Raw genomic sequence first — 144,179 nt, forward strand, 5'->3', positions numbered from 1 at the left:
GACATTCATCGTGTCTTAAACCGTAATGCATGCAGGCATCTGCAAAGTGACTGCAAACTGCACTTAATTCAACTACCTCTATACCCGGCTTGGTTTGTTCCATACGCACTTGCAATACCTTTCTACCTTATTTGTAAATTCTACTTAAATCCGATTCAGTTATTTTATTAATAAGTTTTCAAATGAAATGCTAAAATCTGCAGTCCAGTATTCGATTTCTTTCCTTGCAGTGTGCAACCGTAGATTTTAAAAACTAAGCTTCAGTGAAGAAATGGAGTAACATTTAAGTGGATTAATAGATGCTTTTCATTTTTAATATTGACACGCAAAATACTATAAGGAATTCATCATTGTTCTTTGATAAAGGATTTCTGTGGCTTATTTTGACATATGGTATCAACACCCCACGTGTTTTTTCCCTATTCTCTCCAGATCCTTTTATAAATTTACATCAAGCATTCTCTATCTTAAAGGACAGTATCTATCATTATGATAAGTTTCAAATCAGTTTTAGAAACCATTTCGGGTCAGTAATTTTCTTTTCCGAGTATGATGCCTAACTTTGGAACGTGCATTCAATGAAACCCGTGCCAGTCAAATGGAATTGAAAAGTATTCGGCACATTGGATTTGGTTTTTGGTTGGAAAAGGGAGATAAACGGTTGTCAAGGCGAGAAGAGGTCCTGAGATTTCCAATCTATTGTTTAAATGGTTACATTGTGGAAATATAGGAGACTCTAAGCTTGTTTTTCTAAGTTTCCACCCTTTGTTAGAAGCGGTTCAATCCTGTTTCGGACCAGTTCTGGGGGGTGGTGAGGAGGGGCGCTTGTTCTGCTCTCAGCAGATTGGTTACACGCGTCAGGTGGTGGCGATGACTTAATTCCTAGCCCAAGAAGAATATAATGTTAAAACTGGTTATGTAATTTTATGCTTCTCCTTTTTAATGCAATATTTAGTTCAAATGTTAACGATTTTTCATAAAGTACAGCACGTCTTTAACCTTTTTTATATTAAAAAAAATACACATCCCTGAGGAAGTGCAAATGGAACTAAGACAAGTGTCGAAATGAAGGATGCTTTGAGTTACCGCATGTAATCATTTTTTTAAATATTAAGATGAAATCACTTCTTCAATTGGGATTTCACAGTTACACATAGGTAATCTGCATCCTGAAATAATTTTTAGTTAGTATTTACAAGCAGTAACACTGGTAAGATGCAAATGCCGAATGACAGCCTTGGTATTTTTTGGAAAGCAGACACGAGTTTGTCTTTGAACCTTTCTGGACATTGCAGCTTTTTATAAAATGGATAAGAAACAAAGGTTTTGAGGGAGTTGAGGCTTGCAATGGAGTAAAGGTAGAATAATGACTTACGGGGACAAACACAATTTCATTAGTTGTTCCATGATTTCTTCGTAAACAAAAGTATGTACCCCCTACCCCCACGAGATGCCCCGCAACCCCTGCAAAGCGTGGACAAGCTCTTAGCTGGAATAGTTTCAATGACTTAAAAGTGGGACCTCTCAAACTAGCCTGCTAACTGAGACCCCGCCCCGGGCGCCCGGCGATAGGCGGAGCCGCGTTTGTTAGCCTGTTGCTAAGGCGATGCCAGGCTCTGATTGGATTGGGCGCGGGCGGGTGGGGAGAGTGGGCTCGCGCCGGTTGGGGCGAGGCTTGGAACCGGCGTGCGCCGGTAAAGGTCCCTCCAGAGGGCCTGCCCCCGCCCCTATTCGCGTCCCTCCCGCAGCTTCTGGAGGCGGCGTGGCTCGTGTCACCGAAGGTTGTCGCCCCTCACCTCCCTGCTTGGCGCCCCCGAAAAAAAGCGATTTCCGGTTTCCGCAGAGTAGATGGGGAGAAGCTCCTGCTGGCCTCGCAGGTGCCGAATAGCCCCTGGGCGTAACTTTCACTGACGAATCTATTCAGAAGGAACTTGGGGACGCGGGGTTAGCGGGACCCCATTTTCCTGTTTTTCGGTCAGGTGGCTTCTGTAGACGCTCACTGCCTTTTACTTGAAAGAAATTGTGTTTCCCGACTTGTGTAGTCACCAGACCCGCTACCTTGATTTGACCTGGGAACAGACCGTCAAGGCTGGCCGGGAGGGGGAGGAAAAGTGATACTGACACTGAAAGCGGGTGGGGAGGCCTCGGCGAGTATCCTCTGACCCCTCCCCATTGTTTCCCAGAGACTGTGCAGCCCTGGCCTTCCTCCCCGGGACTCCCCGCCCCAGTTTCCCTCACCGCAACTGTAAAGGTGTCAGGGTGGCCCGAGCCAGATCGAACCGGTCACCGGCTGGGGCGTGTAAAGCGGAAGCGCCGCGGTGCCATCGCCCCGCCCCCCGTCCAGCAGGCTAGGCTGCGCGAACGCGAGCGCGAGCGCCGCGCGACGTATGCCGTATGTATAGCGGAGCGCGCGGGCGGCGGCGGCGCGCGGGCGGGCCGGCTGGGATCTGCTCGCGCCGGTTTAGGCCGGTCCTCTCCTGCTCCGGTCTAGTTCTTGATTGACAGCCCGGCACTTGTTTACCACGGCGCGGCCGCCGCCGCCGCCGCCGCCGCCGCCGCTCGCCTCAATGAGAGTGCTGAGCTGGCACAAAAAGGGAGCGAGAAGGGACGGAAAGGAGAGGGAGGCAAACTTCGGGCGCCTTCGAGGGGAGCGAATTTAAATAGCCCCCAACTCACCGGTTTTCGGTGCTGAAATTCGTTCAGAGGATTTGCACAGGGGGCGAGGAAAAACAGTATTGAGATAAAAAGGAATCATCATGGTTTCTGAATAAAAGTACCCGCAGATACACGCTTTCCCCCCCCCCCCTTTTCTCTTTTGATGTAACGGAGGCATCACGTTGTGTCTCTTCAGTACTTTGGTGAGAGAAAGTTAAATGATAATACCAATTTCACCTACACTCATGGCTGCTGTTGGCTTCTACACCGAAAGACTACATCAGTACAGACGTGTCTGTAATTACACTAAGAAAGCTAAACTAAAAGTCAGTTTAAGAATTCAGAATCCTCTCCCACATTTTTGTTAAATACGTATATATTTTGGAGAAATTTTAAAAATATTTGGCCTAAAGAAAATGGGTTATAAAATGAAAGGTCGTTCTCCTAGCAATTGGGAACAGCCTCATTAGAGTTCACTTTTCAAGGATGTGGACCAGTGTTGTTTTCAAGGATGTGGAACAGTGTTGTTTCCCAGTGAGCAGGAACCTTTTAAATCCTAAGATGTATTTTTATGTGCAGATTTTTAGCTGTTGCTAGGACAAACTTAGTGTGAACATTTTAGGTTCAATAAAGAATTTTTATTTTTAGCTCTGAAACTGACATTTAAATATCACTTCCTTTTTTTTTTTTTAACTTAAGCATTTGACGAAGTTTTCTAATGGTTTTAAATTGTAACATTCATGTCATCTGCATCAAAACTGACAGACTTGAAAGGTTTGCACAAATTTTAATTTATATATAGTCTTATGATAAATTTTTAAGTAAACCATTGGAGACAAAGATAACCTCTTTGAGACTTGAGCTCTGACTCTGGTTGAGCATCTACTATGTTAGACACAAATGCTTTACAGTTTGGGTAGTTTACAAAAAAAAAAAAAAACACCTGCCTTTAAGGGCATAAGTATTGATTATCCCCATCTTACAGATGAGGCAACAGAAGAGTTGAAATTTGTAGTAACTCACCCAGAGGAAGTGACAGAAGTTAGAATTAAGATCTCTCAAACTCCAAAGCTTGTGGCCTTAATTAATTATTATAGGAGTACCTTTAGAGTACTGCCACCAGGGAGAGTGTGTAAAGGTTTAAAATCAAGTCTTTTGTTTTCTCTTTGTTTGTTTTAGATGATGATAATTCAGAAGAAGGCTTCAACACTATTCATTCAGGAAGGCATGAATATGCATTCAGCTTCGAGCTTCCACAGACGTAAGTATTATGAGTAACAGGCATTTTTAATAAACCTCCATTCTTTTAAAGTTAAAATTATTCTAAATTTAAATATTTTTAGTTTTTAAAAAAACCCTTTTCATCACTGAATATTGCTAGAGGAAAACAATACACTGAAAAAGAAGCTGCTTTTTAATATAGCGTGGCAAAATTAAAGAAAGCAAAGCTCAATTCTTAGTACTCTGTCTCAAAATCTGTGAGATCTTTAAAACTTAAATAGTATTTCATCTACCCCGAGTGAATTGGAAGGTGCTAATCAGAATGTAAGCACTTTCTATTTTATCATCAGTTGACATTAGTGGAAATTTAGAACTGATCAAAACTCTTAACTCAGTAATTTATGAAAATCCAGTGTTTTATCTTTTCTGCTAATGCTAACCCACAGCAGTAATGTAAAAAGATAAACATTAATTAGGAATAATTTAACTTTATAATGATCTTTTGATAATGAAATTAATAGCTTCTGTGCAAAGACCTATTATAAAAGTCATACAACTGATTCGGTGACCCGGATTTAAAAGGAAACACCTATCAGATAATTGAATATAAGGCATGGATTATAGTAAGGAAAAAGGAAAGTGGTTTGTTCTTGATGTAAAAATAGGTCTTCAAAGCGATTATTCCCTCCCTGCCAAATTTTCTTACTATCTTTGTTAATTGTAGTACTTGAATTGTTACTATGCGGATAAATCATAAATGATATTTTTCAGAGTATTCTATTTACCATATTATTTAATGTCATTCTAAATGTAGTGCCCCAATTTGCTTTAAGAGAAATACTGTAAGTCTATGAATATATTGCTAATATTGGGTCTGACTAGTTTATCAACCAAAGTCACTTAAAATAGACTCTGGAAGACTTACATAAATACTACATTTCATTTTTCCATGCTATACACGTTAATGCAGGAGTCTAAAATGGAAAAAAAAAAAAAAAAAAAGGTGTAAAAATCCCACTACTTTTCATGTTAATCTAAGCTAGCACTTTACCTTGTAAATAACTGAACACTGGGCATTTTGCTAGTGAAATTATGAAAGAGACTAAACTCACTGCAGTAAAACCTTCCACAATTAATGAAATCTGGGAGAGGTAAAAACCAGTTCTGATTCCCTTGATAGAGATTAACAGAATTGTTTCTTTCTCTTATTAAGCCAGTACAGTTAGAAAACATGGCCAAAAAAAGAGAACATGAGAAAACTAGGAAATGGAAACACAGCTTTTTTAGATTTTTAGTAGACTTTGTAAAAGGTGAAATTCTTGAAATTATAACAACTCTTCTAGATATTCTCTAGATCTTCTTACTTATTATAAAAAAAGAGAATTCCTAAGCCAGTGTGTAAACTTTCTCAATAGAAATATTAAAACCAGGGTGCCTGGGTGGCTCAGTGGGTTAAGCCTCTGCCTTCGGCTCAGGTCAGGATCCCAGAGTCCTAGGATCAAGCCCCACATCAGGCTCTCTGCTCGGCAGGGAGCCTGCTTCCCTGTCTCTCTGCCTCTCTATCTACTTGTGATCTCTAATAAATAAGTAAAATCTTAAAAAAAAAGAAAAATATTAAAACCATTCTTAACTTTGTTTTTAAATTAAATTTTTTATTTCAAGAATTGATTTCCAGACTTTCATAATTTTGCCACCAGCGTTAAAAGCAGCCTCTTCTTAGTTTAAAGGGATTGTATTCTTCTGGCTTTTTAAAGCAAAATTTCTATAATACTTTTGTGTTAGCTATTGTTTATTGGAAAACAGAAGATTTTTTTTCCCCAATGACTTATCCCTTTAGAAATTAAAAAAAAATTGTTTGCTACCTCATTGATATATAAGCAGTGGAATATAGTAACACTTCTATGCTGACCAACTGTATAATTATTAAAAAGAGGTATAAAATTAATATATTGAATTTATATTCTGCACAGACCACTTGCTACCTCATTCGAAGGCCGACATGGCAGTGTGCGCTATTGGGTGAAAGCCGAATTGCACAGGCCTTGGCTTCTACCAGTAAAATTAAAGAAGGAATTTACAGTCTTTGAGCATATAGATATCAACACTCCTTCATTACTGGTAAGAACTGACTGAATTCTTCATTCTTCGTTTTTGGCATATAAATACTAAAGAATAATCACCTAAACTATGCAGTCTCTATACTTTCACAAGAGTGATTTTAAATTCCATAAATACTATTTTTTAAAAACAGAGTCAAGAGCACATAAATTAGTGAATAATATGCTCATATTTTCTGATACTATAATAACTTTAAGAAAACTTTAAAAGTAAAAACAGCATATAGTACAAAATAATTCTCACTCGGAAGTTAAAAGAATAACAAAAAATAGATTTGTTCCCTGGATGATTTCAGTGGAGGAGGAACAGTAGTATCCATTATTATTGTAAGACAGTATCACTTACCATTGAAAGATCATAATCTAAACCTTGGACTGCATTGCATATTCCAATATAGGGATAGTTGTCAAGTGATGGGGAGATTGTCACTTTGATGAAAAATCAATCATATTTTAAAAGAAATCCCTTTTAATTGCATTTTTTCACAATATTCAAATTTGACCTTAAAAACTTTATTTGGTCTAAACAAATGATAACATCTTTAAGCAAATAAGAATCTTAAAAATGAGAGTTTTCCTTTTTTCACATAACTGATTTTTATATTCTCAAAGAAAGATGTTAACATTTGGGATAGTAACCAAGTTGCTTTCCAAGCTGCCTTTTTTTTTAAGGCAGTTGAAGTGGAATGTGGAAAGGGTTTTTTTGTTTGTTTGATTTGTTGGTTGGTTTGTTTTTAATTACTTTATTTGTAAATAGTGTGAGCTAAAACTGTGTTTATGGAATATATTGTTAAGCCCTCTACCCCTTTTTTTAATTGGGTGGAGAATATACATAAGATGAAAATAATTGTATAATTCAGAAGCCATTGGTTAGTTTTTTTTTTTTTAAGTATATCTGAATACACCTCGAAAAAAACAACACTGTTTTTAATTTTTATTCTCCAAAAATTTAGGGTTTTATTTTAAAACATTGTGTTATACTGTCTTAATTTGTGCATTGACCTTTTTCTCTAATTTATTTCTTACAGTCACCCCAAGCAGGCACAAAAGAAAAGACTCTCTGTTGCTGGTTCTGTACCTCAGGCCCAATATCCTTAAGTGCCAAAATCGAAAGGAAGGGCTATACCCCAGGTATGTATGAGATGGACTCCCACAGAAAATGATCCTTCTTCACTCAGCTTTTGTGTATTAAGTATTTAGTATTTCTACTAAATGCACATACAATATGATATTCTTGGTAAGAAATAACCCAGTTTTCTTTCATAAATGTGAATGTAATGTCTGTTCTTAACAGCTATTAAACATGAGTAGTTCATTTTTATAATTCTAAGTTTCTTGCCACTTTTGGGACTGTTTTTCATCCATGTAGTCCATTGACCTTTCAGACTTTGGCTTAAGAATCTACATTTTTGGCGGTTTGGTTGTTTTTGTTTAACAGTAGATACATATTTTTTCCCTCTAGGTGAATCAATTCAGATATTTGCTGAGATTGAGAACTGCTCTTCCCGAATGGTAGTGCCAAAGGCAGCCATTTACCAAACACAGGCCTTCTATGCCAAAGGGAAAATGAAGGAAGTAAAACAGCTTGTGGCTAATTTACGTGGGGAATCCTTATCATCTGGAAAGACCGATACATGGAATGGAAAGTTGCTGAAAATTCCACCAGTTTCTCCTTCTATCCTCGACTGTAGCATAATTCGTGTGGAATACTCACTAATGGTAGGTATAGATTTAAGGGTTTGTTTAGTATTAAAGTCATGAGGATATGTCTTACTCCAGGATTTGGGTTTTGTATTCTATAGATCATATATACAAATACATGTAAACCTTTAATTTGAATTACAATTACTAATTTTACCTCACATGTAAACTACTTCATGTAGTACTACATGTAGTGATGGAACTTTTTTTTTTATATTCTGTGTATATGTAAGTAAATGAAGGCCCAAGATAACATTAAAGTTGGGTTATTAGTTTTTAAAGAAAGAAATAATGCTTGTAATACTAAACCTACCATCTCCTTTCAATGTTTAGGTATATGTGGATATTCCTGGAGCTATGGATTTATTTCTTAATTTGCCACTTGTCATTGGTACCATTCCTCTACATCCATTTGGTAGCAGAACCTCAAGTGTAAGCAGTCAGTGTAGCATGAATATGAACTGGCTTGGTTTATCTCTACGTGAAAGACCTGAAGGTAATTTGATAATGCATGTTTAAGCCTATTCTCTTATTATTTTGAAGAACATAATTTTGCCTTTAATATCTTATGATTAAACTTTTGTCTATACATGTAGAAAGTAGATGTGTCCCTAATATTAGATTTAAAACATATATCCCCCTAGTTTTAATCACAAAACAATTACTATTTTTATCTTGACATTCCTTTTTAATACCTACTATTCTGTGTATTTTGACATGCATAAGAACATGGTGTTCGAATTGCGTGTATCTTTTTCCTTCAGCACCACCCAGCTATGCAGAAGTGGTAACAGAGGAACAAAGGCGGAACAATCTTGCACCTGTGAGTGCTTGTGATGACTTTGAGAGAGCCCTTCAAGGACCACTGTTTGCATATATCCAGGAGTTTCGGTTCTTGCCTCCACCTCTTTATTCAGAGGTAAGCACTAGCTCAAGTCTGAAATGGGCTGACTCTCCTGGGAAACAGCATTACAGACTTTTTAAAAAATACAGTTAGGTTTTGATTATCATTACGTTAATAGAAAAATATAATGTAGAACAACAGAATTAAACATTAGATTAAATTTAGTAAGTAGGATTCTTACATCATTGGGGAAGTAGGGATAATGATTTAATATCATGCTTACAAAATGCCTGTTAAAGGAATAATTCATATTTTAAAGCATCAATAGGAGTGGCTTTTACATGCATGAACTACTTAAGTAGCTAGAATTTCTCTTATTTATCATCCTTTTCTGATTTAATTCTTGCATATTTTAACATTCCCAGTCATAGGGGAAGATAACATATTTGCAAAACAGGTTATACAAGCATTTCTACACTGATTATTTTATTCATCTCATGTTGATGACCACTCAGCATTACGTGAATAAAACATGGCTCTTCTTGCGAGAAGCTCACAGACTGATGCAAATAACAAATTTAGAAGCAAAATACTCCGTAACGTTAGAAATGCACACAGTTCATTTGAAGAGTAGTTCATTAGGCCCTGGAAATCAGGAAAGGCTTCCCTCGGAAGGTGATTGAAGTTCTTCAGAATACATCTTAATATATGTTGTGCAGGGCTTTAAAGTTGGCATTGATACCAGTATAATGCGAAGTAATTTTGTAAATAACTAGAATCAGCCTTACCCTTTTGGTGATCACAGATAGGTCTTTATTTAACAGTGAAATATTACTCCCAAATAAGACCTAAGTGGGATTGCTTCACTCTGCAAGAAATTGTTGCTTTTCCCCCTTAAGATCATGGCTAGAAGAGTTCCTTTTCCTCCAGATGTGTTTAAATAGAAGATCACTTTAATTGTTGATTATAGGATATTTAGAATTTGTTCTTGCAAATTCTTAATTAGCCATAATTTTTCTATCCCACTGTTCTGTTTCACGGAATTTGTCCTTACGTGCTAAAAGTTCTCCCACTTAACTACAGATTTTGTTAAATTTTTATGCTGATATTTCTATCTTAAGTCAGTAATTTCTGATTTGATCTGAGACTTTCTGCCTTTACAACAGGCATTTTAAAAGAACTACAATGTCAGTCATCCACTTTAAAGCAAATTTGTGGCAAAATTCTACTACCACCTTTTCAAGTGAACTAAAGATAATTAAGAGAATTAAAAATTTCTAAAATCCTAAATTGGTTCAGAATATGATTCAGTTAATAGTCACATAGAAGGGAAGAAGTTCTGGCCTGCATTAAAGTGTTTTTCTCTTAAGTCATTAAAAGTAAAGTTACTTGCTTTTTTTCCCTTCAAAAACATGTTTTACCTAAAGTTCTGTGAGGCACTTTGGATTATGCTACATTTAAATGCAAATAAAAATGGGTCTTACCCAAAAGGTTTCAGTAAAAGAAATGTTTTAAAGCCAACCACTTGCCTTCCTGTGCTCATTCTCTACCTGAGAATCGACTGAAATACATTAATTTTGCTTAAATATATGTGCATATTAAAGTCTCTCTAGTCATAGAGAAGGTGGGCAGACTGTAGAGCATTCTGGTTTAGGATTGCTATTTCTTGATACAGTTTCCTTAGGCCTTCTCTAGTGTTTAACATTCATAGGTTATTACTTCAGATAACCACCAAGAACACTGTTCACACAACTGCATTCTTCCCAAAGCCTAGAAAAGAGTTGACTTTTTTTGTAGAAGGATGAAAAGGGACAAAAGGAGATCATTACTATGAAATTTTTCTCCACTCTCTATTTTGAGTCTTAAGTATTACTGAATGCTGAGTAAAACACCGCAAGGGCATACCTTTAAAAATTTTACTAATTTCGGGGGCACCTGGGTGGCTCAGTGGGTTAAGCCCCTCTGCCTTTGGCTCAGGTCATGATCTCAGGGTTCTGGGATTGAGCCCCGCTTCGGGCTCTCTGCTCAGCAGGGAGCCTGCTTCCTCCTCTCTCTGTGCCTGCCTCTCTGCCTACTTGTGATCTCTATCTGTCAAATAAATAAATAAAATCTTAAAAAAAAATTTATTAATTTTGTAATTAAATATCAGGCACTTTATAGATAATATTTTCTCGCTTCCCCTACATGCTGTGTATGTTCTGAGTCAATTCCTCAGTAGTACTTAGAATGTTAGTCATTGCTGCATTTTTACTAGACTTGATCAGATAACTTTGTAATTTTTTTTAACTCTTCTTTTTAGATTGATCCAAATCCTGATCAGTCAGCAGATGATAGACCATCCTGCCCCTCTCGTTGAAGGAATACTTGGTTAAATCAAGTTGATGTGGGTTCCGAACTGTATCTCTTCCCAGCTGAGGACAGAGAAGTATCTTGGAGACACGTTTTCAGAGGAAGTGGAATTGCTTTTGCCCAGAAAAATGGCAAACACATGAAACAACCAGTGATCATGCTTTAGAAGCCTACAGCAACATTCTGGGACTGCTCCAACATGCTTGAAGATCTAAGCTTTTCTCCTTTAAAACAGGCACATACTTAAGAGCAGTCTTCTTAGCCTATGGTCATACGTGTCAAGACACCACGTTGTAAAGAGGGATGATTTCCTTCTTTTGATTTGAAAATTTGCACATGCTCAATGCTTACATTGTGCAGTTCCGATGTCACTACAGCTTTTTTTTTTTTTTTTTTCCATTTATGCCAGACTCTTGATACTGTTTAAAAACTTGTTTGTGGTCAGCACAACAAGGAACAAAAGAAAGCTTTGAAAAAACTTTAACATGAAAAAAAAACGCACTGACTTTTTTTTTTTTTTTTTTTTTTAATTTAATATAGCCTGGACTATACCTGCGTATGCACATGCTCAGAAATGTCCTACTAGGCTGACCATGTATCACCTCTTCAGCTTGGATCCTATTGTGGATTTATTTACAAACATCAAATGCCTTCAAGCCAATCCTTCTTGCTGTATGTTTTGCAGCCTACTGTAGTAGATACGCAACAGATATGTGGGAAAAGAGATAAGAGGAGGAAGCTAATAAGAGACTTTGTCAAGATTGTATACCTTCTTGGTTTCTTTTAAGAATTTGTTGCCTTTCTACTATTACAGCAAAGCAGCATTTTGTTACTGACTGCCTAAAATCACTTAATCTCAGGTGAACGCATCACTTGCCAAACTGTTGGAATGCTATTTGTGTTTCGTTGCACTGTTGAGTTACTTTTTTTTTTGTTTGTTTGGTTGGTTGGTTGGTTGGCTTTTTAGAGAGGGAAATTTGGAAAAGGGACATACACAAAAGTGATAACCCACCCACATTCCCTTTTTATCATTACATAAAAGAAGAAACTAGCAGAGCTAAGAATGGAGTAAAGAAAGGCAGTATGGCAGGCACCAGCAAAGAGTTAAGGGCTTGTTGCTCTTAAAAATTATTATTTTTATTATTTTAAGAGTATGGAAATTTTCCAGTCACAGGAGGGGGAGAAAGTGCATTTATTTTTTTAACAGAGTTACTTAATTACCTCCAATACACCTATGTTGGAAATCATTTTGCTGGTGCAGTGTTTTCTGAGCAGGAATATATATATATATATATATATATATTCAGGTTGTGATTAGAGAGCTTACTTTATACATTTCATATCCCGCTCCAACTTCTCAGAGCTCAAAAACCCAAGTTTATTCTGAAAGTGTATAACTTTAAAATTACAAATACTAGAACGTGTGCTGGAATGAGAACTGTTTTCTATTTTTGTGGGATTTTTTAGTGACAGTATTTTTTCCATTATCTAAAGAACATTTTGCTAAACATGAGAAACCACTCACTTTGAGTATATATAGGTAAGAGCAGCTACATCAGTAAATTATAGTTTGTATTAAAGATAATTTACAGTTGGCTCATAAATATACCAGCATTCATGATGACACTTAAAAACCATTTTCCAAGGTACCAAGTGTACTAGTGGTCTTATTTTAGAAGGAATTCAGCTCTGATGTTTTTAATGAAAATCAGCATCTGTGATGTTGCAACATACGTGTGAAATGGGTGTTACATCTATCTGCCATTTAACCCCACATTTAATAAAGTGGCTGAAAATAATAGTAACTCTGGCTTGGTGCTTGACCTGGTTAAATACTGTCTTAAAGCTTCATACAAAACAAACAGGCTTTTCCATAAGTGGCCTTTAAGAAAACATGGAAGACAATTCATGTTTGAAAAATGCTGACAGGGTGAAGAAAGCCCAGCGTAAAAATGAATCACGTTTTAAGTGATTCAGTAAAGGGTTTGGGCTCCCGTAGCAAACTAATACTAGATAATAAGGAAATGGGGGTGAAATATTTTTTTATTGTTGTTAAATCATTTTGTGAATGTCCCCCTCAAAAGAAGCTAATGGAATATTTGGCATAAAGGGCATTTGGTGGTTTTATTTTTGTTGGGGGGGAGGTTGTCTGAAAATCCCTTTTCTTTTCTCTCTTATGTCTAACTGACTAGGGAACAATTGTTGATATGCATAGCATTGGAATACTTATCACCGTATACTCTTATAAATAACACATGAAGTGAGAATGACCAATATTCTGATAATTGGCACTGGGTCACAAAATGTGATTAAATTTTAAATATATATAAAACTTTATCAAATAAAGTTTTATTTACCCCATTAAAGTATTTGTTTACTTTTCTTATTTAGAGGCATTACTTTACTCTTTTCCAAATATTGGTCAATTCCTGACCTAAGATGTGAGGTTCACAGTTGTATTCCAGTATTCAAGATAGAGTCCTGATTTTGCAATTAGGAAAAGTAAAATCCAAAACATTAGCAAAACAAAGTGCAATATTAAATGTTTGCTTTATAGATTATATTCTATGGCTGTTTGTAATTTCTCTTTTTTTCCTGTTTTATTTGGTGCTGAATATGTCCTTGTAGGCTCTGTTTTAAGAAAACAATATGTGGGAAATGATTTAATTTTTCCTATTGCTCTTCCTTGTGGAAAATAAAGTGTTTTGTTTTTTTTCTTTTTTGTAAAATTGTTTGGAGACTTAATTGAATCTTGATCGTGTTAGTAACTCATCATACATGCAAACATTATTAGGACTACAGTTAAACTATATTTTTAAACCAATCTGGGTAGGAATTGCTTCAAGCGACCAAAGGGAATTACTAAAGCCTTAAAGGAATTTTTAATAATAATTATCATGGCATAATAATTCATCAAGTTTCAGATGCCTGCTTTCTTTTTTTCTTTTTTTTTTTTTTTATAAAACCTGTAAGTTCATTCTATAAATGCCAGTCCTGTATGAACCAAACTTAACCAGGTAAAATAGTTTCACCTTCAGGTACCAATTCCCTCTTGCAATGATGTGTCCAAGTTTCTAGTATTTAAGAGCATGTACCTTTAAAAGTTGTATTAACTAAACTTACAAAAATACTTTTTTCCAAATTTTTAAACAATGTAATATTTTTTCAAAGAATGTGGATTTGGCATTGATTTAGAATTACTAATCACATTTAGAAAGTGTGGGATCACGTTTAGGAAATAACCTTATTTCAATATTTATATATCCATAGATCAGCTCTCAGGTTGTATATGTGCCTTACTATATCATTATCCCATATTTTCAAATGTGTATACACATATAAAGTGTGTTAGAAACACTTAGACAATGTATTTATAATCAATCTTATGGAAATTAAGAGCTAGCAATCTACACAATGTCTTTATACAATAAGGAGTTAAAATGACAGGGGAAGAATTACACCCTGAGAAAGGGAGACATAGGTTTTGGTTCTGTAACTTTAGATGTAGCCTTAAACACGATGTGTGAATTTGGATGCCTTCATCTACAAAGTGGAAAAGTAGGTACCCAAATTCCCCTTCGTCAGTGAAGGCAAAGGTTGTAATAATAAAGAAGTAGTTCTCTACATTGGGAATGGAACTGCTTCTAAATTTGTATTAGAATACTTTTAAACTGACTTATGTACAGGTTTCAAGTTACATACAACTGACAGTTAATCTGGCCCTGCTTTTGTATTGTCATCTATACTTAACCAAACTCTTTATCACCAATTGGGATTTAATGAATGCCCAAGCTTACCTATATTTTTCAGGTTTATAATGTAACAGGGAGAAACTCAGACTAGCTTAACTAAAAAACTGTATTAACCAGTAATTCCATGGATGACGTATATTAAGTACATTCGGATCCAGAAATCCAAATAATGCTCTGAGGACACACTCGTCTCTCATCTCTCTTCACTTGCCCTTTTTCATATTAGCCTTATTCTTTCATATTTGTTGGGCCTTGAAAGATGACCCCAGCCTCTATAGCTCCTGGAAGAAAGCTATCTTGACTCCAAATCACTTGTTAGGGGAGATTCTGACTGGCCAATTCTGAGTCCTGTCTCATGCCACATAGAATGGGTTTCCCAATAGAAAAGAAGGGAGAAAAGAGGTTACTATATATTCTTGCTATTTCAAGTGTTGTCCAAACCAGCAGCAATAGCATCCACTTAAGTACATTAGAAATGCAGAATATCAAGATCTATCCCAGAATACTGACCCAATATCTGTTTACATGATTCCCAGTTAATTTGTAACCACAGTAAAATTTAAGCAGCTCTGTAGCACACCAAAGAAAAGCAAGAGATGGAGACACAACAGGCAACTCTTTTCATGAGTCCCAAACTTTAACTGAGCTGAGGATTTGGGGTACTTAATAAATGAAAAATAATCATGCCATTAATTTTTTTTTTTAAGATTTTATTATTAATTTGAGAGAGAGCATGCGTACGTGGGGTGGGGGAAGGCAGAGGGAGGGAGAGAAGCAGGCTCTCCACTGAGAGCCCTACACAGGACTCAATTCCAAGATCCTGGGATCATAACCTCAGCAGAAGGCAGCTGCTTAACCTACTGAGCCCCCCAGATGCCCTGCCCCAATCATGCCATTTTAAATCCCGAAGCCGGTTTATGGCTTGGTATTTGTGAGATAAGGACTTTGTAACTACTATAATAGTAACTATTATACCTTCAGAATTCCTATATCAACAATCAGCATTTCGCAAAACAACCATGACTGAATGATGAAATATTCTGCCTTTTTATTTCTTGATTTCAAAATCAACAGGAGATGCACTTTTCAATTCAGGAGAGAAATATTTATTGATAAAAGAAAATTAATTTGACTCTGAGGAATGTAGTTTACAATTCTTTTTTAGAAAAAAACTTTAGGAAAATGTGGGAAATACACGAATATGGAAATCCGATACATGAATATGTCAAATCCAAGACAACCCATAGTTTAAAAATCCAAATGCACAATCCTAACTGGAAATAGAACCAGTATCACTGTCTTTGTTGAACAGCACGAAGTTAAACATATAAGTAAGAAAATATATTTTTTCAAACCAGCTTCAAAGACACCAACTTAGGTAAATTAAGTCCAGATATTACAGACCCAAAAAGCAAAGTTGCTTTAGAATAGGTCTAGTATTTATATACTATCATGTAATATTTACATGCACATAAAAGAATATATAGCCTAATGTGATTCAAGAAAACAAGTGTTTATGACATTGGGAATTTCTTTTTCTTTTTTTAGATTGTATTTATTTGACACAGAGAGAGACAGAGAGGGAACACAAGCAGGGGGAGTGGGAGAGGGAGAAGTAAGCTTCCTGCTGAGCAGGGAGCGTGATGCAGGGCTCAATCCCAGTGCCTGGGATGGTGACCTGAGCCAAAGGCAGACACTTAACGACTGAGCCACCCAGATGCCTGACATTAGGAATTTCTGATACATTTTAGTTAATTCTAACTGGAAATGGATTTTTGCTACTTCTAACTTAAAGACTTACGTAAGTTCTCAACATCAATTACCAATCTAAACAAAAAGATTATTACCTCTGGCATTGATAGGTTACTGGGAACAGTAATAAAGTTAAAATAGTGAGTTAAAACATCTTTGTATAATTTAGAGATCTATTTACTAGTTACACAAAACAGTCTTACCGTAAACAGAAGGATTTGAAAGATTATATATATTGTCCTAACATAAGTCTGACAATGATGATACAACACATGAAAGCAAATTATTGCACTGTTATTACTTTAAATGACATGAACTTTTGCCAAAAGGGGAAGGTATCCGATACTTACTGAATACAGGAAATTTGTACTTATTAGGTAATTTTTCTCTAATGAATTAATAGAGTAAATAATGATAGAAATGCAAAAAAAAAATTGCTAGAATGAGCAGCCAGTTTCTGCTTTGCTTTTTTTATTTTAAGGAAATCAACATTTCTACCTTCAAATGCAAGACACACTTCAATAACCTGCACCTCTAGACAGATATGAATCCCAAAAGGTAGTACTCAAGATGTTTAGAACAATAGGAAAATAACAGGAAACTAAGATACAGCACACATATCACATAGAAAAACAGGATGCTGGCAGCCTAGAAAGGCATACCCGGAACCCAAAATAACAAAATCACACATGCATTCTCTTCCAAAACTATTGATTCCAAAATTATAAAAGCAAAGGAGAAAATACTTTCCCCTTACTATTCCTCTTTCAATTTGGAGAGTCAACTTTAGGGAACCCTTGTGAAGCAAGATCCATAGGAGTGCATGCTGTGTAAGGAAGCAGTGGACAAGTGCCTCCAGTCGTGAGATTTTATGAGTGCCTTGAGCAAACTGACCAGGAAAAGCCCAATGAATTCCCTCATTACATTGTCCTTGGTATTAGTTTCCTATTGACTGCCTCAACAAAATACTTCAAACCAGCAGACTTAAAACAACTGAAATTTATTCTCTCACAGTTTTGGGGGCTGGAAGTACAAAATCATGGCGTGTTCCTTCTGAATTCTGTAGAGGCCGACCTTTCCTTCTTGCCTCTTCTTGCTTCTGATGGCAGGAGGCAATCTTTGGCAGTCCTACTGCATCACTGGATTATCTCCTTTTTTTACCTAATGGCCCTCTTCTCCCAGTACTATCTGTCTCTTCCTATGGATTTCTCCTCGGAGACTCTCATCTTATATAGACATAGACATGCCGGATTAAGGGCCCACCCTACTCCAGCATGACTTTATACTAACTAATTACATCTGCAGTGACCCTGTTCCAAATAAACTAATATTCTGAGATACTGGGGATTAGAGCTTCAATCTATCTTTTTGGGAGACACAATTCAACATAATAACTTCTCTTCCTCCAAAAAACAAAACATGGTAACAATACTATGTAGTGCCTATCAGGAAAAGCTACCTACTTAGAGGAAATACAGTTGGCTACTCCTCACTTCAGAGAATAGATTTAGTCTGAAACTATAAAATCACTATAGATCAAAGGAAACATTCCTCCCCCACTACCCCCTTTTTTCCTGATGTGATACTGTGGGAGGTGAGCACTCATCTGGGAGACAAGAAACTTAAGCTCTGATCCACAGACACTAAGTGGCTGAATGAACTTGAACAAGTCCTCTGACTTTTCTGATGTTCCATTTCCTACACTCCCTTTTTTTAAAATTTAAATACAATTCATTAACATATAATGTATTACTAGTTTCAGAGGTAGAGGTCAGTGATTCATCAGCCTCATATAATATCCAGTGCTCATTACATCACATGCCCTCCTTGATGTCCATCACACAGTTTGCCCATCCCCCACCCCCTCCCATCCAACAACCCTCAATTTGTTCTTATGATTAAGAGTCTCTTATGGTTTGTCTCCCTCTCTGATTTCACCTCCTTTTATTTTTTCCTTTCCTCCCCTATGATCCTCTATTTTGTTTCTTAAATTCTACATGAGTGAGATCATACGATAATTGTCTTTCTCAAATCGACCTATTTTGCTTAGCATAATACACTCTAGTTCTATCCACATCATTGCAAATGCCAAGATTTCATTTTTTTGATGGCTGAGTAGTATTCTGTTGTATATATACACCATATATACATTATCTTTATCCATTCATCTGTCGATGGACATCTGGGCTCTTTCCATAATTAGCTATCGTGGACATTGCTGCTATAAACATTGGGGTGCACTTGCCCTTCTGAATCACTTTTTATATCCTAGTACTACAATTGCTGGGTTGTAGTTCTATTTTTAACTTTTTGAGGAACGTCCGTACTATTTTCCATAATAACTGCACCAGCCTGCATTCCCACCAACAGTATGAAAGAGTTCCCCTTTCTCTGAATCCTCATCAGTATCTGTCATTTCCTGACTTGTTAACGTGAGCCATCTCTGACGGGTATGAGGTGATATCTTTTTTCTTTTTTTTTTTTCTTTTTTTTTTTTTTAGATTTTATTTATTTATTTGACACAGAGAGATCACAAGTAGGCAGAGAGGCAGGCAGAGAGAGAGAGGAGGAAGCAGGCTCCCTGCTGAGCAGAGAGCCTGATGCAGGACTTGATCCCAGGACCCTGAGGTCATGACCTGAGCCGAAGGCAGCGGCTTAACCCACTGAGCCACCCAGGTGCCCTGAGGTGGTATCTCACTGTGGTTTTGATTTGGATTTTTCCTGATGCCAAGTGATATTGAGGCTTTTTTTCATGTGTTTGTTGGCCATTTGGAGAAACGTCTGTTCACGTCTTCTATTTCTTGACTGGAGTATTTGCTTTTTGGGTGTTGAGTTTGATAAATTCTTTATAGATTTTGGATACTAGCCCTTTATCTGATAAGACATTTGCCAGTATCTTCTCCCATTTTGTTGGCTGTCTTTTGGTTTTGTTGACTGTTTTTGTTTTGGTTTTCTGTGCAAAAGCTTTTTATCTTGATGAAGTCCCAATAGTTCATTTTTGCCTTTGTTTTCCTTGACTCTGGAGATATGTATAACAAGAAGTTGCTGTGGCCAAGGTCACAGAGGTCGCTGCCTGTGTTCTCCTCAAGGATTTTGATGGATTCCTGTCTCACACTTAAGTCTTTCATCCGTTTTGAGTCCATTTTTCTGTATGGTATAAGGAAATGGTCCAGTTTCATTCTTCTGCATGTGGCTGTCCAATTTTCCTGACACCATTTGTTGAAGAGACTGTCTTTTTTCCACTGGGTTTTCCTTCCTGCTTTGTCAATAATAGTTGACCGCAAAGCTGAGGATCCATTTCTGGGTTCTCAATTCTGTTCCATTAATCTATGTGTCTGTTTTTGTGCCAGTAACATACTGTCTTGATGCTGACAGCTTTGTAATAGAACTTGAAGTCTGGACTTGTGATGTCTCCAGCTTTGGTTTTCTTTTTCAACATTCCTTCAGGTATTTGGGGTCTTTTCTGGTTCCATACAAATTTTAGGATTATTTGTTCCAGCCCTGCGAAAACAGTTGATGGTGTTTTGATAGGGGCTGCACTGAATGTATAGATTGCTCTGGGTAACAGAGATATTTTAACAATATTTGTTCTTCCAATCCATGAGCATGGATTGTTTTTCCATTTCTTTGTGTCTTCCTCAATTTCTTTCACAAATGTTCTATAGTTCTCAGAGTACAGATCCTTTGCCTCTTTGGTTAGGTTTATTCTTAGGTATCTTATGGCTTCTGGTGCACTTGTAAATGGGATGACTCCTTAATTTCTCCTCTCATTGTTAGTGTATAGAAATGCAACTGATTTCTATGCATTGATTTTATATCCTGCAACGTTGCTGGACTCGTATATGAATTCTAGCAATTTGGGGTTTTCCACATAAAGTATCGTATCATCTACAAAGAATGAGAGTTTGACTTCTTCTTTGCTGATTCGGATGCCTTTTATTTCTTTTCATTGTCTCGTTGCTGAAGCTAGGACTTCTGGTACTATCTTGAACAAGAGTAGTGATAGTGGTCATCTGTGTTGTGTTCCTGACCTTAGGAGAACATGGGCTTTTAGCAACTCGTAATCTTTTGGCTAGTAGGGGGTCGATGGCTACTGCCTGATCAGGGTGGTGGTTCCTAAGGACTGGAGTGGTTATTGTAGTTTCTTTCTTTCTTTCTTTCTTTCTTTCTTTTAATGTAAACTATGTGTCCAAAACAGGCTCAAACTCAGAACTCTTGAGATCAAGAGTCACATGTTCTACCAACTGAGCAGCCAGGTTGTGATAATTTCTTAAAATACGACAACAGTGAAGTCTGCCACATTATTTGATTCTTCCATTCACGAATGATTTCTCTGTAGCATGTGAGGCAGTATGTGTAGCATGTTTGACAGTATTTTACCTATGGCAGATCGAAATTGAAATCAATGCTCTTAAGCCCTGCTGCTATCTTATAAGCTAAGTTTACATAATATTCTAAATCTCTTCTTGTCATTCCAACAGTCTTCATAGCATCTTCCTCAGGAGCAGATTCTTGCTCATGAAACTACTTTCTTTGGTCATCCCTATGAAGCAACTCTTCATCTGTTCAAGTTCTTTCATGATGTTGCAGCAATTCAATCCCATCTTCAGAATCCAATTCTAATTCTAGTTCTCTTGCTCTTCCCACCACATCTGCAGTTACTTCCTCCAGTAAGTTTTTAAACCCCTCAATGTCAACCATGAGGGTTGGGTAACTTCTTTAAAACTATTCATGTTGGTACTTTTACCTCTTTTCATGAATTACAGATTTTCCTAATGGCGTCTAAAATGACAAATTCTTTCCAGAAGGTTTTCAACTGACTTCCCAGATCCATCAGAGGAATCACTCTCTATGGCAGCTATAGTCTTACAAAATATAGTTCTTAAATAATTAGCACTTAAAAGTTGAGGCAGCTGGTTGACTCAGTCAATAAAGCATGAGACTCTTGATCTTGGGGTTGTATAAAAGTTCAGGCCCCATGCTGGGTGTAGAGATTATTTAAAAATAAAATCTTTTTAAAAGGTACATACATGCATACCCACTTGGAGGTCAAAATTACTGCTTAGTCCATGGACTGCAGAATGGATGTATAGTACTAGCAAGCATGAAAAAAACACGCACCTCATTGTCCATCTCCATCAGAGCTCTTGAGTGACCAGGCACATTGTCAATGAGCAGTGAGATTTTGAAAGGAATCTTTTTTTTCTGAGCAGCAGATCTCAACAGTGGGCTTAAAATATTCATCAAACCATGTTGTAAACATATGTACTGTCATCAGGCTTCATTGCTCCGTTCATAGAGCACAAGCAGAGTAGATTTAGCATAAATCTTTGGGTCCCTGGGACTTTCAGAATGATAAATGAGCATCGGTGTCAACTTAAAGTCACCAGCTGTATTAGCCCCTAATGAGAGTCACCCTATCTTATGAAGCTTTGAAGCAAGGCATTCACTTCTCCTCTCCATCTATGAAAGTCCTAGATGGCCTCTTCTTCCAGTGTAAAGCTGTTGCATCTATACTGAAAATCTGCAGGTTAGTGTCACCACTTTCATGAAGTATCATAGCTAAACCTTCTAGATAATTCGCTATAGCTTCTCCATCAGCACTTGCTGATACACTTTGCACTTTTTTTGTTATTGAGACAGCTTCTTTCCTTAAACCTCATGCACCAACCTCTGCTAGCATCCAACTTTTCTTCTGCAGTTTCCTTACCTCTCTCAGCCTTCACAGAATTAAAGGGAGTGAGGCTTTCTCTGGATTAGGCTTTGACTTAAGGGAATGTTGTGGCTAGACTGGTCTTACACTCAACCACTAAAATTTTCTCCATATCAGCAATAGGCTATTTCACTTTTTTATCATTCACATGTTCACTGGAGTGGCACTTTTAATTTCCTTCAAGAACCTTTTCTTTGCATTCATAACTTGAATAACTGTTTAGCATGAGAGGCCTCTCTTTTGGCCTATCTCAGCTTTTGACATGCCCTCCTCACTAAGCTTATTTATTCCTAGTTTTTGATTTAAAGTAAGAGACATGTGACTCTTCCTTTTCCTTGAACATTAAGATGTCATTGTGGGGTTGTTAACTGGCTTTACTTCAATATTGTTGTGTCTCAGGGAATAGGGAGGCCGGAGGAGAGAGAGAGAGAGAGATGGCTCATCAGTGAAGCAATCAGAACACGCACATTTATCACTTAAAGTCACGGTCTTACAAGGGTGTGGTTGATGCTGTCCCAAAACAATTTTAATAGCAACTTCAAAAATCACTGACCAGAGATCACCATTACAAATATAGTAATAATGAAAAAGTTTGAAATACTAGGAGAATTACCAAAATGTGCAATAGGGACACAAGTGAGCAAATGCTATTGGAAAAATGGCCCCAAATGATGTGCTTGACACAAGGTTGACATCAACCTTCAGTCTGAAGGAAGAAAGGAAGGAAGGAAGGAAGGAAGAATCCACAAAGTGCAATTAAGCACAGTGCAATAAAATGAGGTATGCCTAGGTGCAATTTGGGATTGGTTTGGTTATTTAGGCATAAGTCTCTTTCTTCCTTAATGAATCTTCCCAATTCTAGCATGAAGATGTGTATTTTTACTTACAGCATTGAACAGTTTTAATATATACTCCTAATGCTAAGATATAGATACAAAACATTTCAGGTCATGATTAGTAAATTAGGAATATATTTGGTTTCTTAAACTTATGACAACAAACATTAATTCATAGAGTAATTGAGTCTTGGTTGGTTTAAGAGTCAGAAGAGAGTAAAACTTCTAAAAAGGTCTGGCTGTTATTCAGGAGCAGCTGCAAAGTCACCTGCCTGCTTATTTATGGGAAAGATACCAGTGACTCTGGCTTACATAAATGGAGGGAGGAAGATGATAGGCAAGTCAAAATGTTTCTTCGAAGGGAAGCTGAATATTTCTCTGTTCTCCTTAATGTTGTTTACTTCAAAGATAATTTCCAATTTAGTGTTAACACCAGATTCTCTCAAGAGTAAAAAGTGAACCTGGGACATTTCCATTTGGGACAACGCTACTAGGGTACACAACAGAAAAACCTGGAGAAAAACACAGTATAAAGTTCAAGCTACAATCCCCTCTTATTACACAGTGAAATTTTCTTCCAAAATACCTTTGGCTCAGCTCTAATGGAACACAACATAATAGAGTTTTGTTACCTTAGGGTAATATCTACACCGTTCTATGCTTCTTTGACAGTTAGCTTTCTTGATTCAATAAAGGAGCAGAAAATTGCTCCAATTTAAGGAAAATCTATTAACTTGTTTAGTTCTCTAAGGTACTATTCTTCAGGATGCTGAAGCACTAGCTAACAAAACAACATCACAGAAATCGAAAAGCTCTGACCAGGTAGAACCTGGAGTATATATTCCTAAATTAGGGGAAAGCCTGCATGTCTGTCTGCCTTAATCTTCTTCCTCATAAGCCCATGTAGAGTGAACTGCGAAGTGCAGAAATGGCACACCTGTATTTTGCTTTGGCGTGTCATACAAAATACCATCCTATGAAGCTCCTACAATATGCCAGGTACCGTGCAAGGTCTCTTTATGTCCATCTACCTTAGTTATCCTTGTAGACAATTTCAAAGATAGCTGTTACACTTATCCTTTAGTTGGGGAAACTGTTTTCAAGAAGGGTTGGGCAGCTGTCTCAAATCACACACCTGTCAAATTAAAGCCCAATGACTTACATCCAAGGTTGTGTGGATTTTAAGTCCTAGAATTCTCCTGTAACACCACATATATTATTAACTCCTCATCTGAACCAAGGCTTTGTCTTCAGAAAGCCCCCAAGGTAGCATAAAATTCATTCTTCCACACCAGGACTCACAAGAACTAGACACTGGAATGGCAAATATTGCTAGTAGGAAAGAAGAGGTTCGAGGATCTAAAATATCGGGTTCAGTTGTGAGCAGCTCTGAGATCCAAAGGGAGGAGTAGGAAATTCAAAGGCAGACCACTACACATTGTCTTCACAGAGACCCAATCAGGGGCAGCACCTGCTCATACAGGGAGAAAGGTCAATGAGAGCAGAACTGCTGAGGGAAGGCTGAGGTAGGCCCAGAAGAAAGGACCTGGTTCAAGGGGAAAACTAGGTCACAACACAGTGCCCTTCCAGGATCCCCACCCACTGGGAATGCCTCAGTCAATGCACCTGGACTAGTATGACAGTCAGATGACTCCTCTAAAACTGAGCTAATTAACCCCTTCATGTGATGGGAGGAACATTTTAGCTCCTCATTTCTTCAGCTTGTAAGTCATAAATAATGTCAATTAAATGGAAGTGGGAAAGCTGCCTGACCTTAAAATAGCTCTACTGCACAGGAGGCATTTTGGATTTTAGACTTCTAACACTCATCCATTCAGTCATCAAACTGGCCAACAATTGTTCATTTTACATAATATTAAGTACTGTGTATACTGAGAAAATCAGAACTAAATCCGTTAAATTTGTATAGTCATACACCATTATGCCATGTGCTGTTGCTAGATCCTTCGGGGTCATGATGATGATTCAGCTCTTTTCTTTCCATACCCTCTCTACATGCTTACTCAAGGAGATCATTCATTTCCTTAGCTTCGATGATCAACCTATGATAATGATACAAATACCTATTATCTCCAGTCCTACTTTTTCTCATCTCCTTGTCCTTATTCCCAAAGACATCACAAATATTTTACTTGATAAATTGTCCAGCTTCTAAAAACTGTTATTTCTAAAATGAACTCCTCATTTTTCGCCAGGTACCTCACCCCACCCCCTCATAACTTCCTTCTGGAATTTCTGATTTCTCTTTAAAGAACCACTCACCTCACCCATTCACTCCTCTGGTACCTGGCACTTTCCCTTCATCCCTATTGGGATCCCCATCCCTAGTCTGGATTTTTACCCTGTCGCACAGTTCTTACTTCCTTTCATGGATTCCAAAATCCTGGCTTAGGCCTCAACTCCTCCATAAAGCTTTTGGGCCATTCCACTCTTCATTGATCCCTGCCATTCTGGAGTTTCTTCAGCATTTATTCTATTTCACAGCATTTGTTCTAGTTTATGACTTCCTCCTCAGTGATTATTTCATCCCATCTCACTGCACTCCCAACAATCACAATCCCTGGTCCAGCCTAAGTACAGAACAGATGCTCAAAAAATACTTGGGAATGATTAACATTTGTGGACTGATATATACTGAGTCTGTCCCCCCTCTAATTAATATGGTGAAGCCCTAACACCCAAAAGGACTATCTGAAGACAGGATCTTTAGAAGTGAATTTAGGGTAAATAAAGCCAAAAGGGTGGTGCCCTAATCTGGTAGGTTTAGGGCCTTCGAAGAAGAGGATGAGAGATTTCTCCCTCTGCCTCTCTCTTTCTCCCTCTCCCTCCCATTCTCTCTCCCTCTCTCTCTCTGCCATGTGAGAACACACCAAAAAGGTGGCCATCTGCAAGCCAGTAAGAGACTTCTCACCGGAACCTAACAACTGGCATCCTGATCTTCAACTCGCCAGCCTCCAGAACTGTGAGAAAATAAATATCTATTGTTCAAGCTTCCCTGTCTACAGTACTGTGCTATGGCAGCCTGTTGGTATAACCAGTACTTATACTTTTATGATTAAAGTTTCATCCTCATGAAAGAAAAGAAGGGCTACCATATAAAGAACTTTTTTTCAGTATGTGAGGTAGCAACTGAGAGGATGGTCATAATTAAATGAAGCTTCCTCCTGGCTGTATAACTTCTAAAGAAGGTATCTCCGTCCAGCTTTCTACCCCACCTTCACTGTAATAGCTTTCCCTACCCAACCCATTCAGCCCTGAAGTATGGATGAGCTAATACAGAGTAAGCCCTGATTAGCTCTGGCTGGTTACGTTGGTACACTGAATCATTCAAAGATGGCCAAATGACCCAGTGCTGACCAGGGATGGATATAAAAAGATTTTTATGAGGATTTGTGGGAAATTTCCTTATTCTTACCAACTGCTCAGGAAAGATATTCTCTTGGCCACAGGGAGTTGTTGTATGTGGAACTATTTTAGCTGTTTATTTACTGTATAGAAAGCAAGGCTAAAAATGAAGCAGACACTGAGAGGGGCAGAGGTGACAGACTCAAAAGAGAAGCAGAACTAGAGCCTTGATCTGATTATGCCTGAAGCCTGATCTCCCACTGCACTTTTTAACTCTGTGAGCCAGTAAATTTCCTTCACTGCCAATTTGAATCTGGTCTTCGATTACACACAACCAGAAACATCTTTTGTACAGAAAGGAAAGCTAAGCTAAACCCATTACAATGAGGAAATTATTATTCACCAGAGGGAATTCAGAACTTTTCATTCTTTGTGTCTCAGTCTGACCTAATTCATACCCCAAATGCTTTCTAAGGACGTTTGTAACTACTTTCCAATACTGTATATCAGTGCTGGTCCATTCCATAGCCTGAGGCACTCTGAGTACACTAAATTGACATTACATTAACTTGTCCCCTCAGAACAACAAACTAGTCTCTGATCGAATAAATAAAACAAGAGGATAATATCTGAAGAGGCATAGCAATGGTATCTATTTAGGAAAACTAAAACCCCACTAGGAAGAATCGAGGAACCACCAACCACAAGACAACTGAAAAAAAGCCTGAGTCCCACTTTCTTAGAAGCAGAATCGGAGTCAGCAGTATGAAAACCGTGAAACACAATAAAGCAGCAGGCGGTCCAGAGCCATATATTTTTGCCACAGTTGAGATAACACACTTTTGCTAAATTCTGTTGCTGGTGCAGAACATATTTTTGTTTTTTAATCATTCTCAGTAGGAAAGTCCAAAGAATATCTAATGACCACAGATTAAGATCTACGAAGAACAATTTAAAATCAGGATAATAGGGGCACCTGGGTGGCTCAGTGGGTTAAAGCCTCTGCCTTTGCCCTAGGCCATGATCCTAGGGTCCTGGCATGGAGCCCCGCATTGGGCTCTCTGCTTAGCAGGGAGCCTGCTTCCTCCTCTCTCTCTGCCTGCCTCTCTGCTTGTGATCTCTGTCTGTCAAATAAATAAATAAATAAAAATCTTAAAAAATTAAAAAAAAAAACAAATAAGAAAATAAATAAAAATAAAATCAAGATAATATACACAGCACAGGGATCACAAAATCAAATGCTTTCAGTGACCAAGCAACTATGTATAAAAAGACTATGTGTGGTGGGGAGTGGAGAGGACTGAGGATCAGTGCTCTGTCCACAGGGCACAGACAGTACTCAACTTCAGCTGACTGCTGCCTTACAGAAATGTTAGACTCACGTTGTCAGATTTTCCAGTTTTTTTAAAGAGAAACTGGAAATATGTGGGTATAGAGTATGTGTAAAATCAGCTAATCAGAAAAAAAAAAGAAAAAATCACCATTCAGTCCAAAAAGAGGAAAAGAAGAAAAAAGAAAGTCAGTGACCAGTTTCTCTGAGTTATTCCATAGGGAAGGCAACTTAAAGGAACCTGGGAGCAGATCATTTGAGCACTGCTTTCCAACTACATTCACTTCTCCTCTCCCGCTACACCCTGAGACTATGCTGTGCAGGACACGTGTAATTAGGCAGAACATAGCCAGCATCATAGCAGGGCTTCTTTACCTTCAGTGGCCACACAAGAAACACCTGGATATCTTGTTACAATGCAGATTCCCAGGCAGCAAGTCCTAGGGTGGAGTTGGAGTTGGTATTTCTAATGGGGTTCCCAGAGGTTGTGAGGCTGCTTGTTCACTCTTTGAGTAGCAAGAGTTAATGGCAGGTTTTTCTGGCTTTTTCTGACCACGACCTAAAATAAAAATACATTGTACTTGGCAACCTAGAACAAATAAGCAATATAAACATGTAACTGAAATGGAGACAAAAGTTACTCTAAGGGGTACACTTGATGCTTTTTATCTGATTCCATCACTTTATCTTATCCTATTGTATTAAATTTTGTCTTTTTAAATGCTGGTTGTGACTCATTAAATAGATTTTTATGACCCACTAATAGGCTATGATATAAAGTTTGGAAAACACTTCTATTCAATTTTTTTTCAAACCCCTTCTATACATTTTTAAAATGCATTTTTCCGTCTCTTCAACGAACAAGACAAGATGACAAAAATGTGTAAATGTTGCCTGAGGAAGGTTAGGTCAGCACAGATGACAGTCATAGCTCACGGGGGTTGAACACTTACCATTTAACAGGAGCACGGTTAACCCCATGTGCTCCAGACCACGCAACAGGATTCTAATCCCAACACAGCCACCTACAAGATATGAAACCTTAGTCAAGTTACTTAACCACTCTGGGCACAGAGTAAAAAGGAGGTAGCAATTACACAAATGCCTCATGAGGCTTTTGTGATGACTACTGTATGTTTACAGCACTACATGGATAGGACAACGTAGCGCACACAGCAAGTATCATAGAAGATTTTTGCCATTGCCATCATTATTACCAAGTACTTCATAAAAGTTCTATCACTTAGATTTCCAATAATCCTAAGGAAGAGTATAACGGAACTACTTAGTGGGCCAGTGTGCAGCCATTTATTTCCACCTACTCCTCTGTTGACAGAATTCCTCCTTATTCAGAGTATCCATCCCTCACAGGTCACTCAGGAGGGAATCCTAGTTGGAAAGTGATGACCATAAACCCTTTCCACTTGCCAGTGATGGGTTAAGAAAGATCCTGTCACTTAATTCTAGCCAATGAACCACAAGGCATTTGGGAAATAGTTCCTCTCCCTTAAAGGAAAGTGGAAGGAAAAAAAAATCCTATCTTTTTCCACTGAATGTTATGTCTAGAAGTGACCCCAGAAACGGCCTCATACATTCAGCAACCACGAAGATGGCCAGGAGAGGACCAAGTGAACAGAATGCTCATGCGTACAAGCAAGCACAGTTACCACCCCCATTATGGGTGGGGAAGGTGAGGGATAAAACTGGTATAGGAAGATCTCAAAAATCACACTCTGCAAGTTTCCCGCTCTTTATCCACTAGGCTACAATAGCCCCATCTTAAAGAACATGATTCTTTTTTTAAACACCCTGAAAACATGACTTGGTAGATACCAAAAGTATTTCCAGAATCAGGTATCCATCTCAAGACCTTTAAGGTCAGTTAACATTGTCATTTGCTGGGGGTCGATAGGCTGGGATCCTGATAACATACATAGCATTGATCTATTTCTTTTATGCCACACTCTGCTACTTTGTACATGTTTATCACTGTGCAACTAGTCTCTTCTCATTACATGTCTATAGATATAGTTTCTGTCTTATCTAGACTGTTGATTCTAAAATTATTCTGATAAACAACCTTAAGCTAAGGTGTTATTGACTAATAATAGATAACATGCCCCTGTTTCTAGATTATGTTTTTAACATGCATCTTCCCAAAACGAATTTCAGAGACTGACAGGGATATAAGACATAGTAAGGAGGAAAGGAGACCATTCTGACCCCTGAAAATAACACCCCATTGAGGAGCTGCCTTGCTTGGCCTCTGAGTCTGACGTTTTTCTTCTAAAACCTAGCAGACATAATACTCTTCATGGCAACCTCTCTTATTATTCCAGTGAACACAGGAATACCAAAATTTGTAAGTCCTACATAGGCATGATTTTTAAAATGTACTAAGCCATTTTACAAAGTCACAACAACCTGATTTGGTTTTGTGAATCAATACTTTAACTCTAAGAAACATACTTTTTTTCACATTTTAACATCTGTGAACTGGTTAGTATCTTGCTATCCTTGCCGGCCCAGGCAGGAATCATGATGCACTTGCCATTGACAGTGCACAAACTTGTAGTTATTTCTGGTGGCAACACTTAAAACTTTAAACTCATGTCATTTCAGGACCAGCTGAGTTGCAGCTCTTGTCCAGAAGCCTTCTGATGACACCCTTGAGTGAGATGAAAAAAGCCACAGTTCAAGACTTGTAAATAGTGTTAGAAGCTTAGGGGGGAAATGTATAATAATTATAGTAAGGCTGTTTTTAGTTTTTTGGTTTTTTTTTAAAAGCTGCATTAACATCCAATATCCAAAGACATTAATAAGTGGGATTCGAAAGTAAATCTGAAAAGCTGCACTCCAAGGAGAATTTCAGAATACCTTAATAAATTATTTGGTTTCTATTTTCCTTTTCTCTATACAAGAGTAAAGCACTGGGTTACCTGGGTGGTGTAGTCAGTTAAGCATAGGACTCTTGGTTTCAGCTCAGGTTGTGCTCTCAGGATCGTGAGATCAAGCCCCGGGTAGGGCTCCATGCTCAGTGCAGAGTCTGCTTGGGTTTCTCTCTTCTTCTCCCTCTGCCCCTTCTCACCCCTCTTTCTCTCTCCCCTAAAATAAAAAGAGAATTTTAAAAAGAGTAAAGTATGACAAAAATTTAAAGGAAGTTGGGGGAAATTGGAAGGGGAGGTGAACCATGAAAGAAAGACTATGGACCCTGAAAAACAATCTGAGGGTTTTGAAGGGGCGGGGGGGGGGGTGGGAGGTCTGGGTACCAGGTGGTGGGTATTATAGAGGGCATGGATTGCATGGAGCACTGGGTGTGGTGCAAAAATAATGAATACTGTTATGCTGAAAATAAAAAGTAAATTAAAAAAAAAAAAAGAAAAAAAAAGAACTTTTCAAATATTAAAAGTAGATTCCAGGTCATAAGTTCAAGTCTCACATTGGGCATACAGCTTACTTAATTTAAAAAAAAGCTAACTTAAAAAACACAAATATTGAACATAAGCAATAATTCTAAGCAATAAAAAGAATTATGTCATACTTTAACTGGCACTTTTTTCTTTTTCTCTTATTCTTTTATTTTTTGAGTTAAGGGTCATGTTTATTTCTTCCATATAGAAATCCACATATTCCAGGACCATTTAAAAAAAAAAAAAAAAAGCTATCCTGTATTGAATTACCTTCCTGGCTTTGTAAACAAATGAAATCAGTTGATGTTTTGAATGTGGGTCTATTTCTGGACTCCTGATCTTATACACTGACCTAGCTGTCTACATCTATTTTTTTTTTACATTTTTATTTTAATCACCAGGTGCTTATCACAACAAGGGCACTCCTTAATCCCCATTAACCTATTTCACCCATCCCCTCACCCACCATTTTTTTTTTGTTTGTTTGTTTCTTAATGATGCCTAAAGTAATGGCTCATCTTCAAGTCAAAGACATCTTCAAGTGTATGAATACAATGTTATTCACAGACGAGCTACTAGGATCAGAAAGGCTAAATGACTTACACGCACATCCACGTGTACACACACACACACACACACACACAACTTCCAGAGGAATAGAAGACAGGTCTTTTCTACATACTGCAATATTCTGTCTCTCTTTTGATGAGTATCTGGGCATGAACCAGTTTCCTATGGCTCCCTCTAATCCAAAAATTCAATTTGGAGACTGTATTTGCCACCCATCGACTTGTTTTGTATATTGTTTTTCTAAGACATAGTGTGTATGAAATAGAAAATGACACTGCAGGGGTACTGTTTGCTCTTAAAATACATCACTCTGAAGGAAGAACTTGATTGCCCAGACTGTAGGCTAGGACTGCGATCTGGGAGACACAGCTTGTATATGTTAGAGGAAAAGCCACACTGAGCACACGTGCTCTGTCTGCTGTGACACGTATGCTCCATCGGGGCCTAGCGGCCCCTGGAGAAGGTCGTGTGCTTTTGGTAGGCTGACGTGCAAAACACACAGTGCAAAATGTTCTGACGATCTGACGATGATGTTTTTGGAGTTTAGTTTCAGTGATCACTTGTGTAAAGGAAAAGATCAAAATCTTCCCAGAGTTTAAAATGTGAAAGTGCCTAAAGGGAATTCTAGTGTGATCCCACAGTGTTTGTTAGCTCAGACTCTTACAAGCTTCTGCTGGACTTGCAAGTAAATATTTCTCTGAAAGAAAAATATCCTGGGGGAAAAGCTGGAAACAATATTAAGAGCTCCTGCACTGTGGGATGGTGCTGAAGTGCTTGGAGTTTAAGAAATGGGCCTAGCAAAGACTGTATTTTGTAGTCTACATTCAGAATGCAATGCTTTAAATTAAAAACAATAAATCTTTCTAAACTCCAGTTTTCTGCCAATAATGATTTGGAAACTGAAGCACAGATCATTCAGTTGAGCAGATCTATGAAAAGGGGAGGACAAACATGATCCAAGGGAATTTTTCCTGCCATGAAGACTTTGGGAGCCGTCTGCCAAAAGGACAGTTTATGGTTACACTGACTGAGGGAAGCTGGGAGGTCCTGAGGAGGTGGAGGCAGAGACAAGCGAAAGCCTTATGGACTACAAAGAGACTAACAGATACACTCTCAATCAGAGACCTTATTCTAATTTGATTTTACTTTCTTTGAAGCAAGTTATGAACTACTTAACAAACTAACTTAGGGCTAGTTTTTGTCTGCCTGTGACTGCAAACAGCTAGTTAAATTCAGAAGTTTGTGTTTTTTTTTAAAGATTTTATTTATTTATTTGACAGAGATCATAAGTAGGCAGAGAGGCAGGCAGAGAGAGAGAGGGGGAAGCAGACTCCCCGCTGAGCAGAGAGCCCCATATGATGCGGGGCTTGATCCCAGGACCCCAGAATCATGAACTGACCTGAAGGCAGAGTCTTTAACCACTGAACCACCCAGCTGCCCCCAGAGGCTTTTTGTTTTTTGGGGTATTTTTTTAAGATTTTAAGTAATCTCTATACTCAATTTGGGGCTCGAACCTACAACCCCAAGATCAAGAGTCACACATTCCACCGAGTCAGCCAGGTACCCCAAACTTAAGAGATTTTTAGATGGTAATTTACTTAACACAATTTTTTGCTAGTCCTCAATTATAAAGCATTTAGCAGAGTCTCTAATAGCCTTAAACATGAATTATTTTTTGTGTGAATCTAAAATATCCAGGCCCTATACCAAAACATCAACTTAAGTTCTTTCCTTTGTACCCTTCCTTCAAATAAAGTAATTCGGTATCTTCCCCCAAATAAATAAAATTTCAAAAATAAATAAATAAATAAAATAAAGTAAAATAAATTCAGGACCTATGTTCAAGAAGAGGAAAAAAATAATCATCAGCCAAAATGTTTCTAAGTTATTGTCAGTATTTGTTTGCAATCTGCCTGCTTCCTCTTAAGGAAACGTGTAAACATTCAGGAGCATATCTCACTTGTTCTGGGAGTTTGTGTCAGAGTTAAAAGAAGAAAACCTTGAGAAATATCTTTTCAAAAAGCTTAGGCAAAAAAGGTTTTAGGGGGGTGGTGCCTGGCTGGCTCAGTCAGTAGAGCACACTACTCTGGACCTCGGGGTTATGGTCTCAAGCCCCATGTTAAGTGTAGAGATTACTTAAACATAAAATCTTTTTTTTTTTTTAAAGTTTTTCATTGTATTTTCTTTCCTATAGTGATAGGCGGCTTTTAAAAAACTTAGTTTAAAATATTGAAACATAGTATTGATAATGGACAAAAACCCCTTTTCCAAGTCAGTGTCTTTTTTTTCCTTATTACCCATACAACTTGAAATTTCAATGTTCCGAAAACATTCAGTTTTGTCGTGCTCTTCATCTCAATTATTTTCAGAGAAGGCCGTCTGGACATTTTGAACATTCCTCAGATAATTTCAAACAAATGAGTATCTATGTTTCATACAGGCCAGTTTTCAACTGGGGTGATTCTGCATCTCCCCTACCCTTGCCAAATTCCAGGGGACATTTGGCAATGTCTGGACAGTATTGGTTGTCATTACCAGGGGGAGAGGGGGAGGTGCTATGGGCACCTAGTGGGTAGAGGTCAGCGAGGCTGCTAGCCATCCTATAATACACAGCACAGCCCCTCTAACAAAGAATGGTTCCATCCAAAATGTTCATAGTGCTGAAACTGAGCAACCTTTAAACAGACATATCTTTGTTTCTCTTTATTTGAAGAAGGGGATGTGCCACAGGTCCCGTGGGGTGCAATTTAGCACACACACACACACACACACAGAGCAATTTGACACACACCCTTCCTACCATGTGCACTGTTGGCCCCTTAGACTTTTCCACCATAAATTCCTGCTTGGACTTTTCCAAGAGGCTCCTCACTGGCTTCCTGTTTCTACTTCTGCTCTTTCTATTTCATTCCGTCCTGGAACAGACACAGTGCCTTAAGTGAGAGGTGGTTTCCCTTGCTATAGACCACAATCAGGTCAATATTTTCTGAGACCTTGAGGATCCACCTTCTGCCTCACTCTCTTCCCTAAAACACACTGGTCTTCTAGTTGCTCATTTTGTTCTCAGCCTTCAAGGTTTGCTTCCTTTATTCCTTCTTATCTTTCAGATCTCATCTCAGTTGCCAAAGCCTTCTTTACCCATCTGCACTAGATGAGCTCAATCTGCTAGGAACCCTCCCAGCTCCCCGTACTTTTCTGTTAACACTCTTCATAATTTGGAGTACATGCTTGTGTAAATTTCCTTTAAATATCATCTACCTGCACCAGCTGACCATAAGTTTGTGTGGGCGAAGTCACTACCTAATTTGCTTGCTGTCTACCTCATCTAGGCCCAGCCCAGAACCTGACATAGGAGTTCAACTAACATTACTAAATGAATAAATCCCAGGTTTTGCCTTTGAGGACAGTTGGCTGACACAACTGATGGGGTTGGAATAAATGTCTCTTATGTTTACCAACATACTATGATGCTTGCTGTGGAAGGGGAAACTCTGAAAGACATAGTTTACAAGGCAAAAGTTGACCTCAAGTTTAAACTGCTCTGCAAGATAAAAGAATTTACAAGGCTTGGAAACACAGACCACTTGGGAGAGAAGAGAATTGAGGTCTCAAAAATTTAACTAGAAGCAACATGCTGAGGAGACACAGAAAGTCTCTATGATAGGAATTAACTGCTAGATTGTAGGAGAGTGACAATAATGATTTTGAAGTTGTTTCCTGCACTGTGCAGCTCTGTAACCCTTTACTGTTAATACAGATTCCACTAAGAATAGAGCCTTTGTGCACTTGACCTTGTATCAGTGATGTTTTGTGAAATGGGAGTAAACCAGGCTGTGTCCAATGCTGGGAACAGGATGGAAAAAACACACTAGAGAGGGGCGGAGCCTGAGATCTCAAGAGAGAACCACAAATTGGAAAAGAATGAAAAGAAATGTAGTAAGCCCCTCAAGGGGAACTGAAGATATTGAGGTAGACACTGAGTTTTTCCTGTATTTATAAAAAGGGCTTGAGTTGATCTTCTGTCTATATTAGAGGTTGAGTTGCTCCTGAGCAGGTGACACCTGGAAACTGTCATCTGGGTTACATAACAATGTGGACTGAAGACAGATAGGATTAAATTAGATGATATCTAAGGTCTCTTTTTTGAACATTTCCCCTCCTTATTCTAACAGATTTAAAGGCTGAAGCATAAATCTGAGAATAGCTGCTTTCAATGTTAATATTTGAATGTGTGTGTGTTTCCTCTGGCATGTCCAAGTATTACTTCTTTTGTTCCTCTAACACTCATCTGACAAACAGGCAAATGAAAATCACACTTAACCTTTATTCTGGAGTTCCCAGAAAGGTTTACAACTTCCTAACTACAAGTCACCAAGTGACTCACTATGGCCAGAAATGGGAAAAAGAGTCACAATTTCTTCACATCTAGCATAGTGATCACACACAAGCATGGGGAGCAGCAGGCAGAGGGAGAAGCAGGCTCCTCGCAGAGCAAACCCCATGCAGGGGTTGATCGCAGGACCCTGAGATCATGACCTGAGCAAAGGTAGACACATAACCAACTGAGTCACCCAGGCATCCCCTGATTGGTTTTGAAAGTGGTACAGTGCTAGGTGAAACGCAGGATGACATCTTAGTTAATGCCACCTCTGTCCTTTGTTTGCTCAATCCAGAGACACATCCTTGAAATCTTTCTCTTATATTCTGTGTCTAATTTATTAGGAAACTTCCATGGCTCTGCCTTCTCCTCCTCTTCACTGCTACTGACTGCCCTGGTCTACCTGAACTTTGGGACCTCCTCACTGTTAAACAGTGCTGAACTCCCAAACATTTTCCCTGCTTTCAGCCCTGCCCTCCAGTAAGATCCTCTCAACACCAAAGCCAGAGTGCTCTTTCACAAACAAAAGTGAGATCGAATCACTTCTCTGTTCAAACCCAGTTTATGTTCCCTATCTCGTTCACAGTGAAAGCCAAAATCGTGACAGTGGTGGATGAGGCTCCACAGTCTCTGGCCATCACGGCGACTTCCTTCTCCCTGACCAGAGCCATCTGGCTGCATTTCATCACCTACTCTTCCTCTTCATGAATATTCCACACAGGCTCTGTGCCTTAGGGCTTCTGCCCTGGCCAGTCCCTCTGCCTGGAATCCTGCATGGTCATCTGCCTCATTTTCTTCAAGTTTTTATTCAAATGACAGGCCTACTGTGAAACCGGTGTAAAATTAAAAATGGCTACTGCCCTGGTCCTGCAGAATCCCAGCTCTCTCTCTGTCCACTTTCCCATGTATGTCTTCCCGTGGGACTTAACACTGTCTGATATAATATATAATTTACTATTTATTTATTGTACTTGCTGTTTGTCTGTGTTCTCTACTGGAACATAAGCTTATCAGCACAAAATGTACTTTAAATGCCATACTGAATTGTTGATGAAACAAATTTGATGATGAAATGAAAGAAAATGTGGTCCTAGTAACCCCAAGGAATGAGTGCAACTAGTTTTTAATGTCAGAAAGTTGGCCACAGAAGTATATAAAATGTACTATGATTGGGCACATCCATTTTTTGGCATGTAGATTTAAGTGTTTAAAATATTAGGAAGCTTAGTTTTCCTTCCCATGAATCACCAACATTAAAGCATAAATTGAAAAGCAATGAATATTATCACTTTAATTGCAGAATTCCTCATGTCAGCATAATACCCACATATCCTCTTTCCACTGGCCTTTGAGGCCCCCAAAGGAACAGGAACAGTTATAGAAAAATTATAGACAGGCAAATTTTTTCAGAACCCATCATCCTCCCTGTCTGCTCACCACATCCTTGAAAATTTTCTTCTCTCAGAAAATCACTCCACCGAAGCCTTATATCCTTGGGATAATGCAGAGAAATGTATTCAGGTGAGTGGCAGGAAGGATTCTATGAGCTGGCACCCCAACTCCTTCACGGGGGGAGGGGAGGCGCGCATACCATCAGCACCTAAACCTTAAGCCAGGACACTATGCATCAGGATTCCTGGCACTCCAGCTATTCCAACTCAGAATCCCTGGCAGTTTTCATTTTAGCTTTTTCTAGTATATTTCTTAAATCACTCTGATTTAAGAATCGCTGTTTTAGTCTAGACTTTTCCTGATCTTTATCCCGGGTTCAGATTTTCCCTTCCCAATTCTCACTTCTTTATGTCTGATTCTCTGCCAAGGCTAATCTTCTGAGAGATGTTTAGGTGATAATTATGGATAATATTTTAATGTGTTAACTCCCAAGATCCCCTTCTCCATAACTATATCCAAAACCTCTCCACAAACTTGAAAACTCACTAACTTGGTAACCAAAGCCAGGGGCTGTCCTCCAGCAGCCTCACAGGGGAGCGGATTTTTGACAACCTCTCTCCCACTCAAGGCAATTTCTTGTTCTTTCATGTCCTGCTCTGGGTGTGTGATTAAGGGGAAGGATGCTTCTCTCTGTGAGAAATGTTTCTTCTTTCCAATGTTTTCTCACTTATGTCATATATTTAGAAATAAAAGCTATGTTCCTGTATTGCCTGTTTATGTTTTATTTTACCACCTACCAGTTTTGATTGAGACTGAACTGGAAAACCTTAGAGCAGCAGAAATTAAATTTGACCTTGACCCTTAATTATATCCAATACTGACATAGGTAAGTACTTCTGGTTATTTCTTAGAATAAAGTGATTCTGAGAATTCCAATAGTCTTGTTTATGTAGCATTCCACTAAGTAGCAAGAGATTATAAAGCAAGCCTCCAATACAAATACTGTTGATTTCATTATTCAAGGTAGCTATGTTCTATGAAGTTGCCATGAACACTGAGTTAGTGAACAGTGAAGCACTGCTTCTAGGGAAAATACAAGGTTAGGTTCCTGCAAGTCTCTGGTCACAGTATTTTTGTCAGCTGATCAATACGTAACTTTATTTACGTATTTTTCTTTTAAAGACGACTTATTTAATAATGTCATGGCTGCCCACACTAGAATTCATGCCTCCTTGACAGATAACACAGAAGGCACATGCCAGCCTTCTTGCACTTGAGACTAGCACTTCAGGACTACATTTGGGGGCTGTTTGAAATAATAAAATCGCAAAAAAAAAAAAAAAAGGCAGAAAAACATGACACTAAATGGACCACAAAAAGGGCATTTTACACTATAAGAGCTAAAATAAGAAGGCATAGTGTCTCCTTGTTTGATTGCAGTTAGAAACATGTCCTTCAGATAACTCAATTTTTCACTACTCTGGACATACCGTGTCTGCAAACGACTGTGGAAGTGCCACAGGTATTGATTTTAGCATTATAAGTAAACTGTAGGAGTAGGCAAATTTGTAAATGTGGAATCCATGAATAATAAGAATTGACTGTATTTCAAGAATACAACGATAATAATAACAATACAGCTACCACTCAGTGAGGGCTTATGTTGTGCCAAGGACACTTTTTAACTTAATCAATTCTTCAAACAACCCAAATTTACACCTGCAGAAATTGGAATTTAGTGAGATTATCTTTTTCAAGATCACCGCACTCTAAATATCAAAGCAGAATTCAAGATTTCACTTAAGAACAGGCACCCAACTGGCTCAGTTGATACAGCACACAACTCTTGATCTCAGACTGAATTTGAGCCCCACGTTGGATATAGAGATTACTTTAAAAAAATAAATAAGTAAAATTAAATATATATATATATATATATATATATAAATTCTATTTTTTAAATATTTTTTATAATTTTTATTTATTTATTTGTCAGAGAGAGACAGAGTAAGCACAGTTAGGGGCAGTGGCAGGCAGAGGGAAAAGCAGGCTCCCCGAAAAACAAAGAACCTAATGTGTAACTCGATCCCAGGACCCTAGGATCATGACCTGAGCCAAAGTTAGATGTTTAACAAACTCAGTCACTCAGGTGTCCCTAAATAAAAAAAATTTTAAATAATAATAAAATAGAGAAATAAATAATTTTTTTAAAAAGGATTTACTTTAAGACAACTTAAATATTCTAAGACATGAAACAAAAGGAAGGGAAGGAAGGAAGGAAGGAAGGAAGGAAGGAAGGAAGGAAGGAAGGAAGGATTATTCCAAGACATACAAAGTTTTGTTTGGTCTTTTTTTCATATTTAAAACCTAAATTCAAACATTATTAGTCTTTTTTTTTAAGATTTTATTTATTTATTCAAAAGAGAGAGAGAGAGAGCACAAGTAGACAGAGTGGCAGACAGAAGAGGGAGAAGCAGGTTTCCCTGCTGAGCAGGGAGCCCGATGTAGGACTCGATCCCGGGACCCTGGGATCATGACCTGAGCCAAAGGCAGGCGCTTAACAAACTGAGCCACCCAGGTGCCCCCAAACATTATTAGTCTTAAGTTAATAGAAGGAATTTTTTGATACCACTTTATATCAGTGGGAAAATCAAAGCACAAAGACACTTAATTACTAACCAGGCTTACAAATTCAATTTGTAAGAACAGGAATTTCAACATCCAGTGACAGAGCCAGGGCATAATAACAATCATACTCTGTATATACAAACAAATAGAACTTCTACTAAAATAAGTGGCAGGGCATCTGGCTAGCTCAGTCGGTTGATTTTGGTAAAGGTCATGATCTTGGGGTCCTGGGGCAGGCTCCACGCTCACTGGCGAGTTTGCTCGAGAACTCTCTCTCTCTCCCTCCCCTTTCTCCCCACTTGCACGTGCTCTCTCTCTCTCTCCAAAATAAATAAATCTTTAAATAAACAAAGCTATAAATAAATAAATGGCATATGAGTTAATCTGAATTTGCCAAACTATTCAAAGATCTTACTAGAGTGGTAACACTTTCCTGAGGATATCTGAAGGATCACTGTAATCATAGCAGAACATAAGCTTCACAATTTAGCACTTTTACTATATCAAAGTATTACATAACAGATAGTGTAATAGCAAATCTGAAGTTTCACTAATTCCTCTGTCACTCCCATAGCACTTTTGCACCAATCTCTATTTTACCATATACTACATGGGACCATAATTATAGTCTCACATGTCCTACTGTCCCACAAAAGGGGTGCCTCAATGGCTAGGAGCTCATGTTACTCACTTTTGCATTGTCTAGTACAGTGCCTGACTCGTGGGAGGTGCTCAGTGAAAGTAGAATGGATTTGTAAATGAATGGCTGGATATATGGATTAATGACTGACTGAATGAGGTTTATCTACCATTATATATGCAGTCTCAAAGAGTGACAGTGGGCTGAATGTTTCTTATTTTTACTCTGTTTGTATATTTAACACATATTTCCTGAGCACTGCTACATGCCAGACACTGCACTGGACACAGGAGGTAACAGTGCAAAAGATTAAAAAAAAAAAAGTCCCTGTCATATGAAAATTAACATTTTTAATATCCTTAGTGGAGGAGAGGACACTAAATAAACACATAAATGACTTCAAATAGTAAACAGTGCAATGGAGGGAAAAACCCAACAAGGTCATGTGGGCAGCGTGACTGGGCTGGGGTGAGGAGGCTCCCTGAGTCGGTGACATTCGAACCAAGACCTGAATGGTGATGGACAAATGTGTCTTGCAAAAGTCAGAGGGTCCACAAACACAGCCCAAAACTAACAGATCTCACTTATGCTCACATCATGGCTAGTATAACACGTGGCCTCCACTGACTACAAACATACTGCGTAGTAGTAGTCTCCTCTATGCCCCAAAACAAAGGGAAGATAGATCACGGTGAACCAGCTAGGTCTACCCAGTGGCTCAAAGGGAATGGCTAAACTATGGCTTTGCTCTCCAAAGATAATCAATATTGAGTATTTTGTATGGCTAAAGGAACACTGGTTCAGGCAGAGGGATCAGCAAGCAGTTGTACATTAAAGGAATGGAAAAGACTGGTGCACGGCTGGGACAGGATGACTGAAATGCAGTGTGGTAGGGTATGTGGAACTAGAGGACAAAAAGCACAAAGCGGGCCAAGTCAGGGAGTATGGAGTGAGATGCTGTTAGTGTCTCTTTGCCTGTTATGTGCAGAATAGATTTCAAGGAGGAGAAGCACAAGGGGGGACAGTCAGGGGGTTCTGCACTAGACCAGATGACAGAGGGCAATCACCAGGCCTGGCTCGGGAGGGCACCAAATAGGATGAAAGATTGTTAATGAAGAACAGATAGAACTTTGTGGTAAATTGGATGTGAGTGGGTAGATATAGATAATGCTCATTCACAGACAGTGCTAGCCCCTTGCTTTTCTTCCCATTCTTACTTTCATCCATAAAGATGTCAGAATATATGCAATACTATGCTCTTCATGGTTAAGTTTTATGAATTGTATGAAATAAAGTAGATGAGACATGATGAGGCAGCAGCAAACAATTTTAAGCTTCAAAGTGAAATAGCTAGCTAGTCCTGGCCAAGCCAACTGTTATCGTTAAAGAATACAGCATATTCCTGAGTTGGGATTTAAAAATATCCCTTATGATTCAGGATGCACAACTGCAGAGCATGAGTTGGTATTGAGAGTTTTCTAGAAATTACTTTATGATCGCCTGATGTAGTTCAAGTATTAGAGTAGCAATTAAATTTTACCAAACCTCTGCATTCACTGGCAATGCCAATTACATGCTACAAATGCAATTTCCTCATTCACTACAATCACTGGTGGCTTTGTAATTACATTTTAAGAGCAACGTTCCTAACCTTATTTTTAGAAATGCTAACCACAGTCTTCTATCCTTTTACATTTTGTATAGAAACATCGAGGTTATTTTTGCATAACATTTTTTAAATGTTCAAAGCTTTTAGTGAATGGAGATGTAGGCCAAAAGAAAAATTAGATGTATGCATTGGCTCTTAAGATATATTGAGGTTTGCGTTTGTGTTACGTCCTAGACAAGAATCAGGTGCAACAGGACTGGCTATTTGCAGTATGAACCACAAATATATGAGGCTGGACTGAAGCAGAGCTACTGAATTATCTGTTTTGTAGTGCAATGTGACTAGAATTATTTAATATGCAAAAGAAGCTGAGTCATGTCTTCCATGAGGTCGAGCACCAGGGCTAAGCAGCTGTATGGTATGATCACAAGACAAGACTCACAGTAAGTGGCTGCTTGTGATAGTTTGTCTGTTCTTCCCTACTTTAAACAAGGATTCCTCCAGTTCTAGATCTATCTATATACATTTTTCTGATGCATATTAAGCCTAATTTGCAGAAACCACTCCAGAAACATAGAGATGGTTCCAGACTGATCCAGAGACCCGCTAACCTTAACCTATCTTGCTCTTTGCTTGTGAGACTGGCTAATTCTTCAAGTGAGGAGGAATCATTCCATTAAAAGAACATATTACTGCCTTAGTTGCCGGATGGTACTGGTTAAGACTAGGCTGCTTTCAATAACACTGCCTGTGGGAGGAAACCTTTTTTTTTAATATATAGTGAGGATCTAAAGGGCTTTACCAAGGTAAGAGATACAGTGGCTAGAGAAATGGAATGACCAACAATGAAGAGGAAAAAAAAAATTAGGGAAAGGGGACATTCCAAGTTTGGAGGACTTTGTTTTGGTTCTTTTAAGAAATTATTTTGCAACTTTGGGTTGGGGGGATTTTCTATCTTCCTCTTTTTTAGATTTGGAATGTGTCTCTATGAGGTAAGGACTTACTGTAAATGCATATATCCATTTTCCTCTTTTTGCTAAGAAAATTCCCATTAAACGTGCTGCTGCTGCTCCCTTATTTTGCACCAAGTAAATGTTTAAATATTTTAAAATAAACATGTTTCAGCTGACTGCTGGGTGAGATTCATTACAGCCAGGAGGAACTGAGTGGAACTGTTCAAGGAGATCTGGTTAATATCCCCATGATTTATGCTTGCGGTGGAAATTGCACTAATATTTACATGAAGGGCATGGTTTGGGGGCCAATGGCAAGGCCCGATTGAAGTGGGAATTTGCACAGTCAATGCCCACTAATGAAAATAGCTACAGTTCAGTGCCTTTTCCAAAAGCATAATTAGGCCCTTCAAATGACATGTTATTTTCACATTTTTACTCTTATGCCGCAAACTTTTTCTTGCCATCCAATGTCTGCATTATTACTTTCCAAAACAAATTAAGCAAAATAATACTAAACTACTAGGCAAGTTTTAAAGAATGTGTCTTGGTTTTTCTTTCTTAAGCTTTACCAATGAGGGAAAAGTCCTATTTTCTTGACATATATATATATATATATATATATATATTTTTTTTTAATGGTCTATAAATTACCTGCATAGTGTCTGAGTAACATTGTAGAACTGCATTTCTTGGTATTATAAACACATGAACGACTTCCATATGGGTGCAGGAGAAACGACACATCAAAAATTACACTGAAAATACAGTGGTGCTAAGGTTCTTGTGGATGTCCTCATCTAAGCGATGAGTGATCCAGTGGGAAATCCCTACACTGAGTTTGCTAGGTTTCTCCTTGTTCTTTGTTCTTGCTCTCCAAGTTCAAAAGTTCTCTCATTTGGGAAGCAGAACATCCTGGAAGTCAAGGTACTCTTCATGCCACATGATAAAACACAGCTATATTTATTCCAATCCAAAAAACTCAATTTAGTACAAAAAGACTTCTGTATGTATCTGTATCTAGATATAGATAGCCAAATAGATACATAATTATTTGTGTTGTTTATTTTATGTATTTTTCAAGAATATTCAGTGTTAGTGTTATAAGTCATACTCCCTGGATCTTATAAATAAAACAAAGCTGCTTCCTGGTTTCCAGTTAAGACTGTTTCCATCTTTTCCTGTTAGTATTTGTTTGCTACTTGTTTGCTCACTTTTGTCCTAGCAGAGAAGATGCAAATGTTGATGTCCTAAGAAAAATGCATGAGCGAAAAATCCAAAATTTCAGATTCTATCCACTTATTTGAGATTTTTTCTGAGAGCTGAGAAAATTCCTTTTTTTTTTTTTTCTGAGAAAATTCCATTCCACTTTGACTCCAACTCAGAGTCCAGCAATAATAGATCAGAGCAAAGCCTGAGAACTATTCTCCTAATCTGCAATTGAAAACCCACTACAGCATCTAAGTACTGCTCAGAAGATAGAGAGTACTATCATAGGTGACAGGTAACTGCAAGGCAGTTTCCTTTTTTAAAAAACCTTCGTGAGCTCTATATATGTGCCAGGCACAGATGGAAGCCCTTCGCTCATACTAATATTTTTAATCCTCAAAACTCAAGAAGCAGATAATATCATTTTTTTATTTATCAGTACTTTCATACTAGGCACTATGCTATTCCCTGGGGACAGAATGTGAACAAAACAAAGTCCCTGTTCTTGAGCAGAAGTACAATTCTTTTTTTTAAGATTGTATTCATTTATTCGTCAGAGAGAGACCACAAACTGGGGGAAAGGCAGAGGGAGAAGCAGGCTCCTTGCTGACAGGGGACCAATTCTATGCTTAAACCTCTGCCCATACTTTTTTAAGTTCTGTGACCTTGGGCAGATTACATAACTTCTCTGTGCCTTAGCCTCTTTATCTGTAAAGTGTAGATGATAACAGTTCCCACTTTGGGAAGCTGATATGAAGTGATATGATATGAAACTACTGAGTTATTAGTTGTAAAGCTCTTAGAACAGTGCCTGGCAGATAGTAAGCATTATGTCGTGCATGTTCAATGTCAGGATCATTGTCATCACAAAGTGCTTCCTCTGTGTCAGTCACTTTTTAAAACATGGAACACATCCATGTAGTGGTAATAAGTGATATGAAGAAAAACCAAGTAAAAGAAATAGAGAAAGACTGAACACAGAAGTTGGGAAGGGATTCATTTTATATAGGTGGATGGAAGGAGCCTCACGGTGACAGTGACATTTGAACAGACACCTAGCAGCAATGAGAGATCAGATCATGGGGACCATGGAGGGGAGGAGTGGTCTGGGTGCAGGGAACTGCATGTACAAAGGACAGAAGCAGGAGCGTGTATCACACATTTAAAGAAAGCGAGGAAGGGGCACCTGGGTGGCTCAGTCAGTTAATGATCCCAGCTCTGGTAATGATCCCAAAGTCCCAGGATTGTGCCGGCATCACAATGGGCTCCCTGCTCAGCAGGGGGTCTGCTTCTCCCTCCCCATCTCCCTCTGTCTCCTCCACCCTGCTCTTTGTCTCTCTCACATAAATACATATTTTAAATATTTTAAAAAATATTTAAGCCAACGAAACGGATAAAAAGAGTGTGATGGGAGATGAGGACAGAAAGAGCAAAGATCATGCCATCACCAGCAAGACAGAAAGATGTTAAGTCTATCAGGTTTACTTCTTAGAAACTAACTAGCAAATTTCTGGAACTGGAAAAGAAACAAACTCCTCTTGGCCCAGACAAATTAGAGCATGACCACCAGGGCATTAGAATGTTAGGGCCCCTGCCCTGGGAGAGGTGCGAGCTTCAGTAACGTAACATACAGTGCGTGTACAGGCAGGTCATCTAAGGGCACACATGCAAACCTCTGCTTGCCTTTTACACACAATGACAAAACTCTCTCTCTCTGAATATTTTCCACAAACCCCAAATAAAAGGAACCCCTTTATCCCTGCTCAGGGAACCGTGGCTGTAGAAATTACTCCCCATGATCTCCTTATTTGCCGCAAAGAAAGTTGCCTTTGTGTAACAACTCCATCTAGTGTAGTCCGTATCTGAAGCTAAAAAGCAAGCACACATTAGTTTCGTCACAGTATCAGGAAGAGCCTTGTATGAGATCTTTCTGTTTTAATCAGGACTTGACTCTGAATCAAGCTATGAGCCTTGGAACAGATTCCCAGTAACTTGTACCCATCTTCCCAAATGCAGGTTTTAAGTAACTGGGTGAAAAAAAGCAAGACATTTTTATCTGTTTTCCCCCTTCTCCCTCTCTCTCATGAATCCTGAGTAGGGGAACAGTAGCAGGTATAGAGCATTCTCCCAAAAAAAAATGTGATGAATGAATAAGGTAAGAAATTCTGTTCTAAAGTAAAGACGGAAGCCAACACACCAGCTTCATTACCTAGTGAGGCAGTTGGTAGCTGCTGCTTTGGGTTCACCAAGTGGACTTGCTAACGTTGAACCCCAGCAGCAGGCAGAAAGCAGCTGATCAGTGCATCCATCAGCAGGGCCAAGGCAGCCTGAGAAAAGACTGACATGATGACAGAGCAGGAGAGCGCGCCTGCTTTCTGCCGGCTGTCACTCCCCGGGGGGTGAAGCGCCACACACGGTTTCCTGTCCCACAGTTGTCAATCCGTCTTCCCAGGAGCAGAGTATATAGAGACAGAGAGAAGCTTGGATCCTATTTAGGAATTACTACCCCCATTGAAAACTAAGAGGAGAAAAAATGTATCCCACTAATGAAGGAGACAGGCATCCATTCCAGGGTCTGGAGTGGGTAGGACATTGTCTGATTTACATTTTTAAAGGATTCCTTTGATTTGCCCTCCAGATTCGCTCTTTGCCCTCTTCAGGCTCAGTGCTCCGAGGTGGACAGGACTGGCGGAAAGGAGGGCATCAAAGAGCTCACGTAGTCTTTTGGGGCGGGAGTCTTCTAGGGTTATAGGAGTGGAGTGAAAGGAGGAGAAGGAGAGTTTAAAACTAGACCAGTAGGGAGTTGGTTGTGAGAATTCAAGTAGATGGTGGTACACTGCACCCCGGAGCCAATAACAGAGATAGTGAGACATGGCTGGAGTCAGGATTTCATGCAAAGATAGAGCCGATAGGACTGGCTGATGCAGTGGATATGGGCTCTAAGAGGAAAGAAGTGTCAGAAAAGACTCCTCATTTTGCAACTATGAAGTAGAATGGTGCTGTTTAGACGCCAGACAGAGAACTGGCTGCGGTGTTTTCAGAGGTGGGAGGATATGCTCCAAGAATCTGCAAGATTACATTAGCAAGTTTTTTCCTCTTAGTATTTTCCTCTCAGAACTGTGATTGCTAGAGCCTGTCCTGTGGCCTTCTGTGGCTTCTCCAGTGATCTCTAGCCTGTTGCAGATTTTTCTGCCAGAGGGAATGAATTTTTACCCTCTTTAATGAAAAAACCAAACCTGTACATATACGATGAAGCCTTTTTAAGAAAAAGAGGGAAAGGAAGTATTTTAAGCCAAACTGCCAATGGTTGTTGCAATTGCAAAACTCTTGATAACTGCTGACCCACGGAATAGAACCCGGAGTTTCTGAGCACTGTATCTTCCCAGTGGACCCTCTGGCCATACAAACTTCTGACTATTAGTGTCTTCATATGCTGAGCAAATATGTATAGTACACTCAGCAATACCTTAGGAATATACAGATGCACATGCATGCTTATGTGTTTGTGTGTGATGAAACCAAAACCAAAAAGATAGGAGCCAAATTGCTTGAACTATAGGTCACTTTTTATTTTCTCTTTGTATTTGTCCACATTCAGAGTTTTCTAAAACAATCGGTATCAGTTTAAGAAACGTTTTCATTTTGATATTAAATCTTTATATCAGGTCTTACCTGACCATCTGTCTAAAATAGTGATACACTTACCCCACCCTACTCTCACACACACTGCTTTATTCTTCTTCACAGCATATATCCCAGCCTGAAACGATATTATCTGCTTGTTCATTCAACAATAAAATTTAAGCTGAGAAGGTCTCTGCCTACCTCATCACTCTTTCAGTACCCAGAGCAGCACGTGGCACTTGGGAAAGTGATCAGTAAACATTAATTCACAGACAGACAGACACACACATGTTTATTTTAAAGGTATTTTGCAGCAGAGATTGTCATGGTGATTCTAAAAAATCTACACCCCTATAGGAGTATAAATTGATACAAATTTTCTAAGGTAAATTTTACCACATACTAAAAAAAAAAAGAAATCTAAGAAAAATCATGACCTCAATTCAGAGACACTACTTGTAGGGCTTAACAATAGATTCAGACAAACATTTATTTACAAAAGTGTATCTGGAGCATTTGTGTAATAATGAGAAGTGTAAGGAAGCTTAGTTAAATATATTATGAAAAAGCCATAAAAAAATTCATTATAGCAATTAAATTGCCGTAGAAAGAGGTACACTATTATTGAATTTTATTTTTTTATTTGTTTTACAGACAGATCACAAGTAGGCAGAGAGGCAGGCAGAGAGAGAGAGAGGAGGAAGCAGGCTCCCCTCTGAGCAGAGAGCCCGATGCAGGGCTTGATCCCAGGGCCCTGGAATCATGACCTGAGACAAAAACAGAGGCCTCAACCACTGAGCCACCCAGGTACCCCACTATTATTAAATTTTAAAAAATAGGTAACAAAGTAACATGTTCAGCAGAATTCCTCAGACATGGAAAAACTCGAAAATATTAATTGTCATTTTTGCGTTGGGAGACTATAGAAGTTGCAGTTTCTTCTCTGTGCTTACCTACACATTTTTAAACATCTATAATGAACTCATGAAATAAAGTGTTGTTTTTATTTCATTTTTCAATAGTGTTAAAAATCATAAGCAATCCAAAATGGATTTCCTAAGGACTCATAACTATAGCATAGCTCAAAGTGGAAAAAGTAAAATTTGGAAGTGAATTAGAATCACAAATTTTTCTGAAAATTTTGTTACCCATTTATCTCAAGTGGAACGACATTTCTCTGGACTCAAAAGGGGACTTGTAGAGTTACCACCGTTTGACAACAGAAATTATTATTGTGAATAATAATTAGGGTAACAATAAAAACCCTGGAGGGTAAATACAGAAACCACAATTCCCCATTATCCTTGAATACAATCTACAGAGAGGATGGAAACAGGTGGTGTGGTCCTCTCTCAAATTCAAATTGAATGAACAGTAGTAAGCACCACTACCTGTCCTGGACCCTCTGGACCCATTGAGCCAAGCTCTGAGGAAACAGAATGTGTGAGCACATTACTCACCAGGAACTCTATATACTGATGCAGCGGAGAGAATCCTCATTGGACAAGCTGTCTGGAGTGCGGGCAGAAGGTGGCCTCAGAGGCGTAGAGTGGCGTTATGGACAGTATGGGTTACTTCCTTCATCTGAGCCGTGGGTTGCAAAAATGGGATCTGAAGGTTGGTATCAGTCCCGCAGACATGTAGGCACTTAAAATAGCGGAAGGATAAAGTTTAAAATCTTATTTTGTTCTTTTCAGGCAGAACACTTTGCAGCTGGTCCAATTCACAGATTTTCATTCATGGCCTCCTTCAATTTTTGATTCTTGTATGTGAGCTATTCTCAGATTCCCTACTTGTAAGGTGATCAGCATTTGTCAAAGAAAAAATCCAGAGAACACTGTTAGTTCATGACCAACATGCCATTAAATTTTAATAATGGCAACTTCCTGCAGTTCTCAGGAAATAGCCACTAGATGGGATTTCCTCTGAGGGCTCTTTCTTAAAGCTTAGCCTTAAACCTGCTGCCGTTTATCTGCTGGGGATGAAAACAAAGAAACAAGAAGTAGCCAGTCAGTGTTAAGGAAAACAAGAAACAAAGCATAGTTAAGGTCTATGGGGCCAGGAGAGCAGGTATAGATCAGTTTCTGCAGGACTTCAGCAGCCAGGATATCAAAATTTGACTTTATTCTGACATTAATCAGACGTCCTTGATGGAGAGATAGAATAAAATTGTACAAGCAGCCTCTACATTTCAAAAACAGAATCCATTGATAAGAGTCCATTTTAAAGAGACGGCTCCAGGCTTGGGGCATGAGATCATGCCTGTCAAATAATTTGTCAGTCTCCAGATTAGTAATGGGTGACTTGGCACCCTGGCTGATGAGCTGGCAAGAGAGAAGCTATCGTGTGTCATATCAGAGACCGCCACAGACACCCAGGGCAATGTGATTTGTCACTTGAAGGAGGAGACAGCCTGAGAGCGCCCCATCCTCCGGCTGCTGAGTCACCCCCTCCGGTAGTTATTTAAACAGAAGCCTCCAGCATACACGGGATCAACACTCCACTGAGACAATGGCCAGACCTCCAGAAGTCATGTCTAGCTCGGACTGCCCACAAGTGCAGTTTTCAAAAATGCTTCTGGCCTCTTTTCCCCATATTCTCACACTGGGATTCAGACATCTGGCTCTTTTCCTCAAAACTGGCCTATCCAGCCAGTCGTCCTTTGAGACTTCCGGCCACAGAGGCCATCAACTCCTACTGGAAGTTTTCCTGTGGTCCTTCCGATCAGACTTTCTTATATTTCTTTGAAGTCAACAAATATTGGTTGAGCATCTGTTATGGGTTAGGGATGGAGCTACAGGTAAGGGCTGGTTCAAAAACAAGACACACTGCTTGTCTTTTAGGAGCTCACAGTCCAGGGGAAGGGACAGTCAGGAAACCAGGAAACCAGGCAACCACCATATATATACAAAGGGATGGCTCTAAGGTGAGTACAAAATGATCTTTTGACCTTAATTCGGGGGGGGGGGACCACTCCTCTTCTCTAAAAGCCATCACCCTCTCCATATGGCTGTGTGGGAGGAATTGAAGAGATATGAAAGGATGGCTGTTTTAGATGGACGTTTCAAATCCAACAGTGTATTCGCATATCCACCTGTCTGCCAGCCTTTGCCCTGTTTGACCTGGGCCTGGAGGCAGCTTTGCCTGACCATGAGTGCCGCCCACAGTTCTTTTCCCTGCCCATCCTCTAGGTGCTCTCTTCCGTGTGTCAGATGAGGACTCCCTTCACATTTGGCTGTCATCTATCAGCCACAACCGTCCTGTCCCAAAGAGCTGGCTTTGGCTTTAAAGCCTGCTTCCTGGCTGGGCTTCTCCACCACTCCATTAAGGATACCATTTGATATCACATGTGCTACAGGTGCTGTTGATGAAAGTGCTAAAGGAGCTGGATGGGACTGACGTCTTTGGGAAGGGTAAGACTCAGCGTGCGCATGCAGCTGTCCTGTCCAAGTGCTGTTCTTACCTCCCAATGGAAAGGTATTGTAAATAAAGAGAAAGGGCACTAGCTTATTTTAAATACCAAATATGAGCTAGGAGCTGTTCTCGGCACCATGTAAAAGCTTTATTTAGTTCTCACAGTAATATTGTTCTTATGCTAGAGTCCCATTTTATGGACTAAGGAAATGACGGCTCAGAAAGGTTAAGAGACTTCCCTAAGGTCACAGAGCTGTGCAATTTTTTGTTGAGCCTGAATCTGAACACAGGTCTATGTGATTTTGAATCTTGTGTTCTTCAAACAACTGGAATAGTTCACAGAAGCAGCTGCAGAATACTAACATGGCAATATCATTTCTTTTTAAGATTTTATTTTGTTTATTTTAGAGAGATAATGAGCGTGCATGCGCACATGAACTGAGTAGAGGGAGAGAGAGAATTCCAAATATACTCTGAGCAGAGGGAGGAGTGTGGAGCCCAAGGCAGGGCTTGATCTCACAACCCTGAGATCATGACCTGAGCTGAAACCAAATTGGTTGCTTAACCAACTGCGCCACCCAGGTGCTCCCATGGCAGTTAGATTTTTATTCCAGTCTGATTATCAATCTTCCAACAGTGATATAAACAGGACATATAGCTGGAGTTTCTGAATCTTTGTTTTGAGACATGAAGCCAATCAGAAGGAACTGGGGTAGGAGTAAGCAACATAGATACAATAAAACCAAGCTTATCTGATGAAAATATGGATAAGAATGTTTACATTCCCATAACTATAAATATTGAAAAATAAAAGACACACTGAGAAAATATGTCTGTTTTTATGACTTGTTGATATCCAGGGGGTTTTTCCTTAAGCCTCAAAACAATTTACAGCATTGCCAGCAGCATTCAGTACATTCAGAACAGGATCATTTCACCCACAGCTGAACAAGGGCCATGCTTGGGACAACACCAGCAGAGCCTTCCAGCAGACAGGCCAGGGAGGAAGCCAGGGTCAGCGAGTGAAGAGGAGAGCAGCGCCATTTAAAGCAACACGGTTTATGTAAGTGTGATCTAATTGCTTCCACTGGAAATGGGTCAGATTCGAGTTGAGAGAACCAGGGGCCTTGATGACCCCAGTGAAACCAGATTATGGCTTTTCTTTCAATCTCCTTGGAGAATATGGCCCTCTGGTCAAAGAATGATGCTTGGATTCATTTCCATCTGCTGTGTTTCCCAGTCTCTTCTTGCCTCCATGCAGTTGATTTGCATTTTTTTTTTTCTTTTCTGATGAAACACGTTTAACTAAACAGGATATGTCATATGACAGACTGTGATAAATTTACTATTGGGAATAGGGAAAAAAGTATGGGATAAAGAAATAGGTCCTTTTTGTCTCTCACGGCCATGATTCAGTTCTGACTCAAAGGAAGTGTGCCACCTACTGAATCACGGAAACCACTTCCTGTAGCTGTTTGGTTTATTCTGGAGGGGCATTAGGCCAAGTACTGCCCTGCCCTGACCCTGACGGGCTCTTCAGAGCCAAAGCGTTCACGACTTGAGGTGGTTTGGCCTCGGACTCTGAGACCATTACATATTAAATTACAAGTGTTTCGTTTCCTAGCAAAGAGTCTTCAGCAACATGAAAACGAACATGTGGTATTTGCAAACTGAGTGTCTCATTACTCAAGCTGCATATCCTTACTTTTTCGTAAGGTATGTATTCCAGATGACCACTCTCAGGATCCAAGTTCACACTGCTTCTGGTTTTCTTGAGGGCAGTTTGGGCAGTCTGTAGGGTGCCATTAACCAGATGACGTTTCAAGTGTACCCTTTCATTAGTGAGGCAATACTAGACTTGTATTCATTCATGCAATGTATTTTTTGAGCATGTGCTTACTGCCATGTCCTGGTCAACGTAGAGGATACACGGCAAACTAGACATACGGCTCCTGACCTCATGCTGCTTATGATCTGCACAGGATGGAAATTCAGTTCTCCTCTCCAGGGGCAAAGACTGTGCTTTCTACACAAGTAAAAGGAACATCAGCTAAAGGAAAACTTGTTTCCTCTTTGCCCACAGGACATTTCTGACACCAGATGTGTGGGTTTCTCCACACCAAGGAATTCTCCAATTCTCAGCAGTTACTGGCTATCCTACAATTTAACTCAATTCTGATAGTCATTGGCCAGAATTAGTCCCTGATAACCACAGTTTAAGGGATCAGTCCCACAATACTCCACTTCAGACCTCGATAGTTAAGACCCAGGTTGTCACCTGCACTTCTGATCAACTAAATATAAACTGAACTCTTCTACCATTTCCTCCTTGGGTTTGAAAATTAGCCAGAAGAGCTCAAACAATTCAGAAAATCACTCCATTGACATTACCAGTTTATAATAAAGGCTAGAACTCAGCCAGATGGAAGAGATACATAAAGAAAGCTATGGGTAGACGGGGGTGTGCTGCTCCCATCCCCTCCCTGGATACGCCACCCTCCCAGCACCTGGATGTGTTCATGGATGTGGACCCTCTTGGAACTCCATAACTTAAGGTTTTTAATGGAGATTCCACTGTGTAGACATGATTGACTAAATCCTTGACCATTGGTGATTAAGTCATTGTCCAGTCTCTCTCCTCTCTGGAGGTAAGTTCCAACCCTTAAATCACCTGATTGGAGCCTGTGGCAACCAGCCTCCTCCTTCCAAGAGTCATCTCATTACCATAAACTCAAGTATGGTTGAAAGGGGCTTATTATGAATAACAAAAGATGCTCCTGTCACCAGTATTACTCAAGGAATTCCAATGTTTTTAGTTTTAGGGGCTCTGTGCCAGGAACCAGGGAAGAAGACCAAAATATGTATTTCTCATTAGACCACAATCATGCTGCCCCAGTGTCTAGCACTTGGCCTGGCATAAAGGAGCCCCTCAACACTTGTTTGAGTATCAGATATGTGAAAGTAAGAACAAAAAACAAAAAGACAGAAAGAAGGGAGGAAAGATGGAAGGAGACAGGAAAGGGAGGGAATTAAAGAAGTCACCTCACAATTATTTCTTATTGTATTTTCAAGGGAAGATGAAAATAGCCAGCTATTTGTTTTCTTTCTATTTGTTTCTGTCAATTCCAAATGGACTAAAGGTTTGTGGCCCTCAGTGCATCAGGAAGTCAGTAGTGCTTCAGGATACATACTGGCTCTTCATCAGGGAAGTTTTAGAACCAAGGAGGCCTATTCTGATAGCAGGGCAACATCAGAAGTCCTGAGAACCCTCTCTGAGAGTAAAAGGCTCTTTGTTGTCCACCAAAGAATAGACCAGAATCCTGTATGATAGACTGTTTTATTTCCCTGGAGTCCATACCCAAAAGGTGTGTCAAAAAATGACTACAAATCTGACTAACACTGAGCAAGTAATTTACTCAACTCATAGAAGAGTCGTGAGAAATCAGTGAAACAAGGGGCAACTGGGTGGTGCATCTGACTTTTGATCATGGCTCAGGTGTCGATCTCAGGGTCCTAAGTTCCAGCCCCACCTTGGACGCCATGCTGAACATGGAACCTACTTAAAAGAAAAAAAAAATTCACTGAGACAATGTCTAGAATGGTCCTTGGCACACAGGAGGCTCCTTATAAATAGAAGCTATCACTACTACAACTTCTCTTACTCTCATTACTGTTACTACTTCAACTACTATTACTTAGGTGATATCCCAGAAGGCCAGCAGTGTTTCCAGGGTCTGACCAGAGCCTTTATGTTTAAGGCCAAAAGTGTTTCCAGGGTCTGACCAGTGGCTTTATGTTTAATGATGGAATTCTATGGTTTGGTGTCACAGCCTTTCCAAATCCATGCTCTCCTTGTACATTGTAAAAATTTTAAATTGACCTCCAGTTGAAATTCCCTGTCAAGAAGAGACTTTAGGTTACTTTCTTATGTCTAATTTATGAAACTAATATTTCTTCCCCAAATGTAAAATTATATAATGTTGAATGTTTTAACAAATGGTATGTAACCCAAATATAACTAGCATTATAAGATAGAGGCATATTACAAATTTTAGGAGTTTATTTGAGCAGAAATTGCATCAAATTGGCCAGGGCCAGACCAGAAGTGGTCAGGAGGACTCTACGGACAAGAGCTAAGAGAAAAACTTTTCTAGAAAAGAAGTGGAAAAGCAAGAGAACTATTTGATTGTCTATAGTTTAAGGGTTTGCCTTGTTTGGGGAAAGCCTGACTGTGATTGGTTGTTCTTTGTTTCAATTTCTTAACCCTGAGGCATTAGAGGCTTAGGTTTTGGTTTGCTAATGCAGGCTGCTAAGGCAGTATTAGCAGCCTGCATTAGCATCCCACCCCTACCGTTGTATCATTTGGCTCAACAAAGAATGGGAAGTTAGACCCTAACTGAAGTTTTCAAAAACAAGGCATTATAAAAAGCTATTTAGCCAAGAATCATGGTAACAATTTCAGCAAACAAATAAATTAGCTCACAGGACTCAGAAGCACAACAAAATTTTAAACCCTCGGGGCACCTGGGTGGCTCAGTGGGTTAAAGCCTCTGCCTTCAGCTTGGGTCATGATCCCAGGGTCTGGGGATTGAGCCCCACATCAGGCTCTCTGCTCAGCTGGGAGGCTGCTTCCTCCTCTCTCTCTGCCTGCTTGTGATCTCTATCTGTCAAATAAATAAAATCTTTTAAAAAAAAATTTAAACCCTCAACTCCATGTACAGTTTTATTATCATTTTTGATCTGTTCATTGATATATCCCAAGTGGTTATAATAGTACCTGGCAAAAATATTAATTGAATAAATAAATTAGCTTAAGAGTTAACATTTCAAATAAAACAAAATGCCATCAGATGATCTTTTCTGCTTTTTCCTCTTAAATAGTCTATGTGAGACCAAGTCACACATGCATCCATATGAAAGAATACTATTTTCTGTCATTAATTTTATTATGTCACTTAAGGTCAAATGTCACAAAAAGTTATACTGAACTCTTGACCAATCTATCTATTTTTTCCATTGAAATATTGGCCCAACTAAGAAATAACATCAAGGAAAAATTATTTGTTGGCAGAAAAATATCCTCTCTAAATTCTTGTGTGTTTTGTTTTGATTTTTCCTTAGTGACTAGAAGTCAGTTTCAATCCACTGAAGCACAGATTCCAAATTTTCAATCTGGTTTTCTTGAGTACTGACAAAGTGCCAACAATGAGGCAATGACACAAAATCACACACACACACACACACACCACACATAAGTCTGGGGCATGTTCTGGTGACTTGCAAGCTTCTTCCCCTCTAAAATGTACCCTCAAGTTCATACTTTTTTGAAATGGATCTACTCCATCTCCCCCAAGCAAATTCTTACAATTTTTTTTTGGGGGGGGGGGGAGTCTAATACACTTGCAGGGTATTCCAGATCCTAGAATTATGATATAATAGAATCATCTATTGACCAAAGGTTATGTGTCCTCTACTATCCTTTCTTGCTTCCTTTTAAAACTTGAATTTTCGGCGCGCCTGAGTGGCTCAGTCCATTAAGCATCAGCCTTTGGCTCAGGTCATGATTCCAGGGCCCTGGGATGGAGTTGTACACGGGGCTCCCTGCTCTGTGGGGAGCCTGCTTTTTCCTCTCCCTCTGCTGCTCTCTCTCTCTCTCTCAAATATTTTTTTAAATGTGAATTTTAATATGCTTGGGGTGGGTCAATGACTATAAATGTAATTATTAAATAACCGTAATTTTATTTTGGCCTAGTAATAACGGAAACTACATGATATTTGGCAGCCCCAAAGGAATCACATGTCTGATGCAGTGGAAGGACAGTGCCCTAAAAGAAAGGGTGGCATGCTGGACAGCCAAAAGAACAAACGTCCACTACACGTAATGTGAGCACCAGGTTTGGATGCGATCCATCTCTGTACAAGACTGGCGGCAATTCACACCGAGTAGGTTTTTTTCAGCTATGATTAGAGACAGCAATACCTATCATCCCCTCATTTTGTCAATCTCTTTACTAAAATTAACCTGTTGTTCTGTGATTCTATAAATCTCAGAATAATCTTGTCCTGTTACAGCCAAGTTCTCTATCATGGTCAAAAATACTCACCTGGTTATTTTGGCTTCTCTAATCCTGCTAGTGAAAACACCTCCAAGGAAGCTTTTGGTCAGGAGCTGACAAGGGCATTTAAGGCCACTTGGGCTTTTGATAAAGAAGAATTTGAAAGACCAATAATATGTAATATCAATATGTATGTATTTTTTTTACTTGGACCTAGTCACTTCCCTGATAAGGATATTTAATTCATACCTGTTACATCCTAATTAATGCCAAGGCCTTTTTATGCATTATGTCATTTAATTCTTACAGGAATCCTTTGAGATAGGTTATCAGCTAGGGTGTTTGACTCTAAGTTATAGGGGAAAAATATATCCAACTGACTAAAACAATACAGGCACTTGCTGGCTCACATAACTGGTAGTCTAGACAGAGAACAGCTTCTGAACTGGTTGACAAATCTAGTGGCTTCATACTGTCACCAGGTTCCTATGTCCTATAGCTGCCCTTACAACCAGTGCTGGTTTCCTAACACCAATTTTCCGCTGTAGCATGGCCGTTAGCAGAAAACATGCTTCTTCTTACTGAGATCTAGCAAAGGTGAAAGAGTACTCCATCAACAATGAAAAAAATGAAGAAAAAAACTGTCTTCTCCTTATGATTCACCTTTAGTCTGATGCTTATCTCTTAAACAGTAGCTCTGGGGGTGGAGGGGAGTACTATGGTATGATTAACTCATCTTGTGATCCAGAGAATTAAGATTATCTTGATTGATTTAGATGAGTTATAATTTACTCCTGGTGCTGGGGCAATTCTCTGCACCACAATGCCTACTACATAGTGAAAAAAGAACAGACTGAACATGGGAGAGTTAATAATGTGAACTACAGGAAAATATTGCTAATTCCCAATTTACAGATGAGAAAACTGACACACACAGAAGGAAGGGTAAATTAATTTGCTCAAGATGATAACTGAACCTGGGTGGTTTATCTCCATTCTAATAGCAATTATCTCTTGCATGCATTTCTTTTCTTTCTTTTTTTTTTTTTTAAAGTAATCTCTACAGCCAAGGTGAGGCTTGAATTCACAGCCCTGAGATGAAGAGTAGCTTGCTTCACGGTCAGGTGCCCTTTCTGCAGGCATTTCTTCTGATGCATACAAGGAATTCCAAGATAAGGAGAAGGGTGTGTAAAGGAAAGACCATCAAAGACCTGGTTAAAAAGGCATCAAGAGATGAGGCTCCAGTCTTTTCTCGCTCACTGACCATGTGACTTCTGTGAAAATGAGAATTAAAAAACCTACCTACTGGAGTAGCGGCAAATACTCAAATAGGAACCCAGCAGAAGAGTGGCATCATTTGGGAACTTGCTTGAAATGGAAATTCTCCATCCCACCCCAGACTCACTTAATCAGAACGGGGCTGGCGGGGACAGCAATAAATACTTTAATAAGCATTCCAACTATTTCTGATGCTTGCTAAAATCTGAGAACCACTGGGCTCGAACATCCCCTGGTGCACAAACTTTTATTTGTTCTTAAGTCTTGAAGATAATGAGCATGTTGTCTTGTATCTCCAAGAGCTCACAAAGCAGGGAAACAAAAAGTCCCACATTAAATTCTTTAATACAGGACCATACTGAGTGATAAGTGATCGAATACAAGCTGAATGTGCTTTGAAAGCTTATAAGGGGTTGAATTTATTTCTAACAAGGTGAATATCAGAAGGCTTTATAGATAAAAAATGTTAAAAGGGTAAAATAGGTATAAACTGTAAAGTAACGCAGGTAACTTTTTTTTTTAAAAGATTATTTATTTATTTATTTGACCGAGAGAGATGACAAGCAGGCAGAGAGGCAGGCAGAGAGAGAGGAGGAAGCAGGCTCCCTGCTGAGCAGAGAGCCCAATGCGGGGCTCAACCCCAGGACCCTGGGATCATGACCTGAGCCGAAGGCAGCTGCTTAACCCACTGAGCCACCCAGGCGCCCCGTAACGCAGGTAATTAAACTTCTAGGGATTACTGCAAAGTTGTATCTACAAAGTTAACTTAAAATATACTCCTGGGTGGCTCAGTTGATTAAGCATCTGACTCTTAATCTCAGCTCAGGCCTTGCTCTCAGGATCATGAGTTCAAGCCTTGAGTTAAAAAATAATAGTTAGGGGCACCTGGGTGGCTCAGTGGGTTAAAGCCTCTGCCTTCTGCTCAGGTCATGATCTCAGGGTCCTGGGATCAAGCCCCGCATTGGGCTCTCTCTCTGCCTGTTCCTCTGCCTACTTGTAATCTCTGTCAAATAAATAAAATCTTTAAAAAATAATAATTATATATATATATATATTAAACTGATTAGATACCTCATATTGCATATAAATAAAAACCCATCAGAAGTCAGAAGAGGAGGATTTTAGTCCTTATGTTACATTTACCAGCTGTCGCTCAATGTTCTCGTTCATTAAAAAAAAGATTGATCTGGAACCTGGTTCTTAATCAAGGGAAAAGAAGGTGGGCCCAAGGCATATGTAGACTCAAAGCTTCCACAGGGGAGTGTGGGCACAGCCTGGTTAAAAAGCACTAATTATCTCTAATCTCTGACTGTAGATTATCAAATGTAAAGTTAAAGCATTAAGGAAGCATGTAAACATTATTTTAAATCCATAAACCAATCTCTGCTTTTGTTTTCTCTTTCTCTTTTTTCTTTTTCTTTGCTTAACATCTCTGAAAGTGCTCCAGTACCTGAACACCCAATTAATCAAAGGGAAACATCTGTAATATGTAGCAACTAAAATATCACCTTCCTTGTGTGGATCACAAAGTCCTTGGCAATCACCTCCATACTAGACTAGTGAGTATTGTTGTTCTCATTTTCCAGATGGATAAACAGAGGATAAAGGTCTTGTTCAGTGTCACACACTTCTGTCACCAACTGAGACACAATGGATGTCAGTCTTCTCATTCCTTCAACAATAAAGAGCTTTCAAGCGCTTACAGTCAACAAGAACTTGGAAAGATTACACTGGCTGAAAGGCATATACATGGAGGACATCCACAAATAGGAGGAAATTAACTTGAAGCTGAGTGTCTAACTTCACTGACTCTCAGTGGCAGAGATAGAAGAAAAGCAAAGTTTTAGCAAGGAAGGGTCTGAAAGAAAATAAATTAAATATAGCTAATTATCAAGTACTGTTTAATTATCAAGTACTGTTTTTAGTAAGACAAGTGAAAAATACTCTTTTTTAGGTGGTAATTCCTATCTCTTAACGGAATCATCCATTCATTCAATAAATACTTATTGATTGCCTTTTATGTGCCAAGTCCTCATTTCTGTAGTGGAAATGTAACAATGAGCAGAGCAGATAATAATAGTAATAACAATAATAGCTAATATGGCAGGGACCAATAATATATTAATAATTGATAACCGGTGAATAAAATGTCAAAACTCAGTGTGTACTAGCATTCTCTTTGGGGGTTCATCCACTAACTATAACACAGCTAATCTACTTTGAAATTCTCCAGCTCTCCGGCTCTCTATCGAAAAAGCTGGGTGCCTGGGTGGCTCAGTGGGTTGGGCTGCTGCCTTCGGTCATGGTCTCGGGGTCCTGGGATCGAGGCCCGCATCGGGCTCTCTGCTCAGCGGGGAGCCTGCTTCCCTCTCTCTCTCTCTGCCTGCCTCTCCATCTACTTGTGATTTCTCTCTGTCAAATAAATAAATAAAATCTTTAAAAAAAAAAAAAAGCTGCTGTTGCTGAACCTGCTCTTATGGATCTATCCACCATGAGCATGGACTGATTCACTGTCCTGGGAAAGGCAACCAGAATTGAGAACATTATGACTTCTTCACTGTGATTTTTAAATTACTAGAACCAGTTCTTCTAACTCTACTTCTTTGTTTCCTACAACTCAAATACTGAAAGAGATCGCAAAATAAATGCCATCTAGGGGCACCTGGGTGGCTCAGTCAGTTAAGCATCTGCCATCATGATCTCAGGGTCCTGGGATCAAGCCGAGTCAGGCTCCCTGCTCAGCCGGGCGTCTGCTTCTCCCTCTCCCGCTGCCCCTCCCCCTGGCTCGTATGTTCTCTCTATCTCAAAACGAATAAATAAAATCTTTAAAAACAAACAAAATAAAACTCTCAAATCACTTGGCTTTAAAAAAATGCCATCTTAATACTGTTTTAACACAAAACAGGTGTTCTTTTCAGTTGTGTTTGCAATGGAATAAAACACAAGCATATATTAAGTTAATTTCCAGTGGTCAATTCATTGCACTTAAGATTTGTAAAAGTAAATGCTTTGGAGAACTCGAAAAAACACCTCTTCATCTTTTTAAACGTCAGTGTCCTCACAGTGATGGTGCTCTCAGTTGTTAGGAAATCTTTTGAGACAAGTGGGAGGGGAATGTGTGGGGGAGGGGGTAGAGTGATGCAAGATTTCTGAGTGTCAGGTGATTTCACAATTTGTTTTTCAATCTGTTTGGACTTCCAAAAAGAAAGACTCTCACATATCAACAGGCACATAAACTGAAGCTTAAAACACCAAAAACAAAAACACAGAGTTTCAAATATATGACATGTATATATTCCCATTATTTGATGGGATGCTCCAGAGAAACGTGAATTTTTCTCTGACAGATTTACTAGCTTGCTTCATCTGAACATTTGAACCATAAACAATACCTAATGAGAAAACTTTCTGTCTTCTCCAAGGTCAAAGTTGGAACAAGTGTAGGGAATTCGGTTTTCCTCACTCGACAGTATTCATCATTCTTGTGCTCAGTATGCTCAAGAAAAATGCAAGCTTCTTATAGTTAGCACAAAGACGCAGCAAATTTTCAGGGCTAAAATATAAACTCATGAAACCAGGAGGCTGTAAATATATAGTTAACAACCTCTTATAGTCCCAGATTTAAAGTTGAAACTCTGTGTTCTTCATTGTGAAGAAAAAGTCAATGTAATTGTAAGCAAGAAAACCAATCCTTGTTCTCCTGTTCCACTCTTTTGAGCACCTGTGAGAATTTCGGCTGTTATTTAGCCATTAAACTACTCATACTTTCCAAGTTTCTGTGTTTTTCCACTTTCTGTTGAGCATTTCTGGACAGTACTGATTGCTCAGCGATAATAGATAATAGGTACGTGAGGAAGGAAAAAAAATTCAAATTCCAAAATGGGATTTAGAATAGCAACAATAAAACATAACTGTCTGGAAAAGAGAGCCTTGGAAGGCAGGTGTATCAAATAAAATCCGTGCTTGGTTTGGATCTGGAGATGTTTCAAATTTGTCTCTATTAAGCATTTATTTGGTAAGTAATAAGCCAGCTAACTTTTCTGTGACTCTTGATTTTTTAAAAAAGGTTAAAAGCAAATGAGGACATGAGTTTGTTTGTTTTTGTAATCTCTACATCCAACGTGGAGCTCTTAACCGCGACTACAAGATCAAGAGTCAAATTTCTCTTCCAACTGAGCCAGCCCAGTGACCTGACATGAATCTATTATTTAAAGGAAATTTGGAAATTAAATATAAAGTGGCATTTATAAATTATATGGCAATAAAATGCAAATGTTTTGTTGCCAGATCCAGAAGCCTGAGACAAATCTTCCTACCATGACTGTAGTCTGTCACTACGTATTCTTCCAATACTCTCAGATTTTTCTGTCCTTTACTAAACCACATTGTATTCATGGGTACCACACACACGTTTATTTCATTCAAGTCCTAGTCAACTTTCCCGTATAGGTTAAGAATTACTCTCCCATTCAGCTGTGGCCTTCTCACAGCATTATAAGTCCTATGCATTTAACACTTCCGTACAGAAAAAGAACACACCACATTGGAATTGTGATGATGATATGATGAATCACATGTCAGTAGCAAGTTATTATATAAAGTTTGAAGCTTGTCAGAGCAGAAATGGTACCAAAAATAAAATCCCACCCCACCCCGCAAAACTCTTCTAATTCCCAGGGCCATCATTTTTAAATAAATCTTGCATGTCTTTCTTCCGTATCTCGCTAGTAGAAGAGTATTAACATTTGCAAAGTGTGCAGCTCATGTCCAGGTAGTAACTCAAGCAAATGAAGAAGTCTGGCTGGATCAGTGATTTGTCAGCAAGGCCTGAATCACAGGAGGTTGGTCTCTGGTGTATCCTCTTTGTCCAAAAAGTAGGAGGTGGTGGTCCACTGAGCCAGGAACTGCCTGGCAGGATCAACACCCTGGCTGGAGTTCAGGGTAGGTTGCAGTTTTTGGCTTTTGCTCTTGAACTAAAAGTTCAAGTGTGAAAACTGGGACTGAAGCCTCTTCTCTGCTGGAACCAGGATACCCCCAGTTCAGCCAGAAGTTAGTTTGAGGGTGTAGTGGCCCAGCATTCCAGGAGTGGCACATGGCAGAAGGAGGGGTGCCAGGGCTGGGTCCCAGCTGCAGAGCAGGGCTGGCCACACAGCCTCCACTTCATTAATATCCTGGATTTCTGGGCGCCCAGGCAGAGACGCTGTTGGGACAGAACCAAAATGTGACTTCCGTGCCGAGTCTATTATCTCCGCCAGGGTAGGCATGGATTTGAGAAGTCAGGCTGTGGCCTGCAGACTGCAGACCTCCTTCTCCACAGCGCACCGGCTCCTTTTTCCTTTATGTCTTGTTGCATCCTTCTTAAGAGTAAAGAGCTCCTATTTCTCCCTTGTTCCTTTTGCATAACCAAACGCTTCTCCAACAGTGCTTTCCAAAGCTGTGCTCCTGAACCTGTCCCCTTAGAAGATTAACTGTGATGTTTACCTTCACGCAAATTGTGTTTTTAAAATTACAATGCAAACAATAATTAAGGGGAAAAAATCAGGACAGGACAGAGTTGTATAAATTGAAGGTAGAAGTCTACCTCAATGCCCTCTGCTAACCCCCGTCTCTGGAAGGTAATAATCAATGGTAATAATTTGATGTGCTTTGATGGACCTTTCTCTAAATACATGCAAACATGTATGTATGTGTTTCCAAGAATTTGTGCCTTTTTTGTTTTGTTTTGTTTTGGTTTGTTTTTACAAAAATAGTTTCTCAATGTTCTCTTTCTTCATTAAAAATGAGTGTGTGGATGGCAGTAGGGGGTGTAAATGAAACATGCCTTTCTTTCCCCCGCCCCCTTCACTGCATGGGCTGACTCTGTGTAATCTCATAGCGGGAGAGAGGTTTCTGGTGTGGCATCCAGGACCTGGGGCATGCTGCAGAGGTGCTGGCCACAGACACATACAACATCTGGTTTTCCGATACAAGTCATGCAGCCAAGACTCAGGTACTTCTGTCTTGGGGGCTAACACAGTCCAGGATCAGGCTGATTTTAACCAGCTACGAGGAAATATGTGAATAAGTTTGTGATACATTATTTAGCTGAAAATGTCAGTGATTTAAATGCAACAGAATTGGTATGAAATGTGCCAGTAGCTAAAATTTTGTTTGTGGTTCAATCCTGCACTGCTATGAGCACAAAAAGCAATTATGATATATATACAAAATGGTAGCCTGATCAGTTGTTCACATACACACAAAACATAGTGCTTTCCACACATCCTAATTGCGTCTCTGTTAAGCAAAGTGTAACTGCAAATCCTAAAAGTATAGTATCCCCTTGTGTGATAGTTCCATTTCCTTATCAGGTAATACATGAAGAATATTATTGCGAAGTGACTAAAAGAAAGTGACTTAAAGTGACTAAAACTTTCCCTATTTATAGGGAAAGTTAAGGTTAAGACACCACTTTCACAGAAGACAACTGCAAAGACTTAAGAGTTCATACTCCTGCATCTCTGTATGTAAATGAGTTACTATTTTAAGATAATGACTGGTTTTTGTTGTTTTAAGATTTTACTTATTTATTTGAGAGAGAGAATGAGAGAGAGCCTGAGGAGAGAAGACCCGAGGGAGAAGCAGACTCCCTGTGGAGCTGAGAGCCCAATGCGGGACTCGATCCCAGGACTCCAGGATCATGACCTGAGCCACCCAGGCGCCCCTGTTTTTCTTTCTTGCGTTTCTCATTTGCCCACATCAACTTGTAGGTTAGAGGAAGGGAATGCCTCTGAGTAGGAGGGATAAACTGAAGTACTCAATAACTTTTCAGAAGGTTAAGGTAGACAAAATTGTCTTGAAAGCAGATACTACAAGAGAAGAAAGGATGATTTAAACTTCTTAAGACTTAGAGGCTGAAGGAACCACAGCACCACAGAGTTTCTTTTTTAAGCCACAGAGTGGATAAAATGGCTACTATTTCCCCAGCTTGAAGAAGGGAGAGATTCAAAGGGAGACCTAGTTATGGTGTATGTGCTGTCCCCTGAGTAAGGGTAAGAGAAACCCCCTAAAACTTAGGAGGACTGGAGAGGGAGACTGTGGGGAGTTTTGCCTCTATTCTCAGAGGATAGACAGCCTGGACTCTAAGCTTTTCACAGCACACCAGGGAGGAGCTGGGTGTATGGACCTGAGGGGAGCCTCCGCCCCCACGGAGGGAAGGAGAGTGCCCACTGTTCTCAACCCACGTTTCTCAAGAGGAGCACTGACTTGGGGAGCCGAGAATAGCCAGGGGGCTCAAAGGGCCTGGGGTAGGATGAGGAGGATAAACACATGATCATGACACCTACACATTATGAACCGGGAGCATCAGCAGCAGAGGCCAGCGGGCCCAGTGGGGGTTTTACCTCAAGGCCAACAAGGGCAGAGGATGAGAGAAGACTAAGTGTTCCGTTCCCACCTGATGTCAGGGTGATACACATTCCTCACTCTTTCTCCCTTCACTACCTCAGCACGAAAAGAGAGGAGGGGAGAAGACAGAGAAAGAGCAATTCTGCATTAAGCGAGAATTACTAAAAAATAAAACGAGATCTGAATGCACAAAATGCAGTTTTTCATGGGCAAGGCTCATGTGCCAGGCTAAGATCAGAGAGAAACAAAGCTACATATAGGCATATCTGATCCATGTCTGGAATTTTCACACCCACTATCTAGTCACACAGACATCCAGGCACCACTAAACAAGTATTTGTGTCTGTCTTTTTTTTTTAAATAATAATATAGACCCTGGAGGTAAAAAGACCTGGGACTGAATCCTGTCTTGTCCCCTTAATAGCTTAATGACTGAACAAATTTCCTGATCCAAGATTTTGCTGCAGTAAACCAGGAAAAATAGTGTCTTGTAGGCTTGTTGTAAGGATTAAATGAGATACAAAGGTCACCGCATATGGTAAGCCCTGAATAAATATATGAAGCCCTGAAAAAAATAAATGATCATGATAACAACAATAATTATTATGCATGTGCTCCTTTTGACTCTAAGTCTTCCTGCACTTCTCCTTGGCAAGATTTAGTTACCTGTTGTATACAAAGTATAGCACACCCAACTACTAATACTATAAATGCTTAGAGACTAAGGGGACATTCACGTAAAGGTCTTTAATGGCACTATTTAAGGTTAACCCCCTTTACACGTCTATTTATGTTTATTTCATTTCCACTTTGTTCTCAGGGAGGGATATATGCTTTGAGGTTTGGGGAAATCTGAGGTAAAATCCATTTTAAGCCAAGATAGAAGTCTAAACTTTAGATTTGGGGGGAACATCTATTCCCTAGCCCCCTATCCTTCTCCCCCTTCACTCTGGTGGGAGAATCATGGCCCAAAGCTTCATGTTTGGTTTTCTCTTTTCCAAGCTCATCGGAGGCACAGCACTCCTCAGCCTCACCGCAACACCCACTAAAGAGCATTACCTTGTACATGGCAGCCAGAGTCCCCTCTCAAATATTCAGCCTTGTAGTGGTTTTATTAATAGCCCTCATATAGCAACCAGGTATTTCCTGTACTTCAACACCTGTGAGGTGGTTGGCAGCAGTACCTTCAGCACTGTCTCTGGGGCTTCCTTCTGATCTGAGAGACTGCACTAGACAAAGCAACCAAGTTCTGGCCTAAGCATCCCACACCTGTCACTCAAGGGCGAGTGGGCAATCCTAATTCTATCCAGTAAAGCTATTAAAGTGCAAAGCCCGCAGAAAATCCCATCCCCAGCAACACCTGGGGAAAAAACAGCACAGCCACATAGGCACAAGCAGCAGCCGTGCTGTGCTGTACTCAGCAGAAGAAACAGCATAAAGTCTTCGCCAGTTTCTTGGGTGGCCTCAAATAAAGCATCTAATTGCTTGACTCAGTTAACTTATCTTTAAGAGGAGGTTAATGATGCTGTGCCAGTTCGCCTCAAAGGGGTATTATCTAAAGCTAAAGACTGCACTGTTGAAGAACCCAGTACTATGTAAATGCTGTGATTATCAGTAACCAGCACTGGTTTCATTCAGATGGTGAATCAGTTTGTTTACTGTCACCATTACCTATATTAATACAAACAGTGGAAAAGAGCATTTTCACCACCAGCCTCTAGATTTTAAGGTGAGGCAGACCTCTCATTCGTTCACTTTGGTCTCTGAGTCTTTCTCCTAGATCCTGAAACGAACCTTTTCCAACAGAGAGGAGCTTCTAACCTACCAAGTGTACAGTTTAGAGACTTGGTGAGATAAAAGCAGGCAAATTTAAGTTGGCCTGATGTCAGCTGAATTACTGGGCCTCCCTCCTCCCACAGATGTTTTACTTCATCTAATTATATTGTGGAAGAGTCATACATATATATCAACATTTGGCAAATACTTTATTAACAGAACTGTGGTTTCTTATAATTATTAAGAATAAATGTCCCTTGGCATAGGAGCACATCATCAGAGTATCTAGAAGTTCCTGTGTGACTCATTCTCCAGTCACACTTAGGAAAACATACGTTGTATATACTTGTGGAATAGATACATACAAAGTTGCAAGTTGTCACTTTTAACTCTAAAGGCAACTCACTGACATCTGAAGCCACAGGAAAGATTGTTTTTTGCCAATTCCTCAAGTTTCCTCAGGGTCGATGGAACTGCTGAGGAGACTTCAAAGCAAGTCCTGGTCTACTGGGAAAAGAGCCAGCTTTGGCTCTCATCTGGCTGTGGAAAAATCCCAGAGTAGATCTAGGAATATCCTAGATATTCCTAGTGTTGAGATAATCACCATCATCATCCAGCTGTGTAGATCCTGCCCTTCTGTGTTGTTCCTTTCTCACTGAGGACTCTGGGGAAGGCCTTTATTGTGTTAATGCTAGCCTCACTGACTGTAGACCTGGGAGATAAGAAGGCTGAGTGGGTTCCACGTGTGGCCTCACAGTGCACCCAGCAATATCATTTCATGGGGCATATTCAAGGGACAGAGGATAATCAAAGCCCTAGAATTCCTCTCCTGACTTTGTGTCCCAAACTACCTTGCAAACTCCTTCAAGTAGAGGTCCATGGCTATTCCCATGTGTATTTTGTGGGCTATGCTTTAGAGATTCTCCCTGTCTGAAGAAAAGCAGATTGGTTCTGGGATGATTCAAATCACAATTTGAATTAGAGCATGGTGTCAAGTTTTGGAAATAGAAATCAAGTGAACTGTGTCATATTTCCATGTTGTCAGTCTGGTTGAGAAGGAATATACTTTATATTCTTCTACTCTTCTCAGTAAACTGCCTACAAAGACTGTTTCATATATTCTAACAACTGCCACCTCTCGTACCCAAGTATATTTCCACAATTATGTTACTGGAATTTTTATCAGGTACTTGCCCTCCCCCGCTTTTTTTGGCCATTTGATTGTGAAACTAACTGTGGTCTCCTAAATTGTAGACTACCGGTCTTAAATACTGACAAAGTTCAGGACACACTATCCCAAAACAGGACATTGAGGCATGTTGAATTTGAAAAACAGCACATGTAGGAAGGACTCTCTGACCTTCCCCTAAGGCAGGTCATAAAACCCTCTGTGAAGGATGACCTCCTCATCCCCAGAGGAAAGATCTTTATCTTCAAGAAGGGGAGAGGAATCCCAATGAACAGGTCTTGCTGTTTCCCCCAATTTACCACACAAAGCTCATGCTCCTTTTTGTCCTATCCCATTTTCCCATGACCTTCCATCCTTTGTCAAACCTAACCTAAAATCACCCAGGTCTGATGTCTTCAGGCCTGATCATTTCCTTATGAAGGTTCCCAAGTCACATGAAGCTTATAATAAATAAATGTGTATGGTTTTCTCTTCCTCACTCTTTTGTTACAGGTCCCCAGCTGAGAACTTAGAAGTGAAGTAAAAGCTATTTTTCCTCCTTACATCACAAAGTGGTAGGCAGGTAACAAGTTGTGAACAGCAGCCAAGAACGGGGTAATTTCTGGAGGATGAGAACAGTAGTCAACACTGGGTTAAGTATTAATTGTCAAGGAGTTCATAGCAGAGAGATGGACAGTACTACTCTCAGAAGTAAAACCTCTTCCATCTCAGAAGTCTCCCAGTAGTTGCTCTTACACATTAGAATTGGCCCCATGGTGTTTATTGTTTCTCCTATATTGTTTCTCCTATTGTTTCACCAATAGATGTGGAGGTATTGGCGTATTATAGCTAGAAAGTTTTTAATAATCAGTGAGTAATAAGTAAGGTTTAATGAAGCCTTGTATCATCACATTACTAATCACAATGGCAGAGGTTTTCATGTTCTTGTTAGGTTTAAACTTTCTGTATTCAACTTTTATTTATTTTTTTGAGATTTACTTTTTAACACAGAGAGAGATATAGCTAGAGAGGGAACACAGCAGGGGAGTGGGAGAGAGAAGCAGGCTTCCCATCTAGCAGGGAGCCTGATACGGGGCTCCATCCCAGGACCCTGGGATCATGACCCAATGACCCGTTAAGGCAGATGCTTAATGACTGAGCCACCCAGGTGCCCCTGTATCCAACTTTTAAAGATGAATATTTTTTTTAAGAGGAAAAAATTTTCAAAGTCTGTTACTCTGTGGACTATCACAGATCTCTGAATCAGAGCACTATCTATTAGGAAATGTTCTCTCTATCCCCACATTCATGGGTAATCTCATGCGAACTGTTAGCTTGATAAAATAAGGAAGCCATCTGTGGTGTGTATGTTGTTTTAGACATAGCTGACATATAGTGTTTATATTAGTTTCAGGTGTACAGCATAATGATTCTGTTTGTTGGTACCTGCCTTTTCACTGACTTCTGCTTAAAGCTGATGAAGCACAGAAAGCAAGACTTTTCCAAACAAGAAGATAAACTCACTTCTTTATTCAGCAAACACAACCAACTATATTCATTACTGAATTCTTTCTGGTACTGTATACTCATTGAAATAAGCTAGAACAAGCCCATCCTGAATATTCTTTGATAAAATAGACACTTATAGCATTATCATAAGGGAAAGAGAGCTGATATTGGAATCCAGACCTACCTCTACCTAAATTCCTAGATATCAAGTTCTGGGCAAAATATCTAACTTTCTTCATTCATGGCCTCTCTGTACAAATGAAGGATGTAGAAATGAGGCAGAGTAGCGATGTGATTAAGATCTCAGGCTTTGCAGGACAGGCCTGCATTCCAATCCAGTTCTATTCTGGGGCTTGTTAGTTGAGTACCCTTGGGCAAATTACTTCAACTTCTTGTATCTTAGTTTCCTTATCTATGAAAGAGAAATAACACTACCTCACCTCATGAAGTTGTTGCTACAAAAATTAAATAAAAGGATGTCCACAGTGCTTACTTTTAATTATTAGTTCAGTAACTGGTTCTTAACAATACTCAGTAACTCTGGTTTTAAAAAAGAAACGGTGCAAGAACTTTTGAGATCATGAGGCATAAAGCTCTTCATTTTTTACTTGAGAAATGGAGACCCAGACATCAAGGATCTTGTCCAAGGTCACTGAACCCACATGCTTGTGATACATATTTCCAAAGCTTTTATGAGTTCTGTGCTGTAGTCAGAGTCTATCTCTTTGTGACCTAATCTCCTATTTACTAAATATATGGACTATTAAACTAGGTGATCAAGTTACTGTCCATGTAAAATCACCAGTAATTACACTGCTGTTTGTTGAGGCCCTTCTGTGTTCAGGGCATGCTGCCGGAGAGCGTGGGTGTTATAATGGGCATATGAGAATCTGTCTCTGGTCTCAAAAGCGTTTACAGTTGAGTTGGAGAGACATTTATGAGACATGTAAACTACTGGGATAGCCACAAGTGTTCTAAGAGTTGGACATGGGCTGTGAACACACATTATAAGGTCCTACAGACAGTGAGCTCCATTTTGACCTGTCAGTGGTTGGCTTCACAGAGAAAATGGCACTTTTCCTCTATGAAGATTAAACTGGATTGGAATACACAGAGAGGAGAGGGAAGGACATCACGTTTCTTGCAAAGCATGTAAAGTACAGAGGTAGAAAAGGGCACCATTAAGTGCGGGGGCATTCAGCGAAATGCACTCACTCAATCATTTCTTATTCTGACCTTGTCTTCTCAGTGTGTTCTATTTCTACAAATGGCAGTGGGTGTTTTCACGTGTGTGTGTATGTGTGTTTGCACACATGTTAACACACGAGTCTTGAACTCCTGACTTTAAATACTGGCCAGGAAAGCACCAAGTACTTCTGACTCCCCGAAGTTCAACAGCCAGAAAGGCAGAGATGTCATCTTTGAGCTTGCATGCTCTTGACTCTCACTCCAATCTATCAGCTCATTCTGGCTCTTCTACCTCCAGCATATTTCTCAGATTCCTCCCCTTTCTCTTTTTTTCCACAGATAGTCACCCATCCCAGTATCAGCCTTCATTACCCATTGTTGTACCTACGCTACAGGTGCCCCCATTCCATTCCTGTCCCCTGCGACACATTCTCCACACAGCAGTTTTCCACAAATCTTACCATGGAAGCCCCAGCTGAAAACGTGTCAGTGACCGCCAATTTTACTAAGCATATAATCCAAACTGTTTGTTTCAGCCTTCAAGGCTCTGCAGGATGTGGCTTCCTTATTCTTCAGACTTCATGTCAGGCGACCCATCCCCTCCTTGGCTTGCTGTTCTTTGAAACAGCCAAGGTGCTTCCCAACTCAAGGTCTCTGTGCTTGCTCTGCCCTTTGCTTGAAACATTACTCCCCCATTTTGTGCAACCTGCTTACCTTTCACACTTCAGCTTAAATGTTACCTAGGTAGAGAGGCTTTCTTTGATCTAACTATGTAAACAAATCCCCTCTGCTATTCTCTCAGATTGTACCTTAGGAGTTTTCTTTTCTAGCACTTACCACTTCTTTAGAAATACATAGCAAAATTTTCTCGTTGCTTAACTTTTTAAATGTTTGTTTTCCCTACCAGAACATAACCTCCATGATCAGGCTTGGTCTGCTTTGTTCATTTTTCAGCCTCCAGAAACTCCTACTGAAAATTTCAGAGATTAGTGAATGGATTTACAAAAGGAAATAAATGGAAAGCCATTATAGCAAGTAAGTCTCACAGAAGCAGCTGCTTTAGTGATAGCATTCACCCTGGAGTCTGTAAACAGGAGACTACAGGTGTTTACAAAGCAGTTGCTGTATTTGGGGGGCAATTCTAAAAGAAATATACCATTATTGCAAGAGAATGACTATTACCTTTTATGAGAAGGGGACTCAGAGGTGCTTGGAAAGGCTGAAGGGAGATTGGTCACTAACCGCTAAGCTCATTGGCTTCACATCTGGAAAGAAACAAATTTGTTTTCAGAAACTAACAAATTGGGAAACCTGTGTGGCTCAGTGGGTTAAGCGCCTCGGCCTTCAGCTCAGGTCGTGATCTCAGGGTCCTGGAATCGAGCACCGCCCTGCCTCAGGCTCTCTGCTCAGTGGGGACTCTGCTTCCCTCTCTCTCCCTGCCTGCTTCTCTGCCTACTTGTTATCTCTCTCTGTGTGTCAAATAAATAAATAAAATCTTTTAAAAAATAACTAACATATTACTACATGGCGAGGGAATTTCTCTATGTATTAAAGGACAAATGTTATATTCTCTCCATCTAGTGACTGCTATCCTCTTGTTAACTTGCTCTCTCTGATGACAGAAGAAAAGAGCTCTTGCCTAGCTACTTTACATCACTTACCATTTATCTGGCCAACTGATGATTACAGGCATTCCCTTGATTTCAACTTCCCTTATTTCTCTTCCAGCTTTCCTCTCATAATCAAAGGCCACTAAATACTTGTCCAGAAGTTTTACAATCTTACCAAACGCTCTTGCCCAAGGTCAGTGAACCAATGTGTCTGTAATACATATTCCCAAAGCTTTTATTAGTGCTGTGATCTGGACAAAATACTATATCCTTGTGACCTAATCAATCAAGTTCAATAACAAGTGACAACAGGATACAATATTTCATTTACTGAGGGATTTTTTTCAAATGTGCCTGGCATTACGCTAAACCTTTTACAGGCATCATCTCTTCTAATCCTGCCTGCATGGATTTAGTAATTATAATAATTATAATCTCCTTTTCACAGAGGAGGAAACTGAGGCCTAGTGAAGCTAAGAAACTAGCCCAAGTTCACACTATTATAAAGGAACCTGGGTTTCAAACTCAACTTTGAACCTATAAAGTGCCAAAGCAGTATCAATATGCATCAGCTAATAAAGCACATCAGAATCAAGCATATTTTTTAACATCAAGTGATGTACACAATTAGCTAAGCTTTTAAATATTTTATACAGGAATATTCTGCCATATCCATTTTCTGTTTCTAGTTATCAACAGTTCAAGTGTATTAGGTTCCATTTTTGCTCTATAGAACTCATTTTGCTTTTCTGGCCTCTCAGCAATTATTTTCATGTTTCCTTGTTTTATTTGATTGGTCGCTTTTCCCTTCTTACAAAAAATAGGGCAGCCATGCTTCTCTGTAACTTTGGTGGGTCAGTGCAACCTCTAATTCCTTCAGCCTCCTCCTCTCCAAGAAAAGCTGTCAAAATACAGGAACTCTCAAATGTCTTGCATCATCTCACACAAACACAGGGATGAAGAGGGATATAATTCTCCTGAAGCAGAACAACTGGCAACAGCTGGCACAACTCTAAAGACACCATCTGACTCGGTCTTGAAAGTCAGCCTCAAAATCAGAATTACCCCACCTATACCAGGACCATCTCACTAACTAGCCACACTTCATGACATACCACCTGCTATCGCTGTTCAGCAAAGATAGGAGCCTTACCCTTAATATTTTGTAAGTAAGACCAACAAAGTATCCTTTGTACCTCAGGACAACTGGGTATTCGTTAAGGTACAAGGCCCACAAAGACGTGGCTCCCCTATTCTTTGGTAACCCACAACTCATGATTAAAGAACATGTTTCCAGTGTTTAGAATAATTGTAAGGAAAGGTGACTGGACACAACTGCAAGAATCTGGAGGTTTGCTTTGTATTGTTAACTAACAAGAGGCAAATCAGAACAGAGTTAATACAACTCCCCCCCACCCCCAGTTACCCAGCATTCAAAGCTACAACTGGAACCACATTATAATAATTTTAGACCCCAAAGCAGTGTGATGACTTGATGCATAATTTTCAACACATGGCTTATTAATCCATTCTTCCTGTGCTTCGTTTCAAATACTGGAAACTATAAAAAGATCTGCGTGTCACTCCCCTACCAGGGGGGTAAAAAAGGAAAGAAAGAAAGAAACGAAAAGCCTAACAGACACGGAAAAAAGGCAAGAGCAACTGGAAGCTCAGTTTTGAGGAAACACATGGGATTGAAGCATCCGACGCAACTCTGTAACCAACTGTCACACGTGACACCCCCCCTCCCCCGCCCTGCGCAATCCTGGTTGTCACCAGGCTGGGGAGAGGAGGCCGTGCTCCCAGGCAAGTGTGCAGCGGCTGGGGCCCTGCGGGGCGGGGGAGCTGACGCCACTCACGGAGCGGGGAGGGTCTTCCAGGAAGCCGCAGGCTCGGCTGACTGCCGGGCTGCGGGTCGGGATCCGGGCCGCGCCGCCTGGGCCGGCACGTAGCGCCCAGCGTGACTCAGCGCTGACTCACCGCGCTCGCTGCCAGTGGATTTCCCCGTCAGCGGCTCCCGCTTGCCTGTCCTCGCCGCCGCCTGCTCCGCGAGCCCTTTCCTGCTCTCCAGGCCAGTCCCTGCGATTTCGGCAGAGCAGCGGGGCCGACTTTACCGCCTTTGAATCCCGACCAAAGCAGGGAAGTGACTAGCTTTGTTTTCTTTGACTTTAAGAGCTCAATGGCCCACTAATCAAATTCTTTCATCAAAGGCCTGTTGGAGCATATCCCTAACATAGATCGTCCTTCCTCGGTGACTTAAAGATGACCTCCGCTCAGAGTTTGCTCCTGTCGTCCTAAGCCTGCATCTTATTTTTATCCCACATTTTCTTAGGTTATCTTTTCAATATGTTTGGTAACTAGTCTTGGCACAAACCCACAAGGGCAGTGACGCAAATCAGGTTGGAACTTGGCATGATGTGTGGGCTTGAGTGACTTACTGTAAAAACCAGGGAACGCTTCATAAAGACGTTACTATGAGCCATCTCAGTTGCTGATTAGATGCCCTGCTCAGTTTCATCTGTCACTATCATCTCTGCAAGGTACCAGGACAGACTTAAAAATGCAGACTCTTGAGCAGTCATACTTATTATTCTTCCTCTCCAGGATTCCACAAGGAAAGCAACCGTACAGCACAATTTCTCCAACTGCAGCTCTTGGACCATGGATGGAGAGTGGCTGGGGGGATGTGGCCACAGTGCAGGTTCTTAGACCCCTGCTCCAAACTACAGACTGGAAACCATTTGTTTGCTTGAGGGTTATTTGGAAAGATTTTTATTCATTCATTTGTGAAAAAGTGAGAGAGAGAAAGTGTGAGCACAAGCAGGATGAGTGGCAGGCAGAGGGAGAAGCAGGCTCCAAGCAGGCTCCGCACTGAGCAAGGAGCCTGATGGAGGACAGGATCTCAGGACCCTGGGATCATGACCTGAGCCTAAGGCAGATGTTTAAGCAATTGAGCCACCCAGGTGTCCCTGGAAATCTATTTCAATGAGCAGCCCATCAGAGATGCCTATGTACGCTGAAGTTCAAAAACTACTAGCCAGAGGATGACAGTGTGAGACATTATCCTGTGAAGATGCTGGGGAACATTCTCACAGTGGAGAACACCTTATTCTAAAGTTGATTTTGAAGTTCTGATACTAGGCAACCCAATTTCTAAAACTGGTTTTACATACAATTTTGCTTAACTGTATATTAATACAGATACATTCTTTTCCTTTTTAATTAGACATTTGGCTATGCAATGAAATGTAGTACCTACGGAGTAAATTTTATTACAGACCTGTTATTTCCTAAACCTGACTTTGCATCAGAATTAGCTACAGAGCCCTTTAACACTAATTCCTGGACCACACCTCATGCCTAAAGAAACATCATCTCTGAAGATGAGACCTAAGAACTGGCAATTTGAAAATCTCTGAAAAGTTAGGTCTCTGGACCTTAGCAAACGACCCCTCTTCCCAAGTACAAGAGAAATTTCATTAATTTCATGATAATTGGCTTGTATTGTTCTTTTATGGTGCCCACTCATCTCTGCCTGCACTGTTTCCTTTTGAAATCACAACTGAAAAAATAAAATGAAAAGTGACTACATAGGATACCAACTTAGTATTATACTGCTAAATGTATGTCTTTAGAAAACGAATTTGAAACCTTTGTTTTCTATTTTTTTGTTTGTTTGTTTTTAGACAGGAGCTGTTGGGAGATTGGAGAATAATCTAGGAATCTATTTTGAAAATTTCCCTATTCTTCTTCCCTGGGATATTTTACTTGTTTACCATTTTCTTTTCATCTCATTGGGTAAGTTTCCCCCACTTTATCCCTGTTAGCATTGTGGCAGAAAACCTAGATGTGACACATATCTGACAAGAGACCTCTCCTTGCTGACTTTTCTCCAAGTATGGTCTTTGAACCAGAAACATGGACATCACCTGGAAACTTCTAAGAAATGCAGACTCTCAGGCTCCACCAGAACTACCATATTAGAATTAACAATTTAGCAAGATCTCCCAGGTGATTTTGTGTATATAAAATAATATTGGAACTACTGGTTTGTAGTAATGGTAACAATCTGAGGCTGATGGAATTTAAAAAAGAGGAAACAGGAAGTGGGCATGAGTTAGTTTCCTGGAGCTGCCAGAGCAGAGGTCCACAAACTAGGTGACTTACAACAGAAATTTTCTTCCACAAGTTCTGGAGGCTAGTAGTCCACCAAAATCAAGATAGATAGAACCATTTGTTCTATCAGTGGTACTGGTTAAGACAAAATTCTACCGTGATATTACCATAAAAGCCCTAAAATTTAAAAAAAAAAAAATTACAGCTTAAACTATAACCACAATGAGAGGCAAACTGGTAATATCTTGGGATCAGGGTAAGAAAATGAAGGGAATCCTTAAAACATCAGGAAGAGATAAGAATAGGACCAGAGAGGCAGCTCCAAGATAGTAATGTCTTTTTAAAAGCTCTTGACTGTAGCAGACATTTGTTTCTGTTAGCCCAGCATTGGTTCTCCCTCTTTCCTCTAAAGAAAACTCTCATCATACTCACTAGCATTTTAGTACAGGACATCAACCAGTTTCCCTTCCCCCTTCCTCCCAAGGGTGAAACACATGACTCTTTAATTTCTGTCCTGCACATCTAAATCTGGGTGAGTCCCAAAAATGCAGAGAGTGGCTGAAGCAGTCATTTCAGTAGTCATGCTGGAAGACACTAACCAGATGTGTCAGTCTGTCCACTGAGAATATCACAGTAACCCTAGCTGCTGTCCTCCCCAAGTCCCACTTATTTAACTTCTTTTGTTCTCAGAGCTACCCAGTGTCTTTCCAAATGGTTTTCATTAGTTTCAAAGTCTAACATTTTTAATGTTTATTTTTAACTTACCATTTTAGACTATTTCTTATTATTTATTATAATTTAGTGTTAGTTATTTTAATGGAGCCAAGAGTTTGCCCCAGTTGGTTTCTATTGCTTATAACAAAGGAGCCTGACTGTTATGAAATTATTGATGGGGAAAACACATATTGCCCACAGCCACCCCACTAAAACAACCTGACTATAATCTGCATCCATGACAAACAGGACTCTTGAAATATAGCAAAGGCCTTTTCAGTTTGTTTTTTCAATTGAATTTACCAGCTATCATTATGCCCTGTACTTCAAACTGAGTCATTCTTCCCTTCTGAGCCACCCAAATTGCCAGGGGGCGCACAAGAGAGAATCACTTTTGTTATGCTGCTTGTGGACACCAATAATCATCTTTATGTTGCCTCCAATTCCTCATTGTGGTTTTCATGATATTTGCATTATTAAGGAGATTAAAGGAAAGTACTCCAAAGTTTCTCATTAGAGCTATTTTACCAGGGGGCTAATTGGCAAAAAGAAAGTCCCTATGATGCCAGACTAAGTTTGATTTTTTTCTTTTCAAGCAAAGATTAGCCTAAAGCCTTCATCCTGGCCAACACGAAAATGTTGTCTTTTGAACTCCACTGAAAAAATTTAATGTGATCAAGGTATATCAGCTTCTCAAAATCCATACTCCCTATTCTCCTCAATCTCCCTTCACATTAATTTCCTTAATTTTATCTTCTGCCAGTGGTTGCATGGTGGATATGGTTTCATTTGGCTAGAGTAGGAAGCATATAAGGAAGAGTAAACCCAAAAAAGTGGTTGTTTTGAAATTATAGTGAATCATGAGTGTCATAGTGAGGACTTTCTACTTAAATTTTTTTTTTAAAAGATTTACTTATTTCAGAGAGACAGAGAGGGAAAGAGCAGGCCCACCCAAGTAGACTCCTGACTGAGCATCTGAGCCAGAAGGGGAGCTCCATCCTGTAACCATCAGATCATGACCTCTGCCTAAATCAAGAGTCAAACCCTTAACCTAATGAGACACCCAGGTGCCCCTTAAATATAATTCTTTAATTTTTTTTTTTTAAGATTTATTTATTTGAGAGAGAGAGGGCTTGCCCAGGTGAGCACGGGGAGAAGGCTGCAGGGAGAGGCAGAAAAAGTCTTAAGTAGACTCCATGCTGAGCATGAGCCTTACTGGGGACTCAGTCTCGCAACCCTGAGATCAGAACCTGAGCCAAAACCAAGAGTCCGACACTTAACCAACTGCACTGCCCAGGTGCCCCTCTTGAATGTTTCTGATCAAGATAAAAAAGTGACACTTATCAACTGCATATTACACACCCGGAGCTATCTTATCCATTGATAGGTGAAGATTTAGCCTTCTGAAATGCACCTAAGAATTTAAGTAAAATATTTAAGCCTCAGGAGATTTTTTTTTTTAAATAGAGGACTTTTTTAAAGATTTTATTTATTTATTTGACAGAGACAGAGTGAGAGAGGGAACACAAGCAGTGGGAGTGGGAGACGGAGAAACAGGCTTCCCACTGATCAGGGAGCCGAATGTGGGGCTCGATCCCAGGACCTCTCAACAACTGAGCCACTCAGGTGCCCCAGATATTTTTTAAATCAGTGACAGACAATATGAATATCTATTTGTTAAAAGAGGATATATGCTCCCTGTCATTCTCCTCTCTTTCTTTCTTTCTCTTTTTATCTGTCAAATTCTGTCCTCTGAGTATTACCCTTTTAAATCATACTGGGATTGATAATATTCATATATATCTCAACTGGAGTTTGTCTACAGGTTTAACACTGAAATAAAAAAAAAACTGGTATTACTAAGACTATATGAATATTCTTCATGGCAGAATGTAGTATAGTCATGATTACATGTCTTTTTCTATACTCTGTTTTTCATAAAGTTTTTAATTGTCCTTCTCTTTTTTTTTTTTCATTATCTCCCATAATTTCTTCCAAAATTCTCATACTACCTGGTCAATGAAGACTTCTTTTTCTAGGAGATTTCCAGTCCCTGCTACCCCTCCAGCCTCTGAACCAACTGCACTCCAGGCCTGTGGAGCAGTTATCGCTGAGACTGCCTGCACTGCAATACTAGGTGAGAGACTGTTTCTCAATCTCTTTGTCCCTAACATATTCCCTCATGCTCCAGCATCTTTTAAAGACAGAATACCTGGGAAATAAACACACTAATTCTTATATTCCTGGAAATGTTTTTATTCTGCTTTTACATTTATTTGATATATAAGCTGGGTATAGAATTCTTGGTGAAAATCACTTTCTATCAAAAGGTCTGACAGCATTCCTCCATTGTCTTCTGCCAGTACTGAAGAAGAAAAATGAGATAAAAGCCTGAATCTCAATCTTTTATTTCCTTTTCACTCATCTTGAATTTCTTCTATTCTAAGCTTTCTATATTTTGACAGTGTTGTTCCTAGATATAGGCATTTTTTCATTTATTCTACTTATCACTTAGCAGAAAACTTTCTGAGAACTCAAGGCTTCCTTACGCTCTCTATTTTTTCTGTATTTCCTTTCTCCATTTTCTCTGACTTCTTCTGAAAATGTGGGTAATCAGATCTTGGATATCTAGGACAACTGTTTTTCTTACAGCTCTTCTACCTGGTTTTTTGATTCTTTGCACTATATTTTCAGCAACTTCCTTAATTTTATCTTCTCATCCTTCTATATACATTTTCATTTTGGGAAGTATGTATTTAGTTTCCGAGGATTCTTACTTAGTATCTGATTATTCTTTTATTATAACTAATCCTATCTGCTTGAATTTCTCTGACAAACTTATTAGGACTTCTCATTTGTTTAAGAATTCTTTGTTCCAGGGCACCTGGGTGGCTCAGTGGGTTAAGCCTCTGCCTTCGGCTCAGGTCATGATCTAAGGCTCCTCGGATCGAGCCCTGCATCAGGCTCTCTGCTCAGCGTAGAGCCTGCTTCCCCCTCTCTCTCTGCCTGCCTCTCTGCCTACTTGTGATCTCTGCCTGTCAAATAAATAAATAAAATCTTAAAAAAAAAAAAAGAATTCTTTGTTCCTTGACTTATTTGTATTTCCTTATTCCATGCTTATATCTATTTCCTGATGCATTTAAAGTGTCTAGGTTGTGTTTTTATATTTATAAAGAGGCTGCCTTCCAGGTCAGGTCATGATCCCAGACTCCTGGGATTGAGTCAAGCTCCCTGCTCAGCAGGGAGTTTGCTTCTCCTTCTGCCGCTTACCCACTTGTACGCTCTTGTGCTCTCTCTCTCAAATAAATAAAATCTTTAAAAACAATTATTAAAAAAAAAAAAAAAGCACAGATGCCTGGATTCTACCTAGGGATTATGATTTAGCACCTCTAGGATGGATCTAGATATCTCTATTTCTTTTTCTAATACCTTCCCCAGCTTTTGTATACAACCAGTACTGAGCACCACCAAGTTACTAGGGCTTAGGGAAGAGGTAACTTTACAAGACAAAGCAGAGGTAGGATCCTCATGACCTGGCAAATGCCTGGTTATGGGGAGAAGAAAAAGAATGGAATCAAAAACAACTGCCAGTTTTTAACCTTGAGTGACTTCAAAAGTGAAAGTGAAATTACCATAAGTGGGGAAGAGATAAGTAGTACTTCCTTCTTGATTTCTCCTTAACAGATACTGTAATAAATGCCACCCCTATGAATATATATATATATATATATATTTTTTTTTTTAACATTTTATTTATTTTTTTGACAGAGAGAGATCACAAGTAGGCAGAGGCAGGTAGAGATGGTGGGGGGGCGGGGAGCAGGCTCCCTGCTGAGCAGAGAGCCCGATGCGGGGCTCGATCCCATGACCCTGGGATCATGACCTGAGCCGAAGGCAGAGGCTTTAACCCACTGAGCCACCCAGGCACCCCCCACCCCTATGAATATTACCAAGGAGCTCCTTATGTGGAAAAATCACTAATAGGGATGTTAGATTACAAAAAAATAATGAATAAATAGATGTGTAAATATATTCTCAGACTGGAGAACTAGTATTTGTATGTACAACATAAACAACTATCCACTTTTGACCATTTATGAAGGTATTAAAAGATTTGCATAAAGCATTCCAAACTGAATGTGAGTTATCTACTAGCAGAGAATTCCTGGTTTTCTTTCAACCAAGTGTCTTAACTTCTCAAATGTAAAAGAGCAAAATTCAAATATACAATACATCTTGTGCTTAATGTATGTGAACACAAAAGTGCAAAAAAACCTCAGTATCTACAACTCTTGAAGTAGTGATGCAACATGGGGGCTTAAGTGGGTAGGAGAAGAATCAATGAAACAAGATGGGATTGGGAGGGAGACAAACCATAAGGGCTTATATTCTTATAAAATATTGTTCACACAAGTTCACTTTCTATTAATAGTACAGCATGATGACTCATTTTGTACATTTAGAGTCTATTGAGGATTTTTAGATCTGTAATACCTGTGGTAACCAATAGCTCCTTCACATTACAGCAACTATTTGGGGAGCAAAAAGTTCTTCGAAAATACTGATTTTTTTTTTCTTTTTAAAGATAAAGGTATAATTTATATGCAGTAATTTTAGTCTTTTCAATGCAAAATTCTGTAAATTTTGACAAACATATACTCATATAACCATAATCAAATAAAAGTAATTTACCACTCCTCAAATTCCCTCTATATTCATTTGAAGTCAGATCCTAATCTCCCAAACCTCTGGCAACAACTGATCTGTTTCCTCTTTTTCCCCTCTCCAGATTGCCATGTAAATGTTATCAAGGAGTATATAGCCCTTTAAATTTGGTTTCTTTCATTTAGCATAATGCATGTAAGATTCATCCATTTTCTTCCATGTACCATGAGTTTGTTCCTTTCATTGTTCATAATATTCTATTATATAGATGCACCACAGTTAATTTATCCAAATGATATTTAACCACTGACCAATAACTTTATTTGGTTGAAGAAATGGTTTCATGACTATTAAATTATGCTATTTATCACAAAAAAGGGAAAATTAGATAAATCCCCTTTTGCCTTGAATTCTTTAGTATTTGACTGTATGTTAGGTATAACTATTTCAACCAAATTTTTTATATAACTGAAAAAAACCCAGACATTTATTATATCTTTAATTGTGGGTATACATTTGAAGCAGGTGTTCTAATTTAAGGGTTTTATCTTTTTTTAATTTGATAAATAAAAATACATTTATTACTATAAACTTCCAGATATACAGCTTTGGCCACTGTTTATAAGTTTTGTTATTAGCAGAGTATTTGTTAATTTACAAATCATTTGTATTAGCCATTTTTCTTTTTTTTCTATTTATGTTTACTAACATATTATTTGCCCCAAGGGTACAGTTCTGTGAATCATCAGGCTTACACATTTCACAGCACTCACCATAGCACATACCCTCACCAATGTCCATATTGAAGGGTTTTCTTTTCCTAGGATGGAAATGACAACATATACTATTACTATTGCTGGTAACACCAGAGAATGTTTTGCTTAAACTTCTGAAGGCAAATACTACATGAAGGCCCTAATCAACCCAGATCTCTGAAATGGCTCACTTCCCACTGCAACCCTGTTAATCTTTTAGCCCATGGAGGCAACAGGTGGGTTAGCAAACAGCTAATAGAAGGACAACTGCTGTCCTTCAGGATCAGTGCCAATGGAAAAAAAGTGACCTGAAATACAGATCTTAGGCTTGACATGATGAAAATCTAATGCCACAGCTGCTGTCTCTCACAACTGTCACTCATCATGGTTTCTTTTTAATGTTTTTTAATTGAAATATAATTGGCATACACCATTAATTTCAGGGGTACAGCATAAAGATTCAATATTTGTATGTATTGTAAAATGATCACTGCAGTAAGTCTAGTTACCATCTGTCACCATAGTTACACAGGTTTTGTTTTTTTTCTAAGAGAACTTTCTAGACCCATTCAGAAACTTTCAAGTATGCAATACATTAATGACTATAGTCACAATGCTGTACATTACACCCCCACGACTTACTAACTGGAAGTTGGTACCTCATGATCCCCTTACCCATTTCACTCATACCCTTCCCAATCTGTTCTCTGTATCAGTGAAGTTTGTTTTGGTTTTTTGTTTTATGTGCCACATATAGTTAAATCATATGGTACTGGTCTTTGATTTTTTGTTTCACTTAGCATGATATACTCAAGGTCCATCGAGATTGTCACAAACAGCAAAATTACATTCTTTTTTTATGACTGGGTCGTATTCCACTATATATATATGTATACCACAACCTCTTTATCCATTCATCCATTGACAGACACTTGGGTTGTTTCTATATATTGGCTACTGCAAATAATGCTACCATGAACATAGGGGTGCATATATTTTATTGGATTGGTGTTTTGGGGTTTTGTTTTGTTTTGGTGTTTTTGTTTTCTTTTGGATAAATACCCAGAAGTGAAATTACTTGATAATATGGTAGCTCTATTTTAATTATTTCAAGGCACCTCCACATTGTATTCCATAGCGACTGCAACAGTTTACATTCTCATCAAGAGTGCACAAGGGTGGGACGCCTGGATAGTTCAGTGGGTTAAGCCGCTGCCTTTGGCTCAGGTCATGATCCAAGGGTCCTGGGATTGAGTCCCGCATTGGCCTCCTTGCTCAGTGGGGAACCTGCTTCTCTCTCTGCCTCTGCCTGCCTCTCTGCCTGCTTGTGTGTACTCACTTGCGCTCTCTGGCAAATTAAAAAAAAAAAAATCTTTAAAAAAAAAAAAAGTGCACAAGGGTTCCCTTTTCTCGACATCCTTGCCAATACTTATTATTTCTTGTCTTCTCAATAACAGCCGTTCTGACAGGTGTAATGTATATCTCATTATTGTTGATTTGCACTTCTCTGATGATGAGTGATGTTGAGCATCTTTTCATATGCTTGTCAGCCATCTGTAGGTCTTCTTCAGAAAAATGTCTACTCAGATCCTCTACCCATTTTTTCATCAGTCTGTTTGTTTTTTGGTAATATTAATCCTGTATTGGATATATAATTTGCAAATATCATCTCTCACTTAGTACATAGCCTTTCATTTTGCTGATAGTTCCCCTAGCTGTGCAGAAGCTTTTTAGTTTAATGTACTGCCAATTGTTTCTTTTGCCTTTAGCGTCAGGTCCCAAAAATCATCAACAAGACCAATGTCAAGGAGATTACCCCCTATGTTTCTTCTAGGAGTCTCGTGGTTTCCGGTCTCACATTTAAGTCTTTGATCTATTTTGAATTATTTTTTGTGTATGGTGTAAGTTAGTGATCCAGTTTTATTCTTTTGCATGTGGCTGTCCAGTTTTCCCAACACCATTTATTGAAGAAAGCATCCTTTCCCATGTTCCCATGTCCTTTCCCATTGCCTTCTTTGTTATAAATTTACTACATATGCATGGGTTTATTTGGGGGCTCTTTATTCTGTTCCACTGATGCATGTGTCTGTTTTTATGCCAATAATACCATGCTATTTTGATTATTACAGCTTTATAACATAATTTGAAATCAGGGTCTGTGATGCCTTGTTATTTCTGTCAAGATTGCTTTGGCTATTTGCAATCTTTTGTGTTTCCATACAAGTTTAGAATTTAGTATTTTTTTTGTTCTAGTTCTGTCAAAAGTGTTGTGTTTTGATAGGGATTTCATTCAAACTGCAGATTGCTTTGAGTAATATGGATATTTCAATAATATTAATTTTTCAATACATGAGCATGGAATATGTTTGCATTTATTTGTCTTTTTTAATTTCTTTCATCAATATTTTGGTATTCAGTGTACAGGTCTTTCACCTCCTTGATTACATTTATTCCTAGGTATTTTATTCTTGCTTAATGTAATTATAAATGGGATTATTTCTTAGTTTCTCTTTCTTAAAATTTACTTATTTCTATTTAAATTCAATTAACATGGGATGAATTATTGATAGAGGTCAGTGATTCATCAGTCTTAAATAATTCCCACTGCTCAATATATCCTATGCTCTCCTTAATGCACATTACCCAGTTATACCATTCCCCACCCTTTTCCACTCCGGCAACCCTCAATTTGTTTCCTATGCTTAAGAGTCTCTTATGGCGGATGCCTGGGTGGCTCAGTCAGTTAAGCATCTGCCTTGCTGAAGTCATGATCCCAGGGTCCTGGGTCAAGTCCCACATCTGGCTCCCGGCTCAGTGGGGAGCCTGCTTCTCCCTCCGTCTGCCACTCCTCCCGCTTGTATATACTCTCTTTCTCTCTCTGACAAATAAATAAAATCTTTTTTTAAAGATTTTATTTTATTTATTTGACTGAGAGGCAGACAGAGAGAGAGAGAAGGAAGCAGGCTCCCTGCTGAGCAGAGAGCCCGATGCGGGACTCGATCCCAGGACCCTGAGATCATGACCTGAGCCGAAGGCAGCAGCTTAACCCACTGAGCCACCCAGGCGCCCTAAAATCTTTTTTTAAAAAGTCTCTTATGGTTTGTCTCCCTCTCTGATTTTGTCTTATTTTTTCCTCTTTCTCCCTATGATCCTGTTTTGTTTCTTAAATTCCACATTATCAGCAAGACTTAATTTCTCTGATAGTTTGTTAGTATATAAAAATGCAACAGGTTTTGCATATTGATTTTTTAGCCTGAACTTTACTGAACTGATTTATTGGTTTTAACCAGTTTTGGTGGAGTCTGTAAGGTTTTCAATATGTAAAATCATGTTGTTCATGATAGTGACAGTTTTACTTTTTCCTTTCCAATTTGGACGTCTTTTATTTCTTTTCCTCCTTAACTACTCTGGTTAGGACTTCCAGTACTATGCTAAATAAAAGTGGTGATAGTACACAACCTTGTCTTCTTCCTGTTCTTAAAAGAAAAGCTTTTAGGGGCACCTTAGTGGCTCAGTTAAGTTTCTGACTCTTGATTTTGACTCAAGGCATGATCTTGGGGTGCTGGGACTGAGCCCCACACTGGGCTCTGCAATGAGCACAGAGCCTGCTTGTCTTTCACCTTCCCCCAACTTGTGCTCTCTCTCTAAAATAAATAAATAAAATCTTGAAAGAAGGAAGGAAGGAAAGAAAAGAAAAGAAAGCAGGCTTTTAACTTTCCACTGTTGAGCAGTGTTAGCTGTGGTCTCCTCATATATGGCCTTTACTGTGCTGAGGTGTGCTTCATCTAAACAAACTCTGTGAACATTTTTTTTTTAAATCTAAAAGTATGCTAAATTTTGTCAACTACTTTTTCTGCATCTCTTGAGATCATTTTTATTCATTCACATTTTTAATGTGGTATATCATAGTTATTGATTTGTGGATTGTGAAACATCATATCATCCCAGAAATAAATCACACTCAATCATGGTGAATGATTCTTTTAATGTATTGCTGAATTCATTTTGCTTGTATTTTGTTGAGGGTATTTTTCATTTATGTTCATCAGGAACACCGGTCTATGGTTTTCTTTTTTACAGTGTCTCTGACCAGTTTTGGCATGAGGGTATTGCTGGCCTTTGAAAATGAGTTCAGAAGTGTGCCTTCCTCTTCAAGTTTTTGGAACAGTCTGAGAATTGGTATTAAAATCTTCAAATGTTTGGTGAAATTCATGAGTGAAGCTCTCTCCTCCTGGACTTTTGTTTCTTGGGAGGTTTTTGTTTACTGATTCAATCTTGTGGCTGTTTTGTAATTCTTCTTTGTTCCTTTCTTCCCTTGTGCCTTGATAACTTTATGTAATATTCTGCTCAGATTCCTTTCTTATCTTTTATGTATCTACTATAGGTTTTCTTTTTATGGCATAACAAGGCTCACATATAATGACCTATTTGTATAACCACTATTTTAAGTTATGCTCCACAAATAAGTGAAGCCATATGATAACTGACTCTCTCTGCTTGACTTATTTCACTCAGCATAATCTCTTCCAGTCCCGTCCATGTTGGGTACTCATGGGGAGATGGAGCAGAGAAGGGAGTTGAGGGAAATTGGAAGGGGGCGGTGAACCATGAGAGACTATGGACTCTGAAAAACCACCTGAGGGTCTTGAAGGGGTGGGGGGTGGAAGGTTGGGGGAACAAGGTGGTGGGTATTAGGGAGGGCATGTATTGCATGGAGCACTGGGTGTGGTGCAAAAACAATGAATACTGTTATGCTAAAAAGAAATAAAAATTTTTTTTAAAAAGACAACATAAATAAGACCAAAAAAATTTAAAAAAAAGATGATAGCAAGTTAAGTCTGAACACATTTTTAAAACTCTGTATTTTTACTGCCCCACTCCCAATTTTATGTTTAATGTCACATTTTACATCTTGTTATTTTGTATGTCCCTTAACCAATTATTGTAGTTATTTTTACTATTTTCTTTTAAACTTCATACTAGCGTTATAAATTATTAACCCACTATCTTTTCTATAGATTGACATTTACCACTGAGTTTTTTACTTCTGTATGTTTTCTTGTTGCAAGTTAGTGCTCTTTTCTTTCAGCTTAAACAATTCCCTTTAGTATTTCTTGGATAAGGCTGGTTAAGTAGTGCCAAACTCCTTTTGCTTTTGCTTGTCTGGGAAACTCTCTCTCTCCCCTTCAGTTCTGAATGATAACCTTCCTGGGTAAAGTATTCTTGGTTGGAATTCTTTCCTTTCAGCACCTGAAAGTATCATGCTGTTCCCTTTGGGGCCTTAAAAAGTTTCTGCTGAGAAATTTGTTGGCAGCCTTGTGGAGGGAGGAAGTTCCCTTGTATATAACAAGTTGTTTTTCTTTTGCTGCTTTTAATCACTCATCATGTTTTAATTTCATAGTTTTGATTTAATCTTTTCTAAATACAGCACTGGATTAATACAGAATAAGAGAACAAGAGTCCCCAGCAAAGGAGCCAGATTGGTATTAGCACCACCCCCCTTTCACCACCTCCCCAGCCCTTTGAGTTTTATTTTTTAGGGATGATGGCATCTCTAAGACACCACTTTATGTTCATGAAGGCCAGAGCTTTTGAAGTAGCTCATAAGCCCAACAGAAATCACAGAGTTTTTATTTCATGGTGACTTCTTAACCTTTCTTACCCTGCTAATGAGGGTGCTTTTACCAGACATTCTGAGCTGTAACACATAGTGGAGTTAGGTCTACAGAAAAATGTCAGATTTTTCAATGGTGTGCCCTAAGATTTCACCCTTCTCTAAGATTTTTACTTTAAAAAACTATCTTCAGCCATGGGTTACATTCTTTTACTTACGAAGCCATCTTTTAAAAAAATAAACCCTAGGCGTGCCTGGATGGCTGAGTCGGTTAAGTGTCCTACTCTTGGTTGCAGCTCAGGTCATGATCTCAGGGTCATGGGATCAAACCCCTCGTCAGGCTCAGCACAGAGTCTGCTTGATATTCTTACCCTCTCCCTCTGTCCCTTCCTCCACTCATGCTCTCTAAAATAAATAAAATCTTTGAAAACCCCTATATTGAATTATAGCTTTGCATATAATAAAATGTACCCATTCTAAGTGTACAGTTTTAACAAATGTATATACTTAGTGAATATTCCAACACCCTCCCCACAACCAAAAACCCCCTAATGCCCATTATAGTCAGTTCTCTCTCTACACTCAGCCTTAGCCAACTGCTCTGCTTTCTATCATGATAAATTAGTTTTACTTTTTCAAGAATATTCTGTGAACAGTATGTATTCTTTTGGGGTCTGGATTTTTTACTTAGTATAAACCTTTTGAGGTTCATCAATGTTGTTGTATGCATGTATAACCAGTTCTTTAGTTCCTGAGTAGTATCCCGTTTTATGGATAGAACAGCATTTGTCGATCCTTTCGCCTGCTAATTGGATGATGTCCCTATAGGGGCTGTTATGAGTAAAGCTGCCATAGATATTTGTGAATAAGTTTCTGTGCAGTATTAATTTCTCCTAAAAAATATCTAAAAGCAAATGCCTGTGTTATATAATTAAGTATGTGTTTAGCTTTTAAGAAACTACAAGCTACTTTCCAGAATGGTTGTATCATTTTGAACTGCCACTAGTAATAGAGCTGACCCTGGAACAATGTGGTTGTTAAAAGCCCAAACCCCAAATGCCCAGTTGAAAATCTGAGTATAACTTTTATCCCCCCAAAACTCACTTCTAATAACCTATGGTTAACCAGAATCCTTACCAATAAGATAAACAGTCAACCAATACATATGTTTATATGGATTATATACTGTATTCTTATAATAAACTAAAGATTAAGAAAATATATTTATAGTACTATATTACACTTACTGAAAAAAATCCACATATTAGTGGACTAGCATAGTTCAAACCCATGTTGTTCAAGGGTCAACTGTATAATACATTCACAGAGCGTTAAGTGCTACAGAGAAAAGTAAAAATATATATATATATGTATATACATATATGTATATACATATATATATATATGGCAAGTAGGTGTTATGTTGCTATTTATAGAAGATGGTAAGAAAAGGTTTCCTAGTAAAGAAGACATCTGAGCCAAAGCCTGAAGGAAGTAAAGGAGAATGCCATGAAAACATCTGGAGAAACAACATTCCGAAGGCAAAAAGAACAGCACAGGCAAAAAGGTATTCCTTGCTGTGTTTAAGGAATATCAAAGAGGCCAAGGGATCTGCAACAGAGTGAGAGAGAAGGAAAATAGGAAAAGAGGTCAGAAAGGTAGGGAGCTCAGCTCACATAGTGCCTTACAGGCCAATGAACTGTGGAATGAATGAAATGGGAAGTCACTAGATGATTTTGAGCATTAAAGGGACACAATTTATCTTATATTTTAGAAGGATCACTTTGATGTGGGAAACAGACTACAGCAAGCAAGCATGAAAGTAGATAGACCAGCAAGAATGTTACTATAATTGCCCAGACAGAAGACTAGACTATCAGATAGTGAACCTGGAGAAAAGTGGTGGAATTCTGGGCATGTTCTAAAGATAGAGCTGGCAATATTACCAATGAATGGAAAGAGTCCTGGTGAAAGGAGTCAAACCGAATCAGGTCAATCCAATTCCAACTCCATACTTCCTTTAAGAACAGGAAAAAGAAAAAGGGAGGTAAAAAATACAGTCTGTGCTGTTAACAGCTAGCAACTAAGTTGAAACTCATGGTCATTGGCAAAGCCAAACTGTTTAAATCACCCAAAATATCCTCAATCTAAATAGCTCAATGTGTCTGCCTGAAGTAAGTTTAATGTTATGAAAAAAAACGTAATACACCAATTATAATACCAATTTATGAACACTGCAGAATTTGGGGCATATAAAAATACTTCTCTCGGGCGCCTGGGTGGCTCAGTGGGTTAAGCCGCTGCCTTCGGCTCAGGTCATGATCTCAGGGTCTTGGGATCGAGTCCCGCATCAGGCTCTCTGCTCAGCGGGGAGCCTGCTTCCTCTTCTCTCTCTGCCTTCCTCTCTGCCTACTTGTGATCTCTCTCTGTCGAATAAATAAATAAAATATTTAAAAAAATACTTCTCTCAAGGTTTGGAAATAATAAAGTAAAACAAGAATCACAGAAATCCTATGAAATATGAGATGAACAACTATTAATCCTCCTATTCCATAGGTTACAAATTTTAAGTCCAGATAAATATATGGGCCCTTTGGGCCAAATTCTAATGCACTGAGAAGTAGGATCAGTCTGCTGACTCTAAGTCTGGCCCAGATGCACTCCTTGATCAATTTCTGATGCCTACTTAAGACTGCCAATCTTTTCTGCCTGTTTTAAAGACATCAAATACCAATACCTTTAATACCCAAGATATACATCCTGAAACACAAGTAGACGACTGTAAGATATTCTACAAGGCATTAGCAGATTTAAGAGAGCCCACCAAATGATAGCTCAACAAATCATAAAGAACTTAGAACCTGATGATCTTTATCAGCCACCCTAAGTATTCTGAAACATCTCATGCACTTTAGCTGTATGGATTTCCTTTTTGTATATTTTTCAATAGCAGAATCTGTCCAAATACATGTGTGTATTGCAGGTGGTGGGTTGAAAGGGATGGTTTCCAAATTCACAAAGAAAGAATATCTGTAAACACATTTAAACAAATCATGTTTGGGAACTGTACTTTTTACTTCTCTGATGGTGACCATATGATAATTACATTCCCCCTAAAATAAAAAATAAAAACAAAAAAGAGAGGGCTATAGAATTAAATCTACCAAACATTTGGGTTGTGTGGATTCTTTTATTACACTGTAAATATTTTGCATATGTCTGGAGCAAGCACCAGTAATTAGGCCATAATGGCAACTTGTCACTCTTAAACACAACAGCTGTGTGTATTTGGAAAGATTAAGAACTAGATTGTTCAGTAATTCTGGGAGCCTTGTTTACCAAGCTAAGACGGCTAGCAAGAGTCTTACTGTTTACTTGGTATGATTTACTTGTTATTTTATTAAATATTTAAGACTGCATGGTTTAAAATTTTATACAGAAAGCTTTTTACCTAATTTGGAAGAGAATTAAAGGAGAACTATAAAGCTATAATTTAATTTAATTCTTTACAGTGACCCCAAAACATGCCACATACAATTTGATATGTGATCATTTCTTCTTGTAATCAATTATGACCCATTACATCTACACACACACATATTTTAGTATTAAAATTTATTTTCTTGGTTATTCCTTATAATTGTTCAGGAGGTAGTATTTCTGTTTTATACACAAAGGTATAAATATTCAAGTACACTGCACAAGCTAAAAATCACATGAGAGTAGAATGAGTAGCAGAACATGATTAATTTTGTATTTACAGATCAGTGAGCCCCAAACATCTTTGTTTCTAGGTTGTTTTTCTGGTGAGCTGTTTGCTGTGTTTCCTGATGGAGACACTCCAAATGCACATTTTATACAAATATAAGTTCAGAGCGGAATAAATTGTTAGTGAGAATGAGCACCCCTTCCAAATAAAATCCAGGATTCAAAAACAAACATAACTGAGATTCACTGAAGATTTTGGAACATCAGGATAGACAGAGTAAACTGATAAAATAATAAAGTTTGTTAGTGACTTTTCTGATTTCTGTGGTTCCAGTGTACATCATGTTCATTTTGCTAAAAAAAAAAGAAAAAAAAAAAACCTCTGGAATACTTACTAACCAGCAGAAATGTAAATTAAAGATCTTAGTAATTGAAGTAACATAACTTAACATTACCTAAGTAGTAAATTTTTTAAAAACCCATTTTAAATTGGAACAGATACGCCCATTTGGAAACTGCTGTCAGTTATTCAACTAGCAAAGGCACTGAACATCTATTCTATGTCCATCAGTGGCCTAGGCTGATGAAGAGATATGAAAGAGTACATAAAACGTTCTCTGCTTTCAAACGATTTATAATCTAGTTCTTAGTGACAATTCTGTTTCACAATGGTAGATAAAAGCTTTAGATGTTCCTTGATATTCTTAAGAGAACCAAATCTGTCAGAATCACATGACTTTTCTGTGAAATACCATGTACATACTGAAAACATCTGTTGTAAATACAGTTTTTAAAGCTTGTTCCTTATTATATTGTATGCAGTGAGTAAAGATTCCATATACCTGTTCAAAACACCTCACTGTGGAAGAAGCCTTGACCAACTAGGTGAGAACTACTCCACCCTCAGAAAAGAAAAATAATATTGGTTCTGCCTCCTGGTGCTGGCAAGGAACACATGAGATAATGAATATGCAAGTGCACACTGAAGATTTCCAGTCTATTTCTAAACAGACTGCTAAAGCATCAAAGAGCCAAGCATATAATTGAAGCAATTAAGCTTTAGGAAAACAACTTAAAAATAAAATTTGACTAAAAAAATTAAATTTGAGTAATTATTCAACCTTGTTGGACACTCTGCCCAATCATCTCTCCTATTTTCTACCCAGTATAACTGCTTTCTCTTTATCTTTTTCTTTTATTAAGATTTTATTTTGGGGGCACCTGGTGGCTCAGTGGGTTAAGCCTCTGCCTTCAGTCCTGGTCATGATCTCAGGGTCCTGCGATGCAGCCCGGCATCAGGCTCTCTGCTCAGCAGGGAACCTGCTTCTCTCTCTCTCTCTGCCAGCCTACTTGCAATTTCTCTCTCAAATAGATAAATAAAATCTTTAAAAAAAAATTTATTTTTAAGTAATCTACACCCAATGAGCCGAAGGCAGACACTTAACTAAGCTTCTAACTAACCAAGTGTCTAACTAATTAAGTGTCTAACTGACTAAGCCACCCCAGGCATCTCTTAGCAGAGACAATTTCATAAAGTCTATAAAGTTGAATTTATATTATTGTGATGTACTTGAAAGTTGCCCGTTGAACAAGTAACTGTCAAGGTAAATGAACTAATATTTTTATCATCAAAAACAGAATGTGATCTATAAGAAAAATACAGTTTTTAAAGCTTGTTCATTGTTTATATGCCATGAAAAAGCAATTTGTGAAACACAGAGAAAAACATTTTAGTCAAAATAGATGTAAAAATAAAGTAGCCTACATTAGTGAAACAATCTTGAATTCAAAACTATGAATTCAATCTACTGAACTCAAAAACTATGTGCAAAATAATAGGAGCTTTCTAGGGAGGAGAGCTTTTCCTCAGTCGGTTTAAAAATCGCATAAACTTCTATAAAAGTTAGTAACAGCTGAGTAAAATTATGAGAGCCAAACAGGAGTTACTGTGGTTTGCCTAAATCTGCTCTATCTTAACCATTTTAAAAGATACTTATCTTCAGATATTTCATATAAACCCAATACCTATAGCTTTAGAGTACTTGCTGTAATAGCTAAAATAATGACAAAGATTAGACTTCTAAATAAAACAAAGGTCAAGGGATGCCTGGGTGGCTCAGTCGATTAAGCATCTTCCTTCAGCTCAGTTCATGAGCCCAGATTCCTGGGATCAAGTACTGCATCTAGCTCCCTGCTCATTGGGGAGTCAGCCGCGCCCTCTGCCCCTCCCCCATCTTGTGATACTATGTGCGCGCGCACGCGTGTGCGATCTCAAAAGTTCAAAATACGGTACTCATGTTTGCTTGCATTCTATAATCTCATCAAAATGAGCGAAAAGTGATTTAAAAAGAATTCATAATAACAAAGAGGGTATTAGAGAAGTCAATACAAGAAAATTTTAAGAAAGTGAAAAGCAGACACGGGAGCATGAACTACCTATTAATACTTTTTGAAAGCAACCGTTGGAAAGGTCAAGAAACTAAGTTACATTTCACATTTCCTAAAGCCTCTAAATTGTTGGCAATGGGTACTTTTGAACTGTGAGGCTACCAGCAGGAGAATGAGAAGAAAGTGTTTATAGGAAGCAATTTGACATCTCCCCACCCCAGAGCTCTTCCCCCTACTCTGTATGATGGATCTACTGTGCAAGTGGATATATAATGGCAGGTTTATTCTAGAGGGGATCTGTGAAACCAAGGATACTAGACAAAATCAAAGCTAGATGTACCATGCTAAAGACAGTGGAATTCAGTGAACTTTAATATATGGAATCCTAAGTGCAGCTATCTTGTCTTCCTGTACTTGGTTCCTGTAATGCCTGCTTCCAGCCTCTATCTCCTAGGCCTAGGAATGTGAAGTCATGTCTGGGGAGTCTGATCCAAGAAAATCTAGAAATCCTGACAATCAGGGTTCTGTCAGTGAAGAAAACCACCCAAATCAACAACCAAGGACCAAACCCCCATCACCATACTACACCTATGCCTAGAGGTACCCAGAGCTTCCCAGAGCCATCTAATCCCCCCAGTCTTAGAAAACCAAAAGTCATTGGGTATCTGAGGACAGCCTCTGTGTGAAAGACAAAGATGGAAATAAGCAGAGAGAGGCAACCCTGAAGAGATGCACATAGGAGAGGGGAAAAAATGGAAACACTATCTTCCATACCCCAGAGACCAGAGAGTGTGGTATCCGCAGCATTAGAATAGCATGATTATCTACCACCTATCTAAAGAGAACAAAAAAGAGATCCTAAAAATTCAAAATATGAGTAGAAATTTTTTGAAAAAAACAAAAAACAATAAAAGGGCTCTAAGATAAATAGTTAAGTTGAGGGGTGCCCAGGTAGCTCAGTCGGTTAAGCTCTCGACTCTTGGTTTTGGCTGGGGCAGTGTCAGGCTCCATGTTCAGCATGGAGTCTGCTCAAGATTCTGTTTCCCACTCCCTCTGCCTCTGTCCCACCCTCCTTTTTGTGCATGCATGCTCTCTCTCTAAAATAAATAAACACATCTTTTAAAAAAATAGTTAAGCTGAGGAAATCTCTCTGAAAGTAGAGCAAAAAGATAATGAGAGGATAACAATACAGAAAAGATTCAGAAATCAATGGACTAAGAGGATCAGTCCAAGAGGCCTCAAATCTGAGTAATTGTAGAAAGGGAGATAAGCAGAAATGGAAAGAAGAAAATAATCAAATAAGTAAATCAAGAACATTTGCCATTAAAAGATAAGAGTTTCTACATTAAAAGGGACTGCACCAAGTGCCCAGAGCAAAGATTTCTAAATATTTCAGTGCTTTTGGGAGGGCAGGAAGGAAGGGCAATTTTGGACCATATTTCTGGATAATACATTTATATTGCTGCTTCTTGATTTTGCAGAATTAGGCATTACGTACCGACTTCCAAACATGGTAGATGTAGATTTAGTATTGCTTTGCCATTACCCCTCCATATGTCTCTCTCTTATTATCCTCACACATCCACCTCATATAGTTATACCACAATTTTGGTTAAATCAATTTTCAATATTTACATTGTTATGACAATGTACAACTATTCACAGTGGAGCCATGTAATATTTAATGACGTTTTTCCCCTTCCTGCACGATCTTTTGTTTCCTTAATCTTTGTTTCTTTGCTTGCAAAACTGCAAAGTTCACTCTGACCCATTTCAGATAGAGAGATTCAAACAGTCATGAAGAAACAGTCCTGAACAGTCAGGCCTGAACTCACAACCCTGAGATCAAAACCTGGGGTGAGATCAAGAGTTGGATGCTCAACCTACTGAGCCACCCAGGTGCCCCACAAACATGTTTTTACTCAGTTCAGCTGATTTTTTAAATGTTATTTAATATTATTTAGTATTTAGTATTATTTATGATAATATTATATATTATATTAATATAAATATTAATTACTTAATATTATTTTTATGAGTATTGTGAACCTACTCAACCTATTAAGTGAGGCAACCAGTGACTATATGAATTAGTGTTTAGGTTATTCTATCACTATGTGAGACTTTATCCAAACAATTTTGGTCTCTCTCTCTTTTTTTTCCCTTTTGGGGCAGAGGGAGATGAAGAGGAAGAATCTTAAGCAGGCTCCAGCCCCAGTGCAGGGCCTGACCTGGGCTTACTCTAATGACCCCGAGAGCATGACCTGAGCTGAAATCAAGAGTCAACACTTGGGGCGCCCGGGTGACTCAGTTGGTTAAGAGGCTGCCTTCGGCTCGGGTCATGATTCTGGGGTCCTGGGATCGAGCCCCGCGTCAGGCTCTCAGCAGAGAGACTGCTTCTCTCTCTGCCCCTCTCCCTGCCACTCTGCTTACTTGTGCTCTCTCTCTAGCTGTCAAGTAAACAAATAAAATATTAAAAAAAAAAAAAAAAGAGTCAACACTTAACCGACTGAGCTATCCAGGTGCCCCACAAACAATTTTGGTTTCTAAGGAGGCAAGGCATCTTCATTTTCCCTTCTTTTTTGGTAACATACATCTTTTAGCAAATTAAAAGTTCTTAACTGTACATCAAATTTTTTGCACTATAATAGGATCAAGAGTGTTAACTGAAGAAAAAAAAAAGTACCAGCAGAATTTCAAAAGTAATGAACAGGTGTTTGCTTCAGCACCACAGATACTAAAATTGGAACAATACAGAGAAGATTAGCATGGCCCCTGCACAAGGATGACACACAAATTCATGAAATGTTCTCTGTAAAAATAAAAATATATATAAATAAAATGAACAGCTCCACAGTTCAGATACCCTCTTAGTAGTGTTTTCCACCAATCCTTAGTGTTGCCATATTTATATTTGTTTTATGATTCTTTTACTGGTCTCTCTGCAGTGTGGCTATATTTATCTAAGCTTACAACTAAAAATGTTCATGATGCATTTATTTATCAGTCTTCTGAGGACTATGATGACCACTTTTAGTTTATAAAAGTACAACCTTGCCATTTGCAAATGATGATGATGACAATAGTTAAAAGTAAGTCTCAAAAAGCTTTACGAGTTAGACACTATGATTATTACCAGTATACTGATGAGGACACTGAAAAAGATTTAGAAACTTACTTAAGGCAATACTATTAGGTAAGAAGCCAGCTGGTCTGAACCCAAAGTCTACACAAGGTAATAAACTGTAAGACAGCATCGGTAGGGCTGTGACAGCCTGTCTACTTCTAATAATACCTGAAAAATAAGGACACCAAGATGCACTTGGTACAGCATATAGAACAAGCCAAGAGGTCTATAATTTGACAGAAAAGGTCATGTTGTGGTGATCTGTCAGTGAAAGAGGCAGCTTGAGTCCACCTGCTTAGTACTGTAAGTATAATAAACTATAAGTAAGTTGGTAGGGATCGGAGCCCCCCCACCCCACGGAGAACACGTCTTACAAATCTGGAGGAAGAGACTGTTCTATTAGTGTGCTGTCACTCATTCTCTTCTGCCCTACCACCTGCCCTCCCTACTATTACTGTTTAAATAAAGTTTTCTTAAAATATTTTATCACAATATGCATGAAGTATGCAAAAGATACAGAGAATAACAAAACATGCATGTACCCATTGTTCAATCCTAAGTTCTAACATTTTGCCTTATTGGCTACTTTTTGGGGTCATTTAAATTCTGTGACAGGTTGGTGTTTAAAGAGTATATAGAACATAACTGTATGGCTTAAAGAATAATAACATGCATATTTAGATACCGTCCAACAAACCTGAAAAATAAAGCATTACTCCTACCTTAACAGCCCCTTTGTTTGCCTCTCAAATGCTGACAGTTTGAACAAATATAATTCCAAGTTGAAATAACTTTACCACAGAATTTTGAAGGCACTATTCCATTCCTGTTTGGTGTTCAAGGTTGCTGTTCAGACATCTTTTGCCATTCTGCTTCTCTGGCCTTTGTGTCTTAACCTGCTTTTCACCCTCTATAGAAGCTCTTCACCCTTGGTGTTTTGAAATTTTACAATGATGTATCTTGTTGTGAGTTTATTTTTATGTGTGTGTTGAGCATGCTATGAGGTTTTCAATCTGGAAATTCCTGAACTTCTGCTCTATGAAATACTATTTTATTACCTTTTTGCTGTTTGTCTACATTCCCTACTCTTACTTAAATTTTGGATATGGTGGGCTGGTGTCTTAAGTTCCCTTTATTTTCTCTTATTTTTTCATCTCTTTGCCTTTTTGCTCTACTTTCTAGAATTAAGATTTTCTTAATTCTACCTTTAAGTCTTTCTAATTTGTTATGTTTATAATTTTCAGTGGCTTCTGTGAGATAATATATTGTCTCTGTCCCTGGTTCCTGGCACAGAACTGCTTAGGAAACTGGTAAGGGCACCAGGAGCATCTTTTGTTCTAATGAGGTGACTCTAGGGGGGGCTGCTGGATGCCAAGCCAAGATCAGAAGTTTGAAACTTTCAGTCCTACCCCCACGTTCCAAGAGACGGGAGGAAAGCTGGAAATGGAGTTAATAACTGATCATGTCTACATGAGGAAGCCTCTATAAAATCCCAGTAATATGGGGGTACAGAACACTTACAGGTTGCTGAATATATCCATACCAGGAGAGTGATGTTCCCCAAAATTACACAGGAAAGAAGCTCTTGCTTGCAAAACCCTCCCAGAACTACTCCTACGTATCTCTTTATCTATATTCTCTATCATATCCTTTAATAAACCTATAAACATGTCTCCCTGAGTTCCGGAAGCTGCTCTAGCAAAATAACCAAACCTGAGGGAAGGTCATGGGAACCACTGATTTGTAGCCAAATCTGACCAAAACTGTAGGTAAACTGGGGACCCACTACTTGTGATTAGCATCTGAAAGCGGGGAGGTGGTGGTCAGTCCTGCGGGACTGAGTCTGTTACCTGTGGGATCTCATACTCTCTCCATGTAGATAGTGTCAGAATGGAGTTAAACTACAGGGCACCCAACTGGTGTCATGGAGAATTGTTCGGTTTGGGGGGAATCAGCACACATCTAGCGACCAGAAGTCTCAAAAGAGACACAAAAGAAGTGCTCTGTGTGAGTGGTAAAGGAGAAAGGCTCAGAAGAGGAAAACTGGGTTCTTTTTCTTACACAGCTCCTTTTTCCTGTCCTTTTAATAAAGGATCATATCCTTTTACGGCTGCACTTATTTATTGCTCTGAATGTATAAAATGACCTAAAAACGTATTTTTCTCCTCTTTGTGTGGTCTGGTTTCTCGAGAATGTTTTTTTCTGTTTCTTTGTTTTAGGTCTGTTCCTGATATTCCTCAAAACCTCATAGTGATCCCTGGCTGCTAGCTCTCACTTAACAATGACATGTTAAAAAGACATTTGGAGTTCCACATCCATGCATGGGCTTACTGACCACAAGCTTACTAGAAGGTGTTTTCGTTAAACCATTTCATGGGGGAACTGCTAGTATCTGTGCCTACGGATGCTTGTGAGTAAATGGAATATCCCTGGGGAGAGAGTCTTCCTTTCTCCTTCCTTGCCAGTAAAACCTGATTGCTAACGTTTCACAGCCAGGAGGCTGATGGAGGAACCGTGGTATCTCCACAGCCAGTATGTACACTTTTCATTTAACTGGTTCTGTTTTCACTGTGGTAGCTAGCTCTGCTCTCAACTGTGCCCTGAGACCTCCAGCCAAGAAACACTGTGTTCCGCCCTTCTGAGGGCTACACCTCCAGTGCTCTGCTGAAGGAGAAAAATGGCAATCCCCTGGCAATATGAGTTACAGGCTTTGGGTATCTAATTCTTCAACACTGAGTCAATTCTCCTTCTTTAGGCCCAACTTTATTCCCATTTCCAAAATTCTCAGATATACTGCCACAGCCAAGCTTTTGGTGGGATCTGAGGTATATACTGGGTTGTTTTTTCTACTTTCTCTACTGTCATTTTAGAGTAGGAAGCTTCTTGAGTTCTGCTAAGTCCATCTAGTTTCAGATTCCTTGTCAGACTTCTCATTTTTTTTGTTCTTGTTAAGAAACCTTTGTTTTTGTTCTTGATCTACAGTTTAACTATGACAAGTTTAGGGACGGATTTCACTTATCTTGCTTGGAGTTCCTTATGTACCTGACTGTGAAGATTTGTATCTTTTATAGTACTAGCATATACTTTCAGTTACACTTAAATGTAAATATTTGCATCTACTACTAGCAGTTTTAATGTACATATCACTGTACAGAATTCTGGAAAATTTTCTTCAATCATCCAGCCTACTCATTCATTCTTCAGCTGTGTCTACAAACTGCTTTTAAATTGTAGGTAGAGTTTCTAATTTTTAATTATTCTATATCTTATTTCTAGAATTTCTATTTAGTTCTTTAAAAATAATTTATTTAAACATATTAAACATGCTTTTTTATCATATACTCCATAGCCTATAATTTCAGTATCTATGGCCTTTCATTTTTGTGGTAAGGATACTCTGTTTTCTTGTTCTTGTTTCTCCTACTCATAGTGGCTTGTTTTGTACTATGTTTTGAGATTTTTCATTCTGTACTCCTATTCCTTGGAAATGTATTTGTGAGAATTCTTTGAGACTTGGATTTAAAACACCTGCATTTTTCTATCCATTCTACCAAGGAATACTGCCAACCCATTGCCACATTAATGTAAATGTTTCGTTTGGGCATTTTGAGCCATATACAGAGTATCAATTCTGACCCTAAACTATCCTGAGGTTAAATATCATCAAGACTTCCTACCCTCACCCAGAGTTAATGCAAAGGGAGCCAGGTTTCTTTACTATTTCCTTTTTTCTTAGTTATCCCATTGAGAGACTTTTGCTGTTGTTGAGGGAAGGTCTTAAGAATTGCTATACTGAATGGTCCTCAAGTTTATCTTTTACCACCTACAGTAAGCTATTAAATCTGAAACTGTTGACCCTCTAGAATTAGATCATGATCTGCCACGCACTTCCCCACAGAGGGGAGGAAATTAACTGCCTTGTTCCGTAACATGGCCCTCTTCCGTAGTTCACATTATCATGAATCAGATCACCTGAGTTGTCAGCAAATCAGAGATGATCTCTAACCTTAAAAAGCTTTCTGTCAAAGGCATATAAAATATTGAAAAACACACAAAAATACACAAAGAAATTACAGCAACTATGGCAGCGTACCCCGCCCGGCTGTCCTCGTTTACCCCTCAGCTGCACGCGGACGAAACACTCACTCCCTGCTTGGCAGCTGGAGCATTTTTAGCAGCCACAGAGTCCAGACATGCACACATTTAGCTCCTCAATGCTGCTCCTGATTGACAGCCCCCAAAATGGAAATCTCTGGAAATTTGGTCATTTAGAGTCTAAAGCAAAGTATATCGTTCCCTTTTCCAGCCAATGTTAGTCACGTGCATTCCTCTACCACACAGCCTTAAAACTGCACGGTGCTATAAGCATGGATTTTTCCACTGAAAGAGGAAATCCTACCTCTAATGTTAGTCTCTTTCTCAATGATCCCGAGTGCTAGGGAACAGGACTGCCATCTTTGGAGACACAGTACTGTAGTGAGCTGCTACAGAAAACAACCTTAACAAAGGAGCTGAACTTCCTAGAGGAAAGGGGGGCATCAATTTTTTGTTTTTCTTCTCTTTCCTGATACAACTTAGCAGAGAAACACAAATTTGTCGGTGTGGATCTCTTGGCCAATGTGGTTATATATACACCATAAAATCACCCAAACTCTCTTCCTCTTCTCTTTCCCTGGAACAATTTTGCACCTCCCATTCCAATTCTAATGTGTTTGTATGTACAACTTGATAAGGTGAGTTTATCATTTACATGAAAATGCAAAAAGCCAACTGTAAGACACAGATGGAGAAAAGATAATAGTTCTACTAGAAATCAACTATAATGTAAGCAGTGGGAACCTTCAGAACATCAACATCATGAAACACATAAAAAGAGAACATTCAATGGACATTTCATACTATACCCTAATTATGGGGGAAGGCTCTAGAAAACAGAATCTGAAATATATGTGGTTTTCCAGCAAATGCTTACAAACTGCTTTGAATTTATAGTATTTAAAAAAAAAAAATCTGCGTTTCAGCTCTAACTACTCACATGTCCCAAGCTTGCTTTCTTTCCCTGTGTAAGATGGGGATCGTTCTAATAAGCCTGTTTATCACTAAACATCTTTAAAATGAAAATTATTATTATTACTATTAAGCTCAGATCCTTTGAGGTAAGACCAATAAGAGTTTTAAACTAGTGACTTTGATACAAAAAAAAAAAAAAATTATTGCTAATCTGTGAGAAAAATCATCTAAAAATCTGGGGGGGTGATGGGCCAATATAATTGAATGAAGACCTTTTTCCCATTTTTTCAGATAATTTTAGGGGAGATCTATAGATGGAAATAATGAAATATATTAATGCCTGTCTAAAAATCGGATGGAACACCACAGATACTCAGTTTTGGCCTACCTCTGATTCATAGTTCAAATAATTAATAGTTTAAATGAAAGTTATCTTATAAATTTATGTTTAAGTATGATAATGGCTTAACAAATGTTTTCTGACTAGTTTCTTCATTGCCAGCTCAGCATATGCAATATTCTGTCTGCGCTGCTCTGTCTGCATGTTGCTATCAGTGATGCTTACTCAAAGGCCATAGTCAAGCATTTCTTCTCTCCCAAGCATGTACAGGGGCTACAACCTGAAAGTCACACATATCTGTGCAATGACAGAAAACTGTGTGATTTCATGTGTAATTTATAAAATGAACTTTAATGTATTATGTAATATTTTGGAAGTTTAAAATGTTGCTATTTCTGTTAACACTTGTTACTGGGGATTTTGTATTGAATTTCAAAATAGCTCAGTTCGAGTTATGTTCAAGACAAACAGACTTTGTCCTTCAACAATGAAAACAACCCAATGTCGTTATAATTAAATATTGCTATGTTTATAATACTTTTGATGTTAATCATGTGCTGGCCAGCTGACAGTCAACTGGCTAGTATATCCGTGCAGGGATCCCAAGAACAAAATTTCATAAAGCCTTTACCTCTCAATGCAAAGTAATAGTTTTTTTTTTTAAAGATTAATTAAGAATGGATGGGGGAGTAGAATGTAAACACCAGGAATCTGTTGTTTAAATAAACCTTTCGTTCTTTTCTTTGAGGTGTAAAATTATCATTAATAACCATTACTGTTGATACTAAGGAAGACTGCGTCTTGGGACTGTCTTGTTTAGAAACTAGGTCCCAGATTCATTTATCTTACGTCCAGTTTTCTCAACGATAACCTAAAAAGCTGTGAAACAGTTAAACAAGAGTTTTAACAGGTCAAATTTGATGTGCCTTTCTGTGGATAGAGGTCTGCTTTGTCAGTGGATGCCAGAGGTGGCACAACCTGATTGATGAGAACCAACCATGAGCATGTGTTCGTAACTCCACTGTCAATGATGTTCAAAATCGTCTACAGTAGGACTACTTATACCACAAAAATGGGTCTACGCTGTAAGTCAGGTCTCTTTTCTCTAAAGAGCCAGCTATTAAACCTTTTCCAGCATATCACTATTTAGGCCAATGGGTAAGGAAGGGGCACAGGGTGGGGGGTGGGTGGGAAGGAAACATGATTTACAGAAAGGCAATGGAATTTGGAAGGGCAGTTCAGAGTTTGCTAGTCAGAGTTAGAATTGGAAAATATTATTCAAAGTGTCATGTATGTGAAGAGTATTTTCATGTTTTGTGAGATCAATTAGTTTTGGAAAATCTGGAAGCAGCCTACTAGGAATTTTAAGTTACAGGAAGTCTGGCAGCATCTAATGCATTTATAAAAGGGATATGTAATACAATCAAATGAGTAGCTGATCAAGTATCTTGGTTCTAGCCTGCTCCAGGTTATCCTAATTTGAAACAGAAATAGTCTTCCCTAGAACCTCAGCCAAGCCTGGATATGAAGGGTCAAAAGACCTTCAAATGTAGGACATGAGTTGGAAAATAAACGCATATACATAGGCAAGGACCAGGTTATTATATTCTCTACTTTGCAGAGCCAATTTAAGCCAGTTTCCACTTAAAAGCAACAAAAACAAAGTTCTAAGATGTTATAATTTGACCCAGTTGACGTCCACAGTGGAACTTTACAAATAAAAATTTGAGGTTATTATAGTTCATCTTCAGTATGTAATTTGATGGATGATATACAAAATATAGAACCAGTTATTCTGAATATTATATGAACCCATAGGGCATCTTACCTACTATAATTATCTACAATAAACAGATATATACTCAAATATATGAGCCCACTATGATATCCAGATGAGAAGGGGGCCTATTCTTAGAACTACCAATTTGTTATTGATCAATATGCTGTATATCATCTTCCTTGGGTTATTTTTTTCCCATGTACTCCATATTATCACTATGTATTTTTTTCACTGTTCTTATACTATCTATATCCATCCACTGTGATGTGTGGGCCTATGAGGGCAAGGGCCTTTTCTGTCTGTTCATGACTTTATCTCCTCTGCTATGTCCTATCTCTGACCAGCACATGATAGATAATGAATATTGGCTGAATAAATGAATGAACTGATTGGCAGAGAAGGTGCAATGATTCAAAGTTTTCAGGATTCTACTTGAGATTTCACCGTAACCAAATCTGTCATTTAAAAAAAAAAAAAAATTGGGGGGCACCTGGGTGGCTCAGTGGGTTAAGGCCTCTGCCTTCGGCTCGGGTCATGATCCCAGGGTCCTGGGACTGAGCCCCACATTGGGCTCTCTGCTCAGTGGGGAGCCTGCTTCCTTTACTCTCTCTGCCTGACTCTCTGCCTACTTGTGATCTCTGTCAAATAAATAAATAAAATCTTAAAAAAAAAAAAAAAGTCTGTAACTCATTTAGTAAGCATTAAAAGAGTGTTTCAGATATGTTATAACTTAGTATAAATAACTAAGAAAACATCCTGCTAGCAGTTTAGCTAATAAGAAATGGTAACTTCCTTCAGAGTCAAATGAGGTTGCCATTAACCAACCTGACTTTAAGGAGTAAACTCAGGCATGCCTAAAAGTCCCAGAGAAGACACCTTTCAACAGTGCAATGAACTAAGATGGTTTTTTTTCCCTGTTAGAAATCCACATTCTTTTTGAGAATTTGTTTTAGAATATTTAAAAATGGTCACAGGGAATTTATCTTCCCATAGAGGTATACTTTTATTTTCAACTTTTCATGTTTATTTATCTCTATGGTTACTATATTACAAATGGAATGTAGGAAATCATTTTTTTTTAATTTATTTTGAAGACGTGTGATATGGAGCACTTTTTCATGTGTCTGTTGGCCATCTGGATGTCTCCTTTGCAGAAATGTCTGTTCATGTCCTCTGCCCATTTCTTGATTGGATTATTTGTTCTTTGGGTGTTGAGTTTGCTAAGTTCTTTATAGATTCTGGACACTAGTCCTTTATCTGACGTATTTATTTGACAGAGAGGGAGAGTGCAAGCTGGGGCACAGAGAGAGAATCCCAAGCAGACTCCCTGCTGAGTGTGAAGCCCAACATGGGGCTCAATCCCAGGACCCTGAGATCATGACCTGAACCAAAATCAAAAGTTTGATGCCTAACAACTGAGCCACCCAGGTGCCCCCAAGAAATCATTTTAGATCCACTGTAGAAATAAGAGAAAATTGACTACCTACACAGCAGATACAGGCTGAACAGCCAACTCAGAAGAATTCAATAATCCAAATTTACAGTACATGATTCTAAAAGCCATTAGAAAATTGTCTGGTTTTTTTTTCATTTGGTTTCAATTAAATAAAGCTACACTTCTTTTTCTCATATGATGTTTTTTAAAAATTGAATTACCTTGGAGAAGGGAGGTGGTAAATTGCTGAATTATTAACAAAAAGTCTCTTTCTGATAGTCTGCTAGTGAGTTCCTTGGAGAGCAATGGCTTTGTTGTCCATAACATCTAACATGAATCTGAGATCATAATCAGTTCTCAATAAATATTTATGCAATGAACACTGCATAACTGATTTAATAATGAATCGCTTTTGCAACTAAGGCTATAAGCTTTAAATTCAGAGCTAGACTACTTATTTTGGTCCCTAAAATTCATTTTCTTTATTGATCGCCCTTTATTCTTTGTTAGCTCTGAGAGAAATTCAGTATCTGGAGCCAACAAAGGAAACAGAAATGCATAAAATAGTATTTTTAATACATGAGTCCATGTGACCTTTAAGAAGAATCCAAACTCAATTGGCTGAAAAGTTTTCTGTGGGCAAAGCATTTTCCCAAGGTCAGAAGAGTTCAAAGAACACAGCAAACTTTAAGAAACATGCCAGTGCATTTTGTAAAAGTTGTTTTTGTGTGTGTGCAAAGACACAATGTTTGGCTGGTCATTCTGGTCTCCAGATGGTCACAGGATGCAGCCAGTAATGACCACGGAACATCCTGAAACAGATTGTTAGTTTAATAGAGCAACATAGTCTCTCTGCTGTCTGCTAGTTAGAGAGAACTGGTTAAAAATGTTGAATGTTCTCTATCATTCCTATTACCATCCCAAATTAAGTGACTATTGTTTTTCAGCTGCATTACTGTAATGACTTTCTAACTAGTTGCCTCTTCAATAATCTCGCTTCCCTAAAATCTATTTATACTGCAGTCTTGAAGATCCCTTTAAATTTAGATCTTGCTACTTCCAACCTTAGAGAAATTCTTGGCTTCCCACGGTAGTGTTTTGGCTTTTTTTGTTTTTGTTTTTGTTTTTTAACGTAGCCCTCAAGGTCCTGCCTGATTAAGACTTTACCTTCTTCCACTGTTTTTTTAAATGCCACTGTCCCTGTGACTTAGTGCTCCACTACACTGAGCCCTCGTGGTCCCTCAAAGGCCCCATGTTCCTTTCTTATGTTAGGGCTTTCTTCCCCTGTGTTCTTCCCTCTCCCTGCAACATGCTTCTTACCAATTCAGTACTACACATACTATTCTAGACATTTCTTTAAGTGTTAGGAGGCAGCCATAAGTAGTTACGATTTCTAGGCCAGGCTGGTAATGCTTCACAACAGAGGCAATTCTCAAATTTGAAGATGGGTTAAATATTCCTAGGCAGAAAGTACAACAAAAGTGTAATCTCAAAAGAGGGAAGAGAATAAAAATATAGAGGCAAGAAACCATTTGGAAAAGAAGCAGCAATGACATTTGTTAAGGAAAGAGAGACTGGGGATGAAGTTTTGAGAGAAGGGATCTCTGCTTAGGACTCATTGAGCTTGCTTGATCTGGGACTGCAGGATGGAAACAACAGGAAGAGGCAACTGGCTATGTAGTGAAGAAAACAGGCTACAGGTGTAAAAGGCAGGGAAGGATATACATGCCTGGGGATTAGGCACACATGCTCTTTTCTAGGAAAATACTGGACAGTAATTAAAAAAAGAAATAACCAGCATTTAAATAGCAGGCACCCATAAAGAAGACTAAGAAAGAGTGGTCAGGGAAATCTTCTGGCAACAAGGGACATGAGAGTGAAGACAGAGTGTCCATGGCAGAAGCACAACAGATAATTTAAGTAAGGTGAGAACTAGAAAGACCAAGGGATATGGAAATAAGAAAGTCTTTGATAAGTTTCCCCAGAGAAGGGTAAGAAACTGAGCTAAAAGGAAAGAAGAGAAAATGGGATATAAAGAAAAGTGATCAGATATTGAAGCCCATTCTTTTGTAGAGCTCATCTATGAACGCGAGAGAGGGGTAGAGAAACAGGGAAGCCAGCTAGGAAGGGAGTGTGGAGTTGAGGAAAAGTATTTTAATTGTATTTTTTAGAGTAGTGAGATAAAATGTATTTTAAAGGGGGAAGAAGAGTTATACTGAAACCATCGATGACACCAAATATTGTAAGAGAGATGAGGGAACCCACTTTTGAAGCAGAAAAAAACAAAAAACAACTTTCAGTGAAGGGGCAAACTCTTGAGGTAGAAATAATGAACCGTGAGCTGGTTAAATACTTATTTACTGCAATTCTCGGTGAAGAAGGAGACACCGTCACTGCTAAGAGGCCAGAGGATGTGAAAAGTAGCAACTTAATCTCAATCACTTTACCGATGTATCTGACGGATGGGTGGAAACTGTATTTGTAGTGGTTTTACATGACAAGGGTTCCTAGTTAGGAGGTCTTGCCCCCCACATGAAACACTCAAGGCTGTGACATTTGTTCAGTTAAGTGCACACAGCCTGGTCTAGTCTCTCCTGGACCAGAAAAAGGGCTGCAAGACTAGAGGAGGACTGAAAGCCAAGGATGTGCAAAAAGCTGGGACAGCAGGTGACACCATCTCCAAGGTGAAAGGTGCTCATAGCGATGGGTTCTTTTTTGATGTAGACCTTGACATTGTCTTCTTTTCACCATCAGAGTACATTTTAGGAATCACTAGAATTCTAGGCACTATCTGGTAATGCTTGACTGTACCTCACAGAACTTTTAAGCATCTTCAAATAACTGATTTCAAAAAGATGAGGACAGTTAGGGGAGGGGTGACATACAGAATATAACATCATGAAACTGCCAAGCCGTCCCTACAGTTCTCACTGGGAAATAACAGTTAAAAGTTTTAAGAAACATATTTATCCAGGGGCGCCTGGGTGGCTCAGTGGGTTAAGCCTCTGCCTTCAGCTCAGGTCATGATCTCAGGGTTCTGGGATGGAGTCCCACATCGGGCTCTCTGCTTGGCAGGGAGCCTGCTTCCTCCTCTCCCTCTCTCTCTGCCTACTTGTGATCTCTGTCAAATGAATAAAAAAATATTTAAAAAAAAAGAATAGAAAAGAAATACATTTATTCAGTGTATTTAGCCTACATTTAATAGACACATTTGGTTTAAATCAATAGATTATAGCTATAGGCAATTCCTTACCTCACCTATCTGTAAACCTATGCTTATCTCCTACCTTTAATGGTATGCAAACTTTCTTCAATGTAATAAATCTTAAATCTCACATTTTGTTACTTTGCCCTTTTTGTCCCCCTTGCCTCGAACTTTCTGCCTTTGCCTGTGTTATCCTGCTGAGTTAACAGTGTTCTGCACACAAAGTCAGCACTGGATAAGTACGTGCTGATTGACTGACCCAAATCCCAAAGCAAGAGGCTTCGGTCATGGAGTCAAATCAGGAAAATGATGTTGCCAATTTAAACCTGTCTTCCTGGTTGCTTGAAGTTCACTTGGGGCTGAACTGTGTATGTGAGCAAAACGCCTCACAGCCTTGCTCACAGCAGCTGTGCTACAGCTCTGAGGGCTGCAGGAGGGAGAATTTACTAAAGTACAGGAGTCTCTAGCTGGGGTGTGCTTTGTCTCCAGCTGCTAATCTTATTACACTGTCAACCTAAAGACATCATGGGTGCACACCATTTCTTTTCTTTACAACTGCTTCATTACAGAAACAAAAATTCCTGGGACAAGGCCAAAGGGTTAAAGCTGTAATGGCAGGATAAGCTGGTCAAGGCAACTATATTTAAACATCTGTTTCTTTAGTAGTCCATTAAAGAAGAGGTTTTTAGGTGTTTCTGTCATAAATAGTAAGCTGAGGTCGTTCCCTTTCTATGTATTTCTGGCAAAGGCATGCTATGTATTACTCAGCAGTGTTATTTTTAGCAAACCATTTGACTTTAAATGTTATTGATTTTTCCTAAAAAGTTATTATTTCGTTTAGTATACAGTTTTTAAAACTTTGCCTACTGTTTCATGTGCAAACTTTTTTTTTTTTCAAACTGTATATGGCTTTTTTAAAAAACAACACTTCAGGGGGCACCTGGATGGTTCAGTTGGTTAAACATCTGCCTTCCCCTCAGGTCATGATCCCAGGGTCCTGGGATTGAGTCCCGCCTCTGGATCCTTGTGCAGCAGGGGATCTGTTTCTCTCTCTCCCTCTTTCCCTCCCCGGCTCTCCTGATCTCTCTCGCTTACTCTCTGAAATAAATAAGTAAAATGTTTAAGGGGCGCCTTGGTGGCTCAGTGGGTTAAAGCCTCTGCCTTAGGCTCAGGTCATGGTCCCAGGGTCCTGGAATCGAGCCCCGCATTGGGCTCTCTGCTCAGCAGGGAGCCTGCTTCCTCCTCTCTCTCTCTGCCTGTCTCTCTGCCTACATGTAATCTCTCTCTGTCAAATAAATAAATAAAATCTTTTAAAAAAAAATTAAAAAAAAAAAGAAAATTCTAGTTTTCCAAACATTTTTTAAACATTTTTTTAAAGATTTTATTTATTTATTTGACAGACAGAGATCACAAGTAGGCAGAGAGGCAGGCAAAGAGAGAGAGAGGAGGAAGCAGGCTCCCCGCTGAGCAGAGAGCCCGATGTGGGACTCAATCCCAGGACTCTGGGATCATGACCTGAGCCGAAGGCAGCGGCTTAACCCACTGAGCCACCCAGGCATCCCCGGAAAACTAGAATTTTCAATAAGAATGTGCCTAGAACACAATGATACACAAGACATATATTCTTGCCCACATGGAGTTCATCTATCAGTGGGAAAGTTTGTTTTTAATTTTTATTTTTAAAATTTGTCTCCAGTGTTCCAGAATTCATTGTTTATGCACCATATTTTGTGGGTTTTTTTAAAAAGATTTTACTTACTTATTTGACACAGGGAGAGAGAGGCAGAAAGAGCAAGCACAAAACGCTTAACCAACTGAGCCACCCAGACGCCCTGGGGGAAAGATATTTTAGAAAAACAAGTAAAATTACAAATACGTGATTTTAGGCAGGGATAAGCATTAGGGAGAAAGCTGTGTGAGGATAATGCGATGGGACATGAGTGGAAGGGGGGGCTGAGAGGGTATTAGAGATCCAAATGAAGCAAGGGGCTGAGGCGTGAGGCCTGGGAAAGCTGACTCAAGCAGAGGCAAAGCAAGTGCACAGCCCTTGAAAGGGGAAGGAACTGTGCACCGCATGTTTACAGAACCCCAAGAGAGCCAGCGTACCTGGTGCTAAGAGCATGCGGAAGAAGCTGGGGACAGGCAAGTTAGGATAACGTTGGGCTTTTTAAGTAATAGTTAAGAATTCTGGATTCGTTCCATATGTTTGAGTGGGGAGTTGTAGGAGTCAGCTCAAGCTCCCCTAACAAAACACTATAGACACTATAGACAGTGTGGCTTCAACAACAGAAACTTAGTTTTTTGCAGCTGAGGGCTGGCAGTTCCAAATCAAGGTGCCAGTGTGGCCATTTTCTGGGGAGGTCTCTCTTCCTGGCTTGCAGACAGCCACCTTCTCACTACGTTGTCACAGACCTTTTCATCTGTTTGTGCTTACAAAGGGGAAAGAGCGAGAGAGTAAGCAAGGGAGCACACACAAGTGCAAGCCAGTTCCGGAACCCTTTTTTTTTTTCCCTACAGCTTTGAGAATATAACCGACATATGATACTGTGTGAGTTTAAGGTATACAGCATGATGATCTGACATACTTCCATACTGCAAAATTATTACCAAAATAGAGGTGTTAATTAACACCTCTGTTATTTCACATAATTACCACTTATGAGTGTGTGGTGAGAACATTTAAGATCTATTCCCGTAGTAATTTTCAAATACATAATACAGTGTTGTTAACCACAGTCTCTCCGCTATATATTAGATCCCCAGAACTTATTTGTCTTCTAACTAGTAGTCTGTACCCTTTGACTGACAGCTTCCCACTTTTTACACACCCCAGCCCCTGGCAACTACCATTCTACTCTGTTTCTATGCATTCAGCTTTTTAGATTCCACATATAAATGAGATCATATAGTATTTGTCTTTCTCTGACTAATCTCACTTAGTATAATGCCCTCAAGATCCATCCATGTTGTCACAAATGGCAGGATTTCTTTCCTTCCTGTGGCTGAATACTATTTCATAGCGCACATATATGTGTCTGTGTATGTACCTGCACATCCACACATCTTCGTCCGATCATCCAAGCACACACTTAGGTTGTTCCTAGATCTTGGCTAATGTGAATAATGCTGCAGTGAACATGAGGGTGCAGCCATCTCTTTGCGATCCTATTTTCATTTCCTCTGTAGATACACCCAGAAGTGGAATTATTGGATCACATAATTCTTTTCTTAATCTCCTGAGGAACCTCCATCCTGTTTTCCAATGGCTGTACCAATTTACATTCCCACCAAGCGTGTATAAGTGTTCCTTTTACTCTAAAACCTCACCAACATCTATTATTTCTTATCTTTTCAAAAACAGCCATTCTAAAGGTGTGAGGCAGTATCTCATTGTGTTTTTTATTTGCACTTCCCTGATGATCAGTGATGCTGAGCACCTTTTCATGTATCTCTTGGCCATTTGTATGTCTTCCTTAGAAAAGCATCTATTCAGATCCTCTATTCATTTTTTATTTGGATTGGTTTTTTTGCTGTTGCATTATATGGCTTCCTTACATACTTTGGATATTAATCCCTTATCAAATTATGATTTACAAATATTTTCTCTCATTCTGTAGGTAGCCTTTTCACTTCATGATACCTTTTGCTGTGTAGAAGCTTTTTATAGTTCAATGTAGTCCCACTTGTTCAGTTTTGTTTTTGTTGCTTGTGCTTCTGGTATCATATCCAAAAAATCATTGCCACGACAAATGGAAGGAAGCTTTTTCCTGGGGCACCTCAGACAGTTGAGCGTCTCCCTTTGGTTGATGACATAATCCCAGGATCCCTGGAGGTTGGCTCCCTGCTCAGTGGGTACTTCTCCCTCTCCCTCTGCCCATTCCCCTTGCTTATGCTCTCTCGCTTGCTCTCTCTCTCTCTCTCTCTCAAATAAACTCTTCCAAAAAAGCAGCTTTTTCTTTGTTTTATGCTATGAGTTTTCAGCTTCAGGTCCTATAGTTAAGTCTTTAATGCATTTTAAGGTAATTTTTGTGACTGGTATTAACATAAGGTCAAATTTCATTCTTTTATGTGATTGTCTAGTTTTCCAAACAGCATTCATTGAAAAGACTATCTTCTCCCCACTGAGTATTCTTGGTTCCTTTGTAAAAAATTTGTTGACTATATATGAAAGGGTTTATTTCTGGATCCTTGACCCTGTTATATTGGTTTATGTATCTATTTTTATAACAGTACCATATTGTTCTGATTACTATAGCTTTCTAACATACTTTGGAATCAGAAAGTATGATGCCTCCAGCTTTGTTCTCACAGGATTGCTTTGGCTATTTGGGGACTTTTGTAGTTCCATATGGATTTTAGAATTTTCTATTTCTGTGAAAAAGGCTATTGGAATTTTGACAGGGATTGTATTAGATCTATAGATGACTTTAGGCAGCATGGACATTTGAACAGTATTAATTGTTTCAATCCATGAATACAGGATAGTTTTCCATTTGTTTGTGTCCTCCTAAATTTCTTTCATTAAAATCTTTTTATATATATATATATATATATATATATATTTTTTTTTTTTTTTCTTTTTACAAACCCTTGTGTTGAGGGACTTTCATTAAAATCTTAAAGGGTTTTAGTGTACAGACCTTTCACCCCCAGGTTAAACATTTCCTAATTATTTTATTATTTTTTATGCTATTTTATCGTCTTTTTAAAGATTATTTATTTATTAATTTGACAGAGAGAGACAGAGACAGTGAGAGAGGGAATACGAGGAGGGGAAGTGGGAGAAGGAGAAGCAGGCTTTCCACTGAGAGGCAGCCCAGTGTAGGGCTCGATCTCAGGACCCTGGGATCATGACCTGAGCTGAAGGCAGATGCTTAATGACTGAGCCACCCAGGCACACCTTTGATGTTATTTTTTTTTCCTTTGATGCTATTTTAAATGGGATTTTTTTATTTCTTTTTCAGGTATTTTGTTGTTAATGGTATCTCTTTCTATAAAAATACTAATCACATCAGATCACAGCCCCATTCTTAGGACTACATTTAAACTTAGTTACTCCTCAGAGAGACCCATCTTCAGATATAGCCATATGGGATTTCAAAACTTCAACATACAAATTTTGGGGTGTGTGGGGAATGGGATGTACACAAACATTCAAACTATAACAGGAGTGATATGGTCTGACCTGAATTTTTTAAACATCACTTTGGCTGCTGTGTGCTGAATAGACCATATGGGGAAAGAGTACAAACAGAGAAACTAGTTATAGGTCTAAGGCAATGGTCCAGGTAAGAGACAACGAAGGCTCTGATGAGGTGGAAATTGGGGTGATATGTCGACTCAGGTCAAATTCTGAAAGCAAAGCTGTAAGGACTTGCTAGATGTGGCTCTATAAATTATTAGAGAAGTTAAGGGAAAAAAGACTATGGTTTTGGGTCTGAGCAACAGGGCACATGGTGGCATCCGAAACTAACAAAGATGGGACTTGGTGAGGAAATGTGGAAAAATCAAGAGTTAGATTTTGGACATGTTAAGAGTCAGATGCCTATCAGACAGCTATTTGTTGCTTTGTAGTAAACAATTAGGTGAGTATTCAATTTGTGGAATGTTGATTCATAACCACCTTGCATAAAAGCATCTATTTCAAGGCTACTTATTAGTTATAAGCACTTAAAATAATGCTAATTGAATTAGACAGTACAGCACCATATAGGGTAGATCACAGAATCATTGGGAGAGCTGAAGAACCAGAATTCACGTTAAATACCAGGGAAATCTTCCCCAAACACCCAAACTAGAACTGACTCCGAGAAACAAAACAAAAGAAAACAAAATCACTAAATACATTTTAGTCTAATACTGCCCCCACCCCCAGGCAGGCTTGAACCAGCAACAGTTTCTATACTGTCTGGAGATCAGCCAGCCTCTTGGTGGCCTGTTGATTATACAGGACTCCTTCTTTAATAGAGAGTGCAATTATTTAGGGATAATGATAAATATTAATTATTAGATGATTATTCTGTATTTGTGTTTGCCTACCATGTTTCTGCCAGAAGTACCATTCATAGATAAGATATATCAAATACATTCTCTACAGGAAGTATGACACAACATATTTTTCTTTTTTTAAGATTTTTGAGGGAGAGACAGCAAGCAGGGTGGGGGAAGAGGGAGAGGGAGAGTGTCTCAAGCAGACTCTATGCTGAGCGCAGAGCCCGAGGCAAGGCTCAATCTCACAACCCTGAGATCATGACATGAGCCAAAACCAGGAGTCAGACACTTAAGTGACTGTACCACCCAGGTGCCCCAACACAACACAACTTCTTCTTCTTTTTTTTTTTTTAAGATTTTATTTATTTTTTGACAGAAAGAGACACAGCAAGAGAGGGAACATAAGCAGGGAGAGTGAGAGAGGGAGAAGCAGGCTTCCTGCAGAGCAGGGAGCCCGATGTGGAGCTGGATCCCAGAACCCTGGAATCATGACCTGAGTCAAAGGCAGGTACTTAATGACTGAGCCACGCAGGTGCCCCCACAATACAACTTCTGATTAAGAAACTTTTTATGATAAAAGAAGAAAATGGATTCATGTTTATGGACTCACTGGCTTTACCACACTTTCCCATTATCCAGAAGCAGTTGACCTTACAAAATTTTGGAAGGTCAGTTTGGAGACAACACTCCATGAACCTGGGGTGCTAATCTGAGACATGGTGTGTGCTCTGAACCACCACAGCTCCATAACCATTTACGGTTCTGACAATTCCACAGCCAGAATGTATGAATCTGGTAAGCAAGAAGCAGAAATGGGAGTGATACCTCAAACAAGTTCAACTGATGTCTCACTTATAAAAATGTTGCATCCTACTCCAGTCCTTTAGGCTTCACTGGCATAGGGGCTCTTAGTAAGCAAGGGAGGGCTACTTCCACAGGGCATTAAGTAAAGACTTGTTCAAATGAACTGATCGCCACTTCTTTATTTTCCATTCTGAAGCCACAGATCAGCAGTCAAAAACAGGATTATAGTATGACAGGAATGTTTGATGTTAACTATGATGGGGAAATAGCGCTGCTACTGCACAATGAGATTAAAAATGTGTTAATACAAGTCTAGTGGTCTTCTGAGGTACTCTTACTACTGCTAGTTCCAGTGTTAAAAGTTAAAGGAAATCTACAACCAATACAGAAAATATAGGCAAGGGGTCAGCTTTCTCAGGGATGAATAGGGAAAAGAAAGGTGAAACTGATGGAGGAGGCAAGCCAACAACACAAATAGAGCACAAAGATGAACTGTAAAAATATGAAATGTAGCATCTATCCATATTTTCTTTCACATGTGTATTTATATATTCTATCAAGTTTTCTTATACTTTCCTCCATTACTCCAAGGATTTATGTAGAGTATTTTAGTGGTGGTTAGCTTTTAAATATTAGTGCATAGTTCACAGAATATTGAGACAAGACTATGGAACAACTCCAGGAGAACTGGACATTTTCCAGAAAGCCTGAACTGCAATCTGGAAAAGACTTCAGCTCTTCCCTTTATATGGGGATGGAAAAGTTACTTTAGGTTAAGAGCAAGCATTGTTTTTCTGGAACTTTAAGTATGAAGAGAAGCTTGTAAGTTGATGTTGATCTGCCAAAGGCTTGGCTTATAGTGGACATCTGTGATTCATTCTGGCTACATAGCAACCAAGCCCCTTTCTATATTTGGGAAATTCTCCACTTAGAAGTCTTAATGTGGGGCAGAGAGCCTATTGTTACAGAGACAGAGAACACTAGGTACTTAGCAGCTTCCCTTGAAGACAGAACTATTTCATCAGACTTAGGTTCAGTGCTAGACTTTGACCAAGGAGTCAATGACTTAAGAAACTGAGAAGAGGCGTCGCGCGCGCGCGTGTGCGTGTGTATATGTGTGTGTGTGAGAGAGAGAGAGAGAGAGAAAGAGAGTGAGAGAAGACCAACTGCCCATGACAGTGACAACAATTAGTTCCTTGTGAAAACCAAGGCTAGCACTTAGTTTGGAGCTAATCCTTTGGATTCTTAGCCTAAAATTAGGCTCTCCAGCCACCCCAGTGTGTCTGTAAACTATCCAACACCCCTTCAATAAACTTCTTTTCTGTTTAACTCTAGCTAGGATTGTTAGAAAATCAAGAATCCCACCTAATACAGCATCTCTCGAGCTAGTTCCCAATAATTTTCCAATGTTGTGGGTTCTTTTTAAAAAATACTTTTCAAATGATCCCTTTTTAAAAAAAATTTTATTGAGGATACGGTTCACATACTGCAGAATTTACCCATTTACAATGTTCAAGCCTGTGGTTTTCTTTTTTTTTTTCTCTTTTTCATTGTGTTATGTTAATCATCATAAAATATATCATCAGTTTTTGATGCAGTGTTCCAAGATTCATTGTTTATGTACAACACCCAGTGCTCCATGCAATACATGCCCTCCTTAATAGCCATCACCAGGCTCACCCATCACCCCACCCCCTCCTGTCTAAAACCCTTTATTTCTCAGAGTCCAAAGACTGCTGGTTCATGTCCCCCTCTGATTTCCCCCAATTCACTTTTCCTTTCCTTCTCCAGATATGGACTCTCAACTATACGGTCAAATAACCTCCACAAAGCAGGAAAAAATATCTAGTGGAAAAAAGACAATCTCTTCAATAAATAGTGCTGGGAAAATTGGACAGCTATGTATAGAAGAATGAAACTCAACCACTCTGTTATACCATACACAAAGATAAACTCAAAATGGATGAAAGACTTCAATATGAGACAGGAATCCATCAAAATACTAGAGGAGAACATAGGCAGTAACCTCTTCGACTTCTGCCACAGCAACTTCTTTCAAGAAACATCTCCAAAGGCAAAGGAAATAAAAGCAAAAATGAACTTTGGGACTTCATCAAGATAAATACCTTCTGCACAGCAAAGGAAATAGTCAACAAAACAAAGAGGAAACCCACAGAATGGGAGAAGATATTTGCAAATGACACCACAAAGGGCTGATATCCAAGATCTATAAAGAACTTTTCAAACTCAACACACACAAAACAGATAATCATGTCAAAAAGTGGGCAGAAGACATGAACAGACACTTCTCCAATGAAGACATACGAATGGCCAGCAGACACATGAGAAAATGTTCATCATCATTAGCCATCAGGGAGTCATCATTAGCCATCAGGGAAATTCAAATCAAAACCACACTTTGGAAAACAGTGTGGAGATTCCTCAAAAAATTAAAAATAGAGCTCCCCTATGACCCAGCAATTGCACTACTGGATATTGACCCAAGATACAGATATAGTGAAAAGAAGGGTCTTATATACCCCAATGTTCATAGCAGCAATGTCCACAAAAGCCAAACTTTGAAAAGAGCCAAGATGCCCTTCAACAGACAAATGGATACAGAAGATATGGTCCATATATACAATGGAATACCACTTAGCCATCAGAAAGGATAAATACCCAACTTTTGCATCAACATGGATGGGACTGGAGGAGATTATGCTGAGCAAATGATCCCTTTTTTAAAAAATCTATTTTTTTAAAGATTTTTATTTATTTATTTGACAGAGAGAAATTACAAGTACACTGAGAGGCAGGCAGAGAGAGAGAGAGAAGGAAGCAGGCTCCCTGCTGAGCAGAGAGCCCGATGCGGGACTCGATCCCAGGACCCTGAGATCATGACCTGAGCCAAAGGCAGCAGCTTAACCCACTGAGCCACCCAGGTGCCCCTAAAAAATCTATTTTTAAAAGCCACTCATGGACCTCTATTAACTATATAACTATTATATATAATATATATTAACTACATATAACTATTATATTATTTTAATATTAAGCAAAATGTAATTATTAAGTCTGTACAACTTTAGCTTGGGTAAAGTTATACTATTCATCAATTTTAAAACACTGAAAATAATATATGCTTTCATCAGTACTTTTATGAGCTCCAGGCTTAGGATCACCAAATTGAACTAAAGTACACAATGTGGAACAAAACCTCTGAATTCAGTAAAAAGTACAGCAAAGGGAATACAGTCAATGGTATTGTAATGGTGTTGTATGGTGACAGATGGTAGCTACACTTGTGTGAGCATGAGGTAAGGTAGAGACTCGTCAAATCACTGTGTTGTACACCTGAAGCTAAGTAACATTGTATGTCAACTACATTTCAATTTAAAAAGTCTCATGAATTCAAATGAAATAGAGAAAACTGTCTAAATCAATATAAAATATAATTTTTAAAGCAATGAGTTTTCAAAATTTCCAAGTATGTATAGTAACTAGATCTGAACCAACAGAGCATTACTAGAAATGCTAGGAAACTACTAGAAATTACTAGAAATTTTCCAGGCTAGATTTATGGAGTACATGATCATGCACTCAAGTTTTACTGGAACAGACCTACCTCATTCAGGATTCTTTCTGTTTCAAATAATAGAAACTCAATTCAACTGGCTTAAATTTTAAAAAGGGAATGTGTTGGCACACAGAATTGAAAAATCCAGTTGGTCTGGTTTTAGGCATTACTAGATGTAGGGGCCCAAAAAGCACAAGGAGCCAATTTCCCTTTCTCCATTCTTGGCTATACTTTCCCCTGCACCAGGTTCCATTCTCAGGCAAGCCCTCCCCTACTGCTAGCAAGATGACTGCCACAAGTTCTGGGGCCACATCTTATCCTTCCGCAATCCTGTCAAAAAAAAGAATTGTTCCCAACAGTTTCTAAAAAAACCTATTAGGACTGAGGTCACCTGAATAGCTCAGTTGCTTAAGCATCTGACTCTGGATCTCAGCCCAGGTCTTGATATCAGGGTCTTGAGTTCAAGTCCCTCCTTGTGCTCCATGCTGAGTGTGGAGCCTACTTTAAAAAACAAAATACAACAAAAACAAACTAAAAACCTACTAGGACTGATTCGGATTTGCCTAGCATGACCCATGTGCCATTCTTGGCCAAGAACATGAAAGACACTGAACGTCTCTATCAGAACTACATTCTCCTGTCCAGAGCCTGAGGACCACATCAGCTCTATCAGACGTCAAACCTCAGAGAAATGGAAAAGAACCAGTTCAACAAAGAATGTTGGCAGGCTATCACCAAAACGAGGGATGGGAAGCTGGCCTGGCAGAATAACAGCCACTTGACCAGAGGACCTTGCATTTAGCTCCTCTCCGACACCACTGACCTACCCAACTCTGATTTGCATGCTGCTCACGTCAGTATGTTTTCTTTTTCATTTGGCAATCTGTTCTTGGCCAGTAGTGTTCAAATCCTTCCTTGAATTAATATTTGCTTCCTTGGATTTTAAAAAACATGAATCTGTCTATGCTCTCCTCTACATACAGCATATTTGCCCCTTGCTACTTAAAAAGGATGCTCTTTCAAGTACTTGAGGTTGGCTATCATGCAAATCATGGTTCTTATCCAGTATTCTGGTTTCCTCAGCCATTTGTTGAGAGGCATTTTCCACGATCTTCACTGTCTTGGACACTTCCTGACGACATTTTCTCACTCACCTTTGTTTTGGTTTTTGTTCTTTTTTTTACTAGTATATCATAAAAATGTGCTTCTATAGAAGAATGTTTGGGGGGCAGTAAATAAAACAAAGAAACACGATTATACCATGTAGTATAGCCTATCATTTTGTTAACTGTGACCCACCTTTTTTTTTTTTTTTTTTTTTTAAGATTTACTTACTCATTTGAGAGAGAGACAGAGACAGAGAGAGTGTACATCAGTAGAGGTAGGGGCAGAGGGAGAGAAGCAGATTCTCCACTGGGCGGGGAGTCTGACACTGGTTTCGAACCCTCGATCCCGAGATCACAACCTAAGCCAAAACCAAGAGTCAGACACTTAAGCAACTGAGTCACCCAGGTGCCCCAACTGTGGATACCAATCTGAATACCAATCTTTGGATAGGGAGGTAACTGGATGTAATAGGCCACTTTATATTTTGTCCTGAATAGAGTGACCACAGATTTCATTTCATTCAGGTCCCAAATTATATGCCTTTTGGGCTAGTGTAAGTATTAATGATGTCCTTTTTCACTTTCAAAATCTCATTTGGTCATTTGGTCACCATTGTCTTGAACTACTACCTATGTAGTAGGTACAGGAATGTTAAGCTGTGAACTACTTGAGAGACTATGTTTTATCTGACTTGATATTCTGAGAACTTAACTCAGTTCCAGCTACACAGTAGATATTTAATACACACTTACTGAAAAATGGGATGCATAAATCCAATCACTGTCTAAGCTTAAACACAAAACTTTGCATTTATCATTAAAAAGTATACTTGTAACTGGCAGATGCAAGCTTTCAAACAAGTGATGTTCAAGTGCTTAAAAGAGCTCTCTATGGGGTGCCTGGGTGCTCAGTCTGTTAAGCATCAGAGTCTTGACTTCAGCTCAGGTCATATCACAGGGTGGTGAGATCAAGCCCCACATCACGATCTGTGCTGGGCATGGAGCCAGCCCGAGATTCTCTCTCTCCCTCTCCTTCTGTCTCACCCTATCCCTGTCACTCCAATCTCTCTCTCGATAAAAAAATATATATATTAAAATAGCTCTCTATGTATTTTCCAAAAATCCCTACTATTTCATAGATAATGCCACAGTGAAGAGCCAAATTAATGAAATGTAACTGTAAAACTTAATAGAGCATCCACATGATACAGTTATATAGATGGTAAATATTAAATAAATATTGGTAGAATGAAGGCTAGCTTAAAAATATTTATCAAAACAGACATGAAAGCAGATATTGAATAAAGTAAATTCAACAGATTTGGTCCTAGGTATTAATAAGCTTAGCTTAATACAGACAGTGTAAATATATAATCAGCAAAATGCTGATTAAATAAAATGCTTAGAGAAAGTAGCAATCTAAAAATCATAGAACTTCATGGGGTGCTTGGGTGGCTCAATCACTAAGCGTCTGCCTTTGGCTCAGGTCATGATCCCAGGATCTTGGGAATGAACCCCACATCCAGCTCCCTGCTTGGTGGGAAACCTGCTTCTCCCTCTCCCACTCTGTTTGTGTCCCTCTCTCCCTATCTCTGTCAAATAAATAAATTAAATCTTTTTAAAAAAATAAATAACAAAATAAAATAAAATCACAGAACTGCCACTCAAAATCTGGATAACAGAGACTGCTTAGCTCAATCCACTCTTTTTTTTTTCCCCCCCCAAAGGAGAAAAACCTGGATCAGGATAGACTTTGTTCAAGGCTGCAGGGTTAGGTACTGTCAGAAGGAGCTATAAACACAGGTTTTAGAGCAGAAAACGAAATGACTTTTGTTTAATAGGATTTTCTGTGTTAATGGAGTTAATCAGAAAAACATGTTACCAATCTTGGTTATTTTGCTTTTACAGAAGAAAAAGTTGATCAACGGACTGATATCTCAATGACTATTTTCCTGAACAGCTATTCTAAATATAAAGGGATCCCCCATTCCAATCCTTAGGTTTCCCTGTAGTAGTTTATTTTTTTCTCATAAGATTTTATTTACTTATTTGACAGAGACAGGAAGAGAGGGAATACAAGCAGGGGGAGTGGGAGAAGGAGAAGCAGGCTTCCCACAGAGCAAGGAGCCAGATGCGGGGCTTGATCCCAGGATCCCAGGACTCTGGGTTCATGACCTGAGCTGAAGGCAGACGCTTAACCAACTAAGCCACCCAGGCACCCCTCCTGTAGTAGTTTAGAGGGAGCTCTATGTAGAGTGCCCAGATTATTTCTCACCCAACCTGAAACATTTTTGAGAAAGAGGGTTCTCATAATTATTATGCTGGAACAACAGGAGTGACCCAGGACTGTCCCAGGCAAACCAGGATTTATTGTCACCCTAGAAAACTGTGTACTTGTTTTGTGTAATTGTTTTCTGTTAGGAAACTGTGGGCAAGCATCCTGATAATGGAAGTTCAGGGTAGCGGCTTTGTTGCATATGCTGTATTCATGATGTACCTTAAATGATAAATGAGTTACAGGATTTGGGTTTAGCCCAAACAAAGTGCACATCTAGAATGAACACATCCAAAAATTATACATAAGCGATAATCACTGGGGGGCATCAGGGTTAGTAACTGTAACATGAATCAGGTCTCAGAAAGGCTGGGAAAAGTACAAGCTGTTTTGAGACACCTCAAATCCTCTCCAATCCCATTACTAGTCATGAAAGCAATGCAAATGTTTTTGTTTTCTTCTTGACTTGGGTCACATTCCATTGTGGGATGATGTAAGAGTTTTAACCAAGCATAGAATAGTAATGATCAATTTGGGAGATCCAGTTCTGAAACCTTGCCTTTGGTCACACATAACTAGCACTTAGAATCTAAGGACACGGAACCATTTGATTTGCAAAGTTAATTGTACACCTGTTTACTTTTGGCATATTTTCTAAGAGGTTAAACTGGAAAAGCTAAGAGAAGGTTATGGTCCACTTGTCCAAGAAAAAGTCTACAGGCCAAGAGTCTTCTAGTATTTTTCCTATCACACTGCAATATGGAAGCTTGACCACCACGGCTGTCCCCTGCAAAGAGCTGACGCCTCTTGACCTTTGCTTGTAGCCAGTAGTTTTCAGCGTGGCAATATATTAGAATTACTTGGAAGGTTTTTTAGAAATTCTGATGCACAGGCCATACTTCAGATCAACTAAAATATCACTGTCTAGTGGCAGAACCCAGGCGTATTTTTAACACTATAAAGATAATTCCAACATGCAGGCAGCACTGAGAACCACTAATACAGACTCAGCTCCATTCCCGACCCTGGAATCATTTCTGGGCTGACAATAGTAGTACTAGTCCAGTGCTCAGAGGAGTCCAAACAAAGTCACAAAGCTAGAATAACTTACTAGGTTCCAGTAACTGATCTTCTAGACTTGTGGACCAAAGTAAGAAAAAGAAGAATCAGTTAGGTAGGCTTAGGTAGGCTTTAAGCCCCACATGGGGCTTGAACTCATGACCCCAAGATCAAGACCTGAGCTGAGATCAACAGTCTGCTGCTTAAATAACTGACACACTCAGGCAGCCCAGGTAGGGTTTATTTTTTTAAACCCAGATGGGGGACTTACATTAGCTGTATGGCAATGGGCATTTTATTCTCACTAGGTCTCATCTTGTTCATCCCTAAGATGGACCAACAACACGTGTTGCAGAGCTGCTACTATTGCTTGCTTTGTTAATGAAACCAAACCTTCTCTCCCATGGACCCCAGTTTTGGAAGCTTCTGTTTTTAAAAATGCCTAAAGTCCAACCTTGATAACCTTATATTCTAGAGCTTAGCTTCTGCCTTGCTCGGTGAATGCCTTCTCAATAACAATAATCTTTCCTTGACACCAGCCCAATGTTGGTGATCTGCTACCCACTGAAAGACTATCCTGATCTCATTTTTCTACACACATATACTGTGTGCTACCCCTTCTAGATTTCTATTTTCTTGGCCGCCACCACCGGCACATTCCAGAACTGCTTCCTGCATATCACTGATAGTTGTCCCCTCTAAGGACATGTACCGGGCACCAAGTTTCAGAAACCTCTTAGTACCTCCAATTGGGCTATCACCCCCAAATTCCATCTCAAGCTTAGGGAATGCACTGGGTTTATTCATTAAACCAATATTTGTGGGGCATTTACCAAATCTAACAAGCACTCTGTTTCTGTACTCATAGGCTTTTTAAAGAATAATAGGGGGAAGACTGACAACAAAAGGTATAAAGGACAATTCTAGGCCTTGACCACCCCTATATCCTCTTTTCTCATTAGAACCTAACACTTTTACATTTATTTTTGTGACAAAACAGGGTCACTGTTAAGCTTTTTTTGATTTGGGGGGAGGGGATGGTGAGGAAAATGGTTACCGGCTATATAAGTTATGTTGGATCCTCACATTTTGCTCTACATATTGAATTTGGATTATTAATTTGTTTTCCTAATTTTTCAAAGTTCATTTCCTTGGCATAGTGCAAACACACACTCAATTCTAGTTTGGGATCATCTCTGTGAGTCTGAAGTGAACTCCACATTTAGAAGCAATTTAGTATACTCTATGGATAAGGTATCCTCTGACTCTCTAAAAACTAATCTAGCTTCAGCTGTCAATTTCTATAAAGACCTTACCCATATGTGAGCAAACAAGTCTCAAAGAGAGAATAAATTTGCTGGTCTTTCTAGCAATCTATATTATGGAGCAATCAGCGAGGATGTTATCTACAACTGCCCTTGTGGCTGCTCATCAGTCCTGATTCCCCTCTGGGCCTTTCTAATGATCTTTATGCCTTCTGTGGCTGCCAGCAACTTCCTATTACCTACAAGAGGAATGAAAATGACTAATTCCACCAGAGGCAACTGAGAAGTTACATGTGGCCCATAAGAGTGCTGGTGATGGTGGTGGTGGTGGTGGTGATGATGATGATGAAGATGACTGTTACTGTTTTAGCACTGTACAGAATCCAGAAGTAATTTGCTGCCTCCTGAAGAGGCTACTGATGACCAGAAAACTCTGAAATTGTCTGACTGGCTCGGTCATGGTCAAGGCTACCTCAGAAAAACTATAAGGGAGGAAAAGGTTAGGTTTAGTAAATCTATCTCCACTATTACCTGTCTAGTTTCCCTGTACTGGTTTCCTAGGGTGCCCTCTACTGGGCTTCAACCAGGTCTGCTGATTCTGGACAATAGCCCATGACACCCATGCCTCGTCTCATTAAAAACTTACCATTTTATGTCATTATGTCAACAGAATCCCAGTACTTGTTTTCCAAGCTGACAATTAATCCAGGTAAATTAACCTACATCAATGTGTAAACGCATATTATTGTATAAATGGAAGGAAATGCCCCTCCCAGATGACTTAAGTGTACATTTTCACAGTGACTTCACAAAGAAAACTGTTCTACTTAGTGTCTAATTCATGGGTGACAAATGGTGGGAATGGAGGCCAGGCATATGGGGAAGGCTATGTTCTGAGAAATCAAAGGGGAAAATATTTTCCAACAGTCAGAACCTTATGGCTTCCCTCAAATTAAACTGCGTGGGCATCTGTCTCCTCTAGCTATCTATATGGTCAACCCCCACAGAGGTAATTTTCATTCTGCCAGCAGGAAAAGAATGAACAACACTGTTTACTTTTACGTTTTTATGAAGAATGCCTTGTGCTCTTCTGAGGGTATTATCTAAATCCTGGTAACGAGTATGTGGCAGTGGATTAGCCTGTTCATAAAGATGTGTATAGGGTATACATTCATTGGCATGACCTCTATTGCCCTCTGTACTTTCTTGTCTACTGAAATCAGTTGGGCAATCCCTGTCTGTAAGCACATTTCCCAAGAACTGGTTAGAGCCAGTCTTCATAAGAGGAACCTATTATGAAACCAGCTCCAGAGGATATTTACTTTGTTCAAGTTCTACTGAAAGATACACTTACTTGAAAATGAAAATGCTTTCTTTTGGCTTCCACCTAACCCCCTGAAAACCCAGAGACCCTTGGAGCTCAGTAAGAATTAGAGAGGGGAGACTGATCTTCATTTTTTTAAGCTTTCTCATTGTTGAGGCTGATATTTTCATAGCTGTTGAATGTGTTTCAAGATCAGCTAAATTAAAATACTATCCAGGTAAATACATGCCCCAAATTGGGAAGTGGGGAACACAGCACAAATTTTTTGAAGGCTCACCTTTGTTCTTAAAATTTAATGTGGGGTTTTTTTTGTCTGTGACATATCCATGTTTAAGACAAAATTAATATTTTAGGTTGCTTTTAAGTTATTAAATCTTCAGTTAAATAAACATTTCAGTAAGAAACACTACCTTTATCTTATAGCTCCTCATCTAAGATGTTGTATCTCCGGGGATCTATGTATTCAAATTTGAAAACAGAAGCTCACAGGAACAGGAAAGGAGAGGATCTAGTCTAAGAAGAATATGTATTAATGATCAGTCAGTCCACAAGGATTAGCCCAAGTTTTGTCACGAATGACTGTCACAGGGGAACAGTGGATTTGATGATTAGATCTAGTGTGTAATGAGATAGGGATGTTAGGAGTATCTGGATAGCACTGGAGCTGCAGAGAAAAAAAAATTCAAATTACAGAGTCATCAAAATGGATGTGGAAGAGGCAGAGATGTGACTGAACTAATGTGGATTGCCTCGGTTCCTTAAAGACCTACCGTTACTGCAGATACACTTAGTAAACAGTATGGCAAATAAAGAAGAAAATTCTGCATATTAACTTTTGCATCATAGTATCTTCTCCTTCCTTTCTGAAATTTTGAAGTGAATATCCTTTAAATGTTCAAAGTGATATATATTTTTATCACTAGTATTTTACATTTATTATTTGCAATGTATTTATTCCAGAAGTTAATGTGTCTATGTGTTAGTTGAAATACATAGCATGTTTTCTAACAGAGGGTGTCTTATTAGCAGTGAGTTTTTCCTGCCACTTCCAAAGAATATATGACACACAAGATATCTGGAATAGGTAAGGGATAAGGGTAAGAGTCTGTGCTTTTTTTTTTTTTTTTTTTTTTGGTGTTGCTAACACATTTGATGCAAATGATATAAACACTGTGAGAAATTCTATTACAGGAGGTTGAAGACTCTTGTGATTAGAGCAAGAGACTGAGGGACACTGGCTGAAAACTCAGAACCAGGTTGCAAGGGAGTATATACGTATATTAAGCCGGCTACTTAGCCCACAGTTCTCCCTCTCTACCATCTGGCAGCTCATCACACAGCCAACAAGAATAGTTACTTTGGCAATTGTGCCCAAACTGATGGAACCATGGAAGGACACCTGACCTAAGCTAAGCCAACCAGGTATTTTAACTTGGGAGTTTGCAACTGGGGACAGAAGGGTTTATCTGAAAGAAGGAGATCTCCAGGGGTTCTGGAGAACTAGTCATGTCACGAGAATGTTTAAGCAGAGGGCCGACATGCACAGAAAAAGAATGAAGAACACAGGGAACAGAGATGAGGAACTGTGTGCTAGGGGGAGGGACAGAGGGCCAGAAAAAGTAAAAGAGGGAGGGAGAAGTAGCAAAACAAGAAAACCAGATGAGAGAATTTTTCTTGGAGCTTGTCAATTTGCTACTGTAAATGCCGGTCCTTCCTGTGATCTCAGCTGTGTTTTGTATCAGATATTTTTTGTGTCCTTCCAATAAATTCCGGCTTTTCACTTATGCTAATGTGGATGTATTTCTAAGTGAGAAGACAACCAAACTTTGGGGGGAAATAAAAGACATGAGATTTATCTTATTCTCTCTGCAGCCTCCTGCTTCCCATCTTCATCCATTCTGCCCTTCCTCTTTCTCCAATTCCTTGATCCTTCAGATACTCTTCCTTTTCTCTTTTTAATGTACGTTTGTCTTCCCTTCTAAAGAGGAAAAGGACTTCCATTTCCTTTTCCCACCTCTGTTCCTGTCCAAGTCTTGATGATTTCTGCCCTAAACAGAGATACCCGGGCAGCATGCTGAGGCAGAGAGCAGAGGGCATTGGGTACAGACACAACAGTAACTACTAATACTAAATGTAATAGGTGGAGTATGTTTATTTTAAGCACACTAAATTTTAAGCAGCAGCTTCAAGCTGGCGGGACAGTATTTACATGTAACATAAAAATGCTTATTACTAGGGGTGCCTAGGTGGTTCAGTCTTTAAGCATCTGCCTTCGGCTCAGGTTGTGATCCCAGGGTCCTGGGACAGAGCCCTGCATCACACTCCCTGCATCACACTCCCTGCTCAGTGGGGAGCCTGCTTCTTCCTCTTCCTGCTGCTCCCCCTGCTTGTGATATCTCTATCAAATAAATAAATAAACTCTTAAAAAAAGAAAAAAGAAAAAAGAAATTCCTTTAAAAAGTGTTTATTACTCCTCTGAAATCTAAGCTTATGTAACGTTGATGAAACACTTCTGTGGTTCGATCAGCTTCAGTTGCACTATAGCTCGGCCTTGAAAAATTAGATGCTCCTCACTGAACTGAGAAAGCACCATAAATGAGGAATAAAGGGCTAGGTTTGTTATGAATTTAATAGACAATACATAGAAGTTACAACTTTCTATCATCAAAGTCCTCACTACGCTATGAGGGTTGAACGAAAAATGCTCCAACTTAGGTTGGGGTTATTTTTATGAACCCCTGGGCTAAATCGCTGTAAGCTCACCTGAGCAAGGCAGACGTATTTAAGTTAAAAGGAAGTTGGCAGATTTCCCCTCTCTGCTATTGTATGAGAACAGGAGAGATGTAGCTTAATATGAACTGACAGAGAAAACAACTTTGATTCGACCTACGCTCTGCTGCTCACTAGCTAGCTAGAGGAATCAGAGTAGTCACCCTTTTCCTTTTCTCACATTTAGAAAATGTGAAATCTCTTCTTCAAACAAAGCCACAAAAAAGAGACTTTTAAGTACACTAGTGGCCTAAGTGCTCTAAAAACAAAAACAACAACAGTAGTAAAATATAATAAATATCCTTTAGAATCCACAGCTCATTTCACTGGAAAATAAGAGAAATTTCCAGGATTCAGAAGGAAGCTGTGAGTCTGTCCACTGTTTTCTATAGCCCTTGCATGCCCCTGTCAAGCCTTGACCATCGTTCACTATGGACCAGCATAAAAGGGCGTGTCTCCCCAGCAACTTGCCCTCCCAATTACCTTCTCTGTTCAAATCCCTTCTATGATCAGCCATTGCTATTAGAATAAAGCCCGAAGTCTATCATGAACCCTGCCTACCTCTCAAAGCTCGTTTCCAGCTGTACCAGTCTTATCTGGGTCTCTGAACAAAGAAATTTCTCTGCTGGACACATACCTCACTTTGCTCCCCACCCCAGCCCCACCTTTCTCTTAGCTAATTCCAACTCATCCTTCAGAGCTCTGCCCAATGGCACTTCATTGAAAGATGTTCCCTGATGCTCCCAAACCAAGACAGTCTCCCTTGATCATACTCTTACTGCTTTTTTGTATATCTTCCTAGCATGTGGCACAATTCCAACCACACAAGGATTTAGTTGTTTCATCTAGGTCTCTCCTGCTACAATTTAAGGTCCATGAAGGGAGGGGCTATACTATCTTGTTCTCTGTGATACAAATAACATTCTATAAATATCCTGTATTAGTCAATACAACATAATAGAACCCCATACCAAGCACAGTATCTTCCATGGGTGATTGAAAATATGATGAGCGAATGATCTATGCGTACATGAGAACAGATACTCATTTCTCTCCACCTCAACCCTTATATTCTGCCCACTACTTTATAATTATAAGGTAAGAATCTCTTTAGAGTAAACATTTTAAAAATAACACTAACCTGTTACAAGATTTTTTTCTTTTTTAAGATTTTATTTTATTTATTTGACAGAGACCACAAGTAGGCAGAGAGGCAGGCAGAGAGAGAGGAGGAAGCAGGTTCTCCACTGAGCAGAGCGCCTGATGCAGGGCTCCATCCCAGGACCCTGAAATCATGACCTGTGCCGAAGGCAGAGGCTTTAATCCACTGAGCCATCCAGGAACCCTACGAGATTTTTTTTTTTAAAGCCCTTCTTATGATACATATATAAATAAGTTTTACACTATACTCCCTGATAAACTTTTATCACTCTTCTGCAATTTGAAGTAAATACCCACGGCAATACTTCATATACTTCTAATTGTTCCAAAGTACCTATTATTTTAAACTCTTATTGTAAAACATAATGACTGAGTATATCAGTTGAAACATATAAGTAAATTTAATTATTTAGGTACATCCCTGGCCAGTGCTTGTGACTGATAAAACTGACTTTACCTTATACCTGAAGCATTTGGTTATAATTGAAATATTTAATTTCTGCATTATTAGCAAATCACATGTATGTGAACAGCTCCCCAATCTAGCACAGCCTGATTTACTAAGGCTTTTCCTTGTCTATAATCTTCTTATTTTATAAATTCAGATACAAGATCTGAGATCTTTAAAATTGGAGACAATGAAAGAAACAATTGTATACTAACAGAAGAAATTTCTGAATGTATGTAAAGTTAGTTTGGGACAAAATAAGCATTCTCATGTTTAGCAATTCTAATTAGTGTTTATAACCATGATACTTTTAGATTCAGTTTTATATTTGTTAGGATGATACTGCTTGTGCCAGGACTGGGAGCACTCAGAAGTCCTGGTTCCCATCCCAATGTTCTTCCCAGTATCCGTACCATGCTACTTCCAATTACACAGCTTATTCACATATATTTTACTTGTGACAGAAACTGAAGCGGGATTACTGGGCTCTACGTTTAAAGAAGGAAATACATACCCGAAATTTCAAAAAATAATTTGAGTTAAAGCCCAAGGTCTTTCTCTTACAATATTTGCCATTAACATAATTAACATGAGGCTGTTTTTTTAAAGTACTTCTTTCTAAAACCCTGACCATTATATTAAAAAAGACTTTTTCGGGGCACCTGAGTGGCTCAGTGGCTTGAGCTTGGCTCAGATCACGATCTCAGGGTCCTGGGATCGAGTCCCGCATCGGGCTCTCTGCTCTGCCTGCCTCTCTGCCTACTTGTGATCTGTCTGTCAAATAAATAAATAAAATCTTTAAAAAAAAAAAAAAAGTATTTTCTGGGACCAAAACCTCTTCTCAGAATCTCAGATCAACTAAGATATCAAGCACTCTCTTCATTTTTTTTCTCCTCTAACTCTAGCCTGAGAGAGAGCTGCTAGAGAGAATCACATGGAAATTCTACCCTAGTTCATTATGCCAAACTTTTCTCATCTTTTAAGGCACACAATAAATGTAAAAATTAACATTATGTAGCATCAAGAGGGTAAGCTATTTCAGATTTTATTTTTTAATCTGAAAAGCTAATTTTTTTTTAAGATTTTATTTATGTACTTGACAGAGACAGAGAGATCACAAGTAGTCAGAGAGGCAGGAAGAGAGAGAGGAGGAAGCAGGCTCCCTGCTGAGCAGAGAGCACAATGCAGGGCTGGATCCCAGGACCCTGAAATCATGACCTGAGCTGAAGGCAGAGGCTTTAACCCACTGAGCCACCCAGGTGCCCCTGAAAAGCGAACTTTTTCCTCACAATTCAAACAAAATAAAGATAAATATCTCCCACTGCCCCAGCATTTGCAAAGATCCACAGACAAGGTGTTTCTTAACATTTATATATCATGGGGCACTGGGGTGGCACAGTTAGTTAGGCATCCAACTCTTGGTTTTGGCTTAGGTGGTGATCTTAGGGTTGTGAGATCGAGCCCCACATCAGGCTCCAGGCCCTGAACTCAGTGCAGTCCGCTTAGGACCCTTCTCTTTCTGCCCCCACCTTAAATCAATCAATCAATCTTTTTTTTTTTTTTTTTAGTTTTTATTTATTTATTTATTTGACAGAGATCACAGGTAGGCAAAGAGGCAGCAGAGAGAGAGGAAGGGAAGCAGGCTCCCTGCTGAGGAGAAAGCCCGATGTGATGCAATGCAGGGCTCCATCCCAGGACCCTGGGATCATGACCTGAGCCGAAGGCAGAGACTTTAACCCACTTAGCCACCCAGGCACTCCCAATCAATCAATCTTTTTAAAAAATGGATTTAAAAAATAGATTTATATATCATGAGTAAGTGATGTTACTTTAGCAGTATCATTTAGCAAATCTCATAAAATCTACAAATTTTTTAAAAATCAGTAAAGGCACTGTTTCTCATAAAGAACTCTAGTTATACCCCTGGAAATCCTTTACCAACCAAACAACAAAGTATGGTGGTGGAACAAACAAAATATCAGAAGTACTTTTATTAGACTTTGATAACTTCTGAAAGTATGATGTATTTTTTCCTTAGGCTATTTTATTTCATAAAGAACAATCCAGAACTTTTCACTGTTCCATTGGGACCTTATTTCCAATTCCCTAAGAATCTCTTGTGGTCCTTCTCTGAATCTCTCTAGATACCCTAGTGGCTATTTTATGGATTATTGGAATAATATGCTCAGTGCTGAGAATTTTTAAATCTATTATCTTTCATTTACTCATTCATGCAACAATGACAGGTCAGGACTATGATAGGCACTGGGGATATACAAAAAGCAGTGTCCAGCTCTAGCAGAGACTAGACAACTGCTCACCAAGTCATTTGCTCTTCTTCCTAGACACTGCTCCACGACTTTTCCGAGACTATTTAGGTATGGCCAGGCATCTGAACTTAATACCTTATCGGTGTAAGTCCTGTGTGACAGTAGCAGGCCCCACCCACAGTACTTCCTTCCCTTTTTTCAAAGTAAACATGTATTGAAACTGGATGAGCCCTCAGATGGAACCTGAGACCCCAACTCATGCTTAGGGTACAGTCCCCTGACAGAAACCTCTCATTTGGACTTCTTTGGAGCAAGAAATAGACCTCTACTAAATCTAGCTACTTAGATGTAGGAGTTTATCTCCTACAATAACTAATAGTGCCCTAATTAAAACATTGCAGTAAAAATCAAATAGAAACTATATTTAATATTTTTTGTGGGGGTGGGTGGTATGAGTAGAAGCAGATCCAGAAAAGGCACTCAAGATCAGTGGGAAGTGGGTACTGGAAGGCCTCAGAGTTCCTAAGGATTCCCAGATGTCTCTGAGAACTCCAATGTTCCCCTAGAACAGTGTGGCCCTGGCCTTCATCCAGCTGCCGTCCAGTCCCTTCTCGTCCCTTCTGCTGCCCTGGCTCCCTGTCCCCCAAGACTACACTCTGCAACTCTGAAATGCCTGCCTCTTCCAGCAGCCTTGCTAAAACCTCCTGCCCTGAGCCACTGGCAAAGGCGTGGTGTGGCCACCCCTGCCATCTTTGCAGCAACCAGTAAGGAACTGCTTAACTCCCCGTGTTGCAACCACCCGCCCCCCCACCCCCACCTGGGCCATGCTGCCCAGAGCCTCCCCAGTGTCTGTCCTGGGCCCTTCAACATGCCCTTCCCTCACCCACAGCGCCCCCTAATGCCCTAGGGGAGGTGGCTGAGGAAAGACACCTTGACAGGTGTCCTGTCAAGGCGGGGGCTGCTAGAGAAAAGGCTCTGGAAGACACTGGAATTTATATCCCAAATCTGTCGAAAATCAAAAGGGTTACAAACACACACCCCCAGTCCTCCTTTCACAATCCTCTCCCCCAATATTACCTTCTACCTTCCTTTCCCCAAGCCCACCCGAGAGTCCTCTCTTTTGGGGTATGTTGTTGCCAGCATTCTTTTGGAATTTTTTAAGATTTTATTTATTTGACAGAGAGAGATCACAAGCAGGCAGAGAGGCAGGCGGGGGATGGGGGTGGTGGCAAGCAGGCTCCCCGCCAAGCAGAGAGCCCAATGCGGGGCTCCACCCCAGGACCCCGAGATCATGACCTGAGCTGAAGGCAGAAGCCCAACCCACTGAGCCACCCAGGTGCCCCTCTTTTGGAATTTAGAATGGGCCACCTCCCAGTGCTTTGATAGTGGTAAAATATGCTATCATCGAAGCTCAGAGGACAGCTTGGCAGTCAGGCATAGAGAAGGTGATATATGAACTTAATTCTGAAAGCTAAGTGTCAAGCAAACTAAATTCTATTCAAGGCAGAATTGCATGTACAGGGATGCCTGGGTGGCTCAGGTCATGATCCCAGAGTCCTGGGTCTGAGTCAGGCGTCAGGCTCCTTGCTCTGCAGGGAGCCTACTTCTTCCTCCGCCAGCCACTCCCCCTGCTTGTGCCCACTCTAACAAATAAATTTTTTAAAAAAATATTAAAAAAAAAAGAATTGCATTTACAAAGGCCAATAAGCAGGGAAGAGTAATTTCAAAGGATTAGAAGTAGTTTGGGAAGGGCTCACTTTAAAGAGAATGTTAGAGACATGAGCCTAAGAGGTAGAGTGGAGCGAATTAATGAGGAATAGACACCTGACAAGAACAGAACAAGTAGGCAGAAGGCACTCTGGGCAGGAAAACAATGTGCAAAGCACAGAGTTATTAAAGAACATAGTGATCTCTGCAAGTTAAACACAAATTATCAGAAAAATACGAAAGGTGGGAAGATGAGAAAGGAATAGAAGGTAAGGCCCTTGTTCTCCTTAACCTTGGGACTGAAGACAATATAGCACTAAGGAGTCTTTAGCAGGGAAGTAGTGAAACACATTTTCACTTTACAAATATTCCTCTGGCCAGAAGTCATGTGGGAAACAGATGAGATTTTATGTAGTCTCTTTTTCCCCCAATTTTAATTTTTTTATTTAAATTCACTTAACATATAATTTATAATTAGTTTCAGAGGTAGAAGTCAGGGATTCATGGGATTCACCAGTTTTATACAATATGAAATGCTCATTACATCACATGTCCTCCTTAATGTTCACCACCCAGTTCCCCTCCCCCACCCCTCCCAGCTTTATGTAGTCTTTTTAACCTAACAGTACTGCTGGGTTTTTTCCTACCAAAAATGTCATTGTGGTAAGTTTTCCCATTAAATTCTACCTTAACATTTGATGAGAGATAATAGTTTTGATGTTTATGGATCAATCGGGGTGTGCTGATTAGAAGGACTGGAAGGTGAGGGGCATGTCAGGAGGCTCTCAGTTATCCAGGACACTGATGGTTAAGAGTCTGAGCTAGAGCTGAGTCAGAGGAGAAAAAGAAGAGGGCAAGGATTTGAGAAACAGATTCAGTAACTTAAAGGGGGACTTAGGTAGAAGCAAACATCAGAGATGACTTCAGTTATCTTAGGTGAATAGGGTAATGGTAATGCTAGCCACCCAAGAGGGGTAGGACATAGAAGAAAATGGAAAGGAAGGAAAAATTTGGTTTTGGGAATGCTGACCCAGAGGTAACCAAGGTACATGCAAGTGGAAATGGTGAGCCTTCATTTGGAAAGAAACAGAGGCCCCGGCTGGCAAAGATCAGAAAAGTGGGGATAAACTTCGAAGCGTCATCAGTGTATAGAGATCCCAGTAGAAGCCTGAATGAAAGTAACAGAGGCTGGGACCCGGGGTGGTGCAGTCAGTTAAACATCGGACTCTTGATGTCGACCGACTTGATGTCTGGTCATGATCTCAGGTTCTCAGGCTCGTGGGATTGAGCCCTGCATCTGGCTTCAAACTCAGCACAGAGTCTGCTTATCCCTCTCCCTCTGATCCCCATTCCCCAGCTTGTGCACCCTCTCTCATTCTCTAATAAATAAAATATTTTTTTTTAAAAGGAAAGTAACAGACTGAGCAGGGAGAACAGAGAGGAGGGCCAGATATGGAAGCTTAGGGGCCATTTACATTTCAGCACCCAAGCAACTAAAAAAAGAGACTGAAGGGGTGCCAGGGTGGCACAGTTGGTTGAGTGTCCAACTTTTGTTTCGGCTCAGGTCATGATCTCAAGGTCTCAAGAGTGAGCCCCATGTTGAGCTCCAAAATCAACACAGAGTCCGCTTGAGATTCTCTCTCCCTCTCCCTCTGGCCCTCCCCACCATGCTCTCACTATCTCTCTAAAATAAATAAAAACTTTTTTTTTTTTTAATTTCTATTCTTTTTGACAAACCCTTGTGTCGAGGGCTGACTTTCAATAGATCACTAAATAAAAACTTTTAATGTGATGCCCAGATAGCTCAGTCGGTTAAGCATATACCTTTGGCTCAGGTCATGATCCTGGGGGCCTGGGATCAAGTCCAATGTCAAGCTTCCTGCTCAGCAGGAAGCCTGTTTTTCCCTCTGCCTGCCTCTCCCCCTGCTTGTGCTCACTTGCGCTCTCTCTCTGGCAAATAAATGGGTAAAACCTCTCCCCCGCCCAAAAAAAATAAATAAATAAAATCTTTTAAAACAAAATTAAAAATATAAAAAGGGACTGAGTGTAGGATGAAAGCACTTCTGAGCAAGACCCCAAGTCCAGGACAGTACAATCATAGCATGCAACTAATCATGTTAAATGCTGCAAAAGTAAGGCCAGAGGCTTCCATACTTGCTGATACACAAGTCTTTGCAGACATCTTAAGGAAAAGGTGGAATGGAGGCAAGAATGAAAACCAAATTATGGTGAAGAAGAAGACACAGATGTAAGCCCATCAAATGTCTCTTGTTTTTAGAATGTTTGCAAAATGGCTATAAACTGAAAGAAATGAAGGACAGAGCAGAGTCTCTTAGGACAAAGATTTGAAAATGCCCAAAAGGACTGGTAATTGGTTCCAACGAAGGGAAAAGCACTGAAGATGAAAAAGCTTAGGGAGAACAATGATAGATATGATGGTGGTGAGCAACGCATGGCTCAGAGACTCCTCAAATCACTACGTTGTATGCTTAGCACTCATGGAATACCATGTATCAACTTCAAAAGCAACTCGATCCTGGGGCAGGAGGGAGCCTAGGGATAAGGGGCAAACTCTTAGAGGAATGATGAGGTACACGTGAGGCCTCTTTTTCCATCATTCGGAATCATTGTGGCAGCTTCTAGTACTTTGGCTCTGAAATGAAATAATTTCTAACTAAGGGCTCCACAAAGAAAGTCCTTTCTGCACTAACTTTTGTAATCTTTGGAACTAACAGGATCCCTAGTATAAAAAGAGGGGAACACCAAAAAGAGGGATGTACACACAAGAGAGATATTAAGATTGATTTACTGGGTACATCTGACTCATCTGAAAACCAACACAATTTCAGACTATCTGTGGCTACATGTTGTTTTGGTCCTACGTTCCAACCAGTCCTCTTAAAAATTTCATTGTAATTCAAAATTTAAATGAATTATTTTGTATCTCAATGCCAGTGTGTCATTTCAGTCAAGTCAATAAATTTTTTCTATTTTGTCTCTACTTGTCTATGTTTAAAATAGGTTCTCTGCACTTATCTGCTTTGCTCAAGTAGACACTTAATAGTTGTTAGTGTTTCCTAGAACAAAAGGTGACAAGGGATCTAGAGTTAGAATACTAGCTGAAGTCCGAGCTTTATCTTAAACTATTTGCATCACTATTTGCATCACAGGAATAATAAACTTCCTTATCCAGGCGCCTGGGTGGCTCAAATCTTTTAGCGTCTGCCTTCAGCTCAGGTCACCATCTCAGGGTCCTGGGATCGAGGCCCATATCTGGCTCCCTGCTCTGTAGGAAGCCTGCTTTTCCCTCTCTCTCTACAGCTCCCCCTGCTTGTGTTCCCTCTCTTGCTATGTCTCTCTCTGTCAAATAAATTAAAATCTTTAAAGAAATACAAAAAAATAAACTTCCTCACCGAACTACTGTGAGATATCTGTGGAAAAAGGTCTCTACAAATACAGACTTCCACAGTTCTAAAGAAAAGTAATGTGATAATAACCGTAATGAACAAAGAAGCTTCACTTCTAGAGATAATATATATTTCATTTGGAAAATCACAAAAAATCAACCAGCAAAGGGAGTTTCAAAAAAACTTTCTCTGAAGTTCTCCAAATGCATTACTGATTTCTGAGAACATGTAAGGAAGGTATGATTTGGACAATTAGCCTGTATCCATCAGAGTGAAATACTGACAATAAGGACTTAAAGCATAAAGATTAAAAAATGGACACACTAGTCCAAAGAAATTAAGCATCTTTGAGGCTTGACTTTTTTTTTTACATGAAGAAAATTTTAACTTCTAGATTGCCTTTATTCCTTATTTTAGTGGCCATATAAACCTAATACTTAACTCTACTACATCTGTTGTCCTAGAGCTCATTTAAGTTTTGATCTTTAAACAGTGTATATGCTTATAATCTCATTTATTATCTCATTATCTGTTTCTTCCTTCACAGCCTGGAATCTGCAACATCTGTATCATAAGTAATTTCATATGTATTATAGAGCCTTAATAAATACCTCTCGATCAATTTATTTACTCACTTATGTAATTCGACAGAGACACAGCAAGAGAGGGAACACAAGCAGGGGGAGTAGGGGAGGGAGAAGCATGCCTCCCACTGAGCAGGGAGCCTAATGTGGGGCTCAATCCCAAGACCCCAAGATCAAGGCCCAAGCCGAAGGGAGACACCCAACAACTGAGCCACCCAGACCCCCTGATCAATTTTACTTGCTCTGTCAGGAATGTTTACATGTAAAAAAAAAAAAAAAGAAAGAAAGAAAGAAATGTTTACATGTATGACTCAAATAATGATTCTGATTATTATAAAATTAGAATAGTACATAGGACATCTCTCCAGGTTTCTATGTTTAAGGACAATCTTTTCTTAAACTTAAATGAGCTCATACTGACACACACTTCCAATATCAGGCTTTCCTACACTTATTCTAGGATGTATTTATTTTTTATTTTTATTTTCTTTAAAAATAGGTCTTTACCTATTCCAAAAATTTGCTCAAATTTCCCAGGAAACTGTTGATCTTTACTAAAGCAATAATTAGTGTATATCATCTTTTCTAATCCACAATACACATTATACTCATATTCATATTGAGTTGGCCTGTTATCTTTTCCAAAAGGGTTTCTCATATAGTTGATTTTTATTTCCCAATTTACTGTTGGTATTTTACTCTTTCTGATTTGCCCTTTTTAACATGCTGTATGCTGTTTGTATATTATTATCTTTGAGAAGTTGTGGCATAAAGTAAGGACTCTTTATAATTTTTTAAAATAATTTCCATATCCAATGTAGTAGGGCTCACAACCCTGAGGTCAAAAGCTGGATGCTCTTTCAACTCATCAGGTGCCCTTAAAGTAAGGATTTTTGATGAGAGGGTAGGCTCTTGATTTTTAGAATTATAATCCATTCTAAAGCCTGAGGATATATGGAGAAAACGAGCCCTATGTCTATCAGCTTTTAAGTGTTAACACCCTATATGAGCAGATCCCAAGAGAAAAATCTTTAGAATCACTTAACCATTTACTGGTTTTGTTTTCCTTAGGGTTATACCTTTGACTACACCTAAATATTCTTCATGTAAGTCCAACCCACTCTAGTCTTCCTATATTTTGTAAAAACTTTGTAAAAACCACTATTGCTTAACTGCTTCATCTATTAACCATTTTACCTTTGACTCTCAAATAGCCTCCTTTCAATGTCACTTAAACCTTTTTGATGTTTCCCACCATTTTCAGCCCACTGCTTTGTATGAATAGTCAATAAAAAATAATGCATTTAACTGCAAGCCTTTTTTTTTTAAGATTTTATTTATTTATTTATTTGACAAAGAGAGAGAGAGAGATCACAAATAGGCAGAGAGGGTGAAGCAGGCTCCCTGCTGAGCAGAGAGCCAGATGTGGGACTCCATCCCAGGACCCTGAGATCATGACCTGAGCCGAAGGCAGAGGCTTAACCCACTGAGCCACCCAGGCGCTCCTAACTGCAAGCCTTTTTTAAAAGACTTTATTCATTCATTTGACACAGAGAGAGTACAAGCAGGGGGAGTAGCAGAAGCAGAGGGAGAAGCAGACTCCCTATGGAGCAGGGAGCCCTAATTGGGGCTTAATCCCTGGGATCATGACCTAAACTGAAGGCAGAGACTTAAACAATGGAGCCACCCAGGGACCCCTAACAGCAAGCATTTAACTGAGATTTCCTGTCCATTAGTCAAAGCCTGAATGTTACTAGTACTTGAATATGCTTACACTACTACTTGATCAGTTGGTCCAATACCAAGGTACAAAGCCTGAATACCATCATGAGGCAGCAAGAAGACAGTCTACAGTAGTCAGGATTACCATGCTGCCAGGTACATCACAGAGATTCCAAAAATCTCAGTGGTTTAATATAATAAAGATACATACTTCTCCCTTACATTCTGGTCTGATACAGACCTGGTAGTTTCTACCATCTTGTTGTTATACAATTGTATGTGCCTCCAACAAAAAGACAGGGGGAGCTGGATGGATGGAATATCTTACGGAGCCAGGCCTGGAAGTGACCAAGTTCCTCTGCCCTCATCCTATGTGCAGAGCTAATCACATGGCCAAATTTGTCAGGAAGGCTGGGAAATGAGCAAAGTATATAGACATATGTTAAGCACTATCATCTCTGGTCATCTAGTCTGAACCTCACCTTTTGTTTTTTAACCATAATTGAGAAAAACCATAGCACCATTCTCATTGTCATTCCTTTAAGGTTGAGCAGCATTCAGAAAGTTCCCTTGCCATCTCAGTGGGTTCCACGAGCAGATGGTGTGAGAAGTAACAGAGACAGAGTAACAGGAGGGTACAATCTTGACTTCACGATAGTGTAGACTGCAACTGGGGCCCTACATTTTAGGGCTCCTTCAGGTTTTGTGGAGACTTCACTAGGAAAGCAAAAGCTGGGATAGAATCTTATATTTGGGGCTACATGTCAGCTTCTCAGCTATCCTTGATCATGATCCCTAGGTTTAGTTAGTTGCCAACAAATATATGTTGCAAGTGTGATAATCTCCCCTCTCCGGGTCAAAAGGGCCGCTTTGACTCAGCCCTGGGAAAGTAATTAGAAATTGGTTGTGATTCACTTAATATGGCAGGGGTCGGGTGCGTTTCTTCAGTGAGCAGGGTGAGAAATAAAACCAGATGGGTTCAAACATTCAACAAAAAATGAGTTTTTTTTTTTTTTCAGGGCTCTGCATTCCTCGGCAGGAAAAATAGACACTGAACACACTGCTGTGAAACAGGTATCCTAGGAATAGTCTGGAAGCATAACCTATCTGTGTCTCACTATAGCGTCACTGAAGCCTGTTCCCCAAAGTACGTATGGTCAGAAAACTTAAGCAGGACAAATCAGTCTACTTGCAATTTTGCTTCAATGGGACATTTAATTTAAAGTTAAAGGATTTGACTTTCAGTTTGACTGAGACCCACTGTTATTACACAGTCCAGCACAGGGACAGACAGTCGGCATCTCTCCAGAAAGTACTAACTGTCAAAGTGTCACCTCACAGCAGGTATCTCCGAGGAGCTCCAGCACCAGAATTCTATTTGACCGGTGGAAATAGAATCCTTTAATGTGCTCAACGCAATGAGAACCAATTGCAACATAACCATGATGATGGGTGAGCATTTGACGACTTTGCACTATGGCTGCAATGGCATATCGTCGGCTACCACTCATCAATAGATTTTTCTGGCTCAGAGTGCTCTTTTTAAGATTTTATTTACAAGAGAGAGAGAGAGAGACAGAGAGAGAGCGCACACGCAGGGGGTGCAGCAGGCAAAGGCAGCTTTCCACTGAGTGGGGAGCCCAATGCAGGGCTCAATTCCAGGACCCTGGGATCACTATCTGAGCCAAAGACAGACGCTTAACTGACTGACCACCCTCAGAGCAATCTAATCAATAGTGGCAGATAGAATTGTGAGTGTCCTTAGAGAACTGACTAATCCTACAACCTGCCATGAGCTCTCTTTACATTGATAGCTTGGCCTTGACAGAGACAGTAAATATGATAAGGAAACTGGCAGAAGGGAAACAGGTTGCCAGAATTTAGAAGCTGTTCTGCTGTCTGCATCATTCAAGAGCTGAATCTTAGTCAAAGCCATAGTAATTCCTTGCTCTTGCCAGGCAAACTCACTACTTTTGTTCACACTGGGAATCAGAACCCTGCCCACATTAGCTAGCTCAGCAAGCGATCAGCCCTACCAGCCCCCACAGATCATTTTTTGCTTTCTGATTCTATGAGCCTGTTCAGGTTGCCATAACAAATACCATAGACTGGTCAGCGTAAAGAGCAGGAATTTATTTTTTCACAGTGCTAGAAGCTGAAAGTCTAAGATCAGACTGCCAGTATGATCTAGTTTTTGGTGAGGACCCTGTTCCTGGCTTGCAGATTGCTGTGTTCAGGCTGTGTCCTCACATAACAGAGAGAGACAAACAGCAAGCTCTCTGGTGTTGATTCTTGCGAGGGCACTAAATCCTCATTCTTTTAGGTGCCCCACCCTTATTACCTCATCTGAACCTAATTATTCCACAAACTCCCATCTCCAAAGTGCATCACATTGGGGGCTAGGACTTCAACATAGGAA

At 39.3% G+C, this 144,179-nt stretch overlaps 2 protein-coding genes across 12 annotated transcripts in view; both read left to right on the forward strand.

The window, feature by feature from the left end:
- Positions 1-13,616, forward strand: part of ARRDC3 (arrestin domain containing 3) — a 14,575-nt gene extending 959 nt beyond the window's left edge. The window contains exons 2-8 of one of the 3 annotated variants that reach the window (XR_014310164.1): positions 3,835-3,916; positions 5,847-5,994; positions 7,022-7,124; positions 7,456-7,712; positions 8,028-8,190; positions 8,421-8,613; positions 10,838-13,616. Coding sequence is in view for 2 of the 3 variants with exons in the window: in XM_082724928.1 (XP_082581054.1) it covers positions 3,835-3,916; positions 5,847-5,994; positions 7,022-7,124; positions 7,456-7,712; positions 8,028-8,190; positions 8,459-8,613; positions 10,838-10,894 (965 nt within the window). In the remaining variant the exon portion in view is untranslated. The remainder of the gene's footprint in view (positions 1-3,834; positions 3,917-5,846; positions 5,995-7,021; positions 7,125-7,455; positions 7,713-8,027; positions 8,191-8,420; positions 8,614-10,837) is intronic. The other 2 variants (XM_082724928.1, XM_082724929.1) reach the window with 2 other exon arrangements.
- Positions 13,617-50,537: 36,921 nt separating this feature from the next.
- Positions 50,538-94,109, forward strand: LOC309861740 (uncharacterized protein). Of its 9 annotated transcripts, XM_082724932.1 has the most exons (8): positions 50,544-50,975; positions 52,408-52,526; positions 57,216-57,406; positions 77,121-77,232; positions 78,861-78,944; positions 79,769-79,890; positions 80,304-80,401; positions 93,829-94,109. In XM_082724932.1, the coding sequence occupies exons 1-3, from the start codon at positions 50,838-50,840 to the stop codon at positions 57,343-57,345; spliced, it is 387 nt and encodes a 128-aa protein (XP_082581058.1). In that variant the 5' UTR covers positions 50,544-50,837; the 3' UTR covers positions 57,346-57,406; positions 77,121-77,232; positions 78,861-78,944; positions 79,769-79,890; positions 80,304-80,401; positions 93,829-94,109. The 9 variants fall into 9 exon arrangements, 4 of the variants coding, with proteins under 4 accessions (XP_082581058.1, XP_082581057.1, XP_082581056.1 ...); XR_014310165.1 differs by lacking the exons at positions 77,121-77,232; positions 78,861-78,944; positions 79,769-79,890; positions 80,304-80,401; positions 93,829-94,109 and adding exons at positions 51,408-51,526; positions 58,574-59,303; positions 59,515-60,812 and having other exon boundaries at positions 50,538-50,975; XR_014310167.1 differs by lacking the exons at positions 77,121-77,232; positions 78,861-78,944; positions 79,769-79,890; positions 80,304-80,401; positions 93,829-94,109 and adding exons at positions 51,408-51,526; positions 58,574-59,303; positions 59,515-60,812 and having other exon boundaries at positions 50,538-50,975; positions 57,246-57,406.
- Positions 94,110-144,179: the final 50,070 nt, after the last annotated feature.

Source organism: Mustela nivalis (assembly GCF_964662115.1).
Source record: "Mustela nivalis genome assembly, chromosome: 3".
Classification (NCBI taxonomy): domain Eukaryota; kingdom Metazoa; phylum Chordata; class Mammalia; order Carnivora; family Mustelidae; genus Mustela; species Mustela nivalis.

What these genes read in the sequence shown, in the direction of transcription:
- LOC309861740 (XM_082724932.1), top strand. Translation starts at nt 50,838, where the DNA reads ATGGAGCTACAGGTAAGGGCTGGTTCAAAAACAAGACACACTGCTTGT. An exon ending in TACAAAGGGATGGCTCTAAG is followed by an intron (nt 50,976 to 52,407) that starts GTGAGTACAAAA and finishes TTTCACCCACAG; the next exon opens with CTGAACAAGGGCCATGCTTG. An exon ending in TTTAAAGCAACACGGTTTAT is followed by an intron (nt 52,527 to 57,215) that starts GTAAGTGTGATC and finishes ATTTTGGCCTAG; the next exon opens with TAATAACGGAAACTACATGA.